The sequence below is a fragment of the Aegilops tauschii genome, chromosome 5, assembly GCF_002575655.3.
Source record: "Aegilops tauschii subsp. strangulata cultivar AL8/78 chromosome 5, Aet v6.0, whole genome shotgun sequence".
Classification (NCBI taxonomy): domain Eukaryota; kingdom Viridiplantae; phylum Streptophyta; class Magnoliopsida; order Poales; family Poaceae; genus Aegilops; species Aegilops tauschii.
The window spans coordinates 20,787,319-20,931,497 of NC_053039.3; positions in this window are offsets into that span (position 1 = coordinate 20,787,319).

Consider the following 144,179-nt stretch of genomic DNA (forward strand, 5'->3'; position numbering starts at 1 on the left):
CATTGATGGCCTTGTTCACCAAGGTGGCGAAATCAGCAAAGTCATGCACTAGAAGTGCGAGCTTGATGTCAGCTTGAAGGCCATCACGGAACTTCTCCTGTCTGCGTGCATCAGTTGCAATGTCTTCTTCAGCATAGCGGGACAAGTCCAGAAACTCCCGCTGATAAGCTTCGACAGATTTGTTGCCTTGGGTGAGGTTGCGGAACTCACGCTTCTTCCGGTCCATGACTCCCTGAGGAATAAAGCGGGCACGAAAAGCTGCTTGGAAGTCTGGCCAGGTGATGATTGTTCCAGCTGGCAGAGTACGCCTGTGGCTGTCCCACCATTGAGCTGCAGGTCCCTTCAGAAAGAAGGAAGCAAAGTTGACATAGCTGGCAGGGGCTACATCAGCAGACTCCAACTCATAGGTGATGTCACGGAGCCAGTCATCAGCATCCAGAGGCTGAGTTGAGCTGCAGTAGATGGTTGGGTTGAGGCGTATGAAATCTTGAAGAGTCACTTGGGCTGGCTGCTGGTTCATATTGGGGCGAGGAAACTGAGCCATCATATTTTCCATGAATTGGCGGTTCAGTTCAAACTGTTGGATCATACCAGCCATGTACTCAGGTGGTGGTGGGGCATCGCCACCACGACCACGACCACCTGGTCTAACCATCCTGCTAATATATAACAGGGGTGGTTCAGCATTGAGAAACATTTACAAAGACAAGAATCATTCATGATGAAACATGCATAATGAAAGGAGCACGATAGCTACTACATAGTAGTCGGCATAACTTACAAAAGGGGTCATGCATAGAGTTCAGTACATAGAGTTCAGTACATGGACTAAAACATCATAGGCGGCACACAGGCTCGCGGCGACTGCAACTAATACAACAAGCAAGCCTACATCAGTCCCAAGAGGTACTGTGGAGGTAATCGTAGCCCGACAGCTGGTAGTGAGGCAACGGATAGTCCTCCACGTCAGCAGACTGGGGGCCGCGGATACTCAGGTGTAGAGCCCGACGCTCAGGTGGCAGAAGAGAACCAAGTGCGGGAGAGTAGCCTCCCACCTCTGGCCAACCAACACCGTGGGGCATCACGGTCCTGGCTGGGTAGATCGCAGCACGCGGTACCTGTCCAGACCGGACAAAGGGGTGCAGCAGCGTCAGAGCACGGTAAAGGTGCTGACGGGTGGTGTACATCTCGTGGCGAAGAGCTCGGTTAGCTCGATCCAGCCCATCAGCATGCAGAACCAGGTGCTGATGGTAGAAGGGCTCTCGGGTGACAGTGGAGTAGGCAGCAGTATAGTATCCCTCCGCACCAACATCGGATGCGATAGCGATGTGCCTGAAAGGGGAGGTGTCCAACTCCCGATACTCTCCACGAAGACGTGTCAGAGCGGCATAGGCAGCATCGTGGACAGCCATATCGATGGTCACACCAACACCATGTGCGGTGTGCAGCACAGTAGTGGAGTCATACTCCCGAGAGTAGAGGTGGACGATGGCACGGTACTGCTCCTGGTTAAAGTCCTGGTACTCCTCGTAGACGGTGTACTCAGGGTGCCAGCGATAACCCAGATAGGTCATCATCTCAGCTAGCACCGCAGGTGATCCCGAGGCACCAATGGCCATCGTGTGGCGAACGACCTGCCTCGTGGGTTCCATCTGAAAGCAAAGACGTTTCAAAGGAGTCAAATGACAGTGTGTGAATTGTTCAAAATACTATTCTGAGAAACATCTATGGTTTATCCATCTTTGGGGTGAACGCGGTCACGGGATCCAAGTGTTAGAGTTAGTAAATTCGTTTAACCCGAGTAGAAGAGAGTTCAGAGTCCCAGAGTAAAGGTCGAGGAGTAAAAGATCCTAGTACCACCCAATGGCGACGTGGGCCCGTAAGACACACAGCCATGTTAGTAAAATGTTTTGTAATGTCTAGACTCGACTTCGGCCAAGGAGTGTGGATAGGGGGATTCCTACAGGCAGTCGGCTCTGATACCAACTTGTGACGCCCCCGATTTGACCGTACACTAATCATGCACGCAAATGTGTACGATCACGATCAAGGACTCACGGGAAGATATCACAACACAACTCTACAACATAAATAAGTCATACAAGCATCATAATACAAGCCAGGGGCCTCAAGGGCTCGAATACAATTGCTCGATCATAGACGAGTCAGCGGAAGCAACAATATCTGAGTACAGACATAAGTTAAACAAGTTTGCCTTAAGAAGGCTAGCACAAAAGTAGCAACGATCGAAAAGGCAAGGCCTCCTGCCTGGGACCTCCTAACTACTCCTGGTCGTCGTCAGCGGCCTGCACGTAGTAGTAGGCACCTCCAGTGTCATAGGTGTCGTCGTCGACGGTGGCGTATGGCTCCTGGACTCCAGCATCTGGTTGCGACAACCAGATAGAAAGGAAAGGGGGAAAAGAGGGAGAGAAGCAACCGTGCGTACTCATCCAAAGTACTCGCAAGCAAGGAGCTACACTACATATGCATGGGGATGTGTGTAAAGGGGCATATCAGTGGACTGAACTGCAGAATGCCAGAATAAGAGGGGGATAGCTAGTCCTGTCGAAGACTACGCTTCTGGACATCTCCATCTTGCAGCATGTAGAAGAGAGTAGACTGAAGTCCTCCAAGTAGCATCGCATAGCATAATCCTACCCGGCGATCCCCTCCTCGTCGCCCTGTTAGAGAGCGATCACCGGGTTGTATCTGGCACTTGGAAGGGTGTATTTTATTCAGTATCCAGTTCTAGTTGTCATAAGCTCAAGGTACAACTCCGGGTCGTCCTTTTACCGAGGGACACGGCTATTCGAATAGATAAACTTCCCTGCAGGGGTGCACCACATAACCCAACACGCTCGATCCCATTTGGCCGGACACACTTTTCTGGGTCATGCCCGGCCTCGTAAGATCAACACGTCGCAGCCCCACCTAGGCTCAACAGAGAGGTCAGCACGCCGGTCTAAACCTATGCGCGCAGGGGTCTGGGCCCATCGCCCTATGCACACCTGCACGTTGCGTACGCGGCCGGAAGCAGATCTAGCCCCCTTAATACAAGCGCGAGCTTACGGTCCAATGCGGCGCGCGCCACTCAGTTGCTGACGTCAAAAGAGCTTCGGCTGATACCACGACGTCGGGATACCCATAACTACTCCCACGTAGATGGTTAGTGCGTATAGACCAAATGGCCAGACTCAGATCAAATACCAAGATCTCGTTAAGCGTGTTAAGTAACCGCGAACGCCGACCAGGGCCAGGCCCACCTCTCACCTAGGCGGTCTCAACCTGCCCTGTCGCTCCGCCACAAAGATCCACTCGCGGGTACTCCTACGAGCCGACCCGACTTAAATCATCACATGTGTCATGTATATAGTATATAAGTATATACCCGTGATCACCGCCCAGGTGATCACGGCCCGATAGTATAGCACAGCAGACGGACAAGAATGTAGGGCCACTGATGGAAATCTAGCATCCTAGACTAAGCATGTAGGATTGCAGGTAAGGAAACAACAATAGTAGCAAGGATAGGCTATGCATCAGAATAGGATATCGGAAAGCAGTAACATGCTACACTACTCTAATGCAAGCAGTATAGATAAGTATAGGCGATATCTGGTGATCAAGGGGGGGGGGCTTGCCTGGTTGCTCTGGCAAGTAGGAGGGGTCGTCGACTCCGTAGTCGAACTGGGCAGCAGCAGTGTCGGTGTCGTAGTCTACCGGAGAGAAGAGGGGGAAGAAACAGTAAATACAATGCAAACATAAGCATGACGATGCGTGACATGACAATGAGTGGTGCTAGGGGTGTCCTAACGCGACAGTAGGTGGTACCGGTGAAGGGGGGGAACATCCGGGAGGTATTCCCGATGTTACGCGTTTTCGGACAGACGGACCGGAGGGGGAAAGTTGCTAGTTCGATAGGTTAGGGAGGTGTGGTGGACGAACGGACTGTGTATTTGGATTCGTCTCGTCGTTCTGAGCAACTTTCATATAGAAAACATTTTCATCCGAGTTACGGTTTAAAAGATATGAATTTTCAAAGTTTATTTGAATTTCTGGAATTATTTATATTCACCAAAAATGAATTATGACGTCAGCATGAGGCAATGCTGACGTCAGCAGGTCAACAGGTCGGCTGACCAGTCAAACCAGACATGTGGGTCCAGTGGGACCCACATGTCAGCCTCTGTTAGTCTAATACTTAATTAAACTAATCTAACAGTCTAATTAGAGGGGTGGGCCCCATATGTCAGTGAGTGTTTAGTTAAACTAATTATTTTTATTTATAAAACATTTTCTTTTTCTTTTCTTTTTTATATTTTGCGGCGGGGCCCGCATGTCAGTGACTGGGCCTGCCCAGCCAGCAGTTGACTGGGTCAACCCAGTCAACTTGGGCCCGTGGGGGCCACTGGCAGGGGCACTGGGGTGGCCCCAGGCCAGCCACGTCGGCGGCCGGCGCCGGAGCAACGCCGGCGACCAAAACGCACGGCGGCGCGGCTCGGGACGGGTACGGGTTTCACGTACATGGGGTCTTCGGGGGCGTGGCTGGGCGCGTTCGACGCGGCTCGGCGCCGCGCGTCCAACTGCGGTGGTCGGAGGGACTGAAGCCGGACGTCGGCCGGGTTGAAGAAGAGGATCAGGCTGGCGTCGGTCTTCCAGGGCCGTCTCGTCGCCCAAGCCGCCGGCAGTCGTTGGAGCGGGGTTGCGCCGGGTCCTGGTGCGGCCGGAGTGCGCCTCGCCAGCTTGGCGAGTTGGTTGAGGCGGTCCCGCTGCGCGTTGGCCGCGTCGAGGAGGTTGTTCACCCGCTTGAGGCAATCCTTCAGCTCGTCACCTGCGAGCTGATCCAGGCCGACTGCAGCCACCTGGGCGGCGCGCATGTTCTTCACGGGCGTCTCATAAACGGGTGGGATGGCACCGAAGGCGCGGCCGATCGCGCCGTCCCGGGCTCGCACGTCGGTGACCCGGCTTATCTCGGCCGCAGGTGGCGTGAAGCCTTACGCGGTGTTGCGCTCCAGCTGAGCGGAGTCCAGGCGATGCTGCATAGCGGCGAGCATCTCGGTCAGGTCTAGCAGGCGCTGGCTGTCCTCCACGAGCCGAGTTCGGGCCTGGGCGATGTTGGAGGCGTTGACATCGGTGGCGATGGGGACGCAAAGGCTATGCATCGTGGCGTGCAGCGGGTTGGGCGAGCCGGCCCACTCCGCTGTGGTCCTGGCTTCAACGGCCTTCCTCGTCGTGCTAGATGACGGAGAGGCGCCGGTTTTGGTGACGAAGACCTCCACGCAGAGGTCCATCCCTCCGTCGGGAGCGCTGCCGCCGAAGGAGAGGGGGGAGTCAGAGAAATTAAGTACCTCGCTGGGGTACTCGGCGGCCGCGGGTGCATCGAAGATGCGTAGCACGGCGAAGGAGGCGGCGAGCACATCGATGACGTCCTCCGCCAGCGTGACGGCCTCGTCGGAGTCGGGGGAGAGCCCCGTCTGGAGCATGCTTCCAGTCAAGACCTCGAGCTACCCCACGGTGGGCGCCAACTATCGTGGTGGGCGCATGACAGATGCCAAGGGACGGCAGAAGAAAGGAGGAGGCTCGAGGGCACTGGTGGGCTCCAGAGGCGAGGTCGGCATGAGCGAGCGCGGGACGCAAGACATACCCAGGTTCGGGGCTCTCCGGAGAGATAACACCCCTAGTCCTACCGAGTGAGGTTTATATGTAACAGTACAGAGTAGCTCCTAGAGCTGTATTATGGAGGAAGAACGAATGCAGGCCAAGGCTTAGGCTGCTCCCTCTCCTTGGGTGTGTGAGTGTGTGTTCTACTAATCAGTCCGTTCATGTTCGCCTGTGCGAGTTGCCCGGATGCATGAGGGCACCTGGGGTGTTTTATAGGTCAACCTGAAGGGTAAGGCAGTAGAAAACAAAAAATTTCCGACCTACGCACCAGCCCAGGACCACTATGGAGACTGCATACATGGTTTGATCTTTTTCGTTACCGACTCGTAGCGCAGCGGGAAGTAGAGTCGATGACGATCGGCGGTGCAGATCCCCGCAGCTAGGATTTACAACCTCCCAACCGCGAGGATGTATACCCTCATCTGCTCCTCAGACAACCCTCCGGGAGGCGGCCGAACAGCCCCCCGGACGGTGTCGCGGACAGCCCTTCGGGAGGACCTTCGAAACTCGAACGGTCACTCGGACAGCCCTACGGGAGGACCTTCGAAACTCGGACGGTCACACGGACAGCCCTTCGGGAGGCACTCACGAACTAAGACCGAAACTACGATATCTCTACAGAGTTGCACACATATGGTGCCATCTATCCGGCAGGGCTTCGCCGTCCAGAACTAGTTCCTGCCGGAACCCAGACAGCCTTACGGCTCTACGGAACTCTTTTCGTCGGAGGGAGAGAAGAAGCCAGATAATGCATGGCATGTGTATGAGAGCAAGGTATGAGTGTGGAGGGCTGCCCCTCCACCTCTATTTATAGGAAATCCCAAGGGGGTAGGGTAGTTTCACAAAAAACCCAAAATGCACATGAATGAAGTCCTTCCACAAGGACCTAGGAGTGAAACCAATGAACAAGAGGGTCCCCAAGGGGGGATACCCCATGTGGCCGGCCACACCCCCATGAGGGGCCCAAAAAATGGCTCCTATCCATCCATGTCATCCCCAAGATCTTTTGGAGCAAAGCCCCAAAAGGTGGCTTTCCATAAAGTAACCATAAAGCTGATTTTCACTATTCACGACGACATTTTTTTCGTGTCCACTAAATCCGAAAATATTTCTGCGGGTCTTAGAATATTTCCAGTACCCACTAAAATGATTTTGGATTCGTTCTGAAACAATTTCAGATTAGTGAATTTCATCTGCGAAAAACAGCCAAAGCGGTACCGGCAGCTCCGAAACATTTTCCGTTTTTATTTTTGAAAATTCCAAAAAGTTTCCAGAATGATTCTAGCACCCTCCAAGAATTATCAGGCATGTGCCGAAACCATTATGACTTAATGGCATACCCCGAACCAACTTTTTCGGTTTCATCGAAACTCATCCGATGACCTCTTTCTGCGGAACCTTTTCCGCTGTCCGAAACTTTTCCGGTGTCCGAAACTTTTTCGGTGATTTTCTCTCAGACTCCTTGTCTAGTATTCAGCAGATAGATGACCCTTAAGCGTGTGACCCTATAGGTTCGGTGAAGTATAGACATGACCCGGAACCCCTTCCGATCAATGATCAACATCGGAGCCGTGGACACCCATATTGACCCCTATACCCACACGAATAAATATTCGAGTGAACCTCCAGTTGCCCTGTGCTATTCCTGTTGCTTCGTGATATGTTACAAATACCCGAGGTGAGACATGTTGGCATTCCCGTGGATCAACAACTTGTCCACTATGCTAGTTACCTCGTTACCGGTTTTGTTCTCTTTTCTCGTTTCGTGTTCCGGCATCCCCATGATCAAATCACAAAGTGTCTGGCCAGACGATGATGGACACCGTAACACCAAGAGGGCCCGAGTATATCTCTCCATCTTCGGAGGAGCAAATCCCAATCTCGAGCTATCAAGTCACTTAACATACTTTCCCATGAACCCGTAAGCCGCCGTAATAGCCATCCAGTTACGGATGACGTTTAACAAACCCCAAAGTTCATGAAGCAAGCATGAAGAAACTTGATACTCTCATGGTCTAAGGAATTATGCAAAAATTAACTATCTCTGTGTTATAAACCATTAACTTGTGACGAATGTATCTCATAGCATAACATCAATTCGGGTCGATTCAACACAAATGGCCTTCCTGATATTGTGCCCTCAAAATTGCTTGGCATAGACATGCCCATGATTGGGAAAACATAATCATCATGCAACACTTGAGCTAGTCTTAGAGGCACGACTAGGAATACATTTTACCGTTTATTATTCCACACGTGCATATGGGTTCTCCCCAGAGCCTTTATGGATATACGGGCTCGGGAACCACAACAGTTATAGCATGGAACATAAACATAATTATGAACAGGGAGATAATCAATAACATTTATTATTGCCTCTAGGGCATATCTCCTACAGACTCCCACTTGCACTAGAGACAATAATCTAGCTTATGTTAATGCACCTCACACCTGTGGCACACCGGTGTAAATATGCTTCGCTTGTGGTATAGCCTGATGTCCAACGGATCTGACGACTTCAGTTCCGTGTGTATCTTTGCATGTCCTCACGTTTTCACGTTTTCACAAAATTCATATTTTGTATGGACTTGGCTTTGTATGTATGTGAATCACAGGTCGAACCTGGATTCCTCAGACTGAGTTATGGAGCAACTACCTGCAGTAGTGTCCCATTGTCAAAAGCCATCTTGGAACTATACTAAGTTCATGAATGAACTATATGATTCAACATCTTCTTTGTCGCTTCTAAAGCGTCAACATACTTAGCCCTTGTTATAGAATTCGCTATAGTAACTAGTTTGAACAAATTCCAACTAACTGTGCCACCACATTGTGTGTTACACAAAACCCTTAATTTAAATCGAAATTCGCATGGAGAAAAGATGAAGACTGTATCAATGTAACATTTTACAACGAACTCTTCATGATCTCTGCTTACGAGAAAACCATGTCATCAGTACTTACTCTAGTACTCTGTGACATCTTTCTCTGTTGTCCCATGATCAATAATTTGATCACTTTGGTATCCATACTCACAACACCTTGGGAGTATCGGACATATCTGGTTGTTTTACATAACATGGAATACATGATTAATCCAAACACAAGAGTGTGTGGGATCTCCATCATGTATTTTACTCATCAGTGTTTTGGGACACCGAGTCTTGCAAAAACTCTTTCCATGTGACTTCGGCAAGAATCACTCCTTGGCGTTTTAAATGCTAAAAGGTTTTAGCATCTTGTCAATATGTATTCATTGCTTAGCCCCATTAGGTAAATCTATCTCCATAGATCATCATGTCTAATATTGAGGCTATTTAGCCTAAGCACTTCATCGAAAAACTATTTTCAAATGAAGTCCTAATTCGTGTCAAGAAATTTATTTCCAATTACCAATGTGCCAAGCACATAAGGTTTTTAGAAATATTATTACGCTCCCACTTACTTTCTTGAATTACAAGCATCTTCGTTACCCATTGATGAAGTCAAACCCCTTTGACCATTTCATCAAAGCACGAAGATTCCAACTCCATTTTGCTCTCTTCTGTCCATCGTTGGAACTCTGAAGTTTGCACCCTTACTAGCATCCTCTGGATAGACAAAATGCCTTGGACTGTAACACATGCAAGTCCTTGGTTTCATTTCCATCAGATGGAAATCCTATTGTCATCCATGTTTCATATCTCATGATTGAAATATGTATTAATTGCTAGTTCAACCCGAACCGAGTTTAAGCATCGCTACGATGAAAACAACCTCATCGTAGTCAACTCTTGAACTTGTTATTTCAACAAGTCGAGCTTTATGGATAAAACATTTTTATCCGTATCAGTTTTAAATTCCATAAATATTCGTTAGACTCTAAGTCTTCCGAAAGGTGTATCAAGGTTTTAATCTTGAATCACTTATATGGAAACTAACTCGGGTTGTATTGGCATTTGGCCAATTCTGGAGTCAGGGCCCATCAACGCTTCCTTGTGTATCATAGGTATAATGTTGTCTAACAACAATATCTCGTTTGCGCACCTGAGAGGTTTGCACGAGCCTTGCCTACGTGGTTCAGCTGCAAGTTCGACCGAAGTTCATACATTTTATTGTAGAGACTTCCGTATCAGTCGCAGTAGGAAACTCTGGAATTACTTCCAACGTATCTTTCCTTTGATCTGATGACGAAGATACTGTTTATCTCGTCGAGTTGCACTATTCTCCCACTCACCTTTTTGAAAGAACCATTCTCTTTAAAAGCACACCGTTTTGTGGCAAAACTATTTGCCTCGGCATAGTGAGGGAGGAATACCCAACATTTTGGTATAACCTAGAAAGTAGCACTTGTCTGATTTGGAATAGGTTTGTAACCCTTTACACAAGCCCCATATTCCAAATGTTAAGAAAAGATATAACATGGTTGGGCGTACCATACCATGGCTTCATTTCAACAGACCCGATGTAGCTCTTTTCAGTGGAAAAGCCGCAGTCTCTAAAGCATCACTTTAAAAAGGATAATGGCAAATTTATTTATGTCATCTTTGACTTTACCATGTCATAAATGGTTAGATTACATCTCCACGGACTTTTCACTTGCAGTGGTGTTCCGGGAGGTGCAATTTATGAAACCCCTTTCACAACTCATCAGACATTCGCTAAACATGTAACTCAAATATTCCTTTGTGCAATCAAATTGCAGAAACATAATTTTCTTGTTACAATAACTTCTACTTCATTTTTGAAAACCTTTCGAATGATTTCAAAAGATCCAGACATACGTCTCATCAAGCAAATATCCATATATCTACTTGAGTCATTTCTGAAGATAGATAAATCCACTACTTGCAACAACATTTATTGAACTACATACATCAAATGTATGATCACCAATAAGCTTTGTTGCTCGTTCCTTATGGCCTGTGAATGGTATTTCAGTCTCTTCACTTTTCGGAGGAAAGTTGCAAGCGTCAGATGATTCAAATTCAAATGACTTCAAAATCCATCATAATGGAATTTTCCATGCGGGTTTCTCCAATGTGACCAAATGCAGTGCCACACTTGTGTGGTATTCTTTTAGTCTTGCGACATTCAGTGTCAGTGTTTATGGATGTACCATATTACCATCAATATTCATAACATACGTCCCATCGATGATGGAAGTATGGCCCTTATGTTATTCATAATTCTGAACAACAATTGTTCTTTTCTGAACAACCCTCTTGCATCAAACATTGTGCAATGGCTAGAGTGTATGAAACTCTAAAATGAATTACGAAGGTAAACCCAGAGGTAATGTATTAATCAATATTCATAACATACATCTCATTCATAATGAAAGTATGGCCCTTATGTTATTCATAACACCGAACATGAAAACTTCTCTTATGAACAACCTTCTTGCAAGATACCTTATGCAAAGGGCTAGAGTGTTAAACTCTAAAATGAATTATGCCCTTATGTTATTCATAACACCGAACATGAAAACTTCTCTTATGAACAACCTTCTTGCAAGATACCTTATGCAAAGGGCTAGAGTGTTAAACTCTAAAATGAATTATGAAAGTAAATACATGGGTAATACACCGATGGAAGGTATAGTAACATTTACTATGTTCCATGTGTGTATCTCAACCTCATTCCTGGCTAGTCTTTCAGGCCATAGTAGTTCTTACATCGAGTTGCAATAGAATGCAATCGAGCGGGCATTTTGTGATTAACTCACAATACCCAAGAATTAGTGATTAACATGTTTAACCATAATTCGCAAGAACTATATCTTTGACCAGCCTTCTATACATCAAAAACTTGTATGACATTCATACATGAGCTGGATATTCCATTCTTCTTTCCTTTTGCCTTTATACTTCTAACAGTTTAACTTTTAGTATTTCTCCTACTCTCAGATGAAGCACCCAACTTAAGAGTGGCATTAGCCCCGGACTTCCTAGGCGTGAAAGTTTTACTAACACCCTTCGGACACTTCCTTTCTCTTTAAGTTGTTGTTTTATTCACCTTTCATCATATGGCAGGCGTTCTCCTGGATCCCTCTTTTATCAGTCTAATGCATAGTAAACACTTTTACTAATAGTTTGCAAACAAACATTGCTTTGGATATCTCATATCTTTTAGCTTTTGTCTGTCTCTGAAAATGATTTTCAGATTGCACTTGACTGAATATCACATAACTATCCAAACTTTCGAAGTTCGGGTCTCATGGAAGCAAACATATTGCACTTGACTGAAAGGGAATTATAGCTTTTGGATCGAAGGACGAGAGTCGCATGATCCATAGCATTAGCGGGAGGATACGGAAAGCATGCGATAGGACAAAGTCCTTCTCGGCACTTTTGAGGACAATCCTCATATTACGTTACCAATCGTAAAGTTTTAACCAGATATTTAACAGCTATTCAATTTTAATAGGGAAGGTGGAAATGCGAGCCATTATTCTACAACTATTATGCAAACCACACTTATACAATGTTCAAAATTAATTGCATTGAGAATTAAACATGTTAATTCAACAGTGCCCTCCCACTCAAATCAATATCTCTCAAAATTGATTGTGAGTGATACAAGACCCACATTTCAATTGTTCGCCATTGGTGTAACACCACTGATGACGAAAAATCTCAACCGGTAGGCCAACTTGCCAATCACATCTCTATGTGACCCTTGTTCATCTTTTGATGCGTGTGTTCCGAGCTCATGACGGTCATGCCTGAACGTCAAGACAACCAAGTGATCTCGCAGCGAGGTCTCAACTCACCCGCCTCACACTTCTCTAATCGTTCGTACCCGTCTGACACGGCGCACCCCGAAAAGATAGGTGCCGTGACGGTGCTACACTTGGGAGAACACTAACTACATGGTATGTTTGTGAGAGATCACCCTAATAAAAAGCAACTACCGCGCAATCAAGAAGGGTGCAACATAAGGGATAAACATCTCAGGCAATTCATAATAGCATGTTATGGTATAGCCCTTTCTGACGGAGAAGTATTTCATTTCTTCGTATTCGGCATTCGTGTTGGTGTTCACCTTCGCGAAGATTGCCACCACCTTGTCGATGCACCAGATAATATTGCTATCTCCATAGCGTATAAAATTAATGCATTACTTAAGGTTGACACGCAGGTCATTAAAGTGCAATCATATGGCTCCAGCCATCAAGCTGAACCATGACACGCAGGTCATGTTAATCAAATTACATCATATAGTCATCTCATACATAATCGAATTAGTATGAGCACTGCTATACCACATCACATGCACATCCTGCAAAACCAAGTTAGACGCCTCTAATCGGTTTATGCAAAATTTATTTTACGTGGCTTCTAAGGTTTTGACTTAAACCGCAGAGACCAACGTTCATCATCAAGTATGATAGTTCATGTCGCCAGATTAACTTTGCAGGGTGTATGAAGCACCAGACAATAAAATCTCGAACCCCATACTAAACTTCATCATACGCATAACCCCCGTGCATATCATATCTGCATTGCCATGTCGTCTGTGAATTTCATCTTTCTTTTGACTACGGCAGAACCGAAAGAACTGATAGCACTTCCATGATCAATCAGGATCACGGATTGCCAGAACTTTGTCAAATTCCACCATGCTGTCTCGAGATTGAGCAAACGCAAATTCTAGGGAAGCAACAAGAACATCGGGTAACAGATTTCATCTGTCACCCGCATAAATAAATTTCAGCAATAGATCTCATCTACTACCTAATTATATTACGCAATACCCATACATCTCCATGTATTCTAGATCGAAACCTGCATCTACGCATAGCATGGCTCTTGATGCCACTGAAGGGTAACGCAGCAGAAAACAAAAAAATTCCGACCTACGCACCAGCCCAGGACCACTATGGAGACTGCATACATGGTTTGATCTTTTTCGTTACCGACTTGTAGCGCAGCGGGAAGTAGAGTCGATGACGATCGGTGGTGCAGATCCCCATAGCTAGGATTTACAACCTCCCAACCGCGAGGATGTATACCCTCATCTGCTCCTCAGACAACCCTCCGGGAGGCGGTCGAACAGCCCCCCCGGACGGTGTCGCGGACAGCCCTTCGGGAGGACCTTCGAAACTCGAATGGTCACTCGGACAGCCCTTCGGGAGGACCTTCGAAACTCGGACGGTCACACGGAAAGCCCTTCGGGAGGCACTCACGAACTAAGACCGAAACTACGATCTCTCTACAGAGTTGCACACATACGGTGTAATCTATCCGGCAGGGCTTCGCCGTCCAGAACTAGTTCCTGCCGGAACCCAGACAGCCTTACGGGTCTACGAAATTATTTTCGTGGGAGGGAGAGAAGAAGCCAGATAATGCATGGCATGTGTATGAGAGCAAGGGATGAGTGTGGAGGGCTGCCCCTCCACCTCTATTTATAGGAAATCCTAAGGGGGTAGGGTAGTTTCACAAAAAACCCAAAATGCACATGAATGAAGTCCTTCCACAAGGACCTAGGAGTGAAACCAATGAACAAGAGGGTCCCCAAGGGGGGATACCCCATGTGGCCGGCCACACCCCCATGAGGGGCCCAAAAAATGGCTCCTATCCATCCATGTCATCCCCAAGATCTTTTGGAGCAAAGCCCCAAAAGGTGGCTTTCCATAAAGTAACCATAAACCTGATTTTCACTATTCATGACGACATTTTTTTGCTCCCACTAAATCCGAAAATATTTCTGTGGGTCTTAGAATAATTCCAGTACCTACTAAAATGATTTTGGATTCGTTCTGAAACAATTTCAGATTAGTGAATTTCATCTGTGAAAAACAGCCAAAGCAGTACCGGCAGCTCCGAATCATTTTCGGTTTTTTTTCTGAAAATTCCAAAAAGTTTCCCCCCAGGGGTACAATGGTAATATTACAAGGCCATGGGGCCGGGTTGTCCTTGTCCGGGAAGCTGGTGCTGGGACCAGCCGGGGTGTCAGGGTTCGCCGGGTTCTCCAGGCGTGGGACCCACCGAGTGTAGGGGTACTGCTTGTCGTCTTGTCGATCGTCGGGGAGTGGCCAGGTTGAGTCCGCTATAGTGGCACTCCGTCAGGTCGCCGCTTGCTGGCGTCAGCAGTGACGACGGGTGCACTATAGCCACGCCAACCCTGGTCAGCGGGTAGGTGGGGCACTGTTGCCATGCCCGGCTGACTAGAGGCATGGGAGGGGCACTGTTGCCACGCTCATCTCTGAATGAAGAATCGTCCCATCGTATGGCTGGGATGGGATGGGAGCTGACCCGCGGCCGGGTTGGGGAACACGCCAAGGGGGAGCTGGCTTGTTGAAGAAGTCTTGGTTCGCCGGGTTCGGCCGCCTTGCGCCGACCGTTGGGGCCGGGTTGAGGAATTCGGCCGGGTCGAGGGGCTTTGGCCGGGTCGAGCGACCCGGCCAAGCGCGAGCCGCCTTGAGGGGCGTTGCTGGCATCGTTGATTTTGAAAAGGATCCGGGTTCTGTTGTCTGCCGGGGGTTCATCCCCCCCCCCCTCACAAGACCCTGGCAAGGTCCTTGCCGGGGGCATCTGCGGGTGAGGGAGTCCTGGACTAAGGGGTCCTCGGGCGTCCGGCCTGTTAGCCATGGGCTGGAATGATGGGCTATGAAGACCTGAAGACCGAAGACCGCACCCATGTCCGGATGGGACTCTCCTTGGCGTGGAAGGCAAGCTTGGCGACCGGATATGTAGATTCCTTTCTCTGCAACCGATCTTGTGTAACCCTAGATCTCCCCTGTGTCTATATAAACCGGAGGCAAACATAACTATCCAAACTTTCGAAGTTCGGGTCTCATGGAAGCAAACATATTGCACTTGACTGAAATGGAATTATAGCTTTTGGATCGAAGGACGAGAGTCGCATGATCCATAGCATTAGCGGGAGGATACGGAAAGCATGCGATAGGACAAAGTCCTTCTCGGCACTTTTGAGGACAATCCTCATATTATATTACCAATCGTAAAGTTTTAACCAGATATTTAACAGCTATTCAATTTTAATAGGGAAGGTGGAAATGCGAGCCATTATTCTACAACTATTATGCAAACCACACTTAGACAGTGTTCAAAATTAATTGCATTGAGAATTAAACATGTTAATTCAACAGTGCGCTCCCACTCAAATCAATATGTCTCAAAATTGATTGTGAGTGATACAAGACCCACATTTCAATTGTTCGCCATTGGTGTAACACCACTGATGACGAAAAATCTCAACCGGTAGGCCAACTTGCCAATCACATCTCTATGTGACCCTTGTTCATCTTTCGATGCGTGTGTTCCGAGCTCATGACGGTCATGCCTGAACGTCAAGACGACCAAGTGATCTCGCTGCGAGGTCTCAACTCACCCGCCTCACACTTCTCTAATCGTTCGTACCCGTGTGACGCGGCGCACCCCAAAAATATACGTGCCGTGATGGTGCTACACTTGGGAGAACACTAACTACATGTTATTTTTGTGAGAGATCACCCTAATAAAAAGCGACTACCGGGCAATCAAGAAGGGTGCAACATAAGGGATAAACATCTCTGGCAATTCATAATAGCATGATATGGTATAGCCCTGTCTGACCGAGAAGTATTTCATTTCTTCGTCTTCGGCATTCGTGTTGGTGTTCACCTTCGCGAAGATTGCCACCACCTTGTCGATGCACCAGATAATATTGCTATCTCCATAGCGTATAAAATTAATGCATTACTTAAGGTTGACACGCAGGTCATTAAAGTGCAATCATATGGCTCCAGCCATCATGCCGAACCATGACACGCAGGTCATGTTAATCAAATTACATCATATAGTCATCTCATACATAATCGAATTAGTATGAGCACTGCTATACCACATCACATGCACATCCTGCAAAACCAAGTTAGACGCCTCTAATCGGTTTATGCAAAATTTATTTTACGTGGCTTCTAAGGTTTTGACTTAGACCGCAGCGACCAACGTTCATCATCAAGTATGATAGTTCATGTCGCTAGATTAACATTGCAGGGTGTATGAAGCACGAGACAATAAAATCTCGAACCCCATACTAAACTTCATCATACGCATAACCCCCGTGCATATCATATCTGCGTTGCCCTGTCGTCTGCGAATTTCATCTTTCTTTTGACTACGGCAGAACCCAAAGAACTGATAGCACTTCCATGATCAATCGGGATCACGGATTGCCAGAACTTTGTCAAATTCCACCATGCTGTCTCGAGATTGAGCAAACGCAAATTCTAGGGAAGCAACAAGAACATCGGGTAACAGATTTCATCTGTCACCCGCATAAATAATTTTCAGCAATAGATCTCATCTACTACCTAATTATATTATGCAATACCCATACATCTCGATGTATTCTAGATCGAAACCTGCATCTACGCATAGCATGGCTCTTGATGCCACTGAAGGGTAACGCAGCAGAAAACAAAAAATTTCCGACCTACGCACCAGCCCAGGACCACTATGGAGACTGCATACATGGTTTGATCTTTTTCGTTACCGACTCGTAGCGCAGCGGGAAGTACAGTCGATGAAGATCGGTGGTGCAGATCCCCGTAGCTAGGATTTACAACCTCCCAACCGCGAGGATGTATACCCTCATCTGCTCCTCAGAGAACCCTCCGGGAGGCGGTCGAACAGCCCCCCCGGACGGTGTCGCGGACAGCCCTTCGGGAGGACCTTCGAAACTCGAATGGTCACTCGGACAGCCCTTCGGGAGGACCTTCGAAACTCGGACGGTCACACGGACAGCCCTTCGGGAGGCACTCACGAACTAAGACCGAAAATACGATCTCTCTATAGAGTTGCACACATACGGTGTAATCTATCCGGCAGGGCTTCGCCGTCCAGAACTAGTTCCTGCCGGAACCCAGACAGCCTTACGGCTCTACAAAATTCTTTTCGTGGGAGGGAGAGAAGAAGCCAGATAATGCATGGCATGTGTCTGAGAGCAAGGGATGAGTGTGGAGCGCTTCCCCTCCTCCTCTATTTATAGGAAATCCCAAGGGGGTAGGGTAGTTTCACAAAAAACCCAAAATGCACATGAATGAAGTCCTTCCACAAGGACCTAGGAGTGAAACCAATGAACAAGAGGGTCCCCAAGGGGGATACCCCATGTGGCCGGCCACACCCCCATGAGGGGCCCAAAAAATGGCTCCTATCCATCCATGTCATCCCCAAGATCTTTTGGAGCAAAGCCCCAAAAGGTGGCTTTCCATAAAGAAACCATAAAGCTGATTTTCACTATTCACGACGACATTTTTTTTGCTCCCACTAAATCCGAAAAATATTTCTGTGGGTCTTAGAATAATTCCAGTACCTACTAAAATGATTTTGGATTCGTTCTGAAACAATTTTAGATTAGTGAATTTCATCTGCGAAAAATAGCCAAAGCAGTACCGGCAGCTCCGAAACATTTTCGGTTTTTTTCTGAAAATTCCAAAAAGTTTGCCCCCAGGGGTACAATGGTAATATTACAAGGCCATGGGGCCGGGTTGTCCTTGTCCGGGAAGCCGGTGCTGGGACCAGCCGGGTGTCAGGGTTCGCCGGGTTCTCCAGGCGTGTGACCCACCGAGTGTAGGGTTACTGCTTGTCGTCTTGTCGATCGTCGGGGAGTGGCCAGGTTGAGTCCGCTATAGTGGTACTCCGTCAGGTCGCCGCTTGCTGGCGTCAGCAGTGACGACGGGTGCACTATAGCCACGCCAACCCTGGTCAGCGGGTAGGTGGGGCACTGTTGCCATGCCCGGCTGACTAGAGGCATGGGAGGGGCACTGTTGCCACGCTCATCTCTGAATGAACACTCGTCCCATCGTATGGCTGGGATGGGATGGGAGCTGACCCGCGGCCGGGTTGGGGAACACGCCAAGGGGGAGCTGGCTTGTTGAAGAAGTCTTGGTTCGCCGGGTTCGGCCGCCTTGTGCCGACCGTTGGGGCCGGGTTAAGGAATTCGGCCAGGTCGAGGGGCTTTGGCCGAGTCGAGCGACCCGGCCAAGCGCGAGCCGCCTTGAGGGGCGTTGCTGGCATCGTTGATTTTGAAAAGGATCCGGGTTCTGTTGTCTGCCGGGGGTTCATCCCCCCCCCTCACAAGACCCTGGCAAGGTCCTTGCCGGGGGCATCTGCGGGTGAGGGAGTCCTGGACTAAGGGGTCCTCGGGCGTCCGGCCTGTTAGCCATGGGCTGGAATGATGGGCTATGAAGACCTGAAGACCGAAGACCGCACCCATGTCCGGATGGGACTCTCCTTGGCGTGGAAGGCAAGCTTGGCGACCGGATATGTAGATTCCTTTCTCTGCAACCGATCTTGTGTAACCCTAGATCTCCCCGGTGTCTATATAAACCGGAGGCAAACATAACTATCCAAACTTTCGAAGTTCGGGTCTCATGGAAGCAAACATATTGCACTTGACTGAAACGGAATTATAGCTTTTGGATCGAAGGACGAGAGTCGCATGATCCATAGCATTAGCGGGAGGATACAGAAAGCATGCGATAGGACAAAGTCCTTCTCAGCTCTTTTGAGGACAATCCTCATATTACGTTACCAATCGTAAAGTTTTAACCAGATATTTAACAGCTATTCAATTTTAATAGGGAAGGTGGAAATGCGAGCCATTATTCTACAACTATTATGCAAACCACACTTAGACAGTGTTCAAAATTAATTGCATTGAGAATTAAACATGTTAATTCAACAGTGCGCTCCCACTCAAATCAATATCTCTCAAAATTTATTGTGAGTGATACAAGACACACATTTCAATTGTTCGCCATTGGTGTAACACCACTGATTACGAAAAATCTCAACCGGTAGGCCAACTTGCCAATCACATCTCTATGTGACCCTTGTTCATCTTTCGATGCGTGTGTTCCGAGCTCATGACGGTCATGCCTGAACGTCAAGACAACCAAGTGATCTCGCTGCGAGGTCTCAACTCACCCGCCTCACACTTCTCTAATCGTTCGTACCCGTGTGACACGGCGCACCCTGAAAAGATAGGTGCCGTGACGGTGCTACACTTGGGAGAACACTAACTACATGGTATTTTTGTGAGAGATCACCCTAATAAAAAGCGACTACCGCGCAATCAAGAAGGGTGCAACATAAGGGATAAACATCTCAGGCAATTCATAATAGCATGATATGGTATAGCCCTTTCTGACGGAGAAGTATTTCATTTCTTCGTCTTCGGCATTCGTGTTGGTGTTCACCTTCGCGAAGATTGCCACCACCTTGTCGATGCACCAGATAATATTGCTATCTCCATAGCGTATAAAATTAATGCATTACTTAAGGTTGACACGCAGGTCATTAAAGTGCAATCATATGGCTCCAGCCATCAAGCCGAACCATGACACGCAGGTCATGTTAATCAAATTACATCATATAGTCATCTCATACATAATCGAATTAGTATGAGCACTGCTATACCACATCACATGCACATCCTGCAAAACCAACTTAGACGCCTCTAATCGGTTTATGCAAAATTTATTTTACGTGGCTTCTAAGGTTTTGACTTAAACCGCAGCGACCAACGTTCATCATCAAGTATGATAGTTCATGTCGCTAGATTAACTTTGCAGGGTGTGTGAAGCACGAGACAATAAAATCTCGAACCCCATACTAAACTTCATCATACGCATAACCCCCGTGCATATCATATCTGCATTGCCCTGTCGTCTGCGAATTTCATCTTTCTTTTGACTACGACAGAACCCAAAGAACTGATAGCACTTCCATGATCAATTAGGTTCACGGATAGCCAGAACTTTGTCAAATTCCACCATGCTGTCTCGAGATTGAGCAAACGCAAATTCTAGGGAAGCAACAAGAACATCGGGTAACAGATTTCATCTGTCACCCGCATAAATAATTTTCAGCAATAGATCTCATCTACTACCTAATTATATTATGCAATAGCCATACATCTCCATGTATTCTAGATCGAAACCTGCATCTACGCATAGCATGGCTCTTGATGCCACTGAAGGGTAACGTAGCAGAAAACAAAAAATTTCCGACCTACGCACCAGCCCAGGACCACTATGGAGACTGCATACATGGTTTGATCTTTTTCGTTACCGACTCGTAGCGCAGCGGGAAGTAGAGTCGATGACAATCGGTGGTGCAGATCCCCGTAGCTAGGATGTACAACCTCCCAACCGCGAGGATGTATACCCTCATCTGCTCCTGAGACAACCCTCCGGGAGGCGGTCGAACAGCCCCCCGGACGGTGTCGCGGACAGCCCTTCGGGAGGACCTTCGAAACTCGAATGGTCACTCGGACAGCCCTTCGGGAGGACCTTCGAAACTCGGACGGTCACACGGACAGCCCTTCGGGAGGCACTCACGAACTAAGACCGAAACTACGATCTCTCTACAGAGTTGCGCACATACGGTGTAATCTATCCGGCAGGGCTTCGTCGTCCAGAACTAGTTCCTGCCGGAACCCAGACAGCCTTACGGCTCTACGAAATTCTTTTCGTGGGAGGGAGAGAAGAAGCCAGATAATGCATGGCATGTGTATGAGAGCAAGGGATGAGTGTGGAGGGCTGCCCCTCCACCTCTATTTATAGGAAATCCCAAGGGGGTAGGGTAGTTTCACAAAAAACCCAAAATGCACATGAATGAAGTCCTTCCACAAGGACCTAGGAGTGAAACCAATGAACAAGAGGGTCCCCAAGGGGGGATACCCCATGTGGCCGGCCACACCCCCATGAGGGGCCCAAAAAATGGCTCCTATCCATCCATGTCATCCCCAAGATCTTTTGGAGCAAAGCCCAAAAAGGTGGCTTTCCATAAAGTAACCATAAAGCTGATTTTCACTATTCACGACGACATTTTTTTTGCTCCCACTAAATCCGAAAATATTTCTGTGGGTCTTAGAATAATTCCAGTACCTACTAAAATGATTTTGGATTCGTTCTGAAACAATTTCAGATTAGTGAATTTCATCTGCGAAAAACAGCCAAAGCAGTACCGGCAGCTCCAAAACATTTTCGGTTTTTTTTTCTGAAAATTCCAAAAAGTTTCCCCCCAGGGGTACAATGGTAATATTACAAGGCCATGGGGCCGGGTGGTCCTTGTCCGGGAAGCCGGTGCTGGGACCAGCTGTGTGTTAGGGTTCGCCGGGTTCTCCAGGCGTGGGACCCACCGAGTGTAGGGGTACTGCTTGTCGTCTTGTCGATCGTCGGGGAGTGGCCAGGTTGAGTCCGCTATAGTGGCACTCCGTCAGGTCGCCGCTTGCTGGCGTCGGCAGTGACGACGGGTGCACTATAGCCACGCCAACACTGGTCAGCGGGTAGGTGGGGCACTGTTGCCATGCCCGGCTGACTAGAGGCATGGGAGGGGCACTGTTGCCACGCTCATCTCTGAATGAACACTCGTCCCATCGTATGGCTGGGATGGGATGGGAGCTGACCCGCGGCCGGGTTGGGGAACACGCCAAGGGGGAGCTGGCTTGTTGAAGAAGTCTTGGTTCACCGGGTTCGGCCGCCTTGCGCCGACCGTTGGGGCCGGGTTGAGGAATTCGGCCGGGTCGAGGGGCTTTGGCCGGGTCGAGCGACCCGGCCAAGCGCGAGCCGCCTTGAGGGGCGTTGCTGGCATCGTTGATTTTGAAAAGGATCCGGGTTCTGTTGTCTGCCAGGGGTTCATCCCCCCCCCTCACAAGACCCTGGCAAGGTCCTTGCCGGGGGCATCTGCGGGTGAGGGAGTCCTGGACTAAGGGGTCCTCGGGCGTCCGGCTTGTTAGCCATGGGCTGGAATGATGGGCTATGAAGACCTGAAGACCAAAGACCGCACCCATGTCCGGATGGGACTCTCCTTGGCGTGGAAGGCAAGCTTGGCGACCGGATATGTAGATTCCTTTCGCTGCAACCGTCTTGTGTAACCCTAGATCTCCCCGGTGTCTATATAAACCGGAGGACTTAGTCCGGAAAGGAGAGATATTCATTACCATAGTCATACATGCTAGACTTCTAGGGTTTAGCCATTATGATCTCGTGGTAGATCCACTCTTGTAATACTCATATTCATCAAGATCAATCAAGCAGGAAGTAGGGTATTACCTCCATAGAGAGGTCCCGTACCTGGGTAAACATTGTGTCCCCTGTCTCCTGTTACCATCGACCATAGACGCACAGTTCGGGACCCCCTACCCGAGATATGCAGGTTTTGACACCGACATTGCTGCTTTCATTGAGAGTTCCACTGTGCCGTCCCCAAAAGGTTCGATGGCTCCTTCAATCGTCAACAACAATGTTGTCCAAGGGGAAACCTTCCTCCCCAGACAGATCTTCATGTTCGGCGGCTTCGTACTGCGAGCCAACTCGCTTGGCCACCTGGAGCAGATCGACAGCTACGCCCCTGGCCATCGGGTCGGATTTGGGAGCTTGAATTACGTCGCGGACATCCGTGGAGATTTGATCTTTGCCGGATTCGAGACCGCGGCAACTGCTCCTAGTCACCCCGATGAACATGACCTAAATCTTTCGTCGAGCCGCATCCAGGAGATTGCTCCTGTAACTGCTCCGGCCGTAGATCCGGAGCATATTGCGCCGTCCGAGGATGGGAGGCTCAACCCCACCACGGAGGCCGCAGATTCCACGGCGTTGGAGCCGAAAATAGACATAAAGTCACACGGCGTCTTTCTCACTGGAACTCCAGACTCATCTCTGGTCATAAATTCCGAGCCATGTGCATCCGCGGACGCCGAACTAGATCGCTTATCGATCTTTGAGTTTAGCGCCGCAGACATCTTCCAGCATTCGCCCTTGGGCGATGTAATAAATTCGTTAAGAAATCTGTCCTTGGCGGGGGGCTCACAGCCGAATTATGTCCCATTCGAGCTGGTGGCTGATCATGGGGGAGAAGTTTGCCTCCCACCCACCACCCACTTCATAGCCACTATCGAAGACTTAACCGACACGCTTGACTATGACTGCGAAGACATCGATGGTATGGACGACGATGCCGGAGATGAGGAGGCCCAAAACCCGTCATTCACCGGACGATGGACGACCACTTCCTCATACGACGTCTACATGGTAGATACGCCAAAAAATAACAGCGGCGATGACAAGGAGAACCCAGCAAAGGAGGACCCTCCTAAAGCACAGTAGGGATAGGAGACGACAACACTCCGTATGGTGCCGAATACACAGAAGAACCCGATGAACAAACTGCCGAACGAGACAACCGGGAACTAGGGCATGTCAGCTCTGACGAACATGCCATAGAAGAAGACTCGGAGGACGGTAGCTACCGTCAGCCCTCCGAGGAGGAGGTGAGCCTCGGCAACAAAGACTTCATTGTGCCTGAGGAGCCCCTGGAGGAGGAGCACTTTAAGCTTCAGCTAATAGCCACTGCGAGGAGCCTGAAAAAGAAGCAGCAGCAGCTTCAAGCTGATCAAGACCTGCTCAACGACAGACGAAACGATGTCCTGGCAGCCGAGGAATATGGCCTTCAACGCCCACCCAAAAGTTACCCGAAGCGCAGATTACTACCTCAGTTCGACGATGAGGCGCCAAATACCGCACCAGCATCACGCAACGCGACTGATCGGCCACCGCGCGTCGGGATAAAACTGCAACCCGAGCCGAAAACCAGATTGTCCCACCTCGCCGTAAAGGCAGGGATAAGACAGCTCGGGACTATACATATGACCTTCGTCAAGACCTGGATAGAAGAGCAGGATATACAAGATCGATCTACGGATCGCGAGGGCGTGCATTGATACAAGACGACGGCTACCTATTTGGACGTGATAAACCCAATCACACCCGGGCCGAATGCCGCAGACGGACTCCATCAGAGCTACGTCGCGATGTGGCCCGATATAGGGGCGCCGCGCACCCTCTTTGCTTCACTGACGAAGTAATGGATCATGAATTCCCAGAAGGGTTTAAACCCGTAAACATCGAATCATACGATGGAACAACCGATCCCGCGGTATGGATCGAGGATTTTATTCTCCACATCCACATGGCCCGCGGGGATGATCTTCACGCCATCAAATACCTCCCACAAAAACTCAAAGGGCCAGCTCGGCACTGGCTGAACAGTCTGCCTGAAAATTCTATTGGCAGCTGGGAGGACCTGGAAGAAGCCTTTCTCGACAACTTCCAAGGTACCTATGATCGGCCGCCAGACGCCGATGACTTAAGTCACATAGTTCAACAGCCCCGGGAGTCAGCCAGGAAGTTCCGGACTAGATTCCTAACTAAAAAGAACCAGATCGTCGATTGTCCGGATGCCGAAGCCTTAGCGGCCTTCAAGCATAGCATCCGCGTCGAATGGCTCGCCCGCCACCTCGGCCAAGAAAAGCCAAAATCTATGGTAGCCCTCACGGCACTCATGACCCGCTTTTGCGCGGGTGAGGATAGTTGGTTGGCTCGCAGCAAAAACACAGACAGCGAGGCAGGCACCTCCGAGGCTAAGAATAACAATGGCAAGCTCTGACGTAATAGACACAAACGCCGAGGCAATGGCGATAATACTGACGACACTAGAGTCAACACCGGATTCAGTGGCTCCAAGTCCAACCAGCGGAAGAAACCATACAAGAGAAACAATCAGGGACCATCCAGCCTTGACCGCATACTCGATCGCCCGTGCCAGATACATGGCATCCCAGAAAAACCAGCCAATCATACCAACATAGACTGTTGGGTTTTTAAACAGGCCGGCAAATTAAACGCCGAGAACAGGGAAAAGGGATCACAAAGCTAGGACGACGACGAGGAGCCCCGGCAACCAAACACAAGGGGGCAGAAGAAGTTTCCCCCTCAAGTGAAAATAGTAAACATGATATATGTTACACACATCCCCAAAAGGGAGCGCAAATGTGCACTAAGGGACGTCTATGTGATAGAGCCAGTCGCTCCCAAGTTCAATCCGTGGTCATCATGCCCGATCACTTTTGATCGTCGGGATCATCCGACCAGTATCCGACATGGCGGATCAGCCGCACTAGTCCTGGACCCAATCATTGATGGATTCCACCTAACGAGAGTCCTCATGGACGGTGGTAGCAGCCTTAATCTACTCTATCAAGACACGATGCGCAAAATGGGTATTAATCCGTCAAGGATGAAGCCAACGAAGACTACCTTCAAGGGAGCCATACCATGTGTAGAGGCCCGTTGTACGGGCTCAATCACACTAGAGGTTGTCTTTGGATCTCCCGACAACTTCCGAAGTGAGGAGTTAATCTTCGACATCGTCCCATTCCGCAGCAGTTATCACGCACTGCTCGGACGGACGGCATTCGCTTGATTCAACGCGGTGCCACACTATGCTTATCTTAAGCTTAAAATGCCCGGTCCACGCGGCGTCATAAAGGTCAACGGAAACACGGAAGGCTCCCTCCGTACAGAGGAGCACACCGCCGCCATAGCAGCAGAAGTACCGAGCGGCCTTCTCAAGCAGAACCGTAATCCGGCTGTCGAGCCCCTGGACATCGTAAAGAGGGTCCGCACTACGCTGCAGCAGGACAGAGCAACTCATCAAGAGCTCGACTAGCAATTTGGCCTCCGTCCTAGCCCTGATCAGGTAGTGGCATTCGTACCACGCGTACATAATTACGCACTCAAAATTCCATGGGTATCGACGGAGGCATAGAAATCTTGTGATCCATAGTTCGGCTTGACCAATCCCGGACACACATATACTTTTATTATTTCCTTTTTCCTTTTCCAGGTTTCTTTTACATAGGCCTTCTTGGACGGCCTAATTATCAGTCATGTAAAAGGCTAAAAACACTAGTATGGCAAGAAGCACCGACGTATATGGTAAGTTCTAGAGGTCACTCTACTTGTTGTCAGGACCCACACGCAGCTCGCCTCTGGTCATGGCATGTTAAATAGCCGGTTGCCTATCGCACTATTTGTATTAATGCGCTTTGACGCATTAACCGAATTATAATGAAACAGTTCGTGGGTCAAGTTTAAGGGCCCAATATATCACCTCTACTTTCTTTCTGTTTTTCGTCAATAATTCATTTTCTAGCACCCGTACACTCTGGTACGTTCCATATTTGCCAGAGGCTCCCAGGCGCCCCACAATACGGCAACGAAGTCTGAACACTTTTTATAGTATAGTTCGGCACCCCGGATTTAGCATTATACTAGTAAGCGTGCACGTGCAAATGCACGTCTCGCCTAATATTACAAATATATGTGAGAGTTAACATACACAGAAATATATTTTGTTGGTTGCACTTAAAAATATTACAAATTAAGAAAACATTTTAATGTAGCATCATATGCATGGATCCAAAAAGATATTATTATCTTAGTATTGTCAATGTAACTGAGCAGGTGCACCGAGAAGTACTTCCTTAGCTGGTCCCCATCCTGAATGAGAATAATAAGTAATTATGTTGAGAGTTTTCGCATAGTAGAATGTCAAAAATGTGAAACAATGAAAACTAACACTGCAAATTGGTAGATTTAGATCAATCCCGTTCCATGAGTGCATAGAACTAAAACTAATGAAAAAAGGACTTTCAAATCACAAGGTTTGGGTGTGCTGCCAGTGATGTTTAACATGGACACACACCATCAATTTGATGTCTGACAGGTCTTGTTGATACTAACACTAATTTCCAGGTGGAGGTAACCAGTGAGTATAAAGTAATGGACACACAATATATTTTGTCATCTCTGCATGCCATCTAAAGCATAAAAAATAATGTTTGTTAATACGCTATTAATAAAGAGTAATAAGAGCACAAAACAAAAAGGAAAAATACCGCCGCAGTACCTACTTGGACCTAGATTCAGAAGGAAAATGTAGCAATTATAGAAACATAGTAGTATATCAACTATAATGCACCAATCTCCATGAATGAAAAAAAAATGGAAGGACCAAGTACTTCAGGCCCACTTATCATTGAAATCAAGTGGGCACATTTAGGGGGTGTTTGTTTCCAGGGACTTTTTTGTGTAGGGACTAGAAAAAGTCCCTCTTAGAGACTTTTTTACCAAACGGGAGGGACTTTTTAGGGACTAAACTAGACATTTGAGACTAAATGAAGAAGACTCTCAAGGAGAGTCTTTTTTGGGACTTTTTGAGACTTTTCCAACAATGCCCCTCCATGCATCCATTGGCCCGCCACCCCATGGTGTTGTTTGATTGTTATTTTTCTATATACTAGGGGCAACATGGTCATTTAATAACCTCTAGGAAGGGACTAGGGACTTTTTAGTCTCTGAAAACAAATAGGGAGGGACTTTTTAGGGACTAGGGACTTTTTAGTTGGGACTAGAAAAAGTCCTAGGACTTATAAACCAAACAGGGCCTTAGACTTTAATCCCAACACTAAATACTCAGAATATGGTATGGTACAGTTCCCCAAATAATGAACAGCAACAAAGGGTCATAACTCCCCAAACCTAATAAACATTATCTATGTAATGGAACTACTGTGCTTCTTGTTATGTGGTAGGCTTCAAGGTTTGCTGAAAAGTGAAAAGGAATTCAAATCAACATTATTCCTAACAGAAAAAGGTGTAAACAGAAGTAAACTCTGCACATTGAGAATCATGTAGAAATTAGACTGAAGTTCTAACCGCTAACATATAAGTGTGTTTTCTACCAAGCTTAGAATAATTTGTGGTCAGGCTAGCCATGTAAGTCACGATCCAGCTTGAACTGGAGCCCAAACTTCTCCATCAATGCTGAAACAAAGCATAAAATAAATGAAAACTTAGACATCTGATATATATTCTTTGGAGGTACCGAGATGTATGCTCCAGTATGCACAGATTCTTAGCATACAACATTTTGTATGCCAATTTATACATGTGTGGACCTGACATATAGGTGACCTACTCTGTTTAAGCTTGAAAGTGTAAAGTGGCCGAGATGAAGTTGAGAATATAAAGTGAAAGCTTGGAAAGAACCAACTAAAACAAACAACCATAAGTTTCGATGCTGAACTTGAATGGTCCAAACAACCGATGCAAAATTACTTCCACCAATAATATGATGAACATTTGAACGCATTAGTTGGCGATAAAGAAGATAATCATATGCCAAGTAAATAATTCAGGTTAGAAATAGCATTCGACGGTTTTTCAATATGATTTAAGTTTGCATCAGAGTGCCACTTAGAATTTCTCCGATTTGTGTTAAGAAAGTATTTCCCTGATTTTTATATGGTGGTTCGCCTGCATCAGCATCTTCCCGGCAATGTGCCGGTGTGTAATTCACCATCGCATTGCAGAGCACAAGCTTCTCCAGTGGTCTGTTTCGCCAAAGAGTACCTTTCGCCAAAGAGTACCTGTCTCAGCAGCATTTTCCATGAACAATAAGATATACAGTACAAAACTGATACTGTAGAATCTGTATAATAATGTACAATAATCAAGCCTGCTACTGATACTACAAGAGATGGTGACATTAATTGAGGAAGGGAACATAAGACAACAGTCAGGAACAGTGCCTTTTCAAGAATGTATCCTTGAGGAAATAAATAAATAATCTCACATAAATACATAGTCACACAAACTTCTTATCTCAGGTGTATATACAAGGGTAATTAGATTTATGCCCCTAGTTGTGTCCCACTCGTCTGTTTTACCCCTAATTCCCAAAAGTCACCGGTTCTGTCCAAGTCACTTTGATCCTCTTATGCTTTTGCCCTTTGACCGTTTGACCGTCAATTTGAAAACTTCATAACTAATTCATACAAAATCAAAAAAATGCAAATAAGATACCAAAATGTTCAGAAAAATATCACCTATATGTCAGTGTCATTTGCATTCATGAAAAAAGTGTTGGAAAATGCACATCCGAGTTTTAGCTCTTTTGATACCACCATCAATAGTAAACTCTAAAAAAATTCAAAAAAATTAAAAAAAAATATGGTGGCAAAGAACGACAAGTGTTCCAAGTGCTTGCCAAGTTTCATTAGGGAACGACATTCGTGGAAGTCGTGGCAAAAAAAAATCTATTTTGGAGTGCTGATTGTTTTTTTTGCCGCGGCATCCACGAATGTTATTCCCTGATGAAACTTGGCAGGCACTTAAAACATTTGTCATTCTTTGCCACCAAATTATTTTTGAATTTTTTTGAACTTTTTTAGATTTTACTATTCATGGTGGTAGCATAAGAGCTAAAACTCGGATAGGCACTTTCCAACACTTTTTTCATGAATGCAAATGACACTGACATATAGGTGATGTTTTTTCTGAACATTTTGGTATCTTATTTGCATTTTTCTGATTTAGTATGAATTAGTTATGAAGTTTTCAAACTGACGGTCAAACGGTCAAAGGGCAAAAGCATAAGAGGAGTAAAGTGATTTGGACAGAACCGGTGACTTTTGGAAATTAGGGGTTAAACAGACAAGTGGGACACAACTAGGGGCATAAATCTAATTATCCCTATATACAAGCATGTCATTTTCCATGTGCTATCCTACAGAATGAGGCCTAACAAATGCAGAAGATCAGTTGGATTGAACAGCTGTACATCATAGTTCACATAAAAGGTAGCAAATCTATGCAAATGGCACAAAGCAGCAGAGAATCAACTTCAATGCTACCACTGACATTAAGTACTTTCTATAACTGCAGCAAGTATATATAGAACTCTGAATATCTGATTGGCAAGGTCAGATAACTTTTCTTCTTGTATAACAGGAGTGTCACATCTTATCTAACAAGCAAGCATGGTCAATACACAAGTTTGAATGTGCCTAGGAATGAGATAATTTTGTTCAGAGTTACAAAAACAAAGAGATGCCTAGTTACATACTTATTCAGTATGCATTTGACTGTACTAAGGATTATCTGATCACAATTTTATTACTCCTTTCCTCTCTGTACAAATTAGGCGAAGCAGCGTACAAGACCATCTAGGCATAACTAAACACATACATTAATACATATTTCACCAAGTTATATATACATTAATGAATGTGGGGCAATTTTTTTTTTGAGAAATGACAATGTATTAGACCCAACTGAATATATTCCTTGGACCCATATTAACACAGACACTAACGTAGTGCAGTAAGCAAATTGGACATAAGAACTGATCGAATTCAGGAGGAAGAAAACTCACACCTTTGCAGCCGGAGGCCCCACGAACCGCCCCACCTTGGGCGCCTTCTCAACTACCTTGCAGAAGTCGACAAAGATGACGTGGATAATAGGGGGGCCTTCACGACATCTCCAGCCCTGAACACTCCAGTCTGAGCTAATGGTAAAATCTTACAGTCCCGATCTGTATGGAATCAATCCCCAACAACAATAATTTAGTCAATTCAGTGCACAAATTTTCCACCATTTCGTCGAAAATTTTGCATACACAAAACCTTTTCAGCACGCAGAGAGCAACAACACACATCATCTTGTTTGCACGCTGAACTTATAGTATCCAGCTTGCTTCAACTATACAAGTGATCTATGTTCCTTAATAAGAACATATAATGTGAAGATATCCTTATTAAAGAAACCAACGCAAGAACAGAACTATCAGTATGCACGATTAACATGTGTTGTGATGTAGTACGCCCCACATCCGGGTTCCCAGAGCTTGCCGAGTATATTTCGTCGGGAGCTCGATAGCCACAACAGTGTGCCGAGTACCAACGTATATGAACTCGGCAAACATAAAGAACCCGCTAAACACACCTATTTGCCCAGTTTCAGGGAATGGGGAGTCAGCGATTCCAGTAGTATATACATGAAACTGGACAATATCAACCCATAAAACTCGCAGTCATTGATGCGTCAATCACTATTTATATGCGTAAGCTTCTCTTGACATATAAATGCTTGGTTTATTTTGCACATCAATACGTCAAAACACTGAAATACTGAAAGAAAAATACATGATCTGCAGTAAAACTTTCCATCCATATTTCATAGCATTAACAACTTCCTAATTAATATGGAAATTCCATTATCCGCAAATCACAAAGTCTACGCTAAAATAAGCTAATAATTTTTTAGATGAAAAATAAGCTAAATATACATCTGGTGGGGTGCCGTAATTTTTAGACCGATGAAATAGCAGATTCTACAAAATAGGATTTGGAACTACCTAGTGGGCTACAATCCTAGTAATCAAGGCATTAATTTTGCATGAACTCCAGTTACGAGGTTTTGGTTTGCGTTTCTTACTTTTTTTTTTGCCTATTTCAGGTCGACGAGGGTAAAACTGAGCGAAACTAACAAACGTGGGCATGAAGATAAATATCCCAAATATTTTTATGATAGCAGCTTGAACTACAGAATAATTATCTTGACGAATAATTATCATGGTCAATAGTGTCGCTCACTGCATTCCTAGATTTAGAGTATTATTGAGCAAGCTTATCTGAAATGACTACACCACAAGAAAGTAGTGGTGCACGCTGTGTAAGGATAATCAAATCCACACACCATAAACAGGATATCATCAACCTACAATCAAAAGGAAACACACATCATTTACTTTATTCAATATAAATATTTCTAGCATCAATTGAAACAATGTTTGAACTACAGATGAGTAATATATGTAGTTAGTGACATACATCGATCCAACCGCTGAAGTTTGTGCTCTTGAGCACCTGCACAGGCCCAAAATATAAGTAATTAAAGAAGAGGGGAATCACTTATGAACATTGCAAGTTTGCAACTAATTTGTAGAGTGTGATTAATTACAGTCGGCCGGGCAGAGAAGAAAGCACTCGTGATCTGACGTGCTGCTGAACACCCTCCCGATTATGCACTCGAATAGATGATTGTTTGCGTTATCAATCTGCACAAATTTGCAAGATGAACTTGCATAATGCATTTCAAGTATGAACTGCTAGCTAGGAGAAAACTGAATGTGGAGCACTTGACGAGGGTGATGATGCGCTTGGAGGCGGCAGCGATGCACTGGCCACTGGCCCTGGTCGTCGAGGAGGAAGCCAGCGGGTGGCTTGGGCATGGCGTCGTCCGACCATGTCCTCCCAGCGAACCTCCCCCTCCCCCTCATCCTCCTCGTTGTCGTAGTCCCTGTACCTCATCGTCGAAATTCCCATCCCGCCGCAGAGCGACGGGCGAGCGGGCCATGCCTGCCGGCGGCGCGCGTCTGGATTGCTCCCTAGGCGGCGGCCGCCCGGCTGAGCCCCTCGGCGGCCCGCGCCCCTGGTGGTGGCGGCTGGGCGCGCCAGCAGGGCCTCGCCTCCCTGGTGGACCTTGTTCGTCGGCTCGTCGCGGTTGTCATCGTGGAGCCTGGGCGGCGGCCCATGCCGGCGGGTCTGCCGAGGAGGGCCGCGGTTCCTGGGTGGTGGCCGGGACGACCGCTATTGACTCGGCGGCGCAGCCACTCGGACGAAGACACACCTCCCGCGACCCACGCTTAAGCAGATTAAGCCTCGGCCCAGCGGAGAAAGGGCGGGCGGCGAGACGGCGACCCACGCTTAAGCAGATGCGAGCGGTCATAGGGGTGTGGCGACGGCATGGTGCGGTGGCGGGGCGGCGGAGTGGAGGAGCGGTGGTCGGTTGGCGGCAGCAATACGGAAGAGATGGCATATAGATCGTGGCATCGTGCTCACATGTTCTAGGACGACGAAGGGGTACAGATGGATTAGCGTGTGATCGGTGGGTTAGTGGAAAGGTGGAGTGGCATTGACGGGTAATTAAAGTGTAAAATACGTTTGATAGATTAGAGCGATTTAGACCATCAGATCACATTACTTGATGGATGAGATAAATTGGTTCTCCGCCCTTTCGTGCTTTTATAGGGGTGGTAGATGCATTGACTCTGAATCATGTCTTTAGTCAATAGTTGGGTTTCCCGGCTCCTATGCTTGCTACCTTACGTTTCGATATATCGGCTAAGGTAGTAAAGAGAGAATTACTGCGATTGTGCCCTGGTTTATCTAAAGGAGCACCTCAGTAGAGAAAGCCGAAAACTGATTGTCAGGATGTGGCAAGAGCTGGTCAGCTGTTCGGAGGTTACAAATCGTTGGAGAGTTCTCCCGCATTACGCGAAGGATCGGTACTTCCCGATCAGGCGCTCATAGCACTCTGGTCCGAAAACTAGGGGCTGCACCTATATTTTATTGTAAAACTCCTATGGCTTAGTGAGGGCATTTAAGTCCCATAGTCCGATTGCCTGGTTCATTGCGCTAAAGAACTCCTCCAAGGACCATACAATTGGATCAAGATTGTTTAGATCCCATTCCGAACACCCCCGTACTACCTACGTGGGGGCAGAAGCCGACGACTGGCTAACCCTCAGATTCCATATAACACGGCCGCACAGGAGGAAAAGTTAAAACATAACAAAAATTATATTACAAACTGACTTTGTTTCATCATACAAGGCAAAGACAACACGAATGTATTCATTCGAAAATAATGTCCTCCCACACTGTGCTGCTACAATGCGAGACCCCTCCAGGACATCCGCGAAATAGCGCTCGGGTGTGCAGTGCTCCTTGCCCTCTGGCGGCCCTCGGGCCAGCTCGACGGCGTTCATCTTCGCCCACCACATCTTGCAACGGGCGAAGGCCATACGAGCACCCTCAATACAGGCCGATCGCTTGACTATATCCAGCCGAGGACAGGCGTCCACCATCCGCCTCACGAGTCCGAAGTAGCTGCCGGGCATAGCTTCGGCTGGCCACAGCCGGATTATCAAATCCTTCATGGCTAGTTCGGCCACCCTATGCAGCTCCACCAGCTGTTTCAGCTGATCAGTGAAGGACACGGGATGCTCTGGCACAAGATATTGCGACCAGAATAGCTTCTCCATAGAACTCCCTTCTTCGGCTCGGAAGAACTCCACGGCGTCGGACACACTTCGCGGCAAATCAGCAAAAGCCCCTAGAGAACTCCGAATCTGGGTTAGTAAAAGATACTTTCTCTTTGCATATTTGCTTTGCATACTGGATGCTTTACCGGCCGCGATCTTCCTCGCCTCTTGGATCTCTTGGAGGGCGCCCTGGGACTCGTTCCGGGCCGTCTCCGTGCTCTAGCGAGCCATGGAGAGTTCGACATCTTTAGGCGACAGATCACGTTCCAAGGTCTCACACTTGTTCACCGCCGCATGGAGCTCTTGATGGAATTCGTTGACACGGGCCTTGAGGTTCTTACGGGCAGCCTGCTCCTTGACGGCCTTCTCCTCGGCTTCGCCCAGGGCCTTTTTCAGGGCCTCGACCTCGGTCGTCGCTCCTATACATATCATACCACTTGGGTCAATATATATTTTACTCCTTCCGAGTACTTCTTGGGTTATTACATACCTTCATTCTCCTGGAGCTGCCACTTCACCTGGCTGAGCTCCTCCTCGGCCCGCTCCAGCCTCCGCTTTAGATTGGAGACTTCGGCTGGCCGGGGTATTTTCTTATTGCACGGATAATTCAGAAAACTGACAGAAAATACTATTTTTGCTTTATTTAAGGACAACGCTAATGCCCACACGTGTGGTGGGAGCCAAACCTGCCCACACGCCCTATATAGCACACAGACTACGCCATGTCACCGCATGCATGCATGTGGAAATCTTATTGGATTTTCTGTTTTTGAAATGTTTTATCTCTTAAATGAAAAATCCGATTGAAGATCCGTTTTCACCATTAAATCCCTCGCGAAGAGATCTTCGAAACTAGATCTCATATCAATATATTTCGACGAATTTTTTTTTGGTTAAAAGTTGTCGTGTCTATTGCACACGAGTTGCCATGATGTTTACACTGAAGTTGCCATGATATGTTTCAGCTATTTTCTTCTACGTTTAATAGTAAATTTTGACATATTATAAAACGGGGAATTAAGAAACTAGACTTGCCATGCCCCATAAATCAAAATTGCCATGATACATGCACTTAAAAGTGCCATGGTTAAAAATATTTTCCTGGTCAAAGTACTGGAATTGCCATCATCGAAAACCTAAAATTTCCATGATCTACAAACTAAAATTGTCACATGGCAACTTTAGTTTAAGCACTATGGCAACTACAGTGTAAACATCATGGCAACTTTTGGGCAAAAAAAATTCATCAAAACATATCTACATGGGGTCTAGTTTTGAAGATCTCGTCGAGACGGATTTAATGGTGAAAACAGATTTTTAATTCGCTTTTTTAATTAGGAGATAAAACATTTTTAAGCCGAAAATAAAAAATAATCCGCGGATGTCATTTGTTCATACGTGGCAAAATGAGTGGTGATGGATGCGTGTGGGCGATGTGCAAACGCCCACACGTGTGGGCGTTAGTTTTTGCGTTCTTTAATCTAAATAACAGAAAGTAAAAGGAGGGTACAGAAGGTTGTGCTTTCTAACTTCATCCATCTCATGCTCATCAAAGGGAATCCACTAACAAGGTTGATCAGGTCTTGTTAACAAACTCATTTCGAATAACATGAAACCGGAGAAATTTCGACTAACACTATGTTACCTCAACGGGCATATGCACGTCCCCAACAATAAGAATATCATATTTCTTCTTGATAGTAGGAAGAGGAAATTGAAAACCTCCAATAGCAATCGATGGAATTTTTCCAATAGAATTGATACTGTGGACTTGAGGTTGTTTCCTCGGAAAGTGTACCGTATGCTCGTTACCATTAACATGAAAAGCGACATTGCCTTTGTTGCAATCAATAACAGCCCCTACAGTATTCAAAAAGGTCTACCAAGGATAATCGACATACTATCGTCCTCAGGAATATCAAGAATAACAAAGTCCGTTAAGATAGTAACGTTTGCAACCACAACATGCACATCCTCAAAAATACCGACAGGTATAGCAGTTGATTTATCGGCCATTTGCAAAAATATTTCAGTAGGTGTCAACTTATTCAAATCAAGTCTACGATATAAAGAGAGAGGCATAACACTAACACGGGCTCCAAGATCACATAAAGCAGTTCTAACATAGTTTCTTTTAATGGAGCATGGTATAGTTGGTACTCCTGGATCTCCAAGTTTCTTTGGTATTCCACCCTTAAAAGTATAATTACCAAGCATGGTGGAAATTTCAGCTTCCGGTATCTTTCTTTTATTTGTAACAATATCTTTCATATACTTGGCATAAGGATTCATTTTAAGCATATCAGTCAAACGCATGCGCAAAAAGATAGGTCTAATCATTTAGGCAAAGCGCTCAAAATCCTCATCATCCTTTTTCTTGGATGGTTTAGGAGGAAAAGGCATGGGTTTCTGAACCCATGGCTCTCTTTCTTTACCGTGCTTCCTAGCAACAAAGTCTCTCTTACCATAACGTTGATTCTTTGATTGTGGGTTATCAAGATCAACGGCAGGTTCGATCTCTGCATCATTATCATTGCTAGGTTGAGCATCAACATGAACATCATCATTAACATTGTCACTAGGTTCATGTTCATCACCAGATTTTGTTTCAGCATCAGAAATAGAAATATCATTGGGATTCTCAGGTGTGTCAACAACAGGTTCACTAGAAGCATGCAAAGTCCTATCATTTTTCCTTTTCTTCTTCTTAGAAGGACTAGGTGAATCTACATTAGTTCTATGAGAATGTTCCTCAATTCTCTTAGGGTGGCCCTCAGGATACAAAGGTTCCTGAGTCATTTTACCCCCTCTAGTCATAACTCTAACAACATTATCATTCTTCTTATTATTTAATTCATTGAGCAAATCATTCTGAGCTTTAAAAACTTGTTCTACTTGAGTGGTAACCATAGAAGCATGTTTACTAATGAGTTTAAGTTCACCTTTAACTCTAGACATATAATCACTCAAGTGTTCAATCATATAAGCATTGCATTTTAATTGTCTACCAAAATAAGCATTAAAATCTTCTTGCTTAACCATAAAATTATCAAACTCATCTAAGCATTGGCTGGCAAACTTAGTAGGAGGGATTTCAGCTTTATCATATCTATAGAGAGAATTTACCTTTGCTACCTGTGTCGGGTTATCAAGACCATGTATTTCTTCGATAGGTGGTAAATTAAGACCATGTATTTCTTCAACAAGAGGTAAATTCTTAACATCTTTAGCTTTTATACCTTTTTCTTTCATAGATTTCTTCGCCTCTTGCATATCTTCAGGACTGAGAAATAGAACACCACTTTTCTTCGGAGTTGGCTTAGGAGTTGGTTCAGGGAGTGTCCAATTGCTTTCATTCGTCAACATATTACTCAATAGAATTTCAGCTTCATCAACAGTTCTTTCCCTGAAAACACACCCAGCACAACTATCCAGGTGGTCTCTAGAAGCATCGTTTAGTCCATTATAAAAGATATCAAGTATTTCATTTTTCTTGAGAGGATGATTAGGCAAAGCATTAAGTAATTGGAGAAGCCTCCCCCAAGCTTGTGGGAGACTCTCTTCTTCAATTTGCACAAAATTGTATGTATCCCTTAAAGCAGCTTGTTTCTTATGAGTAGGGAAATATTTAGCAGAGAAGTAATAAATCATATCCTGGGGACTACGCACACAACTAGGATCAAGAGAATTAAACCAAGTCTTAGCATCACCCTTTAATGAGAACGGAAATAACTTAAGGATATAATATTAGCGAGTTTTCTCATCATTAGTGAATAGGGTAGCTATATCATTTAATTTAGTAAAATGTGCCACAACAGTTTAAGATTCATAGCCATAAAAAGGATCAGATTCAACCAAAGTAATTATCTCAGGATAGACAGAGAAATCATAATCCCTATCAGTAACAAAGATAGGTGAAGTAGCATAAGCAGGGTCATATTTCATTCTAGCATTTAGAGATTTTTCTTTCAGCTTAGCTAATAATTTCTTAAGGCCGCTCCTATCATTGCAAGCAAGAATGTCTCTAGCTGTTTCTTCATCCAGAACATAACCCTCAGGAACAACACGCAATTCATATCTAGGGGGAGAATCTTCATCATCACTTTCATCAATATTATCAGTTTCAATAATTTCATTCTCTCTTAGCCCTAGCAAGTTGTTCATCAAGAAATTCACCTAGCGGCACAATATTATCAAGCATAGAAGTAGTTTCATCATAAGTATCATGCATAGCAGAGGTGGCATCATCAATAACATGTGACATATCAGAATTAATAGCGGAAGCAGGTTTAGGTGTCGCAAGCTTACTCAAAACAGAAGGTGAATCAAGTGCAGAGCTAGATGGCAGTTCCTTACCTTCCCTCATAGTTGAGTGATAAATTTTAGTTTTCTCGTCTTTCAAGTTCCTCATATTGACCAGCAGATATAAATCCCAAGTGACTCAAAGAATAGAGCTATGCTCCCCGGCAACGGCGCCAGAAAATAGTCTTGATAACCCAAAAGTATAGGGAATCATAACAGTTTTCGAGGGTAGAGTATTCAAACCAAATTTATTGATTCAACACAAGGGGAGCCAAAGAATATTCTCAAGTATTAGCAGTTGACTTGTCAATTCAACCACATCTGGATAACTTAATATCTGCAGCAAAGTATTTAGTAGCAAAGTAGTATGGAAGTAACGGTAACGGTAGCAAAAGTAACAGTAGCAGTTTTGTAGTTATTGTGACAGTGGCAACGGTAAAGTAACTAAGCGAAGAGCAATATGTGAAAAGCTCGTAGGCATTGGATCGGTGATGGAGAATTATGTCGGATGCTATTATTCATGCAACAGTTATAACATAGGGTAACACAGAACTAGCTCCAATTCATCAATGTAATGTAGGCATGTATTCTGAATATAGTCATACGTGCTTATGGGAAAGAACTTGCATGACATCTTTTGTCCTACCCTCCCTTGGCAGCGGGGTCCTATTGGAAACTAAGGGATATTAAGGCCTCCTTTTAATAGAGTACCGGACCAAAGCATTAACACATAGTGAATACATGAACTCCTCAAACTATGGTCATCACCAGGAGTGGTCCCGATTATTGTCACATCGGGGTTGCCGGATCATAACACATAGTAGGTGACTATTGACTTGCAAGATAGAGAACTCACATATATTCATGAAAACAGAATATGTTCAGATCTGAAATCATGGCACTCGGGCCCTAGTGACAAGCATTAAGCATAGCAAAGTCATAGCAACATCAATCTCAGAACATAATGGATACTAGGGATCAAACCCTAACAAAACTAACTCGATTACATGATAAATCTCATCCAACCCATCACCTTCCAGCAAGCCTACGATGGAATTACTCACGCACGGCGGTGAGCATCATGAAATTGGTCATGGAGGATGGTTGATGATGACGACGGCGACGGATTCCCCTCTCCAGAGCCCCGAACGGACTCCAGATCAGCCCTCCTGAGAGAGATTAGGGCTTGGCGGCAGCTCCGTATCGTAAAACGCGATGAATCCTTCTCACTGATTTTTTCTCCCCGAACGTGAATATATGGAGTTGGAGTTGAGGTCGGTGGAGCTCCTGGGGGCCAACGAGGCAGGGGGGCGCGCCCCCACCCTCGTGGACATGGTGTGGGCCCCCTAGCCTTGATTCTTTCGCTAGTATTTTTTATTTTTTCCAAAAATAATCTCCGTGAAGTTTCAGGTCATTCCGAGGACTTTTGTTTCTACACAAAAATAAGACCATGGCTATTCTGCTGAAAACAGCGTCAGTCCGGGTTAGTTCCATTCAAATCATGCAAGTTAGAGTCCAAAACAAGGGCAAAAGTGTTTGCAAAAGTAGATACGATGGAGACGTCTCAGTGAGCACCTTGGTCTGGGCGCCCCGGCAGAGCTTCCTAGCCTCATTGGTCAGATAAGTCGCTCGATTGGAGCGGAGCTGCTCTAGGGCGTCGAGGATGCGCTCGAAGAACAAGGTCAGCCTGGCATTGGGGCTCACGTTCGCCAACTCGGAGTACCTGACATCCGGCATGCCCATGACGGCTAGCTGCGCGGTGAGCCTCTCCGCAACATCGATGAGGCGGCTGATCGAGAGATTCACGCTACCCACATAGTCATTGTGGGCAGTGGCATCATCCTTCCGCAGCTGCCTCTCGCCATCAAGGGCCTTGTGCAGGGTCTCGTCACGGGCCCTGACCTTGAAAGTGCATTATATCGACTAGAGGGGGGGTGAATAGGCGATGTTTATGAATTCTTCACTGAGGAATTTCAGGGTGAGGAAATTCCTAAGTGAAGAACTACTTGCAGCGGAGTAAGTACTCAGATGTAAACATAACAGAACACAAGCATGGTCATCATGATGAAATGAAAACAAGCACAGAGTACAGAAAGCGCAAACACAGGATAAAACAGGATGAAGACAAACCGATTGAAGAAATTGAACTGAGGAAATTGAGAAAGTCTTCAGTCAAAGTCTTCAAACAGATATGAACAAGCACACAACAACTGTAATGAGGAAATGAAAGGGTTGAGGAAATAGAACCAGTAGGCTTGGTGAAGACAATGATTCGGTAGACCAGTTCCAACTGTTGTGACAGTTGTACGTCTGGTTGGAGCGGCTAGGTATTTAAACCTGAGGACACACAGTCCTCACCGTATTCTCCTTGAGATAAGGTCACACAGACATCGCCCAATCACTCGTGGTAAGTTTTCAGGTGACTTCCAAACCTTCACAAACTCGGTCACTCGGCGATCCACAATTTCCTCTTGGATGCTCTAGACCATGACGCCTAACCGTCTGGAAGATGCACTGTCTTCAAAGGTAACAAGCGTCGGATCCACGCAGGATCAATCTCTTTAGTGATGCTCAATCACTTTGGGTTTGTAGGTGTTTGGGTTTGGGTTTTCCTCACTTGATGATTTTCGCTCAAAGTCCTCGGAGGAAGGGACGCTCTCAAATGACAAGTGTCAGTTTCTCTCGGAGCAGCCAACCAGGTAGTGGTTGTAGGGGGCGGCTATTTATAGCCTAGGGAGCAGCCCGACATGATAAGACATAAATGCCCTTCAATGATATGACCGTTAGGTGGGTAGATATTTTGGGACAGCTGGCGCGTAGCACAACAACGGTCGGATATTTGAGGATCAAATACCTCAGGGCTATCATGTTCCTCACTGTGTAGGCAATCCGCACTGGCGAATTCCTAACTCCTCAGTCAGAACAAATTCCTCAGCGACCAGAAGAACTTCCTCTCTGTCACTGAAGAAATTGACTGAACTGTATGAGATTTCCAATGGCTTGACTCGAAGGGATTGGTAGGTGCAGGATTTTGAGTTGAGCATCACATGGAAAATTTTCCTTAGTATTTCCTCGACCCCCTTTAACAGTACAGTGTTTCCTATGACTCAAGAAAGAGAAAATGGAACTATAAAAACAAAAGTCTTCACGCTTCATGTTCCTCCAATGAATGCCAAGTCTTCAAGGTCACACCAATTTCTTCACTTTCAAAGTCTTCAGTAAGTCTTCAGAAATCCAAAGTCTTCAGTCGAAGAACTTCATTTTTAGGGGTCGACATTCTCTGTAAATATCAAACTCCTCATAGACTTATGGACCTGTGTACACTCATAAACACATTAGTCCCTTAACCTATAAGTCTTCAATACACCAAAATCACTAAGGGGCACTAGATGCACTTACAGACCTCCGAAAGTATCCCCTCCAAGACGTCTAGCTTCAGCTTGAGATTGTTGATGGAGTCGTTGGCCTCGGAGAGCAGCTTGGCCTTGTCGGAGATGGCGATCTTCAGCCCATCCAGCTCCAGCTTCTCCACCTTCCTGGCTTGGTCTCGGGCCAGAACATCAAGTGCGTCCTTGTGCTTCTGTTCTAGCTCCTAGGTCCGCTGCACGACGATCTTCCCGATTTCCTAATCCTTGTCGTCGAGCATGGCGGCAAGCGCCTGCTCACGAGAAACGAGGTCTTCCTCCTAGGTGTCAAGCTGAGCTTCCTGCTGCCACCGGGAAGCTTCGTCCTTGGCGGTCTGTTCCTTCGCCGCCTCCTGGGCCTTCTCGATGTCGACCTACTTCAGGATGAGCTCTCGCTAGCGCTCATCTAGTTCACCCTGGGCGGTCCTAAGTTCCTCCCGGGCCTTAATACGTCTCCGTCATATCTACTTTTCCAAACACTTTTGCCCTTGTTTTGGACTCTAACTTGCATGATTTGAATGGAACTAACCCGGACTGACGCTGTTTTCAGCAGAATTGCCATGGTGTTATTTTTGTGCAGAAATAAAAGGTCTCGGAATAACTTGAAACTTCATGGAGAATATTTTTGGAATTAATAAAAATACTGGTGAAAGAATCAAGGCCAGGGGGCCCACAACCAGTCCATGAGGGTGGGGGCGCCTACCCCTGGGCGCGCCCCCAGCCTCGTGGGCTCCCTGGTGCTCCACCGACCTCAACTCTAACTCTATATATTCACTTTCGGGAGAAAAAAATCAGAGAGAAGGATTCATCACGTTTTACGATACGAAGCCTCCGCCATGCCCTAATCTCTCTCGGGAGGGCTGATCTGGAGTCCGTTCGGGGCCCCGGAGAGGGGAATCCATCGCCATCGTCATCATCAACCTTCCTCCATCACCAATTTCATGATGCTCACTGCCGTGCATGAGTAATTCCATCGTAGGCTTGTTGGACGGTGATGGGTTGGATGAGATTTACCATGTAATCGAGTTAGTTTTGTTAGGGTTTGATCCCTAGTATCCACTATGTTCTGAGATTGATGTTACTATGACTTTGCTATGCTTAATGCTTGTCACTAGTGCCCGAGTGCCATGATTTCAGATCTGAACCTATTATGTTTTCATGAATATATGTGAGTTCTTGATCCTATCTTGCAAGTCTATAGTCACCTATTATGTGTTATGATCCGTTAACCCCGAAGTGACAATAATCGGGATACTTAGCGGTGATGACCGTAGTTTGAGGACATCATGTATTCACTAAGTGCTAATGCTTTGGTCCGGTACGCTATTAAAAGGAGGCCTTAATATCCCTTAGTTTCCAATAGGACCCCATTGCCACGGGAGGGTAGGACAAAAGATGTCATGCAAGTTCTTTTCCATAAGCACGTATGACTATATTCGGAAAACATGCCCACATTACATTGATGAATTGGAGCTAGTTCTGTGTCACCCTATGTTATAACTATTACATGAGGAATCGCATCCGGCATAATTCTCCATCACCGATCCAATGCCTACGAGCTTTTCACATATTGCTCTTTGCTTAGTTACTTTACCGTTTCCACTGTTACAATTACTACAAAACTGCTAGTGCTACCTTTGCCACCGTTACCGTTACTTCCATACTACTTTGCTACTAAATCCTTTGCCGCAGATACTAAGTTATCCAGGTGTGGTTGAATTGACAACTCAACTACTAATACTTGCGAATATTCTTTGGCTCCCCTTGTGTCGAATCAATAAATTTGGGTTGAATACTCCACCCTCAAAAACTATTGCGATCCCCTATACTTGTGGGTTATCAAGACTATTTTCTGGCACCGTTGCCGAGGAGCATAGCTCTATTCTTTGAGTCACTTGGGATTTATATCTGCTAGTCACTATGAGGAATTGAAAGACGAAAGAACTAAGATTTTTCCCTCAACTACGAGGGGAGGTAAGGAACTGCCATCTAGTTCTGCACTTCATTCACCTTCTGTTTTGAGTAAACTTGCGACACCTAAACCTGCTTATGTTATTAATTCTGATATGTCGCATGTTATTGATGATGCCAGTTCTGCTATGCATGATATTTATGATGAAACTACTTCTATGCTTAATACTACTGTGCCACTAGGTGAATTTCTTGATGAACAACTTGCTAGGGCTAGAGAGAATGAAATTATTGAAACTGATAATATTAATGGAAGTGATGATGAAGAGTCTCCCCCTAGATATGAATTGCCTGTTGTGCCTAAGGGTTATGTTATGGATGAAGAAACTGCTAGAGATTTTCTTGCTTGCAATGATAGGAATGATCTTAAGAAATTATTAGCTAAGCTTAAAGAAAAATCTTTAATGCTAGAATGAAATATGACCCTGCTTTTGCTACTTCACCTATCTGTGTTACTGATAAGGATTACGATTTCTCTGTTGATCCTAGGCTAATTACTTTTGTTGAATCTGATCCTTTTTATGGCTATGAATCTGAAACTGTTGTGGCACATCTTACTAAATTAAATGATATAGCCACCCTGTTCACTAATGATGAGAAAACCCGCTACTACTATATCCTTAAGTTATTTCCGTTCTCATTAAATGGTGATAATAAAACATGGTTTAATTCTCTTGATCCTGGTTGTGTGCGTAGTCCCCAGGATATGATTTATTACTTCTCTGCTAAATATTTCCCAGCTCATAAGAAACAAGCTGCTTTAAGGGAAATATATAATTTTATGCAAATTGAAGAAGAGAGTCTCCCACAAGCTTGGGGGAGGCTTCTCCAATTACTTAATGCTTTACCGGATCATCCTCTCAAGAAAAATGAAATACTTGATATCTTTTATAATGGACTAACCGATGCTTCCAGAGACCACCTGGATAGTTGTGTTGGTTGTGTTTTCAGGGAAAGAACTGTTGGTCAAGCTGAATTGCTATTGAATAATATGCTGACTAATGAAAATAATTGGACACTTCCTGAACCAACTCCTAAGCCAACTCCGAAGAAGAGGGGTATTCTATTCCTCAGTCCTGAAGATATGCAAGAGGCAAAGAAATCTATGAAAGAAAAAGGTATTAAAGCTGAAGATGTTAAGAATTTACCTCCTATTGAAGAAATACATGGTCTTAATTTGCCTCCTGTTGAAGAAATACATGGTCTTGATAACCCTACATAGGTAGTAAAGGTAAATTCTCTCTATAGATTTGATGAAGGTGATATTCCTCATTATAAGTCTGCTAGACGATGCTTAGATGAGTTTGATAATTTTATTGTTAAACAAGAAAACTTCAATGCTTAGGTTGGTAGACAATTGAAACGTAATGCTTATATGATTGAACACTTGAGTGATTATATGTCTAGAGTTAAAGGTGAACTTAAACTCATTAGTGAACATGCTTCTATGGTTACCACTCAAGTAGAACAAGTGCTTAAAGCTCAAAATGATTTGCTCAGTGAAATAAATAATAAGAAGAATGATAATGCTGTTAGAGTTATGACTAGAGGGGGTAAAATGACTCAGGAACCTTTGTATCCTGAGGGCCACCCTAAGAGAATTGAGCAAGATTGTCAGAGAACTAATGTTGATGCACCTAGTCTTTCTAAAAAGAAGAAAAAGAAAAATGATAGGACTTTGCATGCTTCTAGTGAACCTGTTGTTGACACACCTGAGAATACCAATAATATTTCTATCTTTGATGCTGAAACACAATCTGGTGATGAACATGAACCTAGTGATAATGTTAATGATAATGTTCATGTTGATGCTCAATCTAGCAATGATAATGATGTAGAGATTGAACCTGCTATTGATCTTGATAACCCACAATCAAAGAATCAACGTTATGATAAGAGAGACTTTGTTGCTAGGAAGCACGGTAAAGAAAGAGAACCATGGGTTCAGAAACCCATGCCTTTTCTTCCTAAACCATCCAAGAAAAAGGATGATGAGGATTTGGAGCGCTTTGCTGAAATGATTAGACCTATCTTTTTGCGTATGCATTTGACTGATATGCTTAAAATGAATCCTTATGCTAAGTACATGAAAGATATTTTCACAAATAAGAGAAAGATACCGGAAGCTGAAATTTCCACCATGCTTGCTAATTATACTTTTAAAGGTGGAATACCAAAGAAACTTTGAGATCCAGGAGTACCAACTATACCTTGCTCCATTAAAATAAACTCTGTTAAAACTGCTTTATGTGATCTTGGAGCCGGTGTTAGTGTTATGCCTCTCTCTTTATATCTTAGACTTGATTTGAATAAGTTGACACCTACTGAAATATCTTTGCAAATGGCCGATATATCAACCGCTATACCTGTCGGTATTTGTGAGGATGTGCCTGTTGTGGTTGCAAATGTTACTATTTTAACGGACTTTGTTATTCTTGATATTCCCGAGGATGATAGTATGTTGATTGTCCTTGGTAGACCCTTTTTGAAAATCTGCAGGGGCTGTTATTGATTGCAACAAAGGCAATGTCACTTTTTGATGTTAATGGAAATGAGCATACGGTACACTTTCCGAGGAAACAACCTCAAGTCCACAGTATCAATTCTATTGGAAAAATTCCATCAATTATTATTGGAGGTTTTGAATTTCCTCTTCCTACTGTCAAGAAGAAATATGATATTCTTATTGTTGGGGATGTGCATATCCCCGTTGAGGTAACCTAGTGTTATTCGAAATTTCTCCGGTCCCATGTTATTCAAAAAGAGTTTGTTAATAAGACTTGATCAACCTTGTTAGTGGATTCCTTTCGATGAGCATGAGATGGATGAAGTTAGAAAGCACAACCTTCTGTACCCTCCTTTTACTTTCTGTTATTTAGATTAAATAAAGCAAAAATAGTATTTTCTGTCTGTTTGCTGAATTATCCGTGCAATAAAAAATGCCCTAAAAATAAAAGTTCTCCAAATGCCCTGAAATTGAAAATATCTCGCACTTAGAACATGGCTCCCCCTGCCTCGTGGGCCCAGGGCGCGCCAACCCCCCTGGGCGCTCCCCTTGCCTCGTGGGCCCGTGGTGGCTCCCCTCCACTTATTCCAGCCACCACACACTCCTTCTTTGTGGCACCCCGGCTCAAGGCAACCGGTTTACCCTGCATTGCGAGCCCAGAGATCGAGTCTTCTGGCAATACACAACAACATGGTACAGAAACAACCGCTTTATTGATGGTAGCGGATTACATAGGTCTGATATTACATCGAGATACGAGGCCAAGCGGCACACACGGTGCTGCTGGAAAGTATGTACATTATTTAATGAACATGGCTGGGGCCTCAATCACACGAACTAAGCGGCAGCGGAAGAACGACGAAGTGGAACTCCATAGCACAGGGACACCGACGTGGACATGGCCTAGACACGAGATGTGCTCCGATGCGAATCGACTTGCCTAAAAGCTGGCATAACACGCCAGGTCAGTACATTGAATGTACTTGCAAGCTCACAACAAACATAAGCACGACGACAGACAATATAAGGATAATTAATTAATTTAATCCGATACAAGTAATACTACAGATGCAATGCAAACATATACGTGATCCGAGTCTCATGGACTTGCTTACCCACACTACGGAACGCCTGCCCTCGCATTCCCATTCGGGTGGGCCAAAGCATTCCGACGAAACCCTCCCTTTGTCATGCACTCTCCCCGGCCACTCCAACTAACTACCTCTCTGGGCTAGGTCTTGGGTGGCCCCGTGTCTACCAAAGACACCAATGGCCACTGTCGTGGCAAAACGGTCCCAAACGGGGATAAGGTACCATAAAACCAAAAACAAGCACACAAGGTTATGTCTGCCTACCGGGCCAGGGTATGCACGCCCATAACCTTCCCTCGCGGGAGGCACCGGTGAGAGCCACAACAAAGGACCGAATCAAGACCTTCCCACAAGGTAAATGTGGTCGCACTGAATTATAAACCCAATTCAGTGGCACCATGATGTGATCAACATCATATTTAAGTTGAACTTAATCAAGTCTAACTTTGATAAAACCTTTTTATCAATAACATGATATAATGCCATAATCATGCAACTGCTCGTCATGCAATGCAAACAACTCATAGTAATGGATCAAACTTAACAACATAAACATCTTGCAATACTTAGAACCAAAACTTCTCTGGTTATAACTCATTTTATTTCTCAAGCAATATTTTTATTAGTTCTTTATTGAAATGAAAATATCACTAGTAAGATAACTACCATTAATTTTCATAGCAATATGCATAGTGCAAAATCTTACTCTACTTAGCCAAACAAGTTCATGCATTCAACCAGTAACTAAAACAAGCATATCAAGCATGGTAAAGTAACTAGAAATTAACTAAATTTATTTATCAAATTTTAAATGAAAATAAACACTCAAATTCAAGTAGAAAATCATAGATATTGAAATAACACCATCCAAATGCTGGTGTGGCTTGCCTTAGTGTAGAGGAGGATCACGCCCCTCTTGGTTTGCTTCAAGACAATCTTCTCCTTCTGAAAAAGAATTTAAAACCACAAAAATATTTGTCAAAACACATTCTAAAAATCACCAGAAATTCTAGACAATGCAAAAATAATCCATCTTCTGGTGTGCTGCTAGAGCTTTCTGAAACACAGACAATGCAAAAAGAATCAAATCATTTGGTCTTATGGTTTAGAAATGGTGGCTGGTTAAAGTTTGGTCAAATTTCTGAATAATATTTGAATTAAACAGAAATCCTGGGGGGGGGGGGTTGACGTCGAAGGCGTAAAACAGAAATACGCCTCCACTCGTACCGCTTCGGGCGCGAGTGGTGAGACCGATAGGTGGGTCCTGCGCGTAAGGAGAGAGAGAGGGGGCGAGCGAGATCAGAGAGAGGCGGAGCGCTATATAGGATTGAAGCGGGGCTTGAGGCGCACCTGCCCGTACCCGTGGCTTGGTGAGAGGTGGACGGAGCTGCTCGGGGTTGAGCTCGCAAGCTACGGTGGCGGACGGGTTTCACCGAAGAGGTCGAAGACGATGGCTAGGGGTGGCTCCGAGGGATCCGCGGCGTCCAGGCAGCACCAACAGACCACCAAGGCCCCGCCCAAGCAGTTGCTTGAGCTCGAGAGGCCCCGGAGAGCGGCGGCTGGCCTGCGTGGATCGCCAGAGTCCTCTGGTCGGGGCGACGGCCATAGGCCTGCCCGACCAAGCTGGGGTCATTCTACGTGTTCGTGGGGGTGGTGTGGAGTTGTGCTTGGCTAGAAAACAAGAAGGGGAGCGCTATATATAGCCGGAGCGAAGGGGGGGGGGACGTGTCGCCGCCGGAGCTCTCTGGACACGCGGCGAACGGCGACGAAAAGCTCCAACGCGAGGGGGCAAATGCTCAGCATCAATGCAGGAGCTTGCCCACGCTCGCGGATGAGCATAGGAGGCGGTTGGGGAAATGGACAAGCGCACGCGTGCATTGTGGCGTTTTGGCCGCGACGTGCCCGTTCTTGCTGCGGCGGATCCGACATCAGTGAGCGCCAGGGAGCGGTCAAGGGTGATGGGTCGGGGCTTGTGGCGTCGCGTGGCAGCCGTCAGTGAGCGCTGGAACGAGCACGCGCGAAACAGAACGGAAGGCGCCTGCCAAAGCGCGTCGAGACGCTGCCAGGCGCCGTGTCCTCACGTGGTCACCAAGCTGGCATGGTCAAAACAACGCCCAGGAGCGGCCAAACCTTGTCTACGCGTTCGACCTTGCAGTGTTTAGTCTAGGAGAGGTGATACCTAATACCCAGGCCGACCAGACTTGATTGTACTAAGCTGACAAGTTTCTGTCCAGAAACTTGGTCGCCAAGTTTGGCCACCTTCTAGAAGGCCATTAGGGATGATCTCCTGGGGTTTAGGGTTTCTGAGGAGGGTGTTTAAGCTCAAGAAATATCAAGGCTAAAAGCTCAAGGAAAAATGTACTTGTTGTAAAAACAGGAAGTTTGGGCCAGAATAGAAATGATTTTCTACAGCAAAAATATTCCAAAAAGTGATGCAATATTTTTGCATGGGAAGGTGTGCCAAGGTTCTAAGAATATTCAGGAATTATCTCAGATTTTTCTAAGCAAGAAAAATTGGGGTTGCTTTGGAGCATAAGTTTCTGAATTGAATTTCAGAGAGAAAAATTAATATTTTTCTTTTATGAAAAATATTCATTTGATTATTTTGGAGATTTATCAGAGGAATAAAGTAGATAGGCCACTTGGGTGAAAGTCAAGGATATGCCCAAGTGACAAGTCCATTTGAAATGATTCAGAATCCAAATCAAGTCAGGGCAAAAACCACGATAAAAACCAAGTCCGGAAAAGAGAGAGAAGGCAAGTACGGAAAAAAGAGAGGAGGCAAAATCCAGGCTGTCACAAACCTCCCCCACTTAAGATGAATCTTGTCCTCGAGATTCAGTTGCTTGGGAAAACCATTCTGGGTATGCAGTCCTTAAAAATTCCTCTCTTTCCTAGGTCGCTTCCTCTTCGGTGTGGTGCTCCCACTGAACCATGTAAAACCTTATTTCTTTGTTGCGAGTGACCCTTTCTGTCCGATCCAATATTCTGATTGGCTTTTCCTCAGAAGTCAAATACTTAGCCAATTCTATCTCTGCCATATCAGTCCTTTTCTCCGGTGGTGAGATACATCTTCTTAGCTGTGATATGTGAAACACGTTGTGTACTTCTGACAGTTTTGGTGGCAATTCCAACTGATATGCAACCGTACCGACTCTGGCCATGACGGGGAATGGACCGATATATCTGGGTGCCAATTTTCCGCGGGTCTGAAACCTCTTGACTCCTTTCATAGGGGTGACTCGGAGATATAAGTGTTCTCCGGGTTCGAAGCTGATCTGACGATGTTTGGCATCATAGTAGCTCTTCTGTCGAGATTTGGCAAGTTGAAGTCTGTCTCGGATTTCCTTGACTTGCTTCTCCGCTTCGAGCATTAAGTCAGTCCCGAAAATGCGGCTGTCTTTGGTTTGAGACCAGTTCAATGGAGTGCGGCATTTCCGGCCATGCAGGGCTTCATAGGGTGACATCTTTAAGTTGGCATGGAAACTGTTGTTGTAGGAAAACTCGGCGTAGGGCAGACAGTCTTCCCACTTGGTCCCTTGGGCCAATGTACATGCCCGCAGCATATGTTCGAGTATTTGATTTACTCATTCAGTCTGTCCATCTGTCTGAGGATGATAAGCCGTACTGTATTTCAGAGCGGTCCCCAAGGCTTGATGTAGTTGGGACCAAAATGCGGAGGTGAAGAGAGATCCCCTGTTGGAGGTGATAGTCTTGGGTACTCCATGCAGACTGACGATTCTTGACACAGACAGCTGTGCAAGTTGATTTGCACGGTATGTGGTCCGGATAGGAAGGAAGTGTGCCACCTTTGTTAAGGTGTCCACTATGACCCATATTGCGTCGTTTCCTCGATGAGACCTTGGTAGTCCGGTGATGAAATCCATGCAGATATCATCCCATTTCCATTGGGATACCGGCAGAGGTTGGAGGAGTCCGGCAGCTTTTTGGTGTTCCGCCTTTACCTTATTGCATACGTCGCAACAGGCCACCAAGTATGCGATGTCTTTCTTCATTCCATCCCACCAAAATACCTGACGAAGGTCCTCATACATTTTGGTACAACAGGGGTGAATTGCGTATTGTGCTTCATGCGCTTCTGCCAATATTTTCTTCTTCAGACTTCCTTGGTTGGGTACGCAAAGTCTTGCTTGGAATCTTAGTGAACCTTGTTGATCCATAGAGAAGTCAGGTGCACGCCCTTGGTGCATCTTCTGAACATATATTTTTAACCTCTCATCATTTGTTTGCGCGCTGCGGATTTCTTCTTCGAGAGTAGGGGCAACTTCCAATATATTGGCAAGGCGGGCGTCGGTGATTACCAAAATGAGCTGCATGATTTCTTCATAAAGCTTAGGAGGCAAGGAATCCATTAGAGCATTAAGGTTGGCTGGTTTGCGGCTGAGGGCGTCAGCCACCACATTAGCTTTGCCCGGGTGATAATTTATCCCGAGGTCGTAGTCCTTAACCAATTCGAGCCATCTTCGTTGTCGGAGGTTCAAATCGGGCTGAGTGAATATATACTTGAGACTCTTATGGTCGGTGAATATCTGGCACTTCTTTCCAATCAGACAGTGTCTCCAGATCTTCAATGCGTGCACCACCGCGACCAATTCCAAATCATGAGTAGGATAGTTTCCTTCGTGTGGCCACAGTTGGCAAGATGCATAAGCCACTACTTTGCCATCTTGCATGAGTGCACACCCCAGTCCTTTTCTGGACGCGTCGCAGTAGACATCAAAACTGCGGTAGATGTCTGGAAGGGTTAATACTGGTGCCGATGTCAGCCTGATTTTTAACTCATTAAAACTCCGTTCGCAGTCCTTAGTCCATACGAACTTCTTATCCTTCTTCAGAAGCTCAGTCATTGGCTTGGCGATCTTGGAGAATCCTTCGATAAAGCAGCAATAATATCCGGCTAGTCCAAGGAAACTCCGGATTTCTGAGACTGTTGTGGGTGCGGACCAATCAAGTACATCCTTTCCCTTGCTTGGGTCCACTGAGATTCCTTCTGCCGAGAGGACATGCCCGAGGAATCCCACTTGTTGGAGCCAGAACTCACATTTGCTGAATTTGGCATAAAGTTGATGGTCGCGAAGCCTTTGCAGAACTACTCGAAGATGTTCCTGGTGTTCGTCCTTGCTCTTGGAGTAAATGAGGATGTTATCAATGAACACCACCACAAATTTATCCAAGAAGTCCATAAACACCTTGTTCATCATATGCATAAAGAAGGTAGGAGCATTGGTGAGGCCGAAGGACATAACGGTGTATTCATAAAGACCGTACCGAGTGGTGAACGCGGTCTTAGGAATATCTTCCTTCTTTATCTTGAGTTGATGATATCCAGTCCTCAAATCAATTTTTGAGAGTACTTTGGCCCCACTGAGTTGATCAAACAGATCGTCAATCCTCGGAAGTGGATACTTGTTTTTAATGGTGACGTCATTCAGCTGTCAGTAGTCTACGCACATTCGTAGACTGCCATCCTTTTTGTCCATGAAGTTTGCTGGTGATCCCCATGGTGAAGAGCTTGGACGGATGTATCCTTTCTGCAGCATCCGATAATATTTCTTATGTATCGGGGTGTTTCCAGGCACCAAGTCAATTGCGAACTCCAATTCTCGGTCTGGTGGCATGCCTGGTAATTCTTCAGGAAATACATCTGGGTACTCACAGACCACTGGAATTAATTCCACTTCTTCTGCCACTACTGCGAAAACCATATCTTTTGTGGGTACGCGCTTGCGGGCATAAAAACTTGTGTTGCGACCTTCCATATTTTCAGGGTAACTTCTCTGGTCGCATAGCTGATGCAGACTTGATATTGAGTTAACCAATTCATGCCCAGAATGACATCCAATTTGTTGGAATCGATGATTATCAATGATGTTGGAAACTTGACGCCCTTGATGTCAATCTCCAAATTTCGGCAGACGAGATTGCTTCTGAGTAGGGATCCCGGGGATTGTACCAGCATGTGCTTTCCCAAAATCGAGCAAGGAAAATTGTTTTGGGAAGCAAAACTCCGCGAAATAAAAGAGTGGGAAGCCCAGAGTCAAAAAAATTACGGCGGGTATGTCATTAACGAGAAACATACCAATGACGACTTCCGGGTCCTCTTGAGCTTCATTTGCGGAGATGTGATGAATTTGCGCTTGGATCATATCTGGGGCGGAATACGGCTCCATGTAGTTGACTTGCGGCTGTAATGGAGCTACGTGCTTGGTGTTCTTGGGACATTGTCGGGCGTAGTGTCCGGTTTGGCCATAGCTGAAGCATGAATTGTTGCACCGACAATCGTCACGCACCGGGCTGGTCACAACATTCTTGACTTGTGTAGTAATCTTGTTGACATTCTGCTGCCAGTTGGGTTTGTACTCCACCTGAGTCTGTTGCCAAGTATGAGCCTTTTGCACTGGTTGCATATCCTTCTTTGGCTCGAATTTGCGCTTGTGGTCGTCCAGGAGCTTGTGTTCCCTTTCTGCGATGAGGGCTTTGTTCACCAGAGTCAGGAAGTCTGGAAAATCAAACATGCTGAGAGTGCACCTGAGATGCTGATTCAGGCCTCCAAGAAACCGATCAACGTTCCGCTCTTTCGTGGCAACATTGTGGAGAGAATAGCGGGCCAGATGGTTGAATTAATCAGATACTCATTGACGGTCATGCTGCCTTGAGTGAGAGCGAGGAATTCGCGTTGCTTGATTTTCATGACTCCGGTGGGAACATGATACTTGCGGAAATGATCCTTGAATTTTGTCCAAGTAATTTCCTCGTCCGCAGGCCATATTGTCTTGGCATTATCCCACCATATAGCGGCAGCTCCTTCGAGATAATGCGTAGCAAAGGGAACCTTGTCTCCTTCTTCCGTGCGAGCAATCTCCAATTTCCTCTCAATAGTCCTTAGCCAGTCGTCGGCGTCCAACGGATCAGTAGCGTGGCTGAAACTGGGAGGCTTGGTTTGCTAAAAATCTGACAGCTTGGAGTGATGGCCATTCTGGTTTCCATTCTGCCCAACCATAACTTGTACACTTTTCCATATTTCCAGCAGATTGTTGCTCCTTCTTTCTTCAAAAATTCGCAGGATTTGCTCGCTGGAAGGCGGATGTGGTGGTGGAGGCGGAGGTGGCGGGTATGGCTCAAGGGAATGTCCTGCCTATCTTGCGGAGCAACAGACAGGGACATCCTCACAAGCTTGGCTGCTGCTGCCTCCATGCGTCATCCTATTTTTCGTTTTCCCAATACATAGCAACCATGAAGAGAAAATTCCGAAATGGGGCAAAAAGCCAATGACAAATCCCGGAAGAAAACAAAGAATGAAAACCAAGGCGAATAAAAGGTTCCAACATAATTATACATAGTCCCAACATGAAAATAAACATCACAACGAGTCTACTACCCTCGTACATGAAACTACGCATCATGACAAGTGTGATTACAGCCATACATCAGGCTCATGACTACAACGATACTCTAACGGTCTACTGCTCGGATGGTGCTGCTGCAGGCTCATCTCCTGACCCGGACCCAGATCCTAAACTGATAGTAGAGACCTCCGCGGGAAGTGTGACGCGCTAGCGCTGCATCGAGGGCTCTCCCTCAGGGGCAGGCGGGGGATGGGATCTAAGCATAGGAGCGGCAGGAGTAGCGACAATGGAAGACCATGCAGCAGGAGCGCTGCGAGGGTTCACCGTCAGAGGGTTAAGGGTACCCTGCGAGGTCGTCGGAGGAACGGAGGCGGGAGGAACTGGAGCAGAAGTATAGATGACAGCGGGAAGAGGGTTCCTCATACGAGCAGCCGCGAGAGCTGCGCGAGCGCGTGAAAGCTCCCGAGCTAACTCGTAGTTCACGAGATAACGAGCGTGTTGGGAAACGTAGCAGAAATTCAAAATTTTCTACGCATCACCAAGATCTATCTATGGATTACTCTAGCAACGAGGGGAAGGGGAGTGCATCTACATACCCTTGTAGATCGCGATGCGGAAGCGTTGCAAGAACGCGGATGAGGGAGTCGTACTCGTAGCGATTCAGATCGCGGTTGATTCCAATCTAAGCGCCGAACCACGGCGCCTCCGCGTTCAACACACGTGCAGCCCGGTGACGTCTCCCACACCTTGATCGAGCAAGGTGAGAGGGAGAGGTTGGGGAAGACTCCATCCAGCAGCAGCACGACGGCGTGGTGGTGATGGAGGAGCGTGGCAATCCCGTAGGGCTTCGCCAAGCACCGCGGGAGAGGAGGAAGAAGAGGGATAGGGCTGCGCCAATAGAAGAAGAACTTCGTGTGTTGGGCTGCCCCTTTGCCTCCACTATATATAGGGGGAGAGGGAGGGCTGTGACCCCACCTAGGGTTCCCTCCCCAGGGGTGGCGGCAGCCCCCAAACCCATCTAGGGTGCGGCCAAGGGGAGGAGGGGGGCGCCACTATGGTGGGCCTTAAGGCCCATCTGGACCTAGGGTTTGCCCCCTCCCACTCTCCCATGCGCCTTGGGCCTTGGTGGGGGGCGCACCAGCCCACCTGTGGCTGGTCCCCTCCCACACTTGGCCCACGCAGCATTCTGGGGCTGGTGGCCCCACTTGGTGGACCCCCGGGACCCTCCCGGTGGTCCCGGTACATTACCGATATCACCCGAAACTTTTCCGGTGACCAAAACAGGACTTCCCATATATAAATCTTTACCTCCGGACCATTCCGGAACTCCTCGTGATGTCCGGGATCTCATCCGGGACTCCGAACAACATTCGGTAACCACGTACATACTTTCCCTATAACCCTAGCGTCATCGAACCTTAAGTGTGTAGACTCTACGGGTTCGGGAACCATGCAGACATGACCGAGATGTTCTCCGGTCAATAACCAACTGCGGGATCTGGATACCCATGTTGGCTCCCACATGTTCCACGATGATCTCATCGGATGAACCACGATGTCGGGGATTCAATCAATCCCGTATGCAATTCCCTTTGTCTATCGGTATGTTACTTGCCCGAGATTCGATCGTCGGTATCCCCATACCTTGTTCAATCTCGTTACCGCCGGCAAGTCTCTTTACTCGTTCCGTAACTCACATCATCCCGTGATCAACTCCTTTGTCACATTGTGCACATTATGATGATGTCCTACCGAGTGGGCCCTGAGATACCTCTCCTTTTACACGGAGTGACAAATCCCAGTTTCGATTCGTGCCAACCCAACAGACACTTTCGGAGATACCTGTAGTGCACCTTTATAGCCACCCAGTTACATTGTGACGTTTGGTACACCCAAAGCATTCCTACGGTATCCGGGAGTTGCACAATCTCATGGTCTAAGGAAATGATACTTGACATTAGAAAACCTCTGAGCAAACGAACTACACGATCTTGTGCTAGGCTTAGGATTGGGTCTTGTCCATCACATCATTCTCCTAATGATGTGATCCCGTTATCAAGGACATCCAATGTCCATGGTCAGGAAACCGTAACCATCTATTGATCAACGAGCTAGTCAACTAGAGGCTTACTAGGGACATGGTGTTGTCTATGTATCCACACATGTATCTGAGTTTCCTATCAGTACAATTCTAGCATGGATAATAAACGATTATCATGAACGAGGAAATATAATAATAACCAATTTATTATTGCCTCTAGGGCATATTTCCAACAGAGCGGTGATGTAGCGAGAAAGGTGGCTAGTGGGATGATCGCACGCCGGATTAATCAACAGAAAGCGGATACACCCATTCTCGTGCAGAGATGGGTAGTAGAAAAGACCAGGGTGGGTGTGCATGCGAACCTCATTGTAGCGCAAGTCTATAAGAGCCCCGATAGCAGCAAACTGTACCGCCTGAGATGGCGTTGAAGCCAGACCACCCTTAGTCGAACGAGTGTACGCGCCAGAAGGGGAACTGTGGTGTAGAGTGACCTCAGCATAATACTCATACAATGCACCGGCCAGATGCTCGCGATACACCCGATACTCTGGATCAGCACCCTCTGGATAGAGTCGTCGCCACTCGTTCTGAAGCAAGGTGCGGCGATGTGTACGGAGCTGGCCCAGGATGGTACAAGATCGGTACTGGTGCCATCTACACTCGCAAACCATACAGTTAGAACTAACAACAAATAAATATGCTTGCAATGCAACAACCAATTTCTATAACTACCGGCACTCACAAAGCTATCTACCGTTTCACTAACGCACTAGCGGTCTAGCGTGTCCTACAATCAGCGCGGCTCTGATACCAAGCGTTGTGGCACCCCGGCTCAGAGCAACCGGTTTAACCTGCATTGCCAGCCCAGAGATTACATCAAGATACGAGGCCAAGCGGCACACACACGGTGTTGCTGGACAGTATGTACATTATTTAATGAACATGGCTGGGGCCTCTATCACACGAACTACGTGGCAGCGGAAGAACGACGAAGTGGAACTCCATAGCACAGGGACACCGACGTGGACACGGCCTAGACACGAGATGCACTCCGATGCGAATCGACTTGTCTGAAAGCTGGCATAACACGCCAGGTCAGTACATTGAATGTACTTGCAAGCTCACAACAAACATAAGCACGATGACAGACAATATCAAGATAATTAATCAATTTAATCTAATACAAGAAATACTACAGATGCAATGCAAACAAATACGTGATCCGAGTCTCACGGACTCGCTTACGAGACGGTTACCTTGTAACCAAATGGTGATCGCACCGAGGTCACACCTGAAACCAATCACTCTTGAACACCTCAAGCGTTCATGATTCATCACGAACCAATGCGTCACAACAATCACTTAGTTTGCACGATTTATTATAAAAGTTGATCCATGGTGTGACTTACTCACGAGTTATGCCCATTACCGAGGACACGGCTATCGATAGATTCAATACACTCTGCAGAGGTAGCGCACTTTACCCACAATACGGAACGCCTGGCCTCGCATTCCCATTCGGGTGGACCAAAGCATTCCGACGAAACCCTCTGTCATGCACTCTCCCTGGCCACTCCGACCAACTCCCTCTCTAGGCTAGGTCTTGGGTGGCCCCGTGTCTACCAAAGACACCAACGGCCACCGTCATGAAAAAACGGTCCCAAAGGGGGACAAGGTACCATAAAAACAAAAACGAGCACACAAGGTTATGTCTGCCTATCGGGCCAGGGTATGCACGCCCATAACCTTCCCTCGCGGGAGGCACCGGTGAGAGCCACAACAGAGGACCGAATCAAGACCTTCCCACAAGGTAAATGTGGTCGCACTAAATTATAAACCCGATTCAGTGGCTCCATGATGTGATCAACATCACATTTAAGTTGAAATTAATCAAGTTTAACTTTGATAAAAACTTTTTATCAATAACATGATATAATGCCATAATCATGCAACTACTCGTCATGCAATGCAAACAACTCATAGTCATGGATCAAACTTAACAACATAAACATCTTTCAATACTTAGAACCAAAACTTCTCTGGTTATACCTCATTTTATTTATCAAGCAATATTTTTATTAGTTCTTTATTTAAATGAAAATATCACTAGTAAGATAACTGCCATTAATTTTCATAGCAATATGCATAGTGCAAAATGTTACTCTACTTAGCCAAACAAGTTCATGCATTCAACCAGTAACTAAAGCAAGCATATCAAGCATGGTAAAGTAACTAGAAATTAACTAAATTTATTTATCAAATTTTAAATGCAAATGAACACTCAAATTCAAGTAGAAAATCGTAGATATTGAAATAAAACCATCCAAATGCTGGTGTGGCTTGCCTTAGTGTAGAGGAGAATCACACCCCTCTTGGTTTGCTTCAAGACAAGCTTCTCCTTCTGAAAAGGAATTTAAAACCACAAAAATATTTGTCAAAACACATTCTGAAAATCACCAGAAATTCTAGACAATGCAAAAAGAATCCACCTTCTGGTGTGCTGCTAGAGCTTTCTGAAACAAAGACAATGCAAAAAGAATCAAATCATTTCGACTTATGGTTTAGAAATGGTGGCTGGTTAAAGTTTGGTCAAATTTATGAATAATATTTGACTTAAACAGAAATCCTGGGGGGTGACGTCGAAGGCGTAAAACAGAAATACACCGCCACTTGTACCGCTTCGGGCGTGAGTGGTGAGACCGACAGGTGGGTCCTGCGCATCAGGAGAGAGAGGGTCGAGCGAGATCAGAGAGAGGCGGGGCTTCGCCGGAGCTCACGCCGGCGACGAGGGGGTTTGGGGCTAGGCTAGAGGGATAGGATTGGAGCGGGACTCGAGGCGCACCTGCCCGTACCCGTGGCTTGGCGAGAGGTGGACGGAGCTGCTCGTGGTTGAGCTCGCAAGCTACGTTGGCAGACGGGTTTCGCCGGAGAGGTTGAAGACGATGGCTAGGGGCGGCTATGAGGGCTCCGCGGCGTCCAGGTAGCACCAACAGACCACCAAGGCCCCGCCCAAGCAGTTGCTTGAGCTCAAGAGGCCCCGGAGAGCGGCGGCTGGCCTGCGGGGATCGCCGGAGTCCTCTGGTGGGGGCGACGGCCAGAGGCCTTCCCGATCAAGCTTGGGTCATTCTACGTGTTCGTGGGGTGGTGTGGAGTGGTGCTTGGCTAGAAATCGAGGAGGGGAGCGCTATATATAGCTAGAGTGAAGGGGGGGGGGGAACATGTCACCGCCGGAGCAATCTGGACACGTGGCGAACGGCGACAAGAAGCTCCAGCGCGAGGGGGCAAACGCTCAGCGTCAACGCAGGAGCTTGCCTACGCTCGCGGACGAGCATAGGAGGCGGTTGGGGAAGTGGACAAGCGCACGCGCGCACTGTGGCGTTTTGGACGTGACGCGCCGGTGCTTGCTGCGGCGGCTTCGGCATCGATGAGCACCAGGGAGCGGTCAAGGGTGATGGGTCGGGGCTTGTGGCGTTGCGCGGCAGCCGTCGGCGAGCGCTGGAACGAGCATGCGCGAAACAGAGCAGAAGGCGCCAGCCAGAGCGCGTCGAGACGCTGCCAGGCACCGTGTCCTCGCGCGCTCACCAAGCTAGCATGGTTATAACGACGCCCAGGCGCGGCCAAACCTTGTCTACGCGTTCGACTGTGCAGTGTTTCGTCTAGGAGAGGTGAGAGCTCATGCCCAGGCCGAACAGACTTGACTCTACTAAGCTGACAAGTTTCTGTCCAGAAACTTGGTCGCCAAGTTTGGCCACCTTCTAGAAGGCCATTAGGGCTGATCTCCTGCGGTTTAGGGTGTCTTAGGAGGGTGTTTATGTAGGAGATATGCCCTAGAGGCTATAATAAATGTTATTGATTATCTCCCTGTTCATAATTATGTTTATGTTCCATGCTATAACTGCTGTGGTTCCCGAGCCCGTATATCCATAAAGGCTATGGGGAGAACCCATATGCACGTGTGGAATAATAAACGGTAAAATTATTCCTAGTCGTGCCTCTAAGACCAGCTCAAGTGTTGCATGATGATTATGTTTTCCCAATCATGGGCATGTCTATGCCCAAAAACTTTGAGGGCAAAATGTTAAGAGAACATTTGTGTTGAATCGACCCGGATTGAGATGGTTAATGGTACATAACACAGAGATGGTTAACGTTTGCATGATTCTTTAGACCATGAGAGTATCGAGTTTCTTCATGCTTGCTTCATGAACTTTGGGGTTTGTTAAACGTCATCCGTAAATGGGTGGCTATTACGGCGGCTCACGGGTTCATGGAAAAGTGTGTCAAGTAACTTGATAGCTCAAGGTTGGGATTTGCTCCTCCGACGATGGAGAGATATCTCTGGGCCCTCTCGGTGTTACGGTATCCATCATCGTCTGGCTAGACACTTTGTGATTTGATCACGGGGATGCCGGAACACGATAACGAGAAAAGAGAACAATACCGGTAACGAGGTAACTAGCATAGTGGACAAGTTATTGATCCATGGGAATGCCAACATGTCTCACCTTGGGTATTTGTAACATATCGTGAAGCAACAGGAATAGCACACGGCAACTAGAGGTTCACTCGAATACTTATTCGTGTGGGTATAAGGGTCAATATGGGTGTCCACGGCTCCGATGTTGATCATTGATCGAAAAGGGTTCCAGTAATGTCTATACTTCACCGAACCTATAGGGTCACACTCTTAAGGGTCATCTATCTGCTGAATACTAGACAAGGAGTCTGAGAGAAAATCACCGAAAAAGTTTCGGACAGCGGAAAAGGTTTCGCAGAAAGAGGTCATCGGATGAGTTTCGATCAAACTGAAAAGTTGTTACAGGGGATACCATAAAGTCAAATTTGTTTCGGCACATGCCTGATAATTCTTGGACGGTGCCAGAATCATTCTGGAAGCTTTCTGGAATTTTCCGGGATAATAACCGGATATGCTCCGGAGCTGCCGGAACCACTTCAGATGCTTTTCGCAGATGAAAATCACTAAACCGGAATTGTTTCGGAACGCGTTGAAAATAATTTTGGTGGGTACTGGAAATGTTCTAAGCCCACACAAATATTTTCAGTTCGATCAGACGCTGAAAAATGTCGTCGTGAATAGTGAAAATCAGCTTTATGGTTACTTTATGGAAAGCCACCTTTTGGGGCTTTGCTCCAAAAGATCTTGGGGATGACATGGATGGATAGGAGCCATTTTTTGGGTCTCTCATGGGGGTGTGGCCGGCCACATGGGGTATCCCCCCTTGGGGACCCTCTTGTTCATTGGTTTCACTCCTAGGTCCTTGTGGAAGGACTTCATTCATGTGCATTTTGGATTTTTGTGTGAAACTACCCTACCGCTTGGGATTTGCTATAAATAGAGGTGGAGGGGCAGCCCTCCACACTCACTCTTTCTCACATACATGCCATTGCAATGATCTGGCTTCTTCTCTCCCTCCCAGCGAAATAGTTTTGTAGAGCCGAAAGGCTGTCTGGGTTCCGGCAGGAACTAGTTCTGGACGGCGAAGCCCTGCCGGATAGCTGACACCTTATGTGTGCAACTCTATAGAGAGGTCGTACGTTCGATCTTAGTGCCCTGAGGGGCTGTTCTTGAGTGCCTCCCGAAGGGCTGTCCAAGTGACGGTCCGAGTTCTGTGGGTCCTCCCGGAGGGCTGTCCGAGTGACCGTTCGAGTTTCGAAGGTCCTCCCGAAGGGCTCTCCGCGACACTGTCCGGGGGACTGTTCGACCGCCTCCCGGAGGGCTGTATGTATGGTGGATGAGGGTATACATCCTCGGGGTTGGGAGGTTGTAAATCCTAGCTGCGGGGATCTGCACCGCCGATCGTCATCGACTCTACTTCCGCTGCGCTACGAGTCGGTAACGAAAAAGATCAAACCTTGTGTGCAGTCTTCATAGTGGTCCTGGGCTGGTGCGTAGGTCGGAAATTTTGTGTTTTCTGCCGCGTTACCCTACAGTTTAAGCTCAAGAAAGATCAAGGCTAAAAGCTCAAGGAAAAATGTACTTGCTGTATAAACTGGAAGTTTGGGCCAGAATAGAAATGATTTTCTACATAAAGAATATTCCAAAAAGTGATGCAATAATTTTGCATGGGAAGGTTTGCCAAGGTTCTAAGAATATTCAGGAATTATCTCAGATTTTTCTGAGCAAGAAAAATTGGGGTTGCTTTGGAGCAGAAGTTTCTAAATTGAATTTCAGAGAGAAAAATTAATATTTTTCTTTTATGAAAAATATTCATTTGATTATTTTGGAGATTTATTAGAGGAATAAAGTAGATAGGCCACTTGCGTGAAAGTCAAGGATATGCCCAAGTGACAAGTCCATTTGAAATGATTCAGAATCCAAATCAAGTCAGGGAAAAAACCACAATAAAAACCAAGTCCGGAAAAGAGAGAGAAGGCAAGTCTGGAAAAAAGAGAGGAGGCAAAATCCAGGCAGTCACATCCTTCCTCCCAAAAAAATCACCAACCAGCTCAAGCACGAGTTCTAGCTCATGTTGCTGCAATTTTCGATCTCCTTGCTCAAAGCTCCACTCACAAAACTGCTTTGGGGGATTGTTCTTCGGTTTGTGACTCCTCCAATGGTCCAATTAGTTTTTGTTCTAGTGCTTTATTCATTGCAAAATTTTGCTTCCTAGGTGACCCTGTTCTTGAGCTTGCATGTCAAATTTATTTGGTCCCAAGTAGTTCTAATGCATGATATAGTCTCTAGGCACTTGTGGGAGTAGTTGCTATCAATTTTGTTGAGTTTGGTTCACTTTTATTTTAAGTTACTAAAAATTTCAGAAATTTTCAGAAAATGATGAAGAGATTATTGAGGGGCTCTTCGAGCCAAAGTTCGAAGGATAAGCAAAGTGAAGAGGATAAGAGGCCCAAATATAATCTCCCTCGCACCACGGAAGTTCGGCCGTGTGAATGGCCTTGTGATGAGTTCTTGACAGCAGCCGGGATTCATGATGATTTTTATTATTTGGCTGAGAATGCGGGCCTCACCGACTTCCTCCGCGACCAGCGAGAACTGTATCTCCTACTCACTAATATTTTTGTGCAAAATTTTCATTTCCATGCTAGGAGATCACCACCCTCGGTGGATTTTTATTTATATGATGAGTATAAGGAGATGTCCCTTTTTGATTTCCGCCGGGTCTGTAAGATACCCTTTTCAGGCAGCATAGAGGAACCACATCGTAATGATGTGGAAGGGTTTATTGATATGATTGCTGTAGGGGGAACGAGGAAAGTTTCCGATGCAAGAATTACTAGCATACATTTCCCGGTTCTGCATTACTTTTCGATATTTGCTAGTATATGTTTAATTGGTCGCGGAAACTGTGGAACCCTTAGTGCCCCTGATATTGTTATTTTGTGCCATGCCTTGTTTCGTGACAACACTTTTAGTCTAGGCGCTATTATTGCCAAGCGGTTAAATCTGAACCGTACGAAGGGTCCCATTTTGGGAGGTATCTTCGCCTCGCGCCTCGCTGCACACTTTAACATACCTATTAGGCACTATGAGAAAGAAGAAAAGTTGCTGCCTCCTGTTTTTCTAGATTATAAGAGTATGGTAGCACATGACTTTATTGTTAAGAATAAGAAAAAGATGCTTAACTACAGACTGATATTTGATAAAAATCACCCTGAGACTATTACTTTGCCTGCTCCTTCTTTGTTTAACTTATCTTCAAGCAAGTATCTTTTTCTACCGGAGGCATTTCATGCCTACGAGAGCCTCACACTAGCTCCAGAGCAAGAGCCGGAACCACAATTTGATCCTCCACGTCAGTCTGTTTACCAGTGGGATTCGGAGAAGATCGCCAATCAGTGGTACCCCTAGCCTCCATCTCAGTACGACCCTAGCTACAACATTGGATATCCGCCAGGCCAGCCGTGGCCATAGACCAACTTAGGCCAAAAGCCTAAGCTTGGGGGAGTACGTATCTCTCACCGACATTACATTCATGTTCACACACTCATGCTAGTTGTCGGTGCTCATACTTTTTCACTGTACTATCCATGCTAGTTTTTTTCTTTTTCTTGCTTTCTTCTTGTGTGTTTGAAAAACCTTAAGAAAAACAAAAAAAATTAGTTGTAGCTTTTAGCTAGTTTACTTTCCATGCTTGTAGTAGCAGTAATAAAAAAGAAAACCCAAAAAGATTTCTTGTTCTTCTTTTGCTTGTTGGGAGCTTTCCCGTGTAAATACTTGTATTTCTTTTCTTTTCTTTGGGGGTCGATAGGAGAAGACCATAATGAAAATGTTGAAGTGGCTCTTATATGAATTATTGTTGATTTAACCAAGAGCCCATATTATCTTGTCTTGTCCTTTGTATTTAATGCCTACAGGTTCCAGCTTAGTCCAATGCACGTGCATTATTATTATTATCCACACCGTTCGGTCGTGCAAGTGAAAGACAATAATGACGATATATGATGGACTGATTGAGATGAGAGAAGCTGGTATGAACTCGACCTCTCTTGTTTTTGTAAATATGATTAGTTCATCATTCTTGATTCAGCCTATTATGAATGAAACATGTTTGCAATGACAATTAGAGATTATAGTTGCTTATGCCATGCTTAATTTGCTAGGAGTTTATAATGGTTTACCTTGCGTGCCAACATGCTATTAAAATGGTTGTGATGTGGTATGATAGGGTGGTATCCTCCTTTGAATGATTCGAGTGACTTGACTTGGCACATGTTCACACATGTAGTTGAAACAAAATCAACATAGCCTCCACGATATTTATGTTCATGGTGTATTATATCCTACTCATGCTTGCACTTAATGTTTATTAATTTTAATACATGTTCATGATTGTTGTCGCTCTCTAGTTGGTCGCTTCCCAGTCTTTTTCTAGCCTTCACTTGTACTAAGCGGGAATACTGCTTGTGCATCCACTTCCATAAACCCCAAAGTTATTCCATATGAGTCCACCATACCTTCCTATATGCGGTATCTACCTGCCGTTCCAAGTAAATTTGTATGTGCCAAACTCTAAACCTTCAAATGAAATTTTGTTTTGTATGCTCGAATAGCTCATGTATCAACTAGGGCTGTCTGTATCTTCCATGCTAGGTGGGTTATTCTCAAGAGGAGTGGACTCCGCTCCTCACTCACGAGAAAAAATGGCTGGTCACCGGGACACCCAGTCCCATGCTGTAAGAAACTCAATGCGAAATAATTGCAAACAAAACTCCCCCAGGGCTGTTGCTAGTTGGAGGCACTCGTTGTTTCGAGCAAGCCATGGATTGATGCTTGTTGGTGGTGGGGGAGTATAAAATTTACCATTCTGCTTGGGAACCGCCTATAATGTGTGTAGCATGGAAGATATCGAGATCTCTCGGTTGTTATGTTGACAATGAAAGTATGCCACTCAAAATATTATTTACCTCTATTTCAAAATCGAGCTCTAGCACCTCTACAAATCCCTGCTTCCCTCTGCGAAGGGCCTATCTATTTACTTTTATGTTGAGTCATCACCCTCTTATTAAAAAGCACCAGCTGGAGAGCACTGCTGTCATTTGCATGCATTACTATTAGTTTATATTGGGTATGAATATGACTGGATCTCTTTTACCATGAATTACAATGTTTAGTCAGTCCTTGATCTTCAGAGGTGCTCTGCATTTATGTTTTGCAGTCTCAGAAAGGGCTAGCGAGATACCATCTTGTTATATCATATTATGATTGTTTTGAGAAAGTGTTGTCATCCAAGATTTATTTTTATTGCTCGCTAGTTGATTATGCCATTGATATGAGTAAATATGAGACCTAAATGTTATTGTGAATATGGTTAGTTCATAATCTTTGCTGGAAACTTGAATGTTGGCTTTACATATTTACAACAACAAGAGCAAACAGAGTTTGTAAAAGTTTTTTTTATCACTTTCAGTTTGTCAACTAAATTGCTTGAGGACAAGCAAAGGTTTAAGCTTGGGGGAGTTGATACGTCTCCGTCGTATCTACTTTTCCAAATACTTTTGCCCTCGTTTTGGCTCTAACTTGCATGATTTGAATAGAACTAACCCGGACTGAGGCTGTTTTCAGCAGAATTGCCATGGTGTTATTTTTGTGCAGAAATAAAAGTTCTCGGAATGACCTGAAACTTCGCGGAGAATTTTTTTGGAATTAATAAAAATAATGGCGAAATAATCAAGGCCAGGGGCCCACACCCTGTCGACTAGGGTGGGGGGCGCGCCCCCTGCCTCGTGGGGCCCCTGGTGCTCCACCGAGCTCAACTCTAACTCTATATATTCACGTTCGGGGAGAAAAAAATCAGAGAGAAGGATTCATCACGTTTTACGATACGGAGCCGCCGCCAAGCCCTAATCTCTCTCGGGAGGGCTGATCTGGAGTCCGTTCGGGGCTCCGGAGAGGGGAATCCGTCGCCATCATCATCATCAACCTTCCTCCATCACCAATTTCATGATGCTCACTGCCGTGCGTGAGTAATTCCATCAAGCTTGTTGGACGGTGATGGGTTGTATGAGATTTACCATGTAATCGAGTTAGTTTTGTTAGGATTTGATCCCTAGTATCCACTATGTTCTGAGATTGATGTTGCTATGCTTAATGCTTGTCACTAGGGCACGAGTGCCATGATTTCAGATCTGAACCTATTATGTTTTCATGAATATATGTGAGTTCTTGATCCTATCTTGCAAGTCTATAGTCACCTATTATGTGTTATGATCCGTTAACCCCGAAGTGACAATAATCAGGATACTTACCGGTGATGACCGTAGTTTGAGGAGTTCATGTATTTACTAAGTGCTAATGCTTTTGTCCGGTACTCTATTAAAAGGAGGCCTTAATATCCCTTAGTTTCCAATAGGACCCCGCTGCCACGGGAGGGTAGGACAAAAGATGTCATGCAAGTTATTTTCCATAAGCACGTATGACTATATTCGGAATACATGCCTACATTACATTGATGAATGGGAGCTAGTTCTGTGTCACCCTATGTTATAACTATTACATGAGGAATCGCATCCGGCATAATTCTCCATCACCGATCCAATGCCTACGAGCTTTTCACATATTTGCTCTTTGCTTAGTTACTTTACCATAGCCACTGTTACAACTACTACAAAACTGCTACTGCTACCTTTGCCACTGTTACCGTTATTACTTCCATACTACTTTGCTACTAAATACTTTGCTGCAGATACTAAGTTATCCAGGTGTGGTTGAATTGACAACTCAACTGCTAATACTTGAGAATATTCTTTGGCTCCCCTTGTGTCGAATCAATAAATTTGGGTTGAATACTCTACCCTCGAAAACTGTTGCGATCCCCTATACTTGTGGGTTATCAGGCCTCGCCAAACCAGACCTGCGTCTGAGCTACATGCTCCTCAAAATCCGCCTCCGCCTTGTCCACCGCCGCCATCCTGGATTTCACTTCGTGTCGGCGGGCACGGTGGAGGGCCTGGACCTTCTGGAAGTTGGTGCTCATGGCTCGGAGAAGCTGCTCCTCTTGGGAACCGCCGCCGCCGGCGCTCGGTTCATCAACAACCTGGAGCTCGGCGGAGGCGAGCGCCTCATCATCAAACACCTCACCTTCGGCTGGCGCTGGCCCTCCCTAGGAGGCGAATGAACAGATCGTCACCCACCTTCAGGTACTTGCCCGGTGCGGGAGCTGCAGGGGAGGAAGGTTGGTCGTTGGCCACCTACTCCTTGGTGGGCTCCTTGGCGGCCTCCTCGGCAGCGGCCTCGCCGGACTCCCCGGCAGGCCCCTTGCCGGGCTCCCTGGCAGCGGCCTCGCTGGTCTCCTCGGCAAGCCCCTTGGCGGCCTCCTCGGCGGCAGACTTGGCGGCTTCCCCAGCCGCGATCTTGATGGCCTCGGCTTCGGCATCCTTGGCGACCTCTTCGATGACAGTGTCGATATCTTCCTGGTCCGTCGAGGGAGGGTCTGGAAACCAGAAAGGAGAATGAAACGAGGCCAAAATCAAGGTTCAGAACAAAGAAAAGAAAATAACAGGGACGGGAGGCAGGCCACTTACCCGTGCCGAGCTGAGAAGAAGTGCTTCCCTCCCCGCCAATGTTCGTGGTCGGGACGGAGCCGCTAGCACCCAAGCTTGCCTCCTCTTCCTCCGTGCGCGTGGGCTCGGCGGTAGATGCCCTTGCCAGGGACGCCCCTCTAGGCGGCGTCTGGTCGATGGGGGCGGTGTGTCAGGGGCGGCCCTCAGCGGCTCCTCCTGCAAACCCGACAAGGTCAGCACCAATGATTCACGCCACAATGCCTGTCGATGAGGAGTGAGTAATAAACTCACGCTGGGGGCTGAAGCGGGGGCTGGATCGAGGGATGTCGTCCGGGCTGATCTCCACCAACACCGGCATGCGCGGAGTGCTCGCCGGGGTCTTGTCGCCCGTCAAAGCCTTGGCCCTCTTCGCCGCCCTCTAGGCCAGCGTCTCCGTGTCGTTGCAAAGATAAGATCATGTCAGGGAAGATGGCATAGGCTGGGGGTCGGAAATGATGAAGGGCGAGATGCTTACTCGTCCTCCGCCGCTAGCCTCCTCTTCCTCTTCGGGCTGAAGGACTCAAGATCGAAGTCGGCCTCCGGGGCGACGTCTGCGAGGGGAGGGGACGGCGAAGACGTCCTGTGCCGCTTGGATGAGGAAGAAGCGGCGGCCGCGGCCTTCTTCACTCCCGTAGCCCTCGTCTTGCGCGCGGGCTGCGCCTCGGCCTGTTGCCGCTGCGTGGTCCTGCCGAGTCGGACCGGCTCGCCGGAGCTAGCCCGCCGCAGGACACGTTTTCTCGCCGGCGCCGGGGGGTCATCCGCCTCGGTCTCCTATTCGGCCGACTCCTCGACCATATCTTCAATAAGGGAGACCCCAACGCCGGCGCCGCTGGAGCCCTCGGCAGCTCCCGTCCACTCGGCGAACTCTCTCTCCTCTGCGTCCACGGCGGCCTCGTCCTCCATGGTGCCAAGGCTTCTGGCCTCCTCGGCAAGCGCTGCCTCCTCCGCCCGGGCGGAGATGTACACTAGCTCCTCCACGGTGGTGTCGCGGATGAGCTGCGGCTCGTCGTGAACATACCTCTCCGACAAGTTGTCAAAGAATTCCTGCACCAGCTCCGCTTGTGGCTTGGCCCAAGTTGGATTGAGGCCGTGCGCGTTGAAGACTTGCATCATGGCGATGATGGCGGTCTGGCAAGAGTTGTTTCTCAAATGGACCATCTCTGCTAGCAAACCAAACAAAGACTTGCCGGCCTTGCCAGCCTTGTCGGTCTTCTCGGCCTTGCCGGTCCTCTCGACCATGCCGACCTCGTCAACCTTGAGCTGAAAAAGCCTCTGGCAGAGGTGGGCGTGCTGCAGCACTGTGAAATTGTGGTTCAGACCGGGGAGGAGCCTTATGATGTGCGTTCCTGAATCCTAGGCCGGCCTCCCCTTATTGTGCAGCGGGGCAATCCGACGGCGGATGAAATCGGCCCTGATCATTTTGAGAGTGAGGCCGGTCGAAGTGAGGCGATGGATCCTGGTGGTGGCGACCGTGAGCTTGTTGTCGTTGGCGTCGATATCGCCCTGGTCCTAGCTGTGGACCGGCGGCTTTCGACGGACCCGGCAAAACTCCTGCGGATCCTCGTCCACAATCCAGCACCACCGGCCCCGCCACTCTTCCCACCTCTCCTTATGGGCAGCCTCCGAGTATATGCCCCTGCTATGGTTCCTCGGGATCTAGGTGATGCACCAAGAGATGGCGCCCCCTGGCTGGATGCGAGGGGTGAAGTAATGCCGGAAGAGCGCCGTGCTGGGGTGCACTGCGGCGAAGCTCTCGCAGAGATGGGCAAAGAAGGCCATGGACGCCATGGTGTTCGGCATGAGGTCCAGAAGGTGGAAGCCTAGGTGTACATGATGTCATTGAAGAAATCAGAGAAAGGGGGCAGAGCCCGCAGGAGAAGTAATCGACAAAGAAATGGTACCGGTTTGGGCCGACCATGGCGAAGGAGGCGGGGATGATACGCGTGGCAGGATGCCCCGACGTCTCTGTCCCCCACAGGGGCCTGAACTTCTCCTTGACGGTGACTGCATCGACCGTCAAGGTGAAGAGGGCGCATACGTCCGCATCTCCACCAACTCACTCTCCGGTGCCTCCTTCCCCTCAGCGTCCTTGGCCGCTCCCTTGCCCTTGCTCGTCTTCGGGGCCATGGTGGCTGAGAGGGGGTGAGGGATCGAGGTCACTAGGGGCACGGCGGCGACGAGCAGAGGCAAGAGCTTCGATTTGCGCTTGATCAAGAAGAGGGGAACGACGGTTCCGACATTGGAAAATGCGCGGAGGGTAAATGAGCAGCGCCCCTGCGGTTTCGTCTTTTTATGGGGAAGGCGTGGGCCGCCTCTTTACTAGTCACTCCGAAGTGACGCAAGCATGCTGCGGCCACTCCACGCACGACCCCCACGTCATGCACTCGATGCGGATCGTGGGGAAGCGCAAATGGCGAGGGAGTTAACGCAGCTAAAACTCTGCAACGCGCGCCCGCGCACCGTTCTGGGCCTGGCCCAACAACGCGCTGCGCTTATATGTAGCCCAGGCCCGGGGGCTCCTGTCGTGTACAAAAGTAGGGGCCTTTCTGTACCCCTTTACTTGTGCATGAGCAGCCGTAGCCACACCCGCGGCCATGCCTGGCGGAGCGAAGGAAGCAAATTTGGGAGGCTGCCAAGGTAGCACTCAAGCCAGAAGTATAAAGAGCAAAGGGACAATATGGGCTTCCCCCGGCAAGAGCCTTGCCGGGGCGGCCCACGTAGCCCCGGCAAGAGCCTTGCCGGGGCAACTTGCCCAACAACAGCAAGGCCACCTCTGATACGTCTCCAACATATCTATAATTTTTTATTGTTCCATGCTATTATATTATCCGTCTAGGATGTTTTATATGCATTTATATGCTATTTTATATGATTTTTGGGACTAACCTATTAACCTAGAGCCCAGTGCCAGTTTCTGTTTTTTCCTTGTTTTTGAGTTTTACAGAAAATGAAAACCAAACGGAGTCCAGTTGACCTGAAATTTCACGGAGATTATTTTTGGCCCAGAAGAAGCCCATAGAGTATCGGAGATGGGCCAGATGGTTCCCGAGGCACCCACGAGGGTGGTGGCGCGCCCTACCCCCCTGGGCATGCCCCCCTACCACGTGGCCTCCTCGGAGACACCCCTGACTTGTTCCCGACGCCAACACCTCTTATATATACCCAAACTTCCAGAACATAACCTAGATCGGGAATTCTGCCACCACAAGCCTCTGTAGCCACCAAAAACCAATCGGGACCCTGTTCCTGCACCCTGCCGGAGGGGGGATCCCTCACCGGTGGCCATCTTCATCATCCCGGCGCTCTCCATGACGAGGAGGGAGTAGTTCACCCTCGGGGCTGAGGGTATATACCAGTAGCTATGTGTTTGATCTCTCTCTCTCGTGTTCTTGAGGTGGTACGATCTTTATGTTTCACGAGCTTTGCTATTATAGTTGGATCTTATGATGTTTCTCCCCCTCTCCTCTCTTGTGATGGATTGAGTTTTCCCTTTTAAGTTATCTTAACAGATTGAGTCTTTAAGGATTTGAGAACACTTGATGTATGTCTTGCATGTGCTTATCTGTGATGACAATGGGATATCACGTGATTCACTTGATGTATGTTTTGGTGATCAACTTGCGGGTTCAGTGACCTTTGAACTTATGCATAGGGGTTGGCACACGTTTTCGTCTTGACTCTCCGGTAGAAACTTTGGGCACTCTTTGAATTTCTTTGTGTTGGTTGAATAGATGAATCTGAGATTGTGTGATGCATATCGTATAATCATACCCACGAATACTTGAGGTGACATTGGAGTATCTATGTGACATTAGGGTTTTGGTTGATTTGTGTCTTAAGGTGTTATTCTAGTACAAACTCTAGGATAGATCAAACAGAAAGAATAGCTTCATGTTATTTTACTACGGACTCTTGAATAGATCGATCAGAAAGAATAACTTTGAGGTGGTTTCGTACCCTACAATAATATCTTCGTTTGTTCTCCTCTATTAGTGACTTCGGAGTGACTCTTTGTTGCATGTTGAGGGATAGTTATATGATCCAATATGTTATTATTGTTGAGAGAACTTGCACTAGTGAAAGTATGAACCCTAGGCCTCGTTTCAACGCATTGCAATACCGTTTGTGCTCACGTTTATCATTAGTTACCTTGCGGTTTTTATATTTTCAGACTACAAAAACCTTTATCTACCATCTGTTTTGCACTTGTATCACCATCTCTTTGCCGAACTAGTGCACCTATACAATTTACCATTGTATTGGGTGTGTTGGGGACACAAGAGACTCTTTGTTATTTGGTTGCAGGGTTGTTTGAGAGAGACCATCTTCATCCTACGCCTCCCACGGATTGATAAACCTTAGGTCATCCACTTGAGGGAAATTTTCTACTGTCCTACAAACCTCTGCACTTGGAGGCCCAACAACGTCTACAAGAAGAAGGTTGTGTATTAGACATCAACTGTTGGAAATATGCCCTAGAGGCAATAATAAATAGGTTATTATTATATTTCCTTGTTCATGATTATCGTTTATTATCCATGCTAGAATTGTATTGATAGGAAACTCAGATACATGTGTGGATACATAGACAACACCATGTCCCTGGTAAGCCTCTAGTTGACTAGCTCGTTGATCAATAGATGGTTACGGTTTCCTGACCATGGACATTGGATGTCGTTGATAACGGGATCACATCATTAGGAGAATGATGTGATGGACAAGACCCAATCCTAAGCCTAGCACAAGATCGTGTAGTTCGTTTGCTAAGAGCTTTTCTAATGTCAAGTATCATTTCCTTAGACCATGAGATTGTGCAGCTCCCGGATACCGTAGGAATGCTTTGGGTGTACCAAACGTCACAACGTAACTGGGTGGCTATAAAGGTGCACTACAGGTATCTCCGAAAGTGTCTGTTGGGTTGGCACGAATCGAGACTGGGATTTGTCACTCCGTGTAAACGAAGAGGTATCTCTGGGCCCACTCGGTAGGACATCATCATAATGTGCACAATGTGACCAAGGAGTTGATCACGGGATGATGTGTTACGGAACGAGTAAAGAGACTTGCCGGTAACGAGATTGAACAAGGTATCGGGATACCGACGATCGAATCTCGGGCAAGTAACATACCGATTAACAAAGGGAATTGTATACGGGATTGATTGAATCCTCGACATCGTGGTTCATTCGATGAGATCATCAAGGAGCATGTGGGAGCCAACATGGGTATCCAGATCCCGCTGTTGGTTATTGACCGTAGAGTCGTCTCGGTCATGTCTGCGTGTCTCCCGAACCCGTAGGGTCTACACACTTAAGGTTCGGTGACGCTAGGGTTATAGAGATATTAGTATGCGGTAACCCGAAAGTTGTTCGGAGTCCCGGATGAGATCCCGGACGTCACAAGGAGTTCCGGAATGGTCCGGAGGTAAAGATTTATATATGGGAAGTCTTATTTTGGTCGCCAGAAAAGTTTCGCACTTTATCGGTATTGTACCGGGAGTGCCGAAACGGGTCCGGGGGTCCACCAAGGGGGTCCACCAGCCCCGGGGGGGGCACATGGGATGTAGGGGGTGCGCCTTGGCCTATATGGGCCAAGGGCACCAGCCCCAAGAGGCCCATGCGCCAAGAGATAAGAAAAAAAGGGAGAGTCCTAAAGGGGGAAGGCACCTCCGAGGTGCCTTGGAGAGGAAGGACTCCTCCCTGGCCGCACCCTTCCTTGGAGGAAGGGCCAAGGCTGCGCCCCCCCTCTCCCTTGGCCCTATATATAGTGGGGGGAAGGGAGGGCAGCAACATCTAAGCCCTGGCGCCTCCCTCTCCCTCCCGTGACACACCTCCCTCCTCCCGCAGCGCTTGGCGAAGCCCTGTTGGAATCCCGCTACTTCCACCACCACGCCGTCGTGCTGCTGGATCTCCATCAACCTCTCCTCCCCCCTTGCTGGATCAAGAAGGAGGAGACGTCACTGCTCCGTACGTGTGTTGAACGCGGAGGTGCCGTCCGTTCGGCGCTAGGATCATCGGTGATTTGGATCACGACGAGTACGACTCCATCAACCCGGTTCACTTGAACGCTTCCGCTTGGGATCTACAAGGGTATGTAGATGCACTCCCCTTCCCCTCATTGCTAGATTACTCCATAGATTGATCTTGGTGATGCGTAGAAAATTTTGAATTTCTGCTACGTTCCCCTACATCAACCACCCTTGAGCCTGAGAGCTCTGACACCATCAACAGTGTCAAGAACAAGTCTCAGGGGTGCCTTGCGTAGTGGCATGCAGATCTTTGTGAAGACCAAAGGCCTGCAAGCCTAGATGAGAACCAGAACACGAAGACCCCCGGCAAGATCTTGCCGGGGACGATCGAAGACCCCCGGCAAGATCCTTGCCGGGGACGCCCACGAGACCCTGGCAAGGCATTGCCGGGGACATCAGCGGGGCCGAGGCCAGGCCCGCACCTACTAGAGTTTTTCTTCCCCGCGCCCGTTCCGACGTGGCGGCCAGCCTGCCAACTAGGCGAGCGCCTGCGTGGCAGTATGCAGCTTCCAGGCCAACTAGCCAAGCACCTGCGTAGTGTCGTGCAGATCTTTGTAAAGAAGCTGCCACCGCACCAGCTCAGCAGCCAGCCAGCCAGCGTGGCACTGCATGCCTCGTCATCTTGGACGCGCGTCGAAGCAAGGCGAGGCGGCGACGGATGGGATGTGCTTTGTTGCCGTCCCCAATAAAGCAAGAGGACACGTGGGTGGCACATTAAATGCGTTTGTCCCATGATGTCAGGGATAGACTTGTACATTGTAGATGCTTTCCACCTCCTGTGTGCCACTGTGGCTACCCCTTTGACATATAAAAGGAGGCCCGAGGCGTACTGACGAAGGATTCGGACTTTTTGGACCGGGCATGCATCGCAACTAGTTGAAGAGCTCAAGAACACTAAATACACACAAAGCAGGACTAGGGTTTTACGCATCATTTGCGGCCCGAACCGGTGTAAAAATCCCCCCCCCCCGCTGCCGCCACGTTGATCTTCTAGACCCGCTCTTTGCGCAACTCCACGCCCCACAAACCGTAGAAGGGACTCCTCGAGGGATCCCATAGGTGTCGTTCCTGAGCCCCGACATAGATTCCGCGTCCGCACCCGGTTTGCGGGCGCGACCGGCTTCCGCAGCGAGAGCCACCATGTGCGCCTCCTCCGCGCGGGCGGAGACGACAATGACATGCTAGTTCCTCCTTGCCGCGTGGTGGAGCACACGCTCGTCCTCCTCTACATATGATGCGTGCATAGACGCGGCTCCACCAGCTGCTCGCGTGCTTGGCAGCGCGGCGGCATCGCGAGGACGGACTACAGATGATGTGAGCGGGCGAGCCTTCAGCTTCATGGTACAGGGCGATGGCGGCCACACGACAGTGATGGGGGAGAAATGGTTGGCCAGAGCAGGCGTGTACCGACATGTGCAACGGCGGTGGCATATTGATGAGTGTGCGTATGGGAGCTTAGTTTAGTTTTATATAGGGTTGGTCAAACTTAAAACAAAACCGTACTAGTACACGTAAACATTAGACTGAGGCAGCGCTTATATTAGGTACCGCAGCTATGATACGGAATCCTGTGCAAGCGCGTGAACCGCGGCCGCGCGGTCGATCAAACGGTGCGTCACCGTGTCGCGCTCGAAGGACACCGACCGAACCTTTTTGTGTGCGTGAAAACAATCCCCGAATATTACTCAGCTTTTTTTCCTGGAAAAGTTCTTGACGCTACAATATTTCCATATATTTGAATTTAGCTCCAGTTTGTGTCTATTTGGATTTGGACGTTTTAGGTGCGCCCTAGTTTTTTTAATACTGATTTTGTGTGTGTGACTGAGAGAGGACGTGTGTATGTGTCCATATGTGTGTTGAGGCGGAAGGGCAATGTGGAGACGGTGTGCGTGTGATAGAGACATAGAGAGGTGTGAATGTGCAAATGATGATGCATGAGTGAGACATAGACAGATGCCGATACGTTGTGTGTACTTGAGATAACAGTCTTCTACTTGTACTTGTGTGTGTGTGTGTGAGAGAGAGAGAGAGGAGCATCCGTAACACAACAACCATCTCTCTCGATTCATCCGTCCCTCGCACCGATCGCATGTAACACATGCTTCAACGCACACATTTTGACACCCTCACCTGGCCCCTGTCCACCTCAAGGCCTGCACATCGCTCTCTATCTCGCACGAACAATCTCTTCGTGAAAACCCTATTTAGCATGTAGCTTTCCATCACATACACACACACACACACACACTGCACATAAACTCCACCTCCCCCGAGCACATAATTCATCCCCATCCAAGGCTATATGGCGACCACTCTCGCTTGTGCTTCTCTGCACCCCAGCATGCATAACACCTGAACCTTCAAAGAGGGCATCAAGGAGATCGAAGACGGCGACCACACTGCAATAGAGAATGCGGGGCCATTTGGAAGCAGGATGATGTGACGACGGCTGACTGACTCCTGCCCCCTGTCGGTGTCAAAACCGGCGGATCTCGGGTAGGGGGTCCCGAACTATGCGTCTAAGGTCGATGGTAAAAGGAGACAGGGGACACGATGTTTACCCAGGTTGGGGCCCTCTTGATGGAGGTAATATCCTACTTCCTTCTTGATTGATCTTGACGAATATGAGGATTACAAGAGTTGATCTACCACGAGATCGTAACGGCTAAACACTAGATGTCTAGCCTGTATGATTGTGATTGCCTCTACGGACTAAACCCTCCGGTTTATATAGACACCGGAGGGGCCTAGGGTTGTACATAGTCGGTTTACAGAGGAAGGAATCTTCATATCCGAACGCCAAGCTTGCCATCCAAGCAAAGGAGAGTCCCATCCGGAAATGGGAGGAAGTCTTCTATCTTGTATATTCATGGCCCATTAGTCCAGCCCACGTCACATAGCCCGGATGCCCGAGGACCCCTTAATCCAGGACTCCCTCAGTAGCCCTTGAACCAGGCTTCAATGACGATGTGTCCGACGCGCGGATTGTCTTTGGCATTGCAAGGCGGGTTCCTCCTCCAAATATTTCAAAGTAGTCTTCGGACACAGAGAACATGTCCGGCTATACAAAACAAGCTCCGCAAGGAGTATAATATTTACCAAGTCCCATCTACTGACATCTTCTGTAGTTAGAAGCCACGTCTCCGCCCGGTCATTATTTTGAACCGTTTTTTAGCCTCCCGCTCCGTGTTTCGGGATGTGATTTCCATTGGCACATCTTGTCGAAGCAGAGATCGTGTCCCCTTATCACGGGATCCTCATCAATATGGGCATGGGTAATCCAACCGTGTTGTTGCTGACTCCTTGAGAACAGGCGAGCTTTAAGGCCCGTAAGGAGGCGTTCGATATTCTTCGCCTTTATAAAGGGGTACAGACCCGTCTTTCTTCCCCCACGCATACCTCTTCCTCAACCTTCCCAACCACAGGCTTTAGCGCCCAGGATTAGATTTCTACCATTGTTACCGGGCCTTCTAGTTATGTCCGGATCCATCTCCCAAGGTAGGTGGGCAGCCTCCTCGGTCACCGAGGAGGATATCGCGAAGCTTCTGAAGGCGAGGTACCTGACTGCGGAAATCCCCCACAGGCTCCGTACTAAAGGACAGGTCATCCCCACACCAAAATCCGGCGAGAGGGTTGTATTCATCTCCCACTTCCTCCGTGGGCTAGGGTTCGCTCTTCATCCCTTCGTTCGCGGCCTCATGTTCTATTATGGACTAGATTTTCACGATCTACCTCCGGACTCTTTTCTCCACATCTCGGCGTTCATCGTCGTGTGCGAAGCCTTTGTCCGCACCCCCCACACTTCAGCCTATGGCTCAAGACTTCCAACGTGAAGCCGAAGCTAGTTAACGGGGAGCAAGCGGAATGCGGCGGTGCTATGGTGAGCAAGCTTGCCAACAATACCTGGCCAAAAGGCACCTTCACGGAGACCTCCAACTTATGGCAACAGGAGTGGTTCTATATCACCGAACTCCGCGACACCAAATGGGCAGCCGCACCTGTGGTCCGATATAGCCCTCCATTGCTCCCCGCATCGTGGATAAATAAGGGGCTAGACTGGGGATCAGCTGATGAAATTCAGACGCTGCAAATTCATATCCGGAGTATCTTTGAAAGGGATGTTGGCCTTATTAACGTGATCCAAGTTGTCAGGACCCCGATTCTAAGTCACCCCGATCTAGCCTGTAACACCTCATATCACTTTGCGGCCTCACGCACGGTATTCCCACGGGTGTCGCCTTACCATGGCCTAGGACTGTTTGCGCCTTTTGGCTCACGTATATGATAGTGTCGCTAGCATCCATATGACAGAGAACCCGGGCCGACATGGCTAGTCGTGAACCCAAAGCGGCGCTAACTTACGTGGACAGGCATACATGAATCAACATCGAGCATATCGGTCAGCAGCGTGTGAATCCGGGCTGTAGCACTGGGCAAACAGGATTCCGGGAACCCGAGATGTAGCAGGCTATGTAGGACTCCGGATGTCACTGCGTGACATTTCCCCGAAGGGACAGACACAGGAACGAAGTGAAACTCATGCCGGCCAGTCTAAGTGTTCCGGAGCAGTAGTGCTGGGCTAGCAGGACTCCAGAAAACCGGGCTGTAGTCGACTACCAAGGCTCGGTGGAGACACTAGACTACATTTCCCCATAAGAGAGGTTGCCAAGGTTAAACAACTAGATTGTCGGATCCCACACATACCAAGCATTTCAATCATACACACAATATGCTTGATATGTGTAAATACAACATGGCATCACAACAAAACTCTACAACTCAAAGTACTTTATTTAAAGGCTCCGGAGAGCCATACATAACATGTTCATACAGATAGGGGTCACATGACCCGACACTCAAGTCATACAAACATACAAGCACATGCGGAAGCAAACTTGTCTGAGTATTGACAACTAGAAAGAAAGAAGGCTTGATGAAGCCTGTCTATCTACAAAGGCCCTTCACAAGCTCAGGGTCACCATCTAGGCATCAAGCTACTCATCAACATCGAGATCTACATAGAACCCATCGGAGGGGGCGGTGTTGTCGTCTGAAAACAGTAATTAAAGCAACATGAGTACAAAGGTACTCAGCAAGTCTTACAACAGATCCTACTATACATGCACATTCTCAAGACGGGTAGTGGACTTATTGCAGTAAGCCAGCTTTAACTCTTGGCTAAGCTATCGTACGAGAAACCACTTGTAAAATAGCTTTCGCACACGAGTCCACTAATCACCATCACAATACTCCACCGTGGATCCTCCCTCGTCATCCTACGAGAGGGCCATCCGCGGTACTCACACTTATCTTGAGACTTTTAGTAGTAACCAATAACTTTTCTATGAACTGCATAAACGACCACGTAGTCCTTTACCGCGGACACGGCTATTCCAATAGTTTTATACCCTGCAGAGGTGTACTTCTTCACACACGCTTTCACCACTTATCGCCGCTTACACGACATGTACGCGGCAACCTTCAAGCGGAAGCCTAGCGAGGGTGTCGGCCACGACCTGACTAAACACACAAGCCCTTAGTCCAGGTTTATCGCCTATTCGGGTTCCATCCGCAAGGAAATCCGGCCGGGGTGTCCTCAACGGCCCCAAACGATGTGTGGAGGGTTCCCGAGACACCAAACGGGCGACTCGGTACACCGGGCCACGTGCCTGCCGGATCACAGCCCACCCCTAAGGTCAGCCCTATGCACGGCCTCCAGCAACTACAAACACCAAAAACTACTTGCAACTCCTGGACAGAGGACGGGGGTGGTTAATAAGTCGAGAGAGTCAATTAAGGATCCCAATGTGTGGTAGTAGCTGAATCTTAAATCACGTATACAGATCTCAGTTCTTAAGGACAGCCTCAATGAAACAACCCACCATGTACTCATACATGGCCTCTCATCGATAACTTTACCAAATCATGTTCAACACTTCACTCCCATTACCGACACAACCGTTCACTCTAGTTCATCACCCCGATGAGCCAGACCTGACACGACTCTAAGCATAGCAAGCATAGCATGGTTGGAAACACAAACATGGCTCAATCAACTCCTACACATGCTAGTGGGTTTCATCTAGTTACTGTGGCAATGACAGGTCATGCAGAGGAAGTGGGTTCAACTACCGGAACACACAGCAGTTTGAAACGCGTTTTCTTAATGCAGTAAACGAGAGCAGAAGCGAGAAGTTGGGTTTGTATCAAAATGATCAAAGGGTTGCTTGCCTGACAGAGTGGTAGTGGGATACTGCCCTTCAGTTGGATACTCGTGAATATCCTCGGAGGCAGAACCTACAACGAAGAACACATCGAAACACAATCATCACATGGCAATATGCAACAATATGATGCATGCAATGACATGGGAAAATGAATGTGTTTTGGCTAATGCAACTTAGAACAGAAAGGTTGGAGTTCATTTGAATCAAGGATTCAAATGCAAACCCAAAATAAGAGGTCATATTAGTGCATCAACTTGTTTCATCTAAACAGCAAGGTTAAAATGTTCTGACATGCATGAAACCAGTACAGATGGAAAGATTGGATTTTTTTGATCAAACTTCATATATAAATCTTTGCATTTGGAGTTACATATTAATTTCTATGAATTTTCGAAGTTTGTAGTATTTTCTGGAATTTCCTGTATAAAAATAAATCCAAAAAATACCTATAGCGTCAGCATTGCGTCAGGGTGACGTCAGCAGTCAACGGGGACGGTCCAGGTCAACCCTGACCAGTGGGCCCCGCATGTCAGTGTCATTAGTCTAACTAATTTTTAGTTAATCTTAATCGTAAGTTAATTAGCAGGCGGGTCCCACCTGTCATAGACCCAGGGGTCAAACTGGGACCATGCAGGGTCAACGATCAGCGGGGTCAAACTCGCCGGCGTTTAGCTGCCGGCGAGGCCAGACGCGGCGGTGTGGTGCGGGTTTCGTGCTCCGGCGACCAAAACGACGGCGAAGCACATCTACGTGATGCGTGGAGTGAGCCGCATCGAGTGGTGGCAGTGAGTGGAGCTGGGGTTGCCGGAAATGTCACCGGCGATGAGCCTTGGCGGACGCCGGAGTTCGGGTGAGCTCGGGCTCGTCGCTAGGGGGCACGGCGAGGTGCGTGGAGTGGTGCTACGGGTTCCTGGCGATGCGGTGAGTGCGGTGGACATGGTGGTCTGGCCGTTGGGTGGCCGGAGCATCATCAGCGACGAGCTCGGTGGCGGCGCGTGCGGTTGAGCTTCATGCGGTCGCTACGTTGCTCGAGAGCAGGAACACAGAGGATGGGGAGGTAGCTGAGCTCACGGCGGAGCAGACGGCGAGGTCGGGGACGGTCTAGTGCGGCGGTGATGGCGAAGGGCATCTTCGGTGGTGGCGGAGTCGGGTGTGGTCGTTGCGGTGACTTCGGGGCAAGCGAGCACTCGGGGCTCGGCCTGCTCGACGGAGAGGAGGGCAGTGGAGCTTCTGGACACGGCAGCGCGGCGCGAGGACGACGGTAGCTGCGAGAACTACGGCGGCGTGGGCCGGCAACGTCGGCCATGGTGAGGAGAGGCGAGGGAGAGAGGCAGGGTGCGTGCGAGGTGTCTGCGGGGTGGGGGCGGCGACGCGGAGCTCACCCAGGTGTCCAGGGGCGCGGGCGGCAAGCAGGTGGCGCCGTGGCAAGCTCGCGCACGCCGGCGTCACCTCCCTGCTTGCCTGGCGGGGACGAAGCAGCTGGCTGGCACGGGCCAGCATAGTGCTGGGCCGCCAGGTGGGTTGCCAGGTAAGTTTGTTTTCCTTTTATTTTCTGTTTTCTTTATTTCTGCAAGTTTGTGGCTTTTCTAAAAATGCTCAGGCATCTTCAAAAATCACCAAACTGCTCATGCCCACTGTATAGAGTATATCCAACATGGAACATTTCAGTTTGGAATTATTTGGACATTTAAAATATTTACTAGCATTTAAATGCCCAAATGCCAGTTACATATGATTTAATTCAATGACCTTATGATAACCTAGAAAATTGTGAACCAATTTTGTCAGAGGTTCTAACCCAAGACAAAAATGATGGACATTTTAGAAGGGCAGTTCAGGTTCATTGAAAAAGATTTTAGTAAACCCTAGTTGTTTCCAGGGTGGGTAATGGGGGTTCTCTCATTCCCATTTCAAGTTTCTGCAAAAGTAAACATGATGCAACACTCTAATGCATGAACTAGCTAGGATGTGACAACTCACCCCCACTCAAAAGAATCTCGTCCCGAGATTTAGGATCCGTTGGGAAGAAGGTGGGGTACTCAAGTCGAAGATGATCCTCCCTTTCCCATGTGCCTTCTTTCTCGGAATGGTGTGACCATTGAAACTTGAGAAACTTGATATTTTGGCGTCGAGTGGTACGCTCAGCTTGATCAAGGATGCGAACGGGATATTCCAGATATGTGAGGTTATCTTGGAGATCAAGCGTTTCGTGGTCCACTCCATGGATAGGATCCGCGAAGCAACGCCCGAGTTGAGAAACTTGGAAGACATCATGAACTCTGGAGAGATGCGGAGGTAGTTCCAATTGGTAGGCAACTTCTCCTTGTTTGGCAAGAATGCGAAAGGGTCCAATGTAACGAGGAGCCAATTTTCCCTTGATACCGAATCGATGGGTTCCCTTCAAAGGAGTAACCCGAAGGTAAGCTTTCTCGCCAACTTCCTAAGTCATGAGCTTATGTTTGCGGTCATATTGGCTCTTTTAACGAGATTGGGCAGTTTTCAACTTCTCACGAATAATGCGAACCTGCTCGTTTGCTTCCTGGATCATATCTGGTCCAAAGAGTTGTCTTTCCCCGGTTTCTGACCAGTTAAGAGGCGTTCGACATTTTCGTCCATAGAGAACTTCGAAAGGGGCTTTGCCCAAGCTAGCTTCATAACTATTGTTATAAGTGAATTCGGCGAATGGAAGGCATTTCTCCCAATCCATACCGAAAGAGATGACAGAAGCTCGGAGCATATCCTCCAGAATTTGATTGACTCGTTCTACTTGACCACTTGACTGAGGGTGGAAGGCGGTGCTAAAGGAGAGACGAGTTCCCATAGCTTTTTGTTAACTTTTCCAAAATCGAGAGGTGAAAAGACTTCCACGGTCTGAGTTAATCTCCAATGGAACACCATGAAGAGACACTATTCGGGAGATGTACAAGTCAGCTAGCTGGCTAGCGGTTATACTCTCACGAATAGGTAGGAAGTGGGCTACTTTGGAAAGACGATCGACAACGACGAAGATAGCATTATTCCCTCTCTTGGTCCTGGGAAACCCGGTAATGAAATCCATATCAATTTTATCCCATTTCCATTAAGGAATAGCCAAAGGTTGAAGGGTGCCAGCAGGCCGTTGATGGTCTGCTTTAACACGACGACAGACGTCGCAACTAGCAATGTATTGAGCAATTTCTCTGTTCATCCTGGTCCACCAAAACCTCTGGCGTAGGTCTTGATACATTTTAGTACTACCGGAATGAATGGTGAGAGGGGATTCATGAGCTTCCTTAAGGATCAACTGACATAGATGTTGTTTCGTGGGAACCACCAAGCGGTTCTCGAAGAAGACAACACCTCGCTCATCCTTGGAAAAACATTTAGCAACTCCGCTAGCGATGTTTTCCTTAATCCGGGATATTCCTCTATCATACTGCTGAGTGGTTATGATTTGATCCGTAAGGTTAGGTTTCGCCACCAGGGTGGATAGGAATCCTCGAGGAACTATGTGAAGGTTAAGCTTACGAAATTCCTCGTGGAGAAGTGGTTGACTTTGTTGTAACAGCAAGTTGTTACAATAAGATTTATGACTTAGCGCATCAGCCATGACATTGGCTTTGCCCGAGGTGTAAGTTATTCCTAAGTCGTAATCTGTGATCAACTCAACCCAACGTCTTTGCCTGAGATTCAAATCCGGTTGGGTGAAGATGTATTTCAGACTTTGGTGATCGGTGTAAATCTCGCAACGATTACCGAGAAGGTAATGTCGCCATGTTTTGAGTGCATGGACTACAGCTGCAAGCTCTAGATCATGTGTGGGATAGTTATCCTCATGTGGACGCAACTGTTGAGAAGCGTAGGCAATCACATGATGATCTTGCATGAGTATACAACCTAGTCCTTGTCGCGAGGCATCGCAATAGATAACAAAGTCCTTGGAAAAATCTGGTTGCACAAGTATGGGAGCAGATGTCAGGCGTTTTTTCAGTTCCTGGAAGCTGAACTCGCACTGTGGGGTCCATTCGAAGTTTTTATCTTTCTTGAGCAGTTCAGTTAGAGGTTTAGCAACCTTGGAGAAATTCTCGACGAAGCGGCGATAGTAGCTCGCTAAGCCAAGGAAACTCCGAACTTGCTTGACCGTTTCAGGTGGAGTCCAATCAAGGATGGCTTGAACTCGCTTGGGATTGACAGCAATACCCTAACCAGAGATTACGTGGCCTAGATAGGTCACTTCTGGCAACGAAAATTCACACTTGGAGAATTTGGAATAAAGGCGATGCTCTTGAAGTTTCATCTACTAGCCTTAGATGCTCAGCATGTTCTTCCTCATTCTTGGAGTAGATGAGTATATCATCGAGGTATACCACGATGAATTTATCCAAATACTCCATGAAGATCGAGTTCATTAACCGAGAGAAAGTGGCTGGAGCATTGGTTAAACCGAAGGACATAACAGTGTACTCGTATTGGCCATAACGAGTAACAAAGGACGTTTTAGGAATGTCCCCGTTCTTGATTTTGATTTGATGGTAGCCCAACCTCAAATCCATTTTGGAGAAGACTAAGGATCCAGCGAGCTGATCATACAGATCGTTGATCCTGGGGAGCGGATACTTGTTCTTGATAGTGACCAAGTTGACAGGTCGGTAATCTACAACCATCCGATCCGTTCCATCCTTCTTCTTGACGAAGAGGACAGGGCAAGCCCATGGAGAAGAACTAGGACAGATGAAACCCATTTGCAAGGACTCATCGAGTTGTTTCTTAAGCTTGGCTAGTTGTAGGGGTGCCATCTTATAGGGTCTTCTAGAGATTGGAACGGTTCCTGGTACAAGGTCTATCACGAACTCGACATCCCTGTCAGGTGGAACACCTGGAAGTTCTTCTGGAAAGACAACCGGAAAGTCACAGACTACCGGAATATCTTCAAGGTCTAGAAGAGGGTTGGCATTTAGGGACTAGAGCTGACGCTCAGACACTTGGGTCAAAACATTGATTGTCTTGCCCGATGGGTGGGTGAGTTGAATAGTTCTAGTAGAGCAATCAATCTTAGCATAATGGGCTGATATCCAGTCCATACCGAAGACGATGTTTATGTCCGAGGACTTGAGAGCTATCAGCGATGCAAGGAAGACCAATCTATCGACAAGAATTTCATTTCCATGACTTATTCTAGAGGTTTGCCATCTAGAACCAGGAGTTTGAATTTCCATGGAGGTGGGCATGTCAACTACTTCTGAAAGGAGGTGCACTCGTGCAGACGAAGATCACGGCGAAGCTCGGGGCTAAGTCCCTTGCGGAACCTTGCCTGCTTCTTGGTGTCGGTGGATACCTCTTCAGGAGCATAACGGGCCAGGTTTCCAAACTCACGGCTGTATGCATCCACGGTCAGTCTGCCTTGGGTGAAATTGCAGAACTCTTCCCTCTTACGATCCATAAGACCTTCCGGAATGTGATGCTCACGGAAAGCCTCGCTGAATTCAGCCCAAGTAGTGATTTGGCCAGCCGGGCGCATAGCCTCATAGTTTTCCCACCAAAGGCTAGCAGGGCCTTCGAGGTGATAGGCAGCGTAGGTCACCTTATCAGCTTCGGCTACGTTGGCAGAACGTAGCTTATTGGTGATGCTGCGAAGCCAATCATCCGCGTTGAGGGGCTCGACGGAATGATGGAATGTCGCTGGGTACAACTTGATAAAGTCATTGATTGACACCAAGTCGTATCCCACGAGTCGCGCATGACTGTGGAGAATACAACTGTTACAATACTAGCGAAGCTACTACCAACTCAGACGTCTCCATAGTAATCTTCATAGAGATTACCACCATGTCCTGGGAGCTGAACATGATCATATGGAAACAGTCGGTCATGTGGAGCTTGCAGTCCAGAAGGACTCGGATGTGGCCTTGGTCCAACAAACAGTGGCAGACGGGGTCCACGGGGAGCGGTGATGCCTCCTACATCACACCAGTCTAAACAATCTAGCAGACCAGACCGCACGGGGTACAAGTCCCTCATGTCCATGTACCCAGCCTGCACGACAGGTGCAAACCGTGTCAGAGTGGCCCAGTGATCAAAACGAGAGTTGAAGAGCTCCATTCGCAAGGCACGATTCTCACGGTCCTTGTCCTCAAGCATCTCTATGGTGGTGCGGAGTAGAGAATCCTCATGGGTAGAGTCAGCATAAATAGCCGGGTAGTACCCTTGTGCCCCAGGGAGTGATACTGGCATATAGCGGAAGTTAGTGTTCCAAAGCAAGGCAGTTCTGGCTCGCATGATAGTCATCATCGAGTAAGCAGCGTCCTGCACGGACATCTCGATGGTAACCCCAAGTCCATAAGAGCAATGGAGGGGTTCAGTAGCTCCAGGATAGGAAGGGTATATCCTGACTGTACAAAGGTATTGGCTCTGATTGAAGTCTCAAAACTGCTCCTCGAAGGTATACTCAGGATACCATCGATAGCCCGTCTCGATCATCACACGGACCAGCATGGTCGTCTGACCAGGTACATCGAGGCACGGAGTCAAACGAACCACTTGATTCTGGTTGCGGGAGGCCATCTGACAGCACGGAATAATGCAAAGGCATTAGAATTTTCTAGGAGAATTCAGACAACATAACGGCTGTAAATGCTCAGGAAAAGATTTGAGAAATTCACAACAGTTTGCAAAGCCACTCAACAACATCATATCAAGGTTCTGGTTCAACTGACAACATACTAAAAGTAGTAGAAACTGAACTGAGGCTTGTAACCAACAATTCTATAAGAGTCTATGGATTAGTAACACGTGAACCTGGTAGAGAGAAAAGAGCCTAGTCCTTAACCCACGTAGAAAGAGAAGAGGATGACTCAGATCATAGGGCATAAGGTAAAGGAGTAAAAAGAGCCTTATGTCCCTCCCACAATCAATTCCCCTACATATAAATAAAGAATTTCTAGACTCGACATCGACCAGTTTGGCTCAACGAACCTACAGGCAGTCCGGCTCTTATGCCAACGCTGTCAGGACCCCGATTCTAAGTCACACCGATCTAGCGTGTAACACCTCATATCACTTTGCGGACCCACGCACGGTATTCCCACGGGTGTAGCCTTACCCTGGCTCAGGACCGTTCGCGCCTTTTGTCTCACGTATATGATAGTGTCGCTAGCATCCATATGACAGAGAACCCGGGCCGACATGGTATTCGTGAACCCAAAGCGGCGCTAACTTACGGGGACAGGCATACATGAATCAACATCGAGCATGTCGGCCAGCAGCGTGTGAATCCGGGCTGTAGCACCGGGCTAACAGGACTCCGGGAACCCGGGCTATAGCAGGTTAGGCAGGACTCCGGATGTCACCGCGTGACATTTCCCCGAAGGGACAGACACGGGAAGGAAGTGAAACACATGCCGGCCAGTCTAAGTGTTCCGGAGCAGTAGTGCTGGGCTAGCAGGACTCCGGTCAACCGGGTTGTAGCGGACTACCAAGGCTCAGTGGAGACACCAGACTACATTTCCCCATAAGAGAGGCTGCCTAGGATAAACAACTAGATTGTCGGATCCCACACATACCAAGCATTTCAATCATACACACAATATGGTCGATATGTGTAAATACAACATGGCATCACAACAAAACTCTACAACTCAAAGTACTTTATTTAAAGGCTCCGGAGAGCCATACATAACATGTTCATACAGGCAGGGGTCACATGACCCAATACTCAAGTCATACAAACATACAAGCACATGCGGAAGCAAACTTGTCTGAGTACAGACAACTAGAAAGAACGAAGGCTTGACGAAGCTTGTCTATCTACAAAGGCCCTTCACAAGCTCAGGGTCACCACCTGGGCATCAAGCTACTCATCAACGTCGAGATCTACATAGAACCCATCGGAGGGGGCGGTGTTGTCGTCTGAAAACAGTAGTTAAAGCGACATGAGTACAAAGGTACTCAGCAGGTCTTACAACAGATCCTACTATACATGCACATTCTAAAGAAGGGTAATGGAGTTATTGCAGCAAGCGAGCTTTGACTCTTGGCTAAGCTATCCTACGAGACACCACTTGTAAAATAGTTTTCACACACGAGTCCACTAATCACCATCACAATACTCCATCGTGGATCCTCCCTCGTCATCCTACGAGAGGGCCATCCGCGGTACTCACACATATCTTGAGTCTTTTAGTAGTAACCAATAACTTGTCCATGAACTGCATAAGCGACTAAGTAGTCCTTTACCGCGTACGCTGCTATTCGAATAGTTTTATACCCTGCAGGGGTGTACTACTTCACACACGCTTTCACCACTTATCGACGCTACACGACATGTACTCGGCAACCTTCAAGCGGAAGCCCAGCGAGGGTGTCGGCCACGACCTGACTAAACACACGAGCCCTAGTCCAGGTTTATCGCCTATTCGGGTTCCATCCACAAGGAAATCCGGCCGGGGTGTCCTCAACGGCCCCAAACGATGTGTGGGGGGTTCCCGAGACACCAAACGGGCGACTCGGTACACCGGGCAACGTGCCTGCCGGATCACAGCCCACCCCTAAGGTCAGCGCTGCGCACGGCCTCCAGCAACTACAAACACCAGAAACTACTTGCAACTCCTGGACAGAGGACGGGGGTGGTTAATAAGTCGAGAGAGTCAATTAAGGATCCCAATGTGTGGTAGTAGCTGAATCTTAAATCACGTATACAGATCTCAGTTCTTAAGGACGGCCTCAATGAAACAACCCACCATGTACTCCTACATGGCCTCTCATCGATAACTTTACCAAATCATGTTCAACACTTCACTCCCATTACCGACACAACCGTATACTCTAGTTCATCACCCCGATGAGCCAGACCTGACACGACTCTAAGCATAGCAAGCATAGCATGGTTGGAAACACAAACATGGCTCAATCAACTCCTACACATGCTAGTGGGTTTCATCTAGTTATTGTGGCAATGACAGGTCATGCAGAGGAAGTGGGTTCAACTACCGCAACACACAGCAGTTTGAAACGCGTTGTCTTAATGCAGTAAACGAGAGCACAAGCGAGAAGTTGGGTTTGTATCAAAATGATCAAAGGGTTGCTTGCCTGACAGAGTGGTAGTGGGATACTGCCCTTCAGTTGGATACTCGTGAATATCCTCGGAGGCAGAACCTACCACGAAGAACTCATCGAAACACAATCATCACATGGCAATATGCAACAATATGATGCATGCAATGACATGGCAAAATGAATGTGTTTTGGCTAATGTAACTTAGAACAGAATGGTTTGAGTTCATTTGAATCAAGGATTCAAATGCAAACCCATAATAAGAGGTCATATTAGTGCATCAACTTGTTTCATCTAAAAGCAAGGTTAAATTGTTCTGACATGCATGAAACTAGTACAGATGGAAAGATTGGATTTTTCGGATCAAATTTCATATATAAATCTTTGCATTTGGAGTTACAGATTAATTTCTATGAATTTTTTAAGTTTGTAGTATTTTCTGGAATTTCCTGTATAAAAATAAATCCAAAAAATACTTATAGCGTCAGCATTGCGTCAGGGTGACGTCAGCAGTCAACGGGGACGGTCCAGGTCAACCCTGACCAGTGGGTCCTGCGTGTCAGTGTCATTAGTCTAACTAATTTTTAGTTAATCCTAATCCTAAGTTAATTAGCAGGCGGGTCCCACCTGTCATAGACCCAGGGGGTCAAACTGGGTCTACCCGGGGTCAACGGTCAGTGGGGTCAAACTCACCGGCATTTAGCCGCCGGTGAGGCCAGACGCGGCGGTGCGGTGTGGGTTTCGTGCTCCGGCGACCAAAACGACAGCGGAGCACATCTACGTGATGTGGGGAGTGAGCCGCGTCGAGTGGTGGCAGTGAGTGGAGCTGGGGTGGCCGGAAATGTTCGGGTGAGCTCGGGCTCGTTGCTAGGGGGCACGGCGAGGTGCGTGGGGTGGTGCTACGGGTTCCTGGCGATGCGGTGAGTGTGGTGAACATGGTGGTGTGGCCGTTGGGTGGCTGGAGCATCGTCGGCGACGAGCTCGGTGGCAGCGTGTGCGGTTGGGCTTCATGCGGTCGCTACGGTGCTCGAGAGCAGGAACAGAGAGGATGGGGAGGTAGCTGAGCTCACGGCGGTCACGGCGGAGCAGATGGCGAGGTCGGGTACGGCCTAGTGCGGTGGTGACGGCGAAGGGGGTCTCCGACAGTGGCGGAGTCGGGCATGGTCGTTGCGGTGGCTTCGGGGCAAGCGAGTGCTCGGGGATCGGCCTGCTCGACAGAGAGGAGGGCGGCGGAGCTTCTGGACATGGCAGCGCGGCGCGAGGACGACGGTGGCTGCGAGAACTACGGCGGCGCGGGTGCGGCAGCGTCGGCTATGGTGAGGAGAGGCGAGGGAGAGAGGTAGGGGGCGTGTGAGGTGTCTGCGGAGTCGGGGCGGCGGCGTGGAGCTCGCCCAGGTGTCGCCGTGGCGAGCTCGCGCACGCCGGCGTCACCTCCCTGCCTGCCTGGCGAGGACGAAGCAGCTGGCTGGCGCGGGCCAGCACAGTGCTGGGCCGCCAGGTGGGCCGGCTGGTGGGTTGCCAGGTACGTTTGTTTTCCTTTTATTTTCTGTTTTCTTTATTTCTGCAAGTTTGTGGCTTCTCTAAAAATGCTCAGGCATCTTCAAAAATCACCAAACTGCTCATGCCCACTGTATAGAGTATATCCAGCATGGAACATTTCAGTTTGGAATTATTTGGAAATTTAAAATATTTACTAGCATTTAAATGCCCAAATGCCAGTTACATATGATTTAATTCAATGACCTTATGATGACCTAGAAAATTGTGAACCAATTTTGTCAGAGGTTCTAACACAAGACAAAAATGATGGACATTTTAGAAGGGCACTTCTGGTTCATTGAAAAAGCTTTTAGTAAACCCTAGTTGTTTCCAGGGGGTGCTGGGGGTTTTGTCATCCCCATTTCAAGTTTCTGGAAAAGTAAACATGATGCAACACTAATGCATGAACTAGCTAGGATGTGACACAAGTGATGCTAGTCAACCGGATCCTCCCGTGCCAGCGACGGCCTCTCCATATGTGGGAGTTTAATCCGGAAGGACTGCAGACACTTCAGCAATTCTTCAGCACAACGCACGAAGGGATGTGGAAACTATTCTTCAAGACTCGAAAGTAGTGGCCGGAAACATCAGAGGACATCGGTCTCGACTACAACCATCCGGATACCCTGGTAAGCACCCAATTTCTGACCGTAACTCGGTTGATTATCCCATAGCGATGTGCTGAGAGCTCTATTTTTGACCAGGGCTGGATAAAGATGGCGGAACGAATTTAGGTGTTCAACTGCACTTCCTGAAGACTCGGCCGATCATATGTTGATGAGGATGTTGGTCACGACGCCGATCAATTGCCAGCGCCAGAGGACAAGAATAAGAGCAAAGAGGCCGAAAGCGGCCTCCACTCTACAGGTATGTCGGACACTATGTCTGGGGAGACTGAAGCTCCCTCTTGGACAGACGAAGGAGAGGGAGAAGATGATATCCCTTCCCCTCATCGGATGAAAGGGACTGCATCCGAAGACTTGGAGGTGGAAGCACCCAAGAGAGGGAAGGTAGCCCTACCATATGGTTCGGGTTCCAAAGCCAATGTCGTCGCAAGGCACCTCTCCAGGGACAAGCCCCTTGCTGAATCATAAGTGAACAAGGATGCTCTAGACATATCCCGTTCTTTTCTGGTTGCAGGGGTAACATTTAAACCATATACTTGCAGTTTGGCCCACAGTCCGCCCCGACAGTCCTCCTGATTAGGGGACTTAACTCCGGGGATGATGGAAAGCGAGACGCCTTCTCAGGCTTCCTCGCCTCTTAGGGCGGACGACTTCGAGTTGTCATCTCGGAGGATCTCCCTTGACCATTTCGATCGTCAAGGGTCCAGGGGGTGTAGCCCCTACGGGGGCCAGCAATGAAGGCCCCGAACTATCCGGCTTACAGCCGAAGACGACTCTAGGGTCAAGCCAACGTACCCCTTTAAAGGGAATGTATACTCCCGCAGCAGCCTCCAGGAATCCGCAGGTGCCGGATACTCTGGTGAGCACATTACAAGGTGCGTCCATCTCAGAGGAACATCGTACCTTAATGGGTACGGTAGTTGAAAGGGTTCTGTCCGCGAGAAGCAGATTGAATGAAGCTTTCATGGGCCTGTTGAGAGGCTTCGAGGTATGGAATGTAATAGCTTAACTATTTTTACATGCACAATACGCCAGTGTACAGATAGTAGCCCCTGAGGCTCTGGTCGGCTTCCACAGGGAAGCGATCAGAGGATCAAAAAGATATGCTCAGGAAGAAACCTAATTAATTCGAACACAAGTTGTTACATCCATGGCGACCGCCCAAGCTATGGAGGTTGCAGATCTAAAGCAGAAACTTGAGTTAGCCGATGAGGACATCACTCTTATTAACAAGCGGCTCGACGAGGCACAAGGTATGTGGTGGGGCAGCTTGTTTATGCATGTATACTAGTATGAGCACGGGGCTGAAAATCATATACTGTGACATGCATAACTGTAGATGGTGCTTGCCCGGGCCAAGGAGCAGGCCAGAGTGAGCGATGCGGCTGCCAAGAAGGCAGCTGCAGATTTAAAGGCCGAACAGGCCGCTCAGCGGCAGTGCCAGGAGAGAATATCTACCATGGAGCGGGAGCTGAAGGATGCAACTAGTAAGTGCAAATCTCTCGAGGAGGATAACAAAGCCCGGGCACCCAAACTCGACAAGGCCTTACTAGAGGCGAAAGAAGCGCGGTCCGAATCTAGAGCGGCTCAGGAGGAGATCCGCCAGGCTGGGGAGATAGCGGCTGGTCTGTGCTGCCTGTGCTTCCGCGAAAAGGCTTCTTTAAAGGGAGCAATCCCCGGTTATTTATAGGAAAGCCGGGCTCATAAAGAGTCCTTTCAAGTCCATAGGACGGAAAGGTATTGATTCACCTGTTGTAAAAAGATAAAAAGTAGTTAGGAAAAAGAGAAAAGGTTAAAATCCGGACGAACCACTTTGTAGGCCTGTCCGTATTGTGCCTCCGCCGATGACCAAGGTATTTTGAGTGCATAATTATGTATGCGTGGTGCAAACTCCACGAGTATGAGAGGCGAACGACGGAGGCGGAGCTGCTAATCCAGCTCTAAAATTGACCGGTCCTATGCAGTAGATGCCGGCGGTTTAATGACTGATGAGATATGCGGCTTTAGGAGGCCGCTTTGTAGTTTGGTTGTGATTGCCACAGTATGCCCCTCAGTGCGGAGGGAGCGTTCCGTGTTTTCGTTGACCGTTATGGTGCCGCGTGGACCGGGCATCTTAAGATTTAGATAGGCGTAGTTTGGGACTGCATTGAAACGAGCAAAAGCGGTCCGCCCGAGCAGTGCGTGGTAGCCAATTCAGAAGTGGGCAATATCGAAGGTCAAGGCTTCGCGTCGAAAGTTTTCCGGTGAACCAAAGACGACTTCCAATGAGATTGAGCCTGTTTCGTGAGCTTCTACGCCGGGTATTACTCCCTTGAAGGTAGTTGTGGTGGGCTTGATCCTTCAAGGGTCAATGCCCATTTTGCGGATAGTGTCTTAATAGAGTAAATTAAGGCTACTGCCGCCGTCCATGAGGACTCGCGTGAGATGAAAACTGCTAATAATTGGATCGAGGACTAGAGGTGCCGAACCTCCGTGACGGATACTGGTTGGGTGGTCCTTATGATCAAGAATGATCGAGCAGGCCACCCATGGGTTGAATTTTGGGGCATCCGGCTTTACGGCGCGGTCGTTTCGTAGTTCGTGCATGCGCTCCCTTTCAGAGGTATGCATCATGTATATCATGTTTCCTGTTTTTACTTCAGGGGGAAATTGCTTCTGTCCCCCAGTGCTCGGTAGGCGAGCCTCCTCTTCTTCACTGTCACTGTGCGGCCCATTCCCTTTGTGTTCGGCATTGAGCTTGCCGGCTTGTTTGAAAACCCAACAATTTCTGTTCGTATGGTTGGCGGGATTGTCGGGGCTGCCATGGATCTGACAGGGCCGATCCAGTATCTTTTCTAGACAGGATGGACCATCTCTGTTTGACTTAAATGGCTTCTTCCGTTGACCGGTTTTGGAGCCACTAAATCCGGCATTGACCATTGTGTCTAGGGTTCCTGCATTGTTGTTGTGACGCTTGTCTTTATTGCGTCGTGGCTTGCCGTTGCCGTCCTTGACTTCGGAGGTGCTAGGATTGCTCCTGCTATTGCTTCTACGAGCGAGCCAGCTATCTTCTCCCATGCAAAAGCGGGCCATTAGTGTGGTAAGAGCTGCCATGGATTTTGGCTTTTCTTGGCCGAGGTGGCGGGCGAGCCATTCGTCGCGGATGCTATGTTTAAAGGCCGCAAGTGCTTCGGCATCCAGACAGTCGACGATTTGGTTCTTTTTAATTAGGAACCTTGTCCAGAGTTTCCTGGTTGATTCTCCAGGCTGTTGGATGATGTGACTGAGGTCAGTGGCGTCCGGAGGCCGGACATATGTACCTTGGAAATTGTCGCGAAAGGCGTCTTCCAATTCTTCCCAGCTGCTAATGGAGTTCTCTGGGAGGCTGTTTAGCCAGTGCCGGGCTGATCCCTTTAATTTTAGTGGGAGGTATTTAATGGCGTGGAGATCATCACCACAGGCCAAGTGGATATGGAGAAGAAAATCCTCGATCCATACCACGGGGTCAGTTGTTCCATCATACGATTCAATATTCATGTGTTTAAACCCCTCTGGGAATTCGTGCTCCATTACTTCATCAGTGAAACAGAGGGGGTGTGCGGCGCCTCTATATCGGGCCAAGTCGCGACGTAGCTCGGATGGAGTCCGTCTGCGGTTTTCGGCCCGGACGTGGTTATACATGTCACATCCGGCTAGATAGCCATCATTGCACACCGGGGCACACCCCCGCGATCCTTAGATCGATCTTGTCTGACCTGCTCTATTTTCCAGGTCCTACCGCAAGTCATATGTACATCCCCGAGCTGTTTTGTCTCTATCTTTACGGCGAGGTCATATGGGCTGGTTTTCGTCTTGAGTATCCGTTTTGTCCTGGCCATGTGGTGGTCGGTCAGCCGCGTTACGCGCTGATGGTAGAGGCTCTAGTGCCTCGTCGTCGAATTGAGGTAGCAGCTTACGCTTCGGGTAGCTTTTGATTGGTGGCGCAAGGCCGTATTCCTTGGCTGCCAAGACATTAGTCCATTTGTCGTTGAGCATATCCTGTTCGGCTTGAAGCCGTTGTTGCTTCCTTTTCAGGCTCCTCGCGGTTGCGATGAGCTGTTGCCTAAAGCGTTCTTGCTCGAGGGGCTACTCTGGTATGATGAAATCTTCGTCACCGGGGCTTATATCGTCTTTGGAGGGTGGCATGTAATTGCTGTCCTCCGAGTCCTCGCTTCCGACTGGCTCGTCAGGGTTACCCTACCCCTCCTCCCTATCATCATGTTCGGGTGTTGGTTCGACGGGGGCATCTGGGTCTTCGGCGTTCTCCGGAGTGTTATTGTCTCCATTGCCGGTATTGCTTTTCTTTCCACGACATGATTTTGAACGGCATCGCTGATGCCGCTTCTTTGGTGGTTTATCAGTGTTGTTGTCCTTGATTGGATCCTTACTGCCCTCACCGCCATCCTCTCTTGGCATATCTACCATGCATACGTTGAATGAGGAGGTGTCCGCCCAGCGTGTGGTATGCGGCGGATTTTCGCTTTGTTCTACTCCGGCATCAATGTCCATACCGTTGATGTCTTCGGAGTTACGGTTAAGCATGTCGGTAAGGTCCTCGACAGTGGCTATGAAGTGGGTGGTGGGTGGGACGTAAAATTTCCCGCCCTCATCCCCTAGTCCGGGATGGGCGTAGTTCGGACGTTCTCCTCTGTAATGACGTGGGATCGCATCAAGTCCAGAGCCTTGCTTAAACGCGAGGTTTGGCCAGGGGGAAGATGTTGGGGAACGTAGTAATTTCAAAAAAATTCCTACGCACACGCAAGATCATGGTGATGCATAGCAACGAGAGGGAAGAGTGTTGTCCACGTACCCTCGTAGACCGATAGCGGAAGCGTTATCACAACGCGGTTGATGTAGTCGTACGTCTTCACGATCCGACCGATCAAGTACCGAACGCACGGCACCTCCGAGTTCTACACACGTTCAGCTCGATGACGTCCCTCGAACTCCGATCCAGCCGAGTGTGGAGGGAGAGTTTTGTCAGCACGATGGCGTGGTGACGATGATGATGTTCTACCGACGCAGGGCTTCGCCTAAGCTCCGCAACGATATTATCGAGGTGTAATTTGGTGGAGGGGGGCACTGCACACGGCTAAGAGATCAATAGATCAATTGTTGTGTCTATGGGGTGCCCCCCTGCCCCCGTATATAAAGGAGCAAGGAGGAGGCAGCCGGCCAGGGAGAGGCGCGCCAAAGGGGGGAGTCCTACTCCCACCGGGAGTAGGACTCCTCCTTTCCTTGTGGGAGTAGGAGAAGGGAAGGGGGAAGGAGAAAGAAGGAAGGGGGCGCCCCCCCTCCCTAGTCCAATTCGGACTATCCCATGGGGAGGGGTGCGGCCACCCTTTGGGGCCTCTCTCTCCTTTCCCGTATGGCCCATTAAGGCCCAATACGAATTCCCGTAACTCTCCGGTACTCCGAAAAATACCCGAATCACTCGGAACCTTTCCGAAGTCCGAATATAGTCGTCCAATATATCGATCTTTACGTCTCGACCATTTCGAGACACCTCGTCATGTCCCCGATCTCATCCGGGACTCCGAACTCCTTCGGTACATCAACATACATAAACTCATAATAAAACTGTCATCGTAACGTTAAGCGTGCGGACCCTACGGGTTCGAGAACTATGTAGACATGACCGAGACACCTCCCCGGTCAATAACCAATAGCGGGACCTGGATGCCCATATTGGCTCCCACATATTCTACGAAGATCTTTATCGGTCAGACCGCATAACAACATACGTTGTTCCCTTTGTCATCGGTATGTTACTTGCCCGAGATTCGATCGTCGGTATCTCGATACCTAGTTCAATATCGTTACCGGCAAGTCTCTTTACTCGTTCCGTAATACATCATCCCGCAACTCACTCATTAGTCACAATGCTTGCAAGGCTTATAGTGATGTGCATTACCGAGTGGGCCCAGAGATACCTCTCCGACAATCGGAGTGACAAATCCTAATCTCGAAATACGCCAACCCAACAAGTACCTTTGGAGCCACCTGTAGAGCACCTTTATAATCACCCATTTACGTTGTGACGTTTGGTAGCACACAAAGTGTTCCTCCGGTAAACGGGAGTTTCATAATCTCATAGTCATAGGAACATGTATAAGTCATGAAGAAAGCAATAGCAACATACTAAACGATCGGGTGCTAAGGTAACGGAATGGGTCAAGTCAATCACGCCATTCTCCTAATGAGGTGATCTCGTTTAATCAAATGACAACTCATGTCTATGGCTAGGAAACATAACCATCTTTGATTAACGAGCTAGTCAAGTAGAGGCATACTAGTGACACTCTGTTTGTCTATGTATTCACACATGTATTATGTTTCCGGTTAATACAATTCTAGCATGAATAATAAACATTTATCACGATATAAGGAAATATATAGTACTTTATTATTGCCTCTAGGGCATATTTCCTTCAGTCTCCCACTTGCACTAGAGTCAATAATCTAGTTCACATCGCCATGTGATTTAACATCAATAATTCACATCACCATGTGATTAACACCCATAGTTCACATCTCTATGTGACCAACACTCGAAGGGTTTACTAGAGTCAATAATCTAGTTCACATCGCTATGTTATTAACACCCAAAGAGTACTAATGTGTCACTAGTAGAAAAGGGGGCTTTTGTCCCGGTTGGTAAGGGCCTTTAGTCCCGGTTTTTGAACCAGGACTAAAGGGTCGTTACTAATGCCTCCCCCCTTTAGTCCCGGTTCTTACACGAACCGGGACTAAAGGCCGTCCACGTGGACTGGAGCTCCACCTTTAGTCCCGGTTGGTGTTACCAACCGGGACAAAAGGAAATTTTATGAAATTTTTTTTTGAAAATTCTTTTGCAAATTTTTTTTAATTTTTTTTTTGATTTTCAAATTTCTGAATTATTTTAACCACTAATCTCTAATCACCACCCCTCATCACTGCTCAATTTATCCTCTAATCTCTAATCACCCCTCATCATTCCAAATCATCTAACTTCCCGGACAGTCACCCATCCTCTCACTACTCCAGCCTGAGCACGCTTAACTTCCGGGTTCTATCGTTTCCAAGTCTGCACATGTTGTTTTCCTGAAAATAGTAAGATGTCAATCCTATTAACCCTCAGGAACTTAGCTTGAGCATGAAGTGACACATTTCACTGTTTGAGTTTGAAACTATTGTTTTAAAAAACAATAATTATTTAGTAACACTAATATTTCTGGAATAATTAGTTTGACCATTGTTTGACCACAGTTTGACCAGATTTGACCAAAATTCAAAACAACTGAAATAATTATTTAGTAACACTAATATTCTAGAATAATTAGTTTGACCATTGTTTGACCACAGTTTGACCACAATTTGAAATTTTTTGAATTTTTTTGCCTCTCCAGATCTTAAAAGCCCCGTATCTTTTTTTCTGTTAGGTTTTTGAGGATTTTGAAAATGTTTAACGGGGTCCCCCCTTTCAAATTTGGATGTAACTTTTCGAGTAGATGATTTTTCATATAAAAAACTTTTTCATCCGAGTTCGTATGCAAAAGTTATGCCTATTTTAAGAAATTCCAGAGAGATGTTGCAAATAAAGTCGAAATTCATATTTGTTAATTTTCCCAACAACTAGACCACATATCACATGGGAAACTTATTTTATTTTATTTTTTTGACACTTCCATCATTTTCTTTTGTGTTTTCTAAAACTGAAAAGGCGGTCCACCGGGGGGGATACAGTTTGAAAATGGGACCTTTAGTACCGGTTCGTGCCATGAACCGGTACTAATGCCTCAAAGCCCATTAGTACCGGTTGGTGGCACCAACCGGGACTAAAGGTCTAACCTTTAGTCCCGGTTGGTGCCACCAACCGGGACTAATGGGCATCACCCCCTTTAGTCCCGGTTCGTGGCACCAACCGGGACTAAAGGGCCCAGGTGAACCGGGACTAATGCTTTAGCCGCACGAACCGGGATAAATGCTCACATTAGTCCCGGTTCGTGACTGAACCGGGACTAATGTGAAAACTGCCCTGTGACCAAAGCCCTGTTTTCTACTAGTGTGTGATCATGTTTTGATTGTGAGATAATTTTAGTCAACGGGTCTGTCACATTCAGATCCGTAAGTATTTTGCAAATTTCTATGTCTACAATGCTGTGCACGGAGCTACTCTAGCTAATTGCTCCCACTTTCAATATGTATTTAGACCGAGACTTAGAGTCATCTAGATTTAGTGTCAAAACTTGCATCGACGTAACCCTTTACGACGAACCTTTTTTCACTTCCATAATCGAGAAACATATCCTTATTCCACTAAGGATAATTTTGACCGCTGTCCAGTGATCTACTCCTAGATCACTATTGTACTCCCTTGCCAAAATTAGTGTAGGGTATACAATAGATCTGGTACACAGCATGGCATACTTTATAGAACCTATGGCCAAGGCATAGGGAATGACTTTCATTCTATTTCTATCTTCTGCCGTGGTCGGGCTTTGAGTCTTACTCAATTTCACACCTTGTAACACAGGCAAGAACTCTTTCTTTGACTGTTCTATTTTGAACTACTTCAAAATCTTGTTAAGGTATGTACTCATTGAAAAAACTTATCAAGCGTCTTGATCTATCTCTATAGATCTTGATGCTCAGTATGTAAGCAGCTTCACCGAGGACTTTCTTTGAAAAACTCCTTTCAAACACTCCTTTATGCTTTGTAGAATAATTCTACATTATTTCCGATCAACAATATGTCATTCACATATACTTATAAGAAATGTTGTAGTGCTCCCACTCACTTTCTTGTAAATACAGGCTTCACCGCAAGTCTGTATAAAACTATATCCTTTGATCAACTTATCAAAGCGTATATTCCAACTCCGAGATGCTTGCACCAGTCCAATGATGGATCGCTGGAGCTTGCATATTTTGTTAGCACCTTTAGGATTGACAAAACCTTCTGGTTGCATCATATACAACTCTTCTTTAATGAATCCATTAAGGAATGCAGTTTTGTTTATCCATTTGCCAGATTTCATAAAATGCGGAAATTGCTAACATGATTCGGACAGACTTAAGCATAGATACGAGTGAGAAACTCTCATCGTAGTCAACATCTTGAACTTTGTCAAAAACCTCTTTCCGACAATTCTAGCTTTGTAGATAGTAACACTACTATCAGCGTCCGTCTTCCTCTTGAAGATCCATTTAATCTCAATGGCTCGCCTATCATTGGGCAAGTCAATCAAAGTCCATACTTTGTTCTCATACATGGGTCTCATCTCAGATTTCATGGCTCAAGCCATTTTGCGGAATCTGGGCTCATCATCGCTTCCTCATAGTTCGTAGGTTCGTCATGGTCAAATAACATGACCTCCAGAACAGGATTACCATACCACTCTGGTGTGGATATCACTCTGGTTTACCTACGAGGTTTAGTAGTAACTTGATCTGAAGTTTACATGATCATCATCATTAACTTCCTCACCAATTGGTGTAGGAGTCATAGGAACAGATTTTTGTGATGAACTACTTTCCAATAAGGGAGCAGGTACAGTTACCTCATCAAGTTCTACTTTCCTCCCACTCACTTCTTTCGAGAGAAACTCCTTCTCTAGAAAGGATCCATACTAAGCAACGAATGTCTTGTCTTCGGATCTGTGATAGAAGGTGTACCCAACTATCTCCTTTGGGTATCCTATGAAGACACATTTCTCCGATTTGGGTTTGAGCTTATCAGGATAAAACTTTTCACATAAGCATCGCAACCCCAAACTCTAAGAAACGACAACTTTGGTTTCTTGCCAAACCTCAGTTCATAAGGCGTCGTCTCAACGGATTTTGATGGTGCCCTATTTAACGTGAATGTAGCTGTCTCTAATGCATAACCCCAAAACGATAGTGGTAAATTGGTAAGAGACATCATAGATTGCACTATATCCAATAAAGTATGGTTATGACGTTCGGACACACCATTATGCTGTGGTGTTCCAGGTGGCACGAATTTGTGAAACTATTCCACATTGTTTTAATTGAAGACCAAACTCGTAACTCAAATATTTGTCTCCGCGATCAGATCGTAGAAACTTTATTTTCTTGTTACAATGATTTTCTACTTCACTCTGAAATTATATGAACTTTTCAAATGTTTCAGACTTCTGTTTCATTAAGTAGATATACCCATATCTGCTCAAATCATCTGTGAAGGTCAGAAAATAATGATACCTGCTACGAGCCTCAATATTCATCGGGCCACATACATCTGTATGTATGATTTCCAACAAATCTGTTGCTCTCTCCATAGTTCCGGAGAACGGCGTTTTAGTCATCTTGCCCATGAGGCACGGATCGCAAGCATCAAGTGATTCATAATCAAGTGATTCCAAAATCCCATCAGTATGGAGTTTCTTCATGCGCTTTACACCAATATGACCTAAACGGCAGTGCCACAAATAAGTTGCACTATCATTATTAACTTTGCATCTTTTGGCTTCAATATTATGATTATGTGTATCACTACGATTGAGATCCAACAAACCATTTTCGTTGGTGTGTATGACCATAGAAGGTTTTTATTCATGTAAACAGAACAACAATTGTTCTCTAACTTAAATGAATAACCATATTGCAAAAAACATGATCAAATCATATTCATGCTCAACGCAAACACCAAATAACACTAATCCCGAAAGTACAGGGAGTGTGCAATGATGATCATATCAATCTTGGAACTACTTCCAACACACATCGTCACCTCGCCTTTTTGTAGTCTCTGTTTATTCTGCAACTCCCGTTTCGAGTTACTACTCTTAGCAACTGAACCAGTATCAAATACTGAGGGGTTGCTATAAACACTAGTAAAGTACACATCAATAACATGTATATCCAATATACCATTGTTCACTTTGCCATCCTTCTTATCCACCAAATAGTTGGGGTAGTTCCGCTTCCAGTGACCAGTCCCTTTGCAGTAGAAGCACTTAGTCTCATGCTTAGGACCAGATTTAGGCTTCTTCACTTGAGCAGCAACTTGCTTGCCGTTCTTCTTGAAGTTCCCCTTCTATCCCTTTGCCCTTTTCTTGAAACTAGTGGTCTTGTTAACCATCAACACTTGATGCTCTTTCTTGATTTCTACCTTCGTCGATTTCAGCATCGCGAAGAGCTCGGGAATTACTTTTGTCATCCCTTGCATACTATAGTTCATCACGAAGTTCTACTAACTTGGTGATGGTGACTAGAGAATTCTGTCAATCACTATTTTATCTGGAAGATTAACCCCCACTTGATTCAAGCGATTGAAGTACCCAGACAATCTGAGCACATGCTCACTAGTTGAGCGATTCTCCTCCATCTTTTAGCTATAGAACTTGTTGGAGATTTCATATCTCTCAACTCGGGTATTTGCTTGAAATATTAACTTCAACTCCTAGAACATCTCATATGGTCCATGACGTTCAAAACGTCTTTGAAGTCCCGATTCTAAGCCGTTAAGCATGGTGCACTAAACTATCAAGTAGTCATCATATTGAGCTAGCCAAACGTTCATAACGTCTGCATCTGCTCCTGCAATAGGTCTGTCACCTAGCGGTGCATCAGGGACAAAAATTTTCTGTGCAGCAATGAGGATAATCCTCAGATCACGGATCCAATCCGCATCTTTGCTACTAACATCTTTCAACATAATTTTTCTCTAGGAACATATCAAAAATTAACATAGGGAAGCAACAACGCGAGCTATTGATCTACAACATAATTTGCAAAATACTATCAGGACTAAGTTCATGATAAATTAAAGTTCAATTAATCATATTACTTAAGAACTCCCACTTAGATAGATATCCCTCTAATCATCTAAGTGATTACGTGATCCAAATCAACTAAACCATGTCCGATCATCACGTGAGATGGAGTAGTTTCAATGGTGAACATCACTATGTTGATCATATCTACTATATGATTCACGTTCGACCTTTCGATCTCCGTGTTCCGAGGCCATATCTGCATATGCTAGGCTCGTCAAGTTTAACCTGAGTATTCCGCGTGTGCAACTTTTTTGCACCCGTTGTATTTGAACGTAGAGCCTATCACAGCCGATCATCACGTGGTGTCTCAGCACGAAGAACTTTCGCAACGGTGCATACTCAGGGAGAACACTTTTATCTTGAAATTTTAGTGAGAGATCATCTTGTAATGCTACCGTCAATCAAAGCAAGATAAGACGCATAAAAGATTAACATCACATGCAATCAATATAAGTGATATGATATGGCCATCATCATCTTGTGCTTGTGATCTCCATATCCGAAGCACCGTGTTCGTGATCTCCATCTCCGAAGCACCGTGTTCGTGATCTCCATCTCCGAATCACCGTGTTCGTGATCTCCATCTCCGAAGCACCGTCATGATCACCATCGTTACCGGCGCGACACCTTGATCTCCATCGTAGTATCATTGTCGTCTCGCCAACTAATTGCTTTTACGACTATCGCTACCGCTTAGTGATAAAGTAAAACTATTACATGGTGATTGCATCTCATACAATAAAGCGACAACCATATGGCTCCTGCCAGTTGCCGATAACTCGGTTACAAAACATGATCATCTCATACAACAAATTATATCACATCATGTCTTGACCATATCACATCACAACATGCCCTGCAAAAATAAGTTAGACGTCCTCTACTTTGTTGTTGCAAGTTTTACGTGGCTGCTACGGGCTTAGCAAGAACCGTTCTTACCTACGCATCAAAAACACAACGATAGTTTGTCAAGTTGGTGCTGTTCTAACCTTCGCAAGGACCGGGCGTAGCCACACTCGGTTCAACTAAAGTGAGAGAGACAGACACCCGCCAGTCACCTTTAAGCAACGAGTGCTCCGAACGGTGAAACCAGTCTCGCGTAAGCGTACACGTAATGTCGGTCCGGGCCGCTTCATCTCACAATAACGCTGAACCAAAGTATGACATGCTGGTAAGCAGTATGACTTATATCGCCCACAACTCACTTGTGTTCTACTCGTGCATAGCATCAAGGCATAAAACCAGGCTCTGATACCACTGTTGGGGAACGTAGTAATTTCAAAAAAATTCCTACGCACACGCAAGATCATGGTGATGCATAGCAACGAGAGGGGAGAGTGTTGTCCATGTACCCTCGTAGACCGATAGCGGAAGCGTTATCACAACGCGGTTGATGTAGTCGTACGTCTTCACGATCCGACCGATCAAGTACCGAACGCACGGCACCTCCGAGTTATACACACGTTCAGCTCGATGACGTCCCTCAAACTCCGATCCAGCCGAGTGTTGAGGGAGAGTTGTGTCAGCACGACGGCGTGGTGACGATGATGATGTTCTACCGACGCAGGGCTTCGCCTAAGCTCCGCAACGATATTATCGAGGTGTAATTTGGTGGAGGGGGACACCGCACACGGCTAAGAGATCAATAGATCAATTGTTGTGTCTATGGGGTGCCCCCCTGCCCCCGTATATAAAGGAGCAAGGAGGAGGCAGCCGGCCAGGGGAGAGGCGCGCCAAAGGGGGGAGTCCTACTCCCACCAGGAGTAGGACTCCTCCTTTCCTTGTGGGAGTAGGAGAAGGGAAGGGGGAAGGAGAAAGAAGGAAAGGGGCGCCCCCCCTCCCTAGTCCAATTCGGACTAGCCCATGGGGAGGGGTGCGGCCACCCTTTGGGGCCTTTCTCTCCTTTCCCGTATGGCCCATTAAGGCCCAATACGAATTCCCGTAACTCTCCGGTACTCCGAAAAATACCCGAATCACTCGGAACCTTTCCGAAGTCCGAATATAGTCGTCCAATATATCGATCTTTACGTCTCGACCATTTTGGGACTCCTCGTCATGTCCCCGATCTCATCCGGGACTCCGAACTTCTTCGGTACATCAACATACATAAACTCATAATAAAACTGTCATCGTAACGTTAAGCGTGCGGACCCTACGGGTTCGAGAACTATGTACACATGACCGAGACACCTCTCCGGTCAATAACCAATAGCGGGACCTGGATGCCCATATTGGCTCCCACATATTCTACGAAGATCTTTATCGGCCATACCGCATAACAACATACGTTGTTCCCTTTGTCATCGGTATGTTACTTGCCCGAGATTCGATCATCGGTATCTCGATACCTAGTTCAATCTCGTTACCGGCAAGTCTCTTTACTCGTTCCGTAATACATCATCCCGCAACTAACTCATTAGTCACAATGCTTGCAAGGCTTATAGTGATGTGCATTACCGAGTGGGCCCAGAGATACCTCTCCGACAATCGGAGTGAGAAATCCTAATCTCGAAATACGCCAACCCAACAAGTACCTTTGGAGCCACCTGTAGAGCACCTTTATAATCACCCATTTACGTTGTGACGTTTGGTAGCACACAAAGTGTTCCTCCGGTAAACGGGAGTTGCATAATCTCATAGTCATAGGAACATGTATAAGTCATGAAGATAGCAATAGCAACATACTAAACGATCGGGTGCTAAGCTAACGGAATGGGTCAAGTCAATCACGTCATTCTCCTAATGAGGTGATCTCGTTTAATCAAATGACAACTCATGTCTATGGCTAGGAAACATAACCATCTTTGATTAACGAGCTAGTCTAGTAAAGGCATACTAGTGACACTCTGTTTGTCTATGTATTCACACATGTATTATGTTTCCGGTTAATACAATTCTAGCATGAATAATAAACATTTATCATGATATAAGGAAATATATAATACTTTATTATTGCCTCTAGGGCATATTTCCTTCAGACGAGAGTACGTGGAGTACGGCGAGAAGGAGACTCCTTGGCCGAGCTCACATGATGCTGACTCTGAGTGTTCGAAGCCAGTGTCCGGAGAAGAGTCCGGCTTCATAATGGTTGCCAGCGACACTACTTCCTCCGTCTCTCCCGTAGTAGGCTTAGTGGCCACAGATAGTCCGGCAGGCTCAGGAATCCCGTCTTCGGACCCAGCGATGTGCTCCAGATCTAAGGCCAGAGCGCAGGTTGGGGTCGTGAACCCTTGGAAGATCAAGTCCCCTTGGATATCAGCGACATAGTCCATATTGCCAAAACTAATCTGGTGACCTGGGGCATAGCTGCCGATCTGCTATAGATGGCCAATCAAGTTGGCCCGTAGTGCGAAGCCGCCGAATACGAAGATCTGGCCGGGGAGAAAAACCTCCCCCAGGGCAGCATTGTTGTAGATGACTAATGGAGCCATCGAACCTTCTGATGACGACACAGCGGAACTCTCAATGAAAGCACCAATGTCGGTGTCAAAACCGGCGGATCTCGGGTAGGGGGTCCCGAACTGTGCGTCTAAGGTCGATGGTAACAGGAGACGGGGGACACGATGTTTACCCAGGTTCGGACCCTCTTGATCGAGGTAATACTCTACTTCCTGCTTGATTGATCTTGATGAATATGAGGATTACAACAGTTGATCTACCACGAGATCGTAATGGCTAAACCCTAGATGTCTAGCCTGTATGATTGTGATTGCCTCTACAGACTAAACCATCCGGTTTATACAGACAACAGAGGGGCCTAGGGTTGTACAAAGTTGGTTTACAGAGGAAGGAATTTTCATATCCGAACGCCAAGCTTGCCATCCATGCAAAGGAGAGTCCCTCCGGTTTTCATATCCGACACGGGAGGAAGTCTTCTGTCTTGTATCTTCATGGCCCATTAGTCTGGCCCACATAACATAGCCCGGACGCCCAAGGACCCCTTAATACAGGACTCCCTCACCCCCTCTCTCTCCCACACAAAATTACCAATCCCTCTCTCCCCCACACAAAATTATCAATCCCTCAACCCACGAGATCCTTCCCCTCTCGTCCTTGTTTTTCCAGTTCTCTCATCAAACCTGTTGTCTCTTTTCCTTCCACGTCTACAGAATCCGGATGCACACACATCTCACGTATATTACATGTCTCCATCTATCTCACAGACCTAACTTCTTCCTCTCTCTTTCTCTCTCTATCTCTCTCTCTCTCTCGTTAGGTTTGTCTCCTACTGTCTTGTCCACATACACACAATCTTTACCGCCCTATCCGCTCCATCTTCGCAAGCTCTCTCTACATGTTTCATTCACACATTGGGATGTGTTCAAAATGTTGCTTTTATAATGGATGATGTAGATTTATGGTTATTTTTGTTGCATCCTACAAAGTAATAACTATGAAATGCATTTAGATTCTCATTTGATTGGGATTATGTGAGTTTGAGCATATTGTGCAGTACTATAGACCTCGTATACATCTTGGAATTCAACAATGATTGTAACTATTGAATTGTATAGACCATTACATTCGAAGTCAGTGGCCTAATATATTTACTTCAGAATTACAACAAATGATTAATTCTCTACAAACTAAGAAAACAAATGTGTACTCCCTCCGTTTTTTTTAAGTCTGTGTAGTAGCATTGGTCAAAGTCAAGTCTTGTAAACTCTCAGAAAGTTTATAACAAAAAATATTAACATATACAATAACAAATAAATACCATTAGATTCATTATTGAATGTACTTTCACATCATACATATTTGTTATGGTAAATGTTTATATTTTTCTATAAACTTGGTCAAACTTTAGGAAGTTTGACTTCGGTCAAACCTAATATGCAGAGTTAATAAAATCGGAGGGAGTACTAGTAACTGCTAGTACTACTCGCTAGTTGCTGAGCCCAATCACCCAACTTGCCACACGGGCAGTTCAGTGTCACAAAATTTTGAGGTCGGTGGGACAATCTCCCGCGACCCTGATTCAAGCAGTGCGAAGTTACCATCATAACCATCGGAACATGTCTATGGATTACGCTTGGTAGGGGCCTGTTTTCGTAACTTCAGGTTCACCCAACCCAGCCAACCCTACCCCGGCACCCAGAGTAGTACACCTGAATACTCCCCATTTTCTATCCCCACACCAAAATAGACTTCTCCACGGCACTACAGCCTTCGTGCTCCTCCCCTTCTCCATCGGCGCACTCGTCCATCGCAGCGCATCTGCCTCATCGACGATCTCGTATGCCGCACTGGAGCCGGTCCACCGTCGTCGTCGTACACGGAGCCTCTTCCCGGGCACCGTCTTCCACGGTCTCGGGTCTGCTTCCCGGAAGCCGACGCCAAGCGTAGAAGCACCACCGTCGTGGACAATGAACTCACTGCTATTGTTCCCACAAAAGTAATTGGTTATAGCCTCCATTGTCCACCATGATGCACAGAAGCTGCCACGACCATCATTCTCCTCCTCGATTGGTAATGTGTGTATTGAATCACTTAGCAGTACATGTGCAGTTCCAATTTTGTTCATACCTAGCCTTTAAATTTCCTGATTGCTATTGTTCCCATAAAAGTAATTGGTTATAGCCTCCATTGTCCAACAGAATATCATCTTGTAATTGTGTGTCGCTCCTGTATCGCAATGTGCTTGGGTAGGTTCTTCATATGCAACCAGTAGTGTGGTAAATGATGGAAAGTTTTTTAGAACTAGCAAGATGCCCATGCGTTACACGGAACATAAAGAGGCATTTGTATGAGTAGTTTATCTTATAGGAGAAAAGGATAAACGAGGGAAGGCCTTATTTGCAAATCTGGAGAGGGGTGTGGGTATCTTTCTGCAAAATTGCCATAGTTTCCTTCCTATCCGTCGGATATAAATCAGACGGCCTATATTGCAGGATGGCAGGCACACCATCATCACCAACTCTGTTTTTTAAAAGAAAGTAGAAAAAAAAGAGTAGAGAGTAGAGAAGTAGAGACAAATATTAAATATAAAATAAATATAACAGTAGAGAAGAGAGTAGAGATAAATATTAAATATAAAATAAATATAACAATAGAGAAGAGAGTAGAGCTACCAGGGACATCGGGAAAGGATCGCGCGCGCGGTAAAAAGCGGCCGGGCGCGCGCTAGTTTTGGCGTGCGGCGTCCGACACGCTTTATAAAATCCAACGCCTTCCCACTGCTCTATGCCTTGCCACCGCTCTGTGCCTCGCCACCACTCTCTCCCTGCTCTGCGCCTCGCCACCACTCTCTCCCCGCTCTTTCTCGGCTCGCCGCCGCGCCACCATGCCACCGCGTCGCCGGGAAACTTGGGGATACCGCGATGTCCGCGCGCGCCCCTCTGGCGGCTTCTCCGCCGAGATCCGTTTCCACGGGTTGCGCCTCAGCCTCGGCAATTTCGACACCGCCAACGAGGCCGCCCTCATGTACGACGCGGCGGCGTGGCGCTTCCGGTGGCCTCATAGAACATTGAACTTCCGCAACGTGCCGACGTGGGAGCGGGCGTAGGAGCTTGCGCCTCTGCCGCGGCTTATCACCGACGAGGATCGTCGCGACAACCGGAGGCGGGAGCACCGTCTCGGCATCGCCGAGATGGACGAGTAAGCCATGGCGCTATGGCGCCAACGCTTCCCGCAGGACATCATCAATGAGCGCGTGTTCTATGCGCAAAGGAGGGCGGAGCAAGCCGCCTATCGCGAGGACAAGCGTACACAAAAAGCGGACGCTCAATTCAACATGTGGCTAGGAGCAGCGCCGCCCTGGGAATCTGACGATGATCGATATCTTTACGCCTACATTGAGATGTCGGAGGAGGACATCACCGATGAGGAGTCGGACGACGAGGAGTAGTTGAACTATCTATTTTTTATCTATCTATGCTATATCTATGTTGAGAACTATATCTATGTCTCTACTCTCTATATATCTATATCTCAGCACTGTAAATGCTTTTTTAAAGCGCCGCGTGTTGTGCTCCTTTTGGAGATGCTCTAACATGGCAGACGAGTGCTTTAAAGTTGCCCACAAGATGCGTGAGTATTACTAGTATATTTTTCTTGCCATGTTGATATTTTAAAACCACGATTGCGAACATGCAGAGGAGCCATGAAGACCAAACACGGGATATTGGGGACATTTTCAAGGAGCGTGGCAAGTTAAAGAGGATCTGCACCAAAGCTCAAAACGAGCTTTGGTAAGTAACACCCTTTTAATTACTTTCGTTTAGCCTCATGTTCTTCGATGTGTAAATGTTGTAGTTTCCGTTTCTCTTAGCCTCGTGTTCTTCATGTGTAATAAGAAGAGTCTTAATCGTCCTAGTGCTTTCGCTTTTAGCTTGATGTAGGAAGTGGGTGTTCTCACCTTGTAGTCTGTTTTTATATTTTTCCTTTTGAATTAACTTCTCCGAGTCCTGTTTATCTGGCTTCTACTAAATGGATCGGGGTTGCTCTGAGTATTGATCTAAAAATAAGTAACTTCATGTCAGGATGCAGTTCCTGCGAGGAGGGACGTATGGTCAACCTCGAGATCATGTTTCCAAAATGAGGCTGGATTACACACAAGGTGCCAGTTCCCTAATGATGCTGGATTAGACACAAGGTGCAAATTCCCAGATTATGCTGGATTACACACAAGCCAGGTGGACTCGACAACAGTTCATGTCCTCGTGGCTCCAGTAAAGGCTGAAAGAAAGCGTGCAGTAGCCCTTGAGAATGTAGCTGAGTTCCTGAAGAAGCGAAAAGAGCAATCAGATGCTCTCTTCACCCAAGCCAAAGAAGAGATGGAAGAAGCCAGAAAGAAGCTAGCAGAGGTAGAGCAGGCTAGGCGTCTCCTGCTATCTAAAACTATTGTCAATACAATTTTTCTTTCATAATAGCTAGGTTCAAATGTTTATCCAGTCAGCATGCCTGTTGTGATGTCCGTGCATCTACTGATGTGGCACAAAATAGTTTTTTTAGGGTCATGTAATAACAACAATTATTTTCCAAACAATAACAGACGAAGCATTGGACATGGTATAGTTCACGCCCAAGCCAAACATTCCAGGTTCAACTTCCACATCAAACTCATGTTCACAGATATCTACACATTCATAGATAATGTCCACAACCATGATTCACTTCAAAGCCAAAAAAAATGTGAGGACAGTTAAAAATAAAGAAAAACCTCTAGTTCCTGATACCAGTGCGAGCACAACAAGTCAAGACCATGCGTAAATAATTATATTTTGATCATTTTTTGTGTTCTAAAATGCTGGCCGGCTCGTGGAAGGACGTGTTGCCGGCACACACTCGCATTCAATGGAGGCAGGCGGGGCAGTCTGAAGCCGGTTGCATGCGGCAAGGAGGCATGTTCAGCCGGGCCTGCAGTGAGTGGGGCCCTCTTGGCCGGCGCGCCGGTTCAATGCCTGCGGTATGAGAGGTCACGTCCGTGTCTGAGCAATCACTCCCTCCAGTCCCTTTTTGTTTGGGTATAACAAAATCTCGTTTTCCGTTCACATTTTACAAGTAAAATTCGTTGACAAACTTTGACCCAAAATACGATGGGGACTAGTAAACCAGGACGGAGGTACTAGTGTTTTTTTATCACAGAAGGGTTTCCCCCTTATGATTTTCATTACTGAAAACCAACATCTAAACCATAGTATTTGCCCTAGAACTACCCGGTTCAACATCTCGCAACATAAACCCATAGAACCATACGCCAAGGAGGTAGTAGTTATGAATTCCATTTTCGCTCCATACCAATTGTTAAACTACTTAAGTACTTATAACGCGCCCTTGAAAATCAGAACTCTTACCCCGCTAAAAAATGATATTTCAAACATGGCTACTCGATCTGTGGCAACTAGCGAGCCAGCGCCTCCAGGTCGTTCACCTGTGGTCCCAACCATCAACTCCTACGGATCAAATTATCACGTGAGCTGACTATTCCTACAAAGGTGCGCTCCAACACGTACTCGGTACCCGCGCATGCAGAAATCATGCACCTTGGTTTTTAGGGTTTATTTGTTAACGGTGCCTTTACGTAACTCTCATGTGTGCGAGACAGCGAGAGACTGACTGCCTGCGTGCGCCTCTTCTCTTCGTATATGTACTCCACTATTTGTCTGGTGTCCAAAAAATTATACAGTAGTAATAACTACTAGCAATGTGCCAATGCGTTTCCACACGATCAAAGTAGATTAATACATATTCACCGATTTGACAGAAAAAAGAGTCTAGTTTTGAAATACGCGTATCACTAAAACTATCTTATGTTTCACTCAAAATATATTCCTTTGGCGGTTTTGATGAGATAAGGGAGGAATGTTGTTGGTTTCAAGATTCGAGAACTGGTATATCTCTAATTTCTATTCTTAATAGAAAGATGCCCATGCGTTGCACGGAACATCAAGATCTTGTGGGAGAAAAGGATGAACGAGGGAAGACCTTATATGCAAATGTGGAGAGGAGTGTGCGTAAATTGCCATAGTTTCCTTCGTATCCGTTAGATGTAGATCGGACGGCCTATATTGCAGGATGGCAGGCACACCATCATCACCGACTATGCTTTTTATAAGAGTAGAGATAGCGATAAAAAACAGAGTTGGTGATGATGGTGTGCTTGTCATCCTGCAATATAGGTCGTCCACTACAAGAAATATGTCAACTTGTGACATTCTGTCAGTGACCCTGGAAGAATTGGTCATAAATCTATGACCATTTGAGACCAATTGGTCAAAAGATGTTCTTAATTTCCTTACACATAATGGTCATGAAGCAGACAACACTGGTCCGCTGCCTTATTTCTAGCTGATCACGACCAATAAAGATGGTCATAACCTTGTAAATTGTGGTGGATTGCTTTGACTAGGCGCCACCTCATCAGTTTTGCGTATGTGTCCTGTCGATGTGTCAATTTTTACCCTAGGTCATGAAGCAACCTATATTTCTGTCATTCCCAAAATTCCCAAAAAAATTGGGCATTCTTTACTATCCAAATCATTGCCTCATGACAATATTTAACTCCATTAGCCTGGTAAATCTTCCTCGGCAAATTTCCAAAGTTTTTGTCTAGCTCGAACTGTTGTGAAGGAAGTACTAGCTAGGCATATCCTAATGAGCTGAATTTTTGCCACATCTTCTATATTCCAAATCATAGCTCTCCACAAAAAATGCGCCCCATCTAACCATACATGTGAGCTCAGCATCAAATCTTTGTTTCTGGTGATATTTTCAGTTTGTGAAGCAACTATATTTTATTTTAATTTATAATTGCTAAAAATTTACCACGACATGACCCTGCCCATAGAACCTCCCTCACCCAAATTTTAGCTTACTTATTCTAGCCAACTTCCCTCAGCATTTTTCCCAATTTTCTGTTAAGTGGAGAGCACCGTGAAGGAAGTACCATTTTTATTTATCCAAATGGTATGAAAATTTTAAAGTGCCTTCATATGGCCAAATTATCCTCCTCCAAAGTTCAGATCAATCCATGCATTCCTTTGAGTCGAGCTTCAACATTCATATTTATGTCCAGTGTGGTACATTGCAAAGGAAGTGACACATAGGCTCCTGCATTTGAGCTGCAAATTTTCCAAGATAGTGTCCTTAGTAGATGATCATCCTCGGCCAAAACTCAGGCCCATTGGCCATGTGTATTTCCCGTACCGCTAATCAAACACTTGGCTGCTAATTCATGTTCGAGCATAGTTTGGTCACCTCGTTAGATTCTTTCGTTGTCATTTTCTTCCTAGCACCTACCTGGGGAGTTCCCAACCCACTAGACATGCCTATGCCATCCAGAACGCAGGGCAATGGCACGGTCACGCGGTGACCACGCAGCGGCGTAAGTATCTCCACCGAACCATGTATTTCTGATTAAATATATACTTATGTATCTACAAATGATTTTTGGAAAAAAATAAAGAGCAAACTATAAGGTAGCTGCAATTCAAATTTGACCCGCTTCCTACGGAATCTACGGGAATTTTTCTTTTTCACCAGAGGTGGATCAAAACTATTGACACCCAACCATTTTGTCAATCATTTGAAGAAACTATGGCATGAATGTGGCCGTAAGATTGATCATTTGGCTTGAAAGCCATGAATTATTCACACATGATAGCTCATTTCTGAGAACACATTTTCAAAAGAATTGTCGTATTACAAGTTTATTATTTTTCCTGGTAACTTGGTCACATGTAATGAAACAATGCGAAGGTTAAACAAATTTTTTAATTTTTTATGCCCGTTTCAAAATGCAGTCAAGACGGCGGGAATGGCCGTTCCTAGCTAGTGGTTGAATCTTGGAATTTTTTTGGTGTTTATTTAATTAAATATATATGTATGTACCTAGAAATGATTTTAAAAAAAAGAGCAAACTATGAGGCAGCTGCAGTTCAAATTTGACCCGCTTCCTACTGAATCGGCGGGAATTTGAATTTTTCACCAGAGGAGGATCAAAACTTTTGACACACAACCATTTGGTCAATTGTGTATTAAATATGGCCTAGTATTTTATAAAATTGATTTGGTCCAATTTTGCAACAAATTTAGGGTAGGTCCATCACATAAAATACTCATTTTGGGCACTCGGAAAATGGAAAATTGATTTTTCGTCCAAAGAAAATGAAAACTCCCTTAGGCAATATTGTTTGCCATTCCAATATGCCCCCTTGTGCATGATATGAGATCATTTGAACAAACTATGCCATGAATGTGGCCATAAGATTGATCATTCGGCTTGAAAGCCATGAATCTTCACACATGATAGCTCATTTCTGCGAACACTTTTTCAAAAGAATTGTCGTATTACAAGTTTATTATTTTTCCTGGTAAGTTGGTCACATATAATGACACAATGTGAAGGTTTTCCAAATTTTTTGATTTTTTTGAAATTTTATTTCCATTTCAAAGTGCGCTCAAAATGGCAGGCATGACCGTTGCTAGCTAGTGGTTGAATCTTGGAATTTTTTTGGTGTTTCTATGATTAAATAGATACTTATGTACCAAGAAATGATTTTTGGAAAAAAAAAGAAAACTATGAGGCAGCTGCAGTTCAAATTTGACCCGATTCCTCCTAATTCGGTGAAAATTTGTCTTTTTGACGAGAGGTGGATAAAAGCTTTTGAAACCCAACCATTTGATGAATTGTGCATTAAATATGGCCTAATATTTTAGAAAATTGATTTGGTCCAATTTTGTAACAAATATTTTGTAGGCCCTTCCCAAAAAACTTATTTTAGGCACTCAAAAAATGGAAAATGAATTTTTCGTGCAACGAAAATGAAAAATTCATTAGGCATCATTGTTTTTCATTCAAGATACAAACTTCTGCATAATGTGAGACCATTGTTTTGATTTTTTTCATGTGTAAAAGTAGAAGATAAACAAAAGGAAAAACACAATTATATGTGCTCTATTCTCATTGGTGGGTCTAGCTGTCACACGGATCGATGGCATGGCGCCCATCCATCCGTCCAACTCTCCACCTCTCCATCCAGCCATCCATCCGCAGCCCAAACCGTAACCCGCACCTGCACTCCTCCCTCAGCTCTTCGCCGCCGCCACCTCCTGCCAGATCTCCCACTCCCCGATCAGACATCCCTCTCTCAACCATCCCAACCCCGCCATTGGCCTCCCTCTATCCCCGCCGTCGACGACCTCCTCATCGTCCCCAGCGCCGGCCATCCTCCCTTCCAGCACCCCTCCTATCCGAGTCACATCCTCGCGACCAAATCTCGTGAGCCAATTCCCCTCCCCTCCCCGCACCCCTACGCGCGCGATCCAGGCGGAGATCGACGCCGCCGCCGCCGTCGCCCCCCATCCCGTCGTCGAAGGCCACCACCTGCTCTCCTCGAGGCCCAGTTCAAGCAGGCGACGCGGATTGGCGGCCTTGGCCACGCCGATCTGGTGGACACAGCCTCGATCCGGAGGGAGAGAGTTGGCAGCCATGGTGATGGGGGTCGCCTCCCTCCTCCCTCCCCTCGTCGGAGCTCACCGGCGAGGCCCTGGGCTGGGGCGGCTCCCGCGAATAGAAGCCCGTCACAGCATCGCACAGCAGTAATCCCATCGCCCAGACCGACGCACGGCGACCTCAGCAACTCCGGCCAGGATGGCCGCGGTCAGGGTGAGCCCCTCTTACTCGTACGCACCGTTATCACGGGGATTAGTTATCGTCGTGTGATCTGAACTGCCCATTTGCCGCCCGCGCTCGTGCAGTTACACCAGTACCAGGTGGTCGGGAGGGGCCTACCGACGCCGACCGAGGAGCATCCCAGGATCTACCACATGAAGCTCTGGGCCACCAGCGATATCCGTGCCAAGTCCAAGTACTGGTGAGGACATGAATCAAATTCAGAAGCCTCTCGAGAATGCGTGAAGAAGAGCAACGGCCAGATCCCCACCTTCAACGAGGTGAGCTCTTCTTCCACGCTCATTTGAGTTTACTCCGTGGTTGAATCGTAGCATTGAACAGTCGCTCATTACTGCAGTCGATATTAACAAGTGTAGTGCTCGTGTCGTGGATAGCATAACCCACCTATGTCACACCACATTGATTTCGATGGTTTAACATAACAAGTACAGGAAGGATATAGTTTTTTTTTCACTGTGCTAGTCCTAAACCTGACTTCGAAGCACTGTACAGAGGCACTGCAAGGCAGCTGGAAGTCTTTCATGGGAGTATATACTTCTTTTATCTATTATGGGAGTATATACTTAATAGACAGAATAAAGGCAAGAGAGTGTACTTAAACAACACTTCTTTTATGGGAGTATATACTTGTATCATACAATAGCATCAGCTCATGCATTTTCAATTTCTCGTCTAGGCGATACCGAATTGTTCTGTTCGTATTTGGGGTGATTCTTGTACATAGATATATTTCTCTTGGATATATGTCTACAGAATCTGCATGTAGAATTCTGGTCTCTTACCTTTCTCATAGAAAGTAAAAGGGAAAAGGTTAATTTTATGTATTAACATGGCCATACTAGAAGGTTAATTTTTTTGAAACATATATCAACGGTAATTTGAGTTATTAGTCATCTCCAAAAGCTAAAGTTCTATAGTTCTGCTGACCAACCAGCGTGTTTCACTTCAGGTGTGAGGAGGAGCCTGCACTAGTGCAGAACCGGGCTTTAGCGCCGGTTCATAAGGGCCTTTAGTGCCGGTTCTACAACCGGCACTAAAGAGTGGACACTAAAGGCCCCCCCTTTACTACCGGTTCGGCACGAACCGGCGCTAAAGTGCCACCACGTGGCACGAGCCAGGCCCGGGTGCTGGTAGACCATTAGTACTGGTTGGAACACCAACCTGTACTAAATGTTTGGGGGGGGGTTTGGTTTTATTTTTTATTTTTCCATTAATTTTGTGTTTTCCATTTATTTCTTTTTTGTTTGCTGCTATTTTACGATACTACATATTGTACACGTTATGCATATATATAAATAGATTTTCTCGTAGAACCGCATACATATATAAATACATATCATCGAATGTCTCACAACCACCACCATTAATTATTCACACATACACATGTATATATATATATATACAATTTCTCCTACATGTTGCCTTGGTGCCTTCGGAGCACGATGACAAGTGGTTCATGGGGGCGGTAGCGGGTAATAGTATTCTTCTTTGGGATCTATGACCTGGTCGAGCAAAAATCCCGCTATTTACTCTTGAAGTGCCAGTATGCGCTCCGTTGGTAGGAGCTGCTCCCGCACCTCTCTGAACTGTTAAGAAGGAGATCAATATGCATGTGTATTAGTTGTGTGACTAGATATCGATAATGGAGTAAAAATTTGTGAATAGTGTTCTGAGAAACGTACCCAGTCCTGTCTTTGAGATCTGCTCCTTTCGGACGCCATCATGTGAATGTTCTCGCAAACGTAGTATGCACACAGATCAGTCCCCGACGCCTGCTTCAGGGCATTTACGAGAATGGAATTGAATTAGATAATGATTAATCAAGCATGATAATTAATTAATGGTATTGAAACAAGAATTAAAGAGATGGTAGCTAGCTAGCTAGCTATTATTACTTAATTACTTACCTTGGGTCGATACCAAAATAGCTTTTTTGCCCATTTGCCTAGAGTCACCTTGATGAACTTTGCCCAAGCCCTGCCCGCCGGCAAAGAAAAATAATAAAGGGGTTATTAAATAGTTCATATCAGGAAATGACGAACTAAATAGGACGAGATATAGTTAATAATGATTGAAATTACCTGTTGACTTTCCCAAACAAGATGGTGTAGTCACTTTCTTTTTTAAGTAGTGAGTCCAGTACTTCAACTTTTCCTTCTTCAACTTTAATGTCTAACAAGATCCAGTGGAAACTGCATGCGCACACGTTTGCATGTCTTAATTAAGCGGGCATGTGCATAACACTAATCAACTACCCTAAACCCTATACACTTAATTATTAACATCTAGCTAGCTAGTAAGCAAAAACAGAATTTGTAGTACAAGACAGTGTGACTCACAGGAAGTTGTAAGGAAGTAGTATATCTTCATTGGTATTGAGGCGCTTGAAGAACTCTAGCATGCTTTACTCTAAACTTGCTCGACAACTTGGAATATTCCATGTGTACTCATTAATGGTATTTGGGTCAATGAACCCAATGCCATAGCTTCCAGATTTTTTCATTTCATACATCTTCATCCTGCATAATAACACAGAAAAGAATATAGTGAGGATAATTACAGGTAATGGTTGATCAAAATGATCACTATAGCTAGCTTGAGACTTAATTTACAGAAAGAAATCAGTTACGGACAATAGCAACTGACGATAGATTTGTCAAGTGCGTCTTGATTGTATAACTGAAATAGTTCTGAATACTCAACGGACACAACTTTCTCATGGAAGTAATGCTCCTCCTTGACATTCACCATGAGGGACTCTCGATTGGAAATCTTGGTAATGTTCATGTACCATTGATGCAATTCATACATTCTCGTTGGGAGGTTCTTGACCTCGTCTGGCTCGACCAAAGGTTGGCCCCGGACATATTTCCGTTTTATTTCCTCCTCTCTAAGTGGAGACATGGGCTCGATATCGAGGAGTTTTCCAACAGTGATCTTGAGCATTTCAGCCTGCATTATATACTCCTCGATTAATACCACATTGCCCAGCTAGGGAATGTAAACGGTTTGCCAACAATAATATTGGGCGCGTGTACTCTCATGTCTTGTTGGCACAACAAGCGGGGGGATCGATTGCGCCGCCTGTTCTCCCAGCTGGGGAATGGTTTTCCCGCATTTTTTGACAGTTGCTTGTTGGCTTGAGCTCGAGCTCGCTTCTTTCTGTAGTCGTGCTCGATGTTCCTTCCTGATTCGGTGCTCATAGTCTGAGTCAACAGGCTTGGGAGCTGGTGGTCTAGCCATACGAATGAAGTGGTCAATCTTTTCCTCAGGCACTTTCTCCCTCGGCGGCGGTGCTGGTTTCGGTCCAAAATGGGCGTCCAGTTGGGCCTTCACTATGGCTTCGTTTATCTCCTCGGTCATGTCGTAAGGCCTCTGAGGAAGAGGAACGAGGCTTGGACCATATTTATATCGCTTGTCTCCGCCTGTACTTCCTGTACTACCTCGACTCGTACCGCTACGCACCATAGCTGCGGCGTATCTCTTCTGTGATTGCTGAGGTGGCGGAGACGGCTGACGTGGCTGAGTTGGAGCAGGAGGAGTGGCCTGACGCTGTGCTGGACTTGAAGCAGGAGGTGTGGCCTGACACGGTTTCGGACTTGAAACAGGAGGAGTGGCCTGACGCTGTGCCGGACCTGAAGCAGGAGTCTTCTCACGCGTTCGTGGACATGGAGGAGCGGGAGTCTGCTGACATGGTGGCGGACTTCGAGGAGGAGTCGTCTCACGCGTTCGTGGAGTTGGAGGAGCGGGAGTCTGCTGACTCGGTGGCGGACATCGAGGAGGAGTCGGCAGACGCGGTGTCGGTGGACTTCGAAAGATGATGCAATCCTTTCTCCATAGGATGATACAATGTATGGCCTCTCCCAGTGTGTGCTCGTCGTCACCTCCAGGAATGTCAAGCTGTAGCCCTGACTATGGGTCCACCACCTCATCAACCAAGACACGAGCATAGCCCGCTAGAATCGTGGTGCAATGGAAGGTTGCTTCGGGGGTAATTGTAAAAGCAACGACGTCCGCCACCTTCATGTATATGTTCTTCATTTTGAAGTGTAGCTCATAGTTAGTGTTCTCTATGATGTCATCCATAGGGTATGTATCCAGCAGTGCGTCGCCCTGGTCGGAACCAACGCTACTTCTCGGCATGGATGGGACGGTGCTATCCAAAGCTGGATGATCATCCGCTTGCTGCTGCCACTGCTTAGACCCCCTTTCCTGGCTAAGTCAGTCGATCTGCTACTGCTGCTGCTGGAATTTGAGTGCCAAATCCGCGTGCCTTGCTTCTAGGCCTTGAAGGCGTTCTACGTCCTACTTCCTCTGCTCCTCCTCCAGCTTCCTCTTCTTCTCCTCCTCCATCTTCTTTCTTCCACGGGTCTTGTAGTCGTCGTTCCATTCCGAAAAGCCCTCATACCAGGGAATAACGCCCTTGCATCATGTTCTTCCCGGCTGTTCAGGATTTCCCAGGGCGCGCGTAAGCTCGTCGCTCTCTCTGTTGGGCGTGAACACCCCCTTTCGAGCATATTCTACTACGTCAAGTAACTTTTGTTTGGCTCCTTTTAGACTTGCCTTCTTCGATACCAGGCCTGTCTTCAGGTCCAACGCCCCCCATGCGCATAGAACCAAGTTCTGCACCTGGGGGGCCAGCTCCTAGTAACCGGAGTGACCCCTGCATCCTCCATCTCTTTCTCAGACTTATCCCATTTAGGCATTGCCACCGCGTAGCCACCTGGACCCAGCCTATGGAACTATGTCTTTTTTGCGGCATTGGCCTTGTTTTTTCTCGACCGTTCCTTAGATAATTCTGATTCCTTGAATTTCACGAAAGCAGGCCAGTCTTCTCTTTGCTTCTCCAGTGTTCCCTTGAATTCTGGAGTCTTCCTTTCTGCAGCGAGGTAGTTGGCCCATACAGTTTTCTTGTGGGTGTTGAATGCAATTGCCATCTTCTTAAGAGCAGTGTCCTTGACTTTCTGCACATCTGTATGAGTGAAATAATCTAGTAGGGTGAAATGTTCCATCAGAGATTTCCAAAGCTTTTGTTTTGCTCTGTCGTCGACCCAAGTAACATCTGGACGTTTAGTTTTTGGCTCCTTCCATTCTTGAATGGAGATCGGGAGTTGGTCCTTCACAAGAACTCCGCACTGACGAACGAACTTGTTCGCAATGTTCTTAGGCGTGAGGGGTTCGCCACTAGCTTTGATGGAATCGATGTTGTACTTTACACCCTCCTTCAACTTTTTGCTGGGCCTCGCTTTGTTCTGCTGTCTGTAGAAGCAGATTTGCTCGATCCAGAGGGCTGAAAGAAGAAAGATCGATTTGTTAATATATCTTCAAATAAAAAAACATGTGATGATCACTAGATGACTGCTTATATAAATATACCTCACCGGTAGTCTTTGTTATTTCAAGATCAACATTGTATTCGTCATCATAATCATTGTCTGCGTCATCATAATCATAGTTCATGACTTCATCAACTCGGTCGTCGAGATCGACTATCTTATCATCACCCTAACCGGTATTGTTCAGATATTGGGAGCCATCATCTGCTTCATTCAGATCATCTGGCCTGTTAAGGCTGCGTATGATCTCGAACAGGGCATCTTCTCCCTCTCTGCCGGTATTGTCCACCATAGCTTTTATTTAACTAATATAGAAGAAATATAAAACAATTTAGTATTCATTACAATGCATGGATGAATTCAATAAGGAAAAACTGAATCATATAGTACATAATATGCATCGTCTCGAATAATATATAATCTCGAATACATTGTCTCGAATAATATATAATCTCGAATACATCGTCTCGAATAATATATAATCTCGAGTACATCGTCTCTAATAATATATATAATCTCGAATACATCGTCTCAAATATTATATATCGAATACATCACTGGCTAGGTAGCTAATAAAGATTGAATACTACAGAAGAATCTAGGCCACTCGCGGTTCCTGGGGCGCGGGCGGTGGACACCCAAAGAGAAGGAACCATCCCAGGATCATATCTCCGGTCATCTGCCCAAAGAACCTGCCAGGTATTGGAGAACCGGACGTTCGTAGCAGCCATGTAGCGATGGACGTGCTCGTCCTCCTCCCTGACACGGCGACGCACCACCTCCGGCGGGGCCGGCTCCCTCTGCACTGAATGTGGCCCACACGAACGCCACCAAAGGATATCAGTGTCGACGACGGGACCCGAGGCCGGGTTCCTCACCAAGTGGCGCGCCCCTCCAGGTAGCACCTCCCAGTGCCAGCCCGACGGAGCCCAGTCCCGGACATGGGTCAGCCGGATGTCATCGCGAATGGGTCGACGGCGAGGATGCGGGCCGGGCATCGTCGAGAACAAATACTATATGCCCGCAAAAAGTAAATTTTTTTAAATGATTGGATTGTGATAACTAAAATTCTATATGCAAATTCTAACAATTTGACATTAATCTAATTCATCTAGCTAAAACTAATTCTAAAATTTCTAACATTTCTATATATGTAACTAACATTTCTATAACATTAATATTTCTATAACTAAAAAACAGAAAAATTGCTAACATTTCTATAGGCATTTCTATAACTAAAAAACAGAAAAATTTATATAACTAAAATTTATAACTAAAAAACAAAAAACAACGTGTGTGTGTGTGTGTGTGTGCTTGTGTGGACATGGCGGCCGAGGCAGGAGCTCACCGGCGAGGCGTAGCGATGGGGGGTGGCGACGGGCACGGAGACGGGCGGTGACGACGGGGATGGGGACGGGGCGGCGACAACGGGGACGGGGACGGGCCGGGCGGGGACAACGGGGACGGGGACGGCCGGGGCGGTGACGGCGACGGGGACGGCGACGGACGGCGACGGGGGCGGCTACGAGGGGCGGCGGTGACGGGGCGAAGGAGAAAGAAGCAGAGGGAGAGATGAGAAACTGAATATTTTTGAAGTGCTTTCTTATATAGAACACCCGTTTAGTACCGGTTGGAGCCACCAACCGGTACTAATGGTCTGTTTTGGCCAGGCCAAGCGGTGGGAAGCGCCCCCCTTTAGTACCGGGTGGTGGCTCCAACCGGTACTAAAGACCCCCCCTTTAGTACCGGTTGGAGCCATGACCCGGTACTAAAGGGTGTGCGCTGCCAGTCGAGGGGCGCAGAAGTTTAGTCCCACCTCGCTAGTTGAGGAGCGCTAAGACCAGTTTATAAGCCCCGGCGCGGGCACTGCATTGAGCTCCTCTCAAAAGCAGTCCTTATGGGCCTACCTCTCCTACTCTGCCTGTGGGCCTACTGGGCTTGCGGGCCTGCATCCTGGGTTTCTAGTTCTATGCAGGCCGCTCTAGCCCAATAGGTGGGCTTTTTCTTTTCTTATTTTTTTTAGTGTTCAAATTTGAATAGTTTGAATTTCGAATTATTTGAAATTTGTGTGAATCACTAGTTTGTGAATAACTTAACTTTGAAAATAGATTTTCCCGTGATTGTTTTTTCTTATGTTTAATATTAGTGTGTTTTATCATTATATTCAATTTGGTAATGCTTAGGTTATTTAAAAAATGAAATGCCTTTGTAACAGATGAGTTTTCGTCCGAAACCATGATACTTCGAAAGAGATTGTCCATTTTGTACATGAAGTGCATCCATTTTTTGCGGTAACCCTCTCTACTTTTTGGCACATGCTATGTGGGTGAAATTATGATACCATGCCAACTTTCAAGCTTTTCAGAGTTCAATTGAAATGCTTTTCAATTTCAGGGTCATTTAGCTGAAAAAATCAGTAAATGCATGAAAGAATTTGTTTGCACATAAAATTTCTTCGCGTTTCAAATGCCAAAACACATAACTACCCTAACTATTACAGAGATTCCCTCTTGGGTGTGAAACACAGAAGAAAGTGATGATAGTGAAGCCGATCACATCCCAGATCTTTGGGTGTGAAACTTTTTCTTCGCGTGTGTCCCTTTGCGCCGTAGCCGTGAAAAATATTCATCATTTAACTGGATGCTCGGGTCAATATTCACTGTGAATGGAGCTATTTCATCAAACTTTTCATAATCTTCTGACATGTCTGTCTTGTCATCCACTCCCACGATGTTTATCTTCCCAGAAAGAACTATGTGGTGCTTTGGCTCATCGTATGATGCATTTGCTTCCTTATCTTTTATTTTTCTCGGCTTGGTAGACATGTTCGTCACATAGAAAACCCGTGCCACATCATTGGCTAGGACGAATGGTTCGTCTGCATACGCAACATTGTTGAGATGCACTGTTGTACTTCCGTACTGCGGGTCTTCCGTTACCCCGCCTCATGTCATATTGACCCATTTGCACCGAAACAAAGGGACCTTCAAACCACGTCCATAGTCAAGTTCCCATATGTCCTCTATGTAACCATAATACGTTTCCTTTCCCGTCTTGGTTGTTGCACCAAAGCGGACACCACTGTTTTGGTTGGTGCTCTTCTTATCTTGGGCGATCGTGTAAAATGTATTACCATTTATCTCGTACCCTTTGAAAGTCATTATATTCGAAGATGGTAACTGGGACAGCGAGTAAAGTTCATCTTCAATAGAGGCGTCATGCATGGTACGTGTCTGCAACCAGCCGGCAAAACTCTTGGTTTGTGTGATGAGCTCGAGAGGAAGAGGGGAAGAACAGAGAGGAGAGGGGAAAGGGGAAGAACAGAGCGAGCTCGGGTGGACGAAGGGATTATGTAGGACGACCTTTAGCACGGATTCGTGCCACAAACCGGTACTAAAGGTGCTGGAGGGGCCCCGGACTGACAACATCCTACCACCACTCACTTAAGTACCGGTCCGTGGAACGAACCGGTGCTAAAGGTTCGCCACGAAATGGTACTAATGAGAGCGGCCGGCTAGCCATTGGAACCGGCACTAATGCACACATTAGTGCCGGCTCAAAATCAAACCGGCACTAATGTGCTTGACATTTGACCCTTTTCTACTAGTGCTGTGGCCGATACTACATCAGCATAGATGCTGCAACCCATCACAGCGAGTTCCTCGGCCTCTGTTTACGGCCGATGCAATAGTAACCCAGGACACCATTCATGCCTCGCTGCCACTTCTACATTTTCTTTCTCTGTTCTAGTTACTTATGTGATTTATCCCAGGTACTTGTTGCTGCTGTATTCTGATTACTTGTTGTGACCGGTATTGAGAGATTTTGGTGGTTGCTTTGAGTACATTTAACTTGGAATTCTCCAGTACTCCAAGATTTTCTACTCAAACAAATTTTGAGTCCTTTCACTGGAAAGGAGTGAAATACTCCTGGTACTTGCATAGGTTTAAAAATGACTTGCGTAGGTTTAAAAATAATCCTGGTACTTGTGATGAAACTAACAAGCAACTTGATATCCTCTTTCAGTATTCAATCTTCTTTCATTCTTAAATTTCAGTGTTCAATTTCAGATTATACAAACTTGAAGTGTCTATTGTTCTTTTTCTTTTAGAACTAAACTGGAAGTAGGAATTCATTTTATTGGGTTAGTGTTGTAAATTGTCGATGCTTCCTTTTTGTTATTTGCTTATTGCTTGCTTGATTTGGATAGCTACAACTGAAATTGTTATGATGCCATATTTTTTATATTACTCCATGCTCACAAAGTTATTGAGTTCAAGTTGTCGTTGTTTGCTGTCAAGATTTGCTGAGCCTGAATACATGGTTATGTTTTGTGTACTGCTGTCCTGTTGTCTCTGTTGGATGGACAACATCCCAGTACAAGTACTTGCTATGTTTTACCTGTTCATGCATATCTTGTTGGGTGTTGCAACACTTGGATTATTTCTTAATATAACCATGCAAATCATGTTGGGTGTTGTAACACTTGGATTATTTATTAATATAACCCCGCAGCGACGCTTCCATTTTAACACATGTATTAGTGTGCTAAAACTACTAAAGTACTTGCTTCTTCTTACCTAGAGTAGTACATCAGGCTTGTATTAACTTGTATCAATTGTATTAACTTGTAGCCTAGTCACTGTAGTCATGTTGTGCTTTTATCTTCTCTGTGATGTCATGTCCTTTGAGTCTACTTATTAAAAACCTTATGCTCATATTTTATCTTACTACCTCTATTTCCATAAATGTGACACCATTTTGCTTCTAAATACTTGATGCATACAAGTTTGAGGGCATTATCCTAAACCCCTGCTATGATTCATCCATCTCCTATACTTTGTTACTTGTGCTTAATTGAGATGTTACTCAAGGGTAGTGTTTGGGCCAGCATATATAAAGGGTATGGTCGCTTACATTAATATGTGTGTTTACTCAAAACTGTCAAAATATCTAGAAAGAGAGTGAACTCACTTCACGGATTCTTTCAATCTTCAATGGTTATGTTTTTTGCATTATATATTCTTAATCTCGGCTGATTTCAGGCTCTTCCAAGTGATAGCTAGCTCCAAAAGAAAATCATATTCATTTGGAAGATGCAACATTCTATCAGAATCCATTCTCCTGCTCTTTTTCTTGTATTGTATGTCATCCATTCTTCAAACTTGTTGGTTAAGTTCTTATAGTGTGTCGCTTCATTCAGACGTGTATTTTTGTTTTAGGATTTGCTTCCTGTGTGGTACTGGATGGCTGAGTATTAAAACAATTTGGTTACTATCGGAAGCACTTTAATTCTCTGGAATGAATCTTTGACAAGCATGCATATATATATATATATATATATATATATATATATATATATATATATATATATATGTGTGTGTGTTCAAATTTTCTGGATTACATGATGGCATTCTATGATTCTGTTTAACAACTTAAGTATATGTATGAATGTGCTCGAGTCCATGAGTTATTTTTCTGATTTTTGATTTGACCTCAAGATTATCTTCTTATTTCTCTTGTCCTTCTTGTGTAGCAGGATTTGATTCGGTACAAGGGGTTCATCATGCCAGGCTCCTCTTTTCTCTTTCTTCCATGCAACGGTGGTGGCGGCTGTGTTGTTCGGCATCGGCTACAAAAACAGCCATGGTGAGCTCCTTTCCTTCCTCTGCTCCATTTAGTCACGATCAGTTTATGGAGGTGTTGCTTATTTGGTCAGGTTTCCTTACTTGCTTCAGGCATAAGAATAAGCTTATAAGAACAGAATATTGATACTCTGCGAGCTATGAGTAGAATGCTATATTTTCGTGAGGCACCTTTCTTGTATGAACGAGTATGTTGTTTTGACTACCTGGATAATAAAAGCATTGTACTAGTTGAATTGAGGTTATCATTCTAAATAACTTGTCTTTTTTTGAGTGGTCTCTTCATAATATATTGGCTCCAGTTTTCTGATTCTTCTGTGCTGAGTCATGTAACAGGGCGACTGAGGTTGCATGTTGTTCATAACATGAGCTCCATTGTGAAGAATATAACACTGTTGGTAGAGCTGGGGCTCATCGTGTAGAGGTTGTGAAGTACACTTGGTAGTTGGTAGTGCAGAAGCGCCATTGTATTTCGTGTTATTTGTAGAGCAGGAGCTCCAGATTTAGCCATTGTATTATGTGTTATTTATTTGTAGAGCGGGAGCTCCATAATGAATCTGTGTTTTCTGTTGTGCCAATTTAAATACTGCTTATTTATTTACTACCAAATTGAAACATGAAGAATATGACCCAGACAGCCAGGACCCACTTAACAGAATTTGATAACTGGGACCCATCTGACTAGTGGACCCATTATATATACAAAAAACAAACTATTGAGACAAAAAGCCCAAGGCCCAAAAATAAAAAGGCTGCAATGTTGGGCTTGGCCCATGAAGCCGACCAGAATTAACAAGTAAAAAATATATTAAATGGGCTGAATTAATGGGCTCGGCCCATATAGATACATAATCGGACCGGGCTGATTCTTGTCAATGACCTCTTCAATTGGTCACAATTTTGCCACGTCAGATTGCCACGTCGGATCCGATGTGGCCTGGGCAGACAACTAGCGACCAAAACAGAAGGTCAGTTAACCAATGACCATTTGTTTTGGTCGTTGCCTTCCACGACCTTCTCACAGAGAAGGTCGTTAATTTCAGTTTACAACTGTCAGCTTTTGACCATCTGTTTTTGGTCAAAAAAAGGTCGCATATAGAAAACAATGACCTTTTAGAGACCAATAGTGATGGTCGCAAGTTGACATATTTCTTGTAGTCGTCCGATTTATATCTGACGGATACGAAGGAAACCATGGCAATTTTGCAAAAAGATACCCACACCCCTGTCCACATTTGCAAATAAGGCCTTCCTCGTTCATCCTTTTCTCCCACAAGATAAACTACTCATATAAATGCATCTTGATTTTCCATGCAATGCATGGCCATCTTGCTAGTTGTCGCAAAAAGCCCATGTGTGTGCGTGATCACTAGTAGGAAAAGGGGCTTTTACCCCGGTTCATAAGGGCCTTTAGTCCCGGTTCAGGAACCGGGACTAAAGGGTCGTTACTAATGCCCTAGCCCTTTAGTCCCGGTTCTTACACGAACCGGGACTAAAGGCCGTCCACGTGGCCGGTGCGGAGAGCCCAGGCAGGAGGGCCTTTGGTCCCGGTTGGTGCCACCAACCGGGACCAATAGGCATCCACGCGTCAGCACCTGGCAGGAGCTGAGGTTTTTCTTTTTTTTAAAGGGGGGGGGTTTGGGGATTTTGGGGGGTTAATTTAGGTTGTTATGAGGTAGCTATTAGAGAGAATTGTCCTCTCTTATATCTCCGTGCTTGGTTTACCAACGCTACGTACTGCTATGCCTAAACATGGCTTAGATTGAAGTGAAGGCAACATGTGGTGCATGTCGAAAGTAATACTAATCCGGACTTGATCAAGTTTGGATTGTACTACTTTCGACACGCACCACATGCATGTTGCCTTCACTTCAATCCAATCCATGTTCATTTCACCCGCTGATATATAATAACTCTTCATGCACGCATCATGCATCATCATATATTATAACAAGTCCTAATCATCATCATACAACTTCTACTCGTTATTAATAACAAGTCATACGATCATCATCCTCATAGTCATCGAGCCAACCCTACTTAATTGTTCTTAGCACATGATCATCAGTATTAGGCAGGACCTAAATACCCTATTTAAGGTAAAATAGCATAAAACAATATAGACCCTGACTCTCCATCAGGTGCTGAGCTCCTCTCTAATATGCAGGCATTATACATGCCTACCTTTGTCATTGCCATGTTGGGCCTATTGGGCCTGCGGGCCTGCATCCTCGCCCATGTGCAGATGGGTTTCTAGTCGTATGCAGGCTGTGTGGCCCATTAGGCGGCATTTTTTTATTTTTTCCAGTATTTTTTTGTTTTTTGAATTATTTATTTTCTTTTGAATTTTGCTTTATTTTTTTATTTTTTTGCTTTTAGCTCAGAATAATTATAAACTTTCTGTTAATCCATTAGTTTCCAAATTTGAATAGTTTAAATTTCATCCGGAAACTCGTGTGTTACAAAGGGATTTCATGTTTTAAACCTAATTTGAACTCCTGACTTTTTGTGTGTTCAAAATGCACCATTCAAAGCCACATCATCATTTTTCAATCCTTTCTGACTTCATTTGTTATTTTTCATGCATTTACTAATTATTTTGAACTATAAGACCCTAAAATTGAAAAGCATTTCAAATGAACTCTGAAAAGGTTGAAAGTTGGCATGATATCATCATTTCATCCACATAGCATGTGCAAGAAAGTTGAGAGGGTTACGGCAAAAACTGGATGCACTTCGTGTACAAAACGGACAATCTCTTTCAAAGTATCAGGATTTCATACGGAAACTCGTCTGTTACAAAGGGATTTCATTTTTTAAACCTTATTTGAACTCGTGACTTTTTGTGTGTTCAAAATGCACCATTCAAAGCCACATCATCATTTTTCAATCCTTTCTGACTTCATTTGTTATTTTTCATGCACTTACTAATTATTTTGAGCTATAAGACCCTAAAATTGAAAAGCATTTCAAATGAACTCTGAAAAGGTTGAAAGTTGGCATGATATCATCATTTCATCCACATAGCATGTGCAAGAAAGTTGAGAGGGTTACGGCAAAAACTGGATGCACTTCGTGTACAAAACGGACAATCTCTTTCAAAGTATCAGGATTTCATACGGAAACTCGTCTGTTACAAAGGGATTTCATTTTTTAAACCTTATTTGAACTCCTGACTTTTTGTGTGTTCAAAATGCACCATTCAAAGCCACATCATCATTTTTCAATCCTTTCTGACTTCATTTGTTATTTCTCATGCATTTACTAATTATTTTGAGCTATAAGACCCTAAAATTGAAAAGCATTTCAAATGAACTCTGAGAAGGTTGAAAGTTGGCATGATATCATCATTTCATCCACATAGCATGTGCAAGAAAGTTAAGAGGGTTACGGCAAAAACTGGATGCACTTCGTGTACAAAACAGACAATCTCTTTCAAAGTATCAGGATTTCATACGAAAACTCGTCTGTTACAAAGGGATTTCATTTTTTAAACCTTATTTGAACTCCTGACTTTTTGAGTGTTCAAAATGCACCATTCAAATCCACATCATCATTTTTCAATCCTTTCTGACTTCATTTGTTATTTTTCATGCACATACTAAATATTTTGAGCTATAAGACCCTAAAATTGAAAAGTATTTCAAATGAACTCTGAAAAGGTTGAAAGTTGGCATGATATCATCATTTCATCCACATAGCATGTGCAAGAAAGTTGAGAGGGTTACGACAAAAACTGGATGCACTTCGTGTACAAAACGGACAATCTCTTTCAAAGTATCAGGATTTCATACGGAAACTCGTCTGTTACAAAGGGATTTCATTTTTTAAACCTTATTTGAACTCCTGACTTTTTGTGTGTTCAAAATGCACCATTCAAAGCCACATCATCATTTTTCAATCCTTTCTGACTTCATTTGTTATTTCTCATGCATTTACTAATTATTTTGAGCTATAAGACCCTAAAATTGAAAAGCATTTCAAATGAACTCTGAAAAGGTTGAAAGTTGGCATGATATCATCATTTCATCCACATAGCATGTGCAAGAAAGTTAAGAGGGTTACGGCAAAAGCTGGATGCACTTCGTGTACAAAACGGACAATCTCTTTCAAAGTATCAGGATTTCATACGGAAACTCGTCTGTTACAAAGGGATTTCATTTTTTAAACCTTATTTGAACTCCTGACTTTTTGTGTGTTCAAAATGCACCATTCAAAGCCACATCATCATTTTTCAATCCTTTCTGACTTCATTTGTTATTTTTCATGCATTTACTAATTATTTTGAGCTATAAGACCCTAAAATTGAAAAGCATTTCAAATGAACTCTGAAAAGGTTGAAAGTTGGCATGATATCATCATTTCATCCACATAGCATGTGCAAGAAAGTTGAGAGGGTTACGGCAAAAACTGGATGCACTTCGTGTACAAAACGAACAATCTCTTTCAAAGTATCAGGATTTCATACGGAAACTCGTCTGTTACAAAGGGATTTCATTTTTTAAACCTTATTTGAACTCCTGACTTTTTGTGTGTTCAAAATGCACCATTCAAAGCCACATCATCATTTTTCAATCCTTTCTGACTTCATTTGTTATTTTTCATGCACTTACTAAATATTTTGAGCTATAAGACCCTAAAATTGAAAAGCATTTCAAATGAACTCTGAAAAGGTTGAAAGTTGGCATGATATCATCATTTCGTCCACATAGCATGTGCAAGAAAGTTGAGAGGGTTACGGCAAAAACTCGATGCACTTCGTGTACAAAACGGACAATCTCTTTCAAAGTATCAGGATTTCATATGGAAACTCGTCTGTTACAAAGGGATTTCATTTTTTAAACCTTATTTGAACTCCTGACTTTTTGTGTGTTCAAAATGCACCATTCAAAGCCACATCATCATTTTTCAATCCTTTCTGACTTCATTTGTTATTTCTCATGCATTTACTAATTATTTTGAGCTATAAGACCCTAAAATTGAAAAGCATTTCAAATGAACTCTGAAAAGGTTGAAAGTTGGCATGATATCATCATTTCATCCACATAGCATGTGCAAGAAAGTTGAGAGGGTTACGGCAAAAACTGGATGCACTTCCTGTACAAAACGGACAATCTCTTTCAAAGTATCAGGATTTCATACGGAAACTCGTCTGTTACAAAGGGATTTCATTTTTTAAACCTTATTTGAACTCCTGACTTTTTGTGTGTTCAAAATGCACCATTCAAAGCCACATCATCATTTTTCAATCCTTTCTGACTTCATTTGTTATTTTTCATGCATTTACTAATTATTTTGAACTATAAGACCCTAAAATTGAAAAGCATTTCAAATGAACTCTGAAAAGGTTGAAAGTTGGCATGATATCATCATTTCATCCACATAGCATGTGCAAGAAAGTTGAGAGGGTTACGGCAAAAACTGGATGCACTTCGTGTACAAAACGGACAATCTCTTTCAAAGTATCAGGATTTCATACGGAAACTCGTCTGTTACAAAGGGATTTCATTTTTTAAACCTTATTTGAACTCCTGACTTTTTGTGTGTTCAAAATGCACCATTCAAAGCCACATCATCATTTTTCAATCCTTTCTGACTTCATTTGTTATTTCTCATGCATTTACTAATTATTTTGAGCTATAAGACCCTAAAATTGAAAAGCATTTCAAATGAACTCTGAAAAGGTTGAAAGTTGGCATGATATCATCATTTCATCCACATAGCATGTGCAAGAAAGTTGAGAGGGTTACGGCAAAAACTGGATGCACTTCCTGTACAAAACGGACAATCTCTTTCAAAGTATCAGGATTTCATACGGAAACTCGTCTGTTACAAAGGGATTTCATTTTTTAAACCTTATTTGAACTCCTGACTTTTTGTGTGTTCAAAATGCACCATTCAAAGCCACATCATGATTTTTTAGTCCTTTCTGACTTCATTTGTTATTTTTCATGCATTTACTAATTATTTTGAACTATAAGACCCTAAAATTGAAAAGCATTTCAAATGAACTCTGAAAAGGTTGAAAGTTGGCATGATATCATCATTTCATCCAAATAGCATGTGCAAGAAAGTTGAGAGGGTTACGGCAAAAACTGGATGCACTTCGTGTACAAAATGGACAATCTCTTTCAAAGTATCAGGATTTCATACGGAAACTCGTCTGTTACAAAGGGATTTCATTTTTTAAACCTTATTTGAACTCCTGACTTTTTGTGTGTTCAAAATGCACCATTCAAAGCCACATCATCATTTTTCAATCCTTTCTGACTTCATTTGTTATTTTTCATGCATTTACTAATTATTTTGAGCTATAAGACCCTAAAATTGAAAAGCATTTCAAATGAACTCTGAAAAGGTTGAAAGTTGGCATGATATCATCATTTCATCCACATAGCATGTGCAAGAAAGTTGAGAGGGTTACGGCAAAAACTGGATGCACTTCGTGTACAAAACGAACAATCTCTTTCAAAGTATCAGGATTTCATACGGAAACTCGTCTGTTACAAAGGGATTTCATTTTTTAAACCTTATTTGAACTCCTGACTTTTTGTGTGTTCAAAATGCACCATTCAAAGCCACATCATCATTTTCATCATTTTTCAATCCTTTCTGACTTCATTTGTTATTTTTCATGCACTTACTAAATATTTTGAGCTATAAGACCCTAAAATTGAAAAGCATTTCAAATGAACTCTGAAAAGGTTGAAAGTTGGCATGATATCATCATTTCGTCCACATAGCATGTGCAAGAAAGTTGAGAGGGTTACGGCAAAACTCGATGCACTTCGTGTACAAAACGGACAATCTCTTTCAAAGTATCAGGATTTCATATGGAAACTCGTCTGTACAAAGGGATTTCATTTTTTAAACCTTATTTGAACTCCTGACTTTTTGTGTGTTCAAAATGCACCATTCAAAGCCACATCATCATTTTTCAATCCTTTCTGACTTCATTTGTTATTTCTCATGCATTTACTAATTATTTTGAGCTATAAGACCCTAAAATTGAAAAGCATTTCAATGAACTCTGAAAAGGTTGAAAGTTGGCATGATATCATCATTTCATCCACATAGCATGTGCAAGAAAGTTGAGAGGGTTACGGCAAAAACTGGATGCACTTCCTGTACAAAACGGACAATCTCTTTCAAAGTATCAGGATTTCATACGGAAACTCGTCTGTTACAAAGGGATTTCATTTTTTAAACCTTATTTGAACTCCTGACTTTTTGTGTGTTCAAAATGCACCATTCAAAGCCACATCATCATTTTTCAATCCTTTCTGACTTCATTTGTTATTTTTCATGCATTTACTAATTATTTTGAACTATAAGACCCTAAAATTGAAAAGCATTTCAAATGAACTCTGAAAAGGTTGAAAGTTGGCATGATATCATCATTTCATCCACATAGCATGTGCAAGAAAGTTGAGAGGGTTACGGCAAAAACTGGATGCACTTCGTGTACAAAACGGACAATCTCTTCAAAGTATCAGGATTTCATACGGAAACTCGTCTGTTACAAAGGGATTTCATTTTTTAAACCTTATTTTGAACTCCTGACTTTTTGTGTGTTCAAAATGCACCATTCAAAGCCACATCATCATTTTTCAATCCTTTCTGACTTCATTTGTTATTTTTCATGCACTTACTAAATATTTTGAGCTATAAGACCCTAAAATTGAAAAGCATTTCAAATGAACTCTGAAAAGGTTGAAAGTTGGCATGATATCATCATTTCATCCACATAGCATGTGCAAGAAAGTGAGAGGTTACGGCAAAAACTGGATGCACTTCGTGTACAAAACGGACAATCTCTTTCAAAGTATCAGGATTTCATACGGAAACTCGTCTGTTACAAAGGATTTCATTTTTTAAACCTTATTTGAACTCCTGACTTTTTGTGTGTTCAAAATGCACCATTCAAAGCACATCATCATTTTTCAATCCTTTCTGACTTCATTTGTTATTTCTCATGCATTTACTAATTATTTTGAGCTATAAGACCCTAAAATTGAAAAGCATTTCAAATGAACTCCGAAAAGGTTGAAAGTTGGCATGATATCATCATTTCATCCACATAGCATGTGCAAGAAAGTTGAGAGGGTTACGGCAAAACTGGATGCACTTCCTGTACAAAACTGACAATCTCTTTCAAAGTATCAGGATTTCATACGGAAACTCGTCTGTTACAAAGGATTTCATTTTTTAAACCTTATTTGAACTCCTGACTTTTTGTGTGTTCAAAATGCACCATTCAAAGCCACATCATCATTTTTCAATCCTTTCTGACTTCATTTGTTATTTTTCATGCATTTACTAATTATTTTGAACTATAAGACCCTAAAATTGAAAAGCATTTCAAATGAACTCTGAAAAGGTTGAAAGTTGGCATGATATCATCATTTCATCCACATAGCATGTGCAAGAAAGTCTAGAGGGTTACGGCAAAAACTGGATGCACTTCGTGTACAAAATGGACAATCTCTTTCAAAGTATCAGGATTTCATACGGAAACTCGTCTGTTACAAAGGGATTTCATTTTTTGAACCTTATTTGAACTCCTGACTTTTGTGTGTTCAAAATGCACCATTCAAAGCCACATCATCATTTTTCAATCCTTTCTCACTTCATTTGTTATTTTTCATGCACTTACTAATTATTTTGAGCTATAAGACCCTAAAATTGAAAAGCATTTCAAATGAACTCTGAAAAGGTTGAAAGTTGGCATGATATCATCATTTCATCCACATAGCATGTGCAAGAAAGTTGAGAGGGTTACGGCAAAAACTGGATGCACTTCGTGTACAAAACGGACAATCTCTTTCAAAGTATCAGGATTTCATACGGAAACTCGTCTGTTACAAAGGGATTTCATTTTTTAAACCTTATTTGAACTCCTGAATTTTTGTGTGTTCAAAATGCACCATTCAAAGCCACATCATCATTTTTCAATCCTTTCTGACTTCATTTGTTATTTCTCATGCATTTACTAATTATTTTGAGCTATAAGACCCTAAAATTGAAAAGCATTTCAAATGAACTCTGAAAAGGTTGAAAGTTGGCATGATATCATCATTTCATCCACATAGCATGTGCAAGAAAGTTAAGAGGGTTACGGCAAAAAACTGGATGCACTTCGTGTACAAAATGGACAATCTCTTTCAAAGTATCAGGATTTCATACGGAAACTCGTCTGTTACAAAGGGATTTCATTTTTTAAACCTTATTTGAACTCCTGACTTTTTGTGTGTTCAAAATGCACCATTCAAAGCCACATCATCATTTTCAATCCTTTCTGACTTCATTTGTTATTTCTCATGCATTTACTAATTATTTTGAGCCTATAAGACCCTAAAATTGAAAAGCATTTCAAATGAACTCTGAAAAGGTTGAAAGTTGGCATGATATCATCATTTCATCCACATAGCATGTGCAAGAAAGTTAAGAGGGTTACGGCAAAAAACTGGATGCACTTCGTGTACAAATGGACAATCTCTTTCAAAGTATCAGGATTTCATACGGAAACTCGTCTGTTACAAAGGGATTTCATTTTTAAACCTTATTTGAACTCCTGACTTTTTGTGTGTTCAAAATGCACCATTCAAAGCCACATCATCATTTTTTCAATCCTTTCTGACTTCATTTGTTATTTCTCATGCATTTACTAATTATTTTGAGCTATAAGACCCTAAAATTGAAAAGCATTTCAAATGAACTCTGAAAAGGTTGAAAGTTGGCATGATATCATCATTTCATCCACATAGCATGTGCAAGAAAGTTGAGAGGGTTACGGCAAAAACTGGATGCACTTCCTGTACAAAACACGGACAATCTCTTTCAAAGTATCAGGATTTCATACGGAAACTCGTCTGTTACAAAGGGATTTCATTTTTAAACCTTATTTGAACTCCTGACTTTTTGTGTGTTCAAAATGCACCATTCAAAGCCACATCATCATTTTTCAATCCTTTCTGACTTCATTTGTTATTTTTCATGCATTTACTAATTATTTTGAACTATAAGACCCTAAATTGAAAAGCATTTCAAATGAACTCTGAAAAGGTTGAAAGGTGGCATGATATCATCATTTCATCCACATAGCATGTGCAAGAAAGTGAGAGGGTTACGGCAAAAACTGGATGCACTTCGTGTACAAAACGGACAATCTCTTTCAAAGTATCAGGATTTCATACGGAAACTCGTCTGTTACAAAGGATTTCATTTTTTAAACCTTATTTTGACTCCTGACTTTTTGTGTGTTCAAAATGCACCATTCAAAGCCACATCATCATTTTTCAACCTTTCTGACTTCATTTGTTATTTTTCATGCACTTACTAAATATTTTGAGCTATAAGACCCTAAAATTGAAAAGCATTTCAAATGAACTCTGAAAAGGTTGAAAGTTGGCATGATATCATCATTTCATCCACATAGCATGTGCAAGAAAGTTGAGAGGGTTACGGCAAAAAACTGGATGCACTTCCTGTACAAAACGGACAATCTCTTTCAAAGTATCAGGATTTCATACGGAAACTCGTCTGTTACAAAGGGATTTCATTTTTTAAACCTTATTTGAACTCCTGACTTTTTTGTGTGTTCAAAATGCACCATTCAAAGCCACATCATGATTTTTTAGTCCTTTCTGACTTCATTTGTTATTTTTCATGCATTTACTAATTATTTTGAACTATAAGACCCTAAATTGAAAAGCATTTCAAATGAACTCTGAAAAGGTTGAAAGTTGGCATGATATCATCATTTCATCCACATAGCATGTGCAAGAAAGTTGAGAGGGTTACGGCAAAAACTGGATGCACTTCGTGTACAAAATGGACAATCTCTTTCAAAGTATCAGGATTTCATACGGAAACTCGTCTGTTACAAAGGGATTTCATTTTTTAAACCTTATTTGAACTCCTGACTTTTTGTGTGTTCAAAATGCACCATTCAAAGCCACATCATCATTTTTCAATCCTTTCTGACTTCATTTGTTATTTTCATGCACTTACTAATTATTTTGAGCTATAAGACCCTAAAATTGAAAAGCATTTCAAATGAACTCTGAAAAGGTTGAAAGTTGGCATGATATCATCATTCATCCACATAGCATGTGCAAGAAAGTTGAGAGGGTTACGGCAAAAACTGGATGCACTTCGTGTACAAAACGGACAATCTCTTTCAAAGTATCAGGATTTCATACGGAAACTCGTCTGTTACAAAGGGATTTCATTTTTAAACCTTATTTGAACTCCTGACTTTTTGTGTGTTCAAAATGCACCATTCAAAGCCACATCATCATTTTTCAATCCTTTCTGACTTCATTTGTTATTTCTCATGCATTTACTAATTATTTTGAGCTATAAGACCCTAAAATTGAAAAGCATTTCAAATGAACTCCGAAAAGGTTGAAAGTTGGCATGATATCATCATTTCATCCACATAGCATGTGCAAGAAAGTTGAGAGGGTTACGGCAAAAACTGGATGCACTTCCTGTACAAAACGGACAATCTCTTTCAAAGTATCAGGATTTCATACGGAAACTCGTCTGTTACAAAGGGATTTCATTTTTTAAACCTTATTTGAACTCCTGACTTTTTGTGTGTTCAAAATGCACCATTCAAAGCCACATCATCATTTTTCAATCCTTTCTGACTTCATTTGTTATTTTTCATGCATTTACTAATTATTTTGAACTATAAGACCTAAAATTGAAAAGCATTTCAAATGAACTCTGAAAAGGTTGAAAGTTGGCATGATATCATCATTTCATCCACATAGCATGTGCAAGAAAGTCTAGAGGGTTACGGCAAAAACTGGATGCACTTCGTGTACAAAATGGACAATCTCTTTCAAAGTATCAGGATTTCATACGGAAACTCGTCTGTTACAAGGGATTTCATTTTTTGAACCTTATTTGAACTCCTGACTTTTTGTGTGTTCAAAATGCACCATTCAAAGCCACATCATCATTTTTCAATCCTTTCTCACTTCATTTGTTATTTTTCATGCACTTACTAATTATTTTGAGCTATAAGACCCTAAAATTGAAAAGCATTTCAAATGAACTCTGAAAAGGTTGAAAGTTGGCATGATATCATCATTTCATCCACATAGCATGTGCAAGAAAGTTGAGAGGGTTACGGCAAAAACTGGATGCACTTCGTGTACAAAACGGACAATCTCTTTCAAAGTATCAGGATTTCATACGGAAACTCGTCTGTTACAAAGGGATTTCATTTTTTAAACCTTATTTGAACTCCTGAATTTTGTGTGTTCAAATGCACCATTCAAAGCCACATCATCATTTTTCAATCCTTTCTGACTTCATTTGTTATTTCTCATGCATTTACTAATTATTTTGAGCTATAAGACCCTAAAATTGAAAAGCATTTCAAATGAACTCTGAAAAGGTTGAAAGTTGGCATGATATCATCATTTCATCCACATAGCATGTGCAAGAAAGTTAAGAGGGTTACGGCAAAAACTGGATGCACTTCGTGTACAAAACGGACAATCTCTTTCAAAGTATCAGGATTTCATACGGAAACTCGTCTGTTACAAAGGGGTTCATTTTTTAAAACCTTATTTGAACTCCTGACTTTTTGTGTGTTCAAAATGCACCATTCAAAGCCACATCATCATTTTTCAATCCTTTCTGACTTCATTTGGTTATTTTTCATGCACTTACTAAATATTTTGAGCTATAAGACCCTAAAATTGAAAAGCATTTCAAATGAACTCTGAAAAGGTTGAAAGTTGGCATGATATCATCATTTCATCCACATAGCATGTGCAAGAAAGTTGAGAGGGTTACGGCAAAAACTGATGCCACTTCGTGTACAAAACGGACAATCTCTTTCAAAGTATCAGGATTTCATACGGAAACTCGTCTGTTACAAGGGATTTCATTTTTTAAACCTTATTTGAACTCCTGACTTTTTGTGTGTTCAAAATGCACCATTCAAAGCCACATCATCATTTTTCAATCCTTTCTGACTTCATTTGTTATTTCTCATGCATTTACTAATTATTTTGAGCTATAAAGACCCTAAAATTGAAAAGCATTTCAAATGAACTCTGAAAAGGTTGAAAGTTGGCATGATATCATCATTTCATCCACATAGCATGTGCAAGAAAGTTAAGAGGGTTACGGCAAAAACTGGATGCACTTCGTGTACAAAACGGACAATCTCTTTCAAAGTATCAGGATTTCATAGAAACTCGTCTGTTACAAAGGGATTTCATTTTTTAAACCTTATTTGAACTCCTGACTTTTTGGTGTTCAAATGCACCATTCAAAGCCACATCATCATTTTTCAATCCTTTCTGACTTCATTTGTTATTTTTCATGCATTTACTAATTATTTTGAGCTATAAGACCCTAAAATTGAAAAGCATTTCAAATGAACTCTGAAAAGTTTGAAAGTTGGCATGATATCATCATTTCATCCACATAGCATGTGCAAGAAAGTTGAGAGGGTTACCGCAAAAACTGGATGCACTTCGTGTACAAAACGGACAATCTGTTTCAAAGTATCAGGATTTCATACGGAAACTCGTCTGTTACAAAGGGATTTCATTTTTTAAACCTTATTTGAACTCCTGACTTTTGTGTGTTCAAAATGCACCATTCAAAGCCACATCATCATTTTTCAATCCTTTCTGACTTCATTTGTTATTTCTCATGCATTTACTAATTATTTTGAGCTATAAGACCCTAAAATTGAAAAGCATTTCAAATGAACTCTGAAAAGGTTGAAAGTTGGCATGATATCATCATTTCATCCACATAGCATGTGCAAGAAAGTTAAGAGGGTTACGCAAAAACTGGATGCACTTCGTGTACAAAACGGACAATCTCTTTCAAAGTATCAGGATTTCATACGGAAACTCGTCTGTTACAAAGGGATTTCATTTTTTAAACCTTATTTGAACTCCTGACATTTTGTGTGTTCAAAATGCACCATTCAAAGCCACATCCATCATTTTTCAATCCTTTCTGACTTCATTTGTTATTTTTCATGCATTTACTAATTATTTGAGCTATAAGACCCTAAAATTGAAAAGCATTTCAAATGAACTCTGAAAAGGTTGAAAGTTGGCAATGATATCATCATTTCATCCACATAGCATGTGCAAGAAAGTTGAGAGGGTTACGGCAAAAACTGGATGCACTTCGTGTACAAAACGGACAATCTCTTTCAAAGTATCAGGATTTCATACGGAAACTCGTCTGTTACAAAGGGATTTCATTTTTTAAACCTTATTTGAACTACTGACTTTTTGTGTGTTCAAAATGCACCATTCAAAGCCACATCATCATTTTTCAATCCTTTCTGACTTCATTTGTTATTTCTCATGCATTTACTAATTATTTTGAGCTATAAGACCCTAAAATTGAAAAGCATTTCAAATGAACTCTGAAAAGGTTGAAAGTTGGCATGATATCATCATTTCATCCACATAGCATGTGCAAGAAGTTGAGAGGGTTAACGGCAAAAACTGGATGCACTTCCTGTACAAAACGGACAATCTCTTTCAAAGTATCAGGATTTCATACGGAAACTCGTCTGTTACAAAGGGATTTCATTTTTTAAACCTTATTTGAACTCCTGACTTTTTGTGTGTTCAAAATGCACCATTCAAAGCCACATCATCATTTTTCAATCCTTTCTGCCTTCATTTGTTATTTCTCATGCATTTACTAATTATTTTGAGCTATAAGACCCTAAAATTGAAAAGCATTTCAAATGAACTCTGAAAAGGTTGAAAGTTGGCATGATATCATCATTTCATCCACATAGCATGTGCAAGAAAGTTGAGAGGGTTACGGCAAAACTGGATGCACTTCGTGTACAAAACAGACAATCTCTTTCAAAGTATCAGATTTCATACGGAAACTCGTCTGTTACAAAGGATTTCATTTTTTAGACCTTATTTGAACTCCTGACTTTTTGTGTGTTCAAATGCACCATTCAAAGCCACATCATCATTTTTCAATCCTTTCTGACTTCATTTGTTATTTCTCATGCATTTACTAATTATTTTGAGCTATAAGACCCTAAAATTGAAAAGCATTTCAAATGAACTCTGAAAAGGTTGAAAGTTGGCATGATATCATCATTTCATCCACATAGCATGTGCAAGAAAGTTAAGAGGGTTACGGCAAAAACTGGATGCACTTCGTGTACAAAACGGACAATCTCTTTCAAAGTATCAGGATTTCTATACGGAAACTCGTCTGTTACAAAGGGATTTCATTTTTTAAACCTTATTTGAACTCCTGACTTTTTGTGTGTTCAAAATGCACCATTCAAAGCCACATCATCATTTTTTCAATCCTTTCTGACTTCATTTGTTATTTTTCATGCATTACTAATTATTTTGAGCTATAAGACCCTAAAATTGAAAAGCATTTCAAATGAACTCTGAAAAGGTTGAAAGTTGGCATGATATCATCATTTCATCCACATAGCATGTGCAAGAAAGTTGAGAGGGTTACCGAAAAACTGGATGCACTTCGTGTACAAAACGGACAATCTCTTTCAAAGTATCAGGATTTCATACGGAAACTCGTCTGTTACAAAGGGATTTCATTTTTAAACCTTATTTGAACTCCTGACTTTTTGTGTGTTTCAAAATGCACCATTCAAAGCCACATCATCATTTTTCAATCCTTTCTGACTTCATTTGTTATTTCTCATGCATTTACTAA